The sequence below is a fragment of the Oncorhynchus clarkii genome, chromosome 18, assembly GCF_045791955.1.
Source record: "Oncorhynchus clarkii lewisi isolate Uvic-CL-2024 chromosome 18, UVic_Ocla_1.0, whole genome shotgun sequence".
Lineage (NCBI taxonomy): Eukaryota > Metazoa > Chordata > Actinopteri > Salmoniformes > Salmonidae > Oncorhynchus > Oncorhynchus clarkii.
In genome coordinates this window covers 25,523,059-25,667,237 of record NC_092164.1, presented here as the reverse complement: position 1 = coordinate 25,667,237, position 144,179 = coordinate 25,523,059, and positions in this window count along the sequence as shown.

Here is a 144,179-nt window from a genome sequence, read left to right as displayed (position 1 = left end):
TTCCAACCTGTGTCTATTCCACAAGTTACCACCGGCTAAAGCTAAGATGTTGATATGCCTATTTACTCTATTCCATCTCACGGCACAATCCACTACCATCAGCCCAGCCAGGCAATTTAAAAAGTTGATCTCCACTATAAAAAGCATCTAGACATAATCTCCCATTTCTTTTAGACTAGCAATTGGTTTTCAATAACAACAATTTGTATAAAGCTTGCTGTCTGTCTCTCTGATATTTGCAACATTGTTTCAGTATTGAAATTCGATCTCTAGCTGTCCAATAGTAATGAATGTGTAGGGGTCAGTAGTCCGGATGAGAAAGACTGCAAGGCAGCTTTTTTTATCCTGTAGAAATCATGAATCAGCTGGCATAAGTTTTATGTATACTGTATATACAAAGTAATGTCAGTAGGAATCAGGTCTTTCCAGTTTCAGTTTGAAGTAGCAGTTTGTGCTAGCTGTGTTGTTGGCTAGCTCCTCTGAACAACAGTGTCCTGACCAGAGAGCACATTTTCTTTGCGAGGTGAAATCGGCCATCATCAGCTCATTGTTATGGAGTTACCAAAATAAATGTCACTAGAAAACAACTTATAGACATCCAAATGCAGCTACTTTGTTGTTACTCCCTCTGCACTGTTTGACGTGACTGCAAGTTAGCCATAGCTGGCTAGCAAGCAAGCAAGGGATAAGAACGTTGGCAATAGAACATTTAAATACGAACGACTGGGTCGCGTCCGTAGATACAGAACAAGAAGACTTAACAACTGGGTCGTGTCTCTGGCAACTGAACCGATAGAATTAGCAACCAGACGGCTTGGGTAGCAACCTTAGATTTGTGTCGGAAACATATCTTGTGGAAAGATGAAATAGTATCAATACATTCATCAAAGTAAAGTTTCTGAAAATATGTCAATCATTATTTGAAGATGTTGGTAACCGGTTGTATAAAAGTGATAATGCCCTCGAAGCCCGTGTTTGGAGGATATATTGACACAGTTTGCTGGCCCTTGATTTTGTCTGGGCCTAACAACACCCGGGCTAGTATATCCTCCAACCACTGGCTTCTCTTACATTATCACATAAATATTTCACAGGACTGAAAACTCTCTCCCTCATCCAACAAATAGCCTAGACGACGGGCCTGGGATGTGAAATGTGTTTTTTAGAGCTGTCTGTTCGGTAAAAATAAAACAGTACAAGAGCCACAGTCTGAATCTGAAATGGAGCCCTATGGGCCCTTGTCAAAAGTATCGTGCTATATAGGGAATAGAGTGCTATTTGGGACGCATTCACTGGTCAGCCGCTGGCCGACAGCCAAGTTTTCACAGAGAAGGGATAAGGATACTGATGAAGAGCTTCTTCGTTTTGAGAGCAAAATAATCATTTTCCGGAGACTTGTGCTTTCAATCAGGTCCACTTGCAGCAGTTGTTATCTTGGCATGGCGGTTGAGATCAATAACAACCTGAGTGACTCTGCCAAAATGATCAGAGTAGCTGAGCAAGCCTTGCATATCTTCCTCAGTCTTTCATATTTCAAAAGTCAAAATAGAGACATTGATCATATAAACAATCAGAATAGGCCCAGTGGCTTACCCCTGTCATTGGCTTGAGGCCAGTGCACACCACTTTTTGTGCTCTGGCTTCAGTCTGAACATGGAAAACCCTTCATCATGAGGGTCTATGTGGGCACTCCTGACATGTTATCACTGGAACTGCAAGTCAGTGTATTCGTAAGGTATTGGTTCGAGTCCCACTCCTGACATGTTATCACTGGAACTGCAAGTCCGTGTATTGGTAAGGTATTGGTTTGAGTCCCACTCCTGACATGTTATCACTGGAACTGCAAGTCCGTGTATTGGTAAGGTATTGGTTCGAGTCACACTCCTGACATGTTATCACTGGAACTGCAAGTCCGTGTATTGGTAAGGTATTGGTTCGAGTCCCACTCCTGACATGTTATCACTGGAACTGCAAGTCCGTGTATTGGTAAGGTATTGGTTCGAGTCACACTCCTGACATGTTATCACTGGAACTGCAAGTCCGTGTATTGGTAAGGTATTGGTTCGAGTCCCACTCCTGACATGTTATCACTGGAACTGCAAGTCCGTGTATTGGTAAGGTATTGGTTCGAGTCACACTCCTGACATGTTATCACTGGAACTGCAAGTCCGTGTATTGGTAAGGTATTGGTTCGAGTCCCACTTCTGACACCATGTATAGACAGGCCACCATTATGTTTGCTTCAGAACTTAAAGCTAGAATCCGGAGTTGAAACAATAACAAAGCGGACACCCCGCCTCTGTTTTGATCAAAAGCTGAGGGATGGGCCTGGAGAAATGTAGCCACTCTCAATATTTTTTTTATTTTTTACATTTACGTTGTTTACAAACATTGGAGTAAAGCAAGCTTATATTGTGGGTTCTGATGGGGTTTGACAGATTAACTATGCTCATGAGGTGCTTATAAGTTATCATCTTTAAGAATCAATGGTTCTAATTAAGTCAAAAAATGGATGCAGCAACTGCAGATTCTAGATTTAAGTGCCCTTGGTGAGCCTGTAACCGTCCTAACGTTTAGACCAAATGAAAGCACAGTTTAAAGGCCCTCTTTGTAAGCTGCACTACGGAAGCTATTGTTATATATTACTACGATACTGCTGTTGACTTCACTTCATATCGTTATATACAATAATTTATACATTTTCATCATGGGCATTTGGGTAATAACTTTGTTTTGTTTTGCACACAAGTTAATAAGGGAACTTGATTTGTGAAATTACCTCTTCTAAGTCAATTAGACAGTAGATTACAATTATCATGATTTGACAACAAATGAAGCCACTTGAATTAAGACAGAGAGCGAGAGGTGGGTAACAAGAGTTACAGGGAGGAGAAAACACAACACAGCAGCTCCATGACTTAGCCTGTTTGTTCAACACATTTGTTGTTGCTGTTGTTGTCATACGTATTCCCCGTCCTCATGGGGCTAACATCAGAGAGACAGCTCAGGTTAATATCAGAGACAAATCCTTTCCTACATAACAGCCTATTCTCATGGGGAATGGGTCCTCCGTAGCTCAGTTGGTAGAGAATGGCGCTTGCAATGCCAGGATAGTGTGTTTGATTACTGGGACCACCCATATGTCAAATGTATGCACACATACATAAGTTAGTTTGGATAAATGGCATTTATTATTATAATGTTACGTGTCTTTTCCTTCACTCTTAGTAGCACTGATGTTGCAGATGGTTGCTAGTTTTGAAGATGGATTTACATTCCTTTTTATTTTTGTATCATTATTTAACCAGGTAGGCTGGTTGAGAACAAGTTCTCATTTACAACTGCCACCTGGCCAAGATAAAGCAAAGCGGTGCGACACAAACAACAACACAGAGTTACACATGGAGTAACAATCATACAGTCAATAACACAATAGGAAAAGTCTATATACAGTGTGTGCTAATGAGGTAGGATAAGGGAGGTAAGGCAATGAATAGGCCATAGTGGCTAAATAATTACAACATGGCAATAAACACTGGAGTGATAAATGTGCAGAAGATGAGTGTGCAAGTAGAGATACTAGGGTGCAAAGAAGCAAAATAAATAACAGTATGGGGATGAGGTAGTTTGATGGGCTATTTACAGGTGGGCTATGTACAGGTGTAGGGATCTGTGAGTTGCTCTGACAGCTGGTGCTTAAAGCTAGTGGGGGAGATATGAGTCTCCTGCTTTAGTGATTTTTGCAGTTTGTTCCAGTCATTTGCAGCAGAGAACTGGGAAGAAAGGCGGCCGAAGGAGGAATTGGCTTTGGGGGTGACCAGTGAAATATACCTGCCGGAGCACGTTCTACGGGTGGGTGCTGCTATGGTGACCAGTGAGCTGAGATAAAGGCGGGGCTTTACCTAGCAGAGACTAGGTCTTCTTCTTGATCATGCTCATTGGTTGTTTTTCCTACTTTACTTGAAAGCACTGATTGTAAGTCTTATCCAGAGAGTCTGATCTGTAAAATCTAAATGCCATGGAATGAATCTGTGCCGTAGTGAGTTACATGTGCTCCTACTCTGCAGTAAGGCATTCATGCATGTTTTAGTTGGGCCCTCAAAGGGTGCCACAGCAGCTGCCGTGACAAAGCTGCAAAAAGACACAAAACCACACAACAGCCCACTTATTATAGGTTTAAAATATGGGGATAAGCACTTTGTACTTACACAGAGACCTGTGGACCCAACTGGGAGATGTGTCCCAAATAGCATTATATTCCCTAGTGGTGCATTACTTTTGACCAGGGTTGGATGGTCCATAAGGCCCTGGTCAAAAGTAGTGCACTATATAGGGAATACGGTGCCATTTGGGACGAAACCTGGGTGTTGTAGGGTGACGGATCAGGTGTTTCTCTGCTGATCTGACTTAATCTGCATCCTAAATGACACCCTATTCATAGGTCAAAAGTAGTGCTATTTGAGAGGGAGAAAATGTTGCAGCATGTGCAGGGTTAGGGAGGATAGGTGGGATTTTTTTTTTTTTTAACCTTTATTTAACTAGGCAAGTCAGTTAAGAACAAATTCTTATTTTCAATGACAGCCTAGGAACAGTGGGTTAACTGCCTGTTCAGGGGCAGAACGACAGATTTGTACCTTGTCAGCTCGGGGGTTTGAACTTGCAACTAGTCCAACGCTCTAACCACTAGGCTACCCTGCTGCCCCATGTGTATATAGGGTGCCATTTGGGACTAATTCCTCAATCTGTAGAGCTGGCACCACTTGTGACAAATCATTACAACCTGACCTGCCATTGCACCCTTTTATTGTAAATACTTTTTTTAAACCTTTATTTAACTAGGCAAGTCAGTTAAGAACAAATTCTTATTTACAATGGCCAAACCCTAACAATGCTGGGCCAGTTGTGCGCGGCCTTATGGGACTCCCAATCACGGCTGGTTGCGATACAGACTGGAATCAAGCCAGGGTATGTAGTGACGCACCTAGCATCAAGATGCAGTGCCTTAGACCGCTGTGCCACTCGGGAGCTCCATCACAGCAACAGGTTCAGAGACTTTTTATCTGAAGAGAATCGACTGCTGGGACAGTTCTTTATTGGGGTAGAAATCCAATGTTGATGTTCTATATAGAGCCATAGTTCTAACATGGGAATTATTTGGGATGATATCAAGCTAGTCATCCGAAGATATAGCTCTGGAACCGTCCACCATCTTCAGTAGACGTCAGAAGATGTACTGTGTGTTGCTTGTGATAATGAGTGGCCTTGTTAGACAATTCAGCAGGACCGACAAGTTTCTCCCAACACTGTCAAAAGACATCCCATCAGACATCATCAACAGCAATCCATTGGATTGTCAGTGGTGAAGACAATGTGACGTGCTGAAATTAAACAACGGTAATGCTTTTTAATCTGCAGTGGGACTCTCACACACACACACACACACACACACACACACACACACACACACACACACACACAAACACACACACACACACACACACACACACACACACACACACACACACACACACACACACACACACACACACACACACACACACACACACACACACACACACACACACACACACACACACACCCTGCTCCACAACCCTGCCCACACTAATGTGCCTAGCCTGTCACCACTGCTTCAAACATGGAACAGCCTAGCTTAGCCTGTAACGCATGCTGCGTCTATGAATTGGGGTTTGTGATGAGATGCATTTGTTTCTGGAATTAATGTAGCTGTCCAGGAGCTCCTGGTTGGCCCATTATCCAGGGCTGGGTCTTGGGTCTACTTTAGGAAGAGCTACATGGTACACAATGTACTGTATTAAAGGACATGGAATTCTAATCATCCAGGGGGGGTAGGGGTGGGGTTAAAGGGGGTAGGGGTGCAGGGTGGTGCAGGGGTAGGGGTATTGGAGGGTAGGTGGGTATAAGGGTAGCGGGGATAGGGAGACATTAGGGACTAATTCCTTAATTTGTGGCACTGGCACAACTACTGCCAATGCATTACGACCAGACCTGCCATTGCTGCCATCTCACTTTACAGCAACAGGTTCAGAGACTTTTTACCTGAAGAGAATCTACTGCTGGGACAGTTCTTTATTGGGGTAGAAATCCAATGTTGTTGTTCTATCTAGAGCCACAGTTCTAACATGGGATTTATTGGGGATGATACCAATCTACTCATCCGACGATATAGCTCTCCAACCGTGCACCATCTTCAGTAGACGTCAGAAGATAAAGATTCAGTGGAAACACTACAGGTTCGGTACCGTGTGCTGCTAGTGATCAAGAGTGGCCTTGTAGACAATTCAGCAGGACCGACAAGTTTCTCCCAACACTGCCACAACACATCCCATTAGACATCATCAACAGCAATCCACCAGTCAGTGGTGAAAACAATGTGACGTGCTGAAATTAAACAACGGTAATGTTTTTTGATTTGCAGGAGAAACCACACACACTGCTCACTCAAAAGAAGTGCACTATATAGACTGAGTGTACAAAACATTAGGAACACCTTTCTAATATTGAGTTACACCCCCTTTTGCCCTCAGAACAGCCTCAATTCGTCAGGATATGGACACTCACTACAAGTTGTGGAAAGTGTTCTACAGGGATGCTGGCCCACGTGGACTCCAATGCTTCCCACAGTTGTGTCAAGTTGGCTGGATGGCCTTTGGGTGGTGGATCATTCTTGAAACACACAGGAAACTGTTGAGCATGAAAACCCCAGCAGCGTTGCAGTTCTTGACACAAACCGGTGTGCCTGGCACCTACTAGCATACCCAGTTCAAAGGCACTTCAACATTTTGTCATGCCCATTCACCCTCTGAATCACATACATACAAACCCATGTCTCAGTTGTCTCAAAGTTTAAAAATCCTTCTTCAACCTGTCTCCTCCCCTTCATCTACACTGATTGAAGTCGATTTAACAGGTGACCCCAATAAGGGATCGTAGCTTTCACCTGGATTCACCTGGTCAGTATATGTCATGGAAAGAGCAGGTGTTCCTAATGTTTCGTACACTCAGTGTATGTGTGCCATGATACATTAAAAGGTCATGGGGTTCTTGCAGGCCCTGTGTTTAGATGTCCTGGTTCTCTGATGTCTCTCCATGTCCCTTCGAGCCCCATGCATGTTGTTGTTGGAGGCAGAAATAGCCTGAGCATTCCTCGCCTGGGCCAGAAAAATCATGATCGGAGATGCTGATGAACCAGCAACCCGTTCAGGAGTGAGAGTGTGTGTGTGTGTGTGTGTGTGTGTGTGTGTGTGTGTGTGTGTGTGTGTGTGTGTGTGTGTGTGTGTGTGTGTAGCAGGCTGGGGGGTTATAGGGACTATTTTCAATAAACACAAACCCCCAACGGCCCTAGCCGCCCCCTGCCGCTCCAGATCCTACCCCATTACCCTGGCCAACAAGTCAGTCAGGGAGGCACCATGGTCCCATGTGGCTCAGTTGGTAGAGCATAGGGCCTGCAATGCCAGGGTTGTGAAATTCCCACGGGGGACCAGTAGGAAAAAACTGTATGCACTCACTACTGTAAGTTGCTCTGGATAAGCGTGTCTGCAAAATAACAAATGTAAAAAAAAATGTCAAATGTAATGCACTGTAATCACACACCACCTGCTCTGCTGGTTCCCTGCCTGCTTACATCACTACATGGCCACTCTCTGAGTCCTGCTGTGCCCTGTCAGTGTGAAACACTCCCCACCGGGCAATGTAATTTCAAAGAAATTATGTTGAACCAATGTTGAATTGACATCTGTGCCCAGTGGGACGAACACAATTGTGGTTGGTGATGAGATCCATTTGTTTCTGTAATTAATGTGGCTGTCCAGGAGCTCTTGGCGGGCCTATTATCCAGGGCTGGGTCCTGGCTCTATTTTAGGAAGAGCGACATGGTACACAATGTACTGACTTAAAGGGCATGGAATCATCCAAGGGTATTAGGGGTGGGGGTAAAGGGGTAGGGGGACTGGAGGGTAGGTGGGGATAGGGGATAGGGATGGGGGGCATTTGGGACTCATTCCTTAATCTGTATCACTGGCACCACTTCAGCCAATGCATTAGACCCAACCTGCCATTGCTGCCATCTCTCATCACCGAAACAGGTTCAGAGCCTTGTGATTTTTTATCTGAAGAGAATCCACTGCTGTGACAGTTCTTTATTGGGGTAGAAATCCAATGGTGTTGTTCTATCTAGAGCCATAGTTCTAACATGGGATTTATTTGGGATGATATCAAGCTGGTCAATCGACGATATAGCTCTACAACCGTCCACCAGCTTCAGTAGACATCAGAAGATAAAGATTCAAAAATTCAGGGGAGCAACTCAGTGGGCTCCTGAGTGGTACAGTGGTCTAAGGCACTGAATCTCAGTGTGAGAGGTGTCACCACAGTTCTTGGTTCAAGTCCAGGCTGTATCACAACTGGCTGTGATTGGGAGTTTCATAGGGCGGTGCACAATTGGCCCAGTGTCTTCTGGGTTTGGCTGGGGTAGGCCATCATTGTAAATAAGAATTTGTTCTTAAAAGATTCCACCCCTATTTTTTCAATGTTCACCTAAAATGACATACCCAGTGCCAATCTAACTACCTGTAGCTCAGGACTTGAAGCAAGAATATGCATATTATTGATACCATTTGAAAGGAAACACTTTAAAGTTTGTGGAAATGTGAAATGAATGTAGGAGAATATAGCACATTAGATCTGGTAAAAGATAATTCAAAGAAAAAAGAATGTGTTTTTTTTTTAAATGCAAGAGAAAGGCCCAGGCGCAATTTAGATTTTGGCCACTAGATGACAGCAGTGTATGTGCAAAGATTTAGACTGATCCAATGAACCATTGCATTTCTGTTCAAAATGTTGCATCAAGACTGCCCAAATGTACCTAATGGGTTTATTAATAACTTTTTAAGTTCATAACTGTGCACTCTCATCAAACAATAACATGGTATTCTTCCACTGTAGTAGCTACTGTAAATTGGACCGTGCTGTTAGATGTTGTTAGAATTTAAGCTTTCTGCCAATATCAGATATGTCTATATCCTGTGATATGTTGTTACTTACTACCTCATGCCAATTGCATTAGCCTACGTTAGCTCAACCATCCCGTGAGGGACCCACCGATCCTGTGGAGGTTAACTCACTTGCCTAGTAAAATAAATGCTAAATATAATAAATAAAAACACTGCAGGTTCTGTACCGTGTGCTGCTAGTGATCAAGAGTGGCCTTGTAGACAATTCAGCAGGACCGACAAGTTTCTCCCAACACTGCCACAACACATCCCATCAGACATCATCAACAGCAATCCACCAGTCAGTGGTGAAAACAATGTGACGTGCTGAAATTAAACAACGGTAATGTTTTTTGACCTGCAGGAGAAACCACACACACTGTTCCTCCCGTTGGGCCCTGCTCAAAAGTAGTGCACTATGTAGGGCAGAGGTATTCAACTCTGACCCTACGAGGTAAGAAGAGCCTGCTGGTTTTCTCTTCTACCTGATGATGAATTCTACACACCTGGTGTACCAGGTCTAAATCAGTCCCTGATTAGAGGAGAACAATGGAAAAAATGCAGTGGAACTGGATTTGAGGTCCAGAGTTGAGTTTGAGGGATATAGGGAGTAGGGTGCGATTTTGGGACTCAACCTGTATGTACTGGATGTTTATGCGGTTAGTTGCAATAACAATTGGAAGGGAATCAGAGAGTGTATGTGTCATAGTAAGAGGTCGGGGTGTCATTGAAGGACCTGTGTTTAGATGTCCTGGTTCTCGGATGTCCCTCCATGTCCCTTTGTGTCCCATGCATGTTGTTGTTGAGAGGCAGAAACTATTTTCAACAGACACAAACGCCTAACCACCCCCCTGCTGCCGCTACAGATCCTGCCCCCTGAACCCCAACACCCTGGCCAACAAGTCAGGCAGGCACCATGCATCATCCTCACACGCAACCCTTTCTGCTGGCTCCCAGCCAGCTTACATCACTACATTGCCACTCTCTGAGTCCCGCTGCTCCCTGTCAGTGTCGAACAGTGTGAAGCACACACAGACCCCACTGGGCACACACTGGTTGAATCAACATTGTTTCACGTCATTTCAATGAAATTACGTTGAACCAGCGTGGAATAGACGTTGAATTGACTTCCGTGCCCAATGAGAAACACACACAAACGACCCCATAACTAGGTGGTATGGGATAGGGGGGGGGGGGTTAAGGGGTAAGGGTGTGACAGTGTATGAGGGGTGACCTCATGTAACCGTGTCTTTGAAGGATTTAATTGGTAGCGGTAATGAGGACAGCACATGGCTAATTGTCATTTATAATACCACACTGTCTGCTGTTTAAGAATATCACCTTGACTGGGATGTGTATGTAAGGCCTGCTCTGTAATGTGACACTGACAATGTGGTCAGTACTGGTTTTAAATGGGTTTTAAATGTCTCAACCGTTGAACTGTATGAACCCTTCTCTTCAAGTGCAGGACAAGACTGGCTACTGTGATGGGCTCCTAGCCGCCGTGTGTCTGCCTTTTGGGGTGCACGTCATTGTATAGGAGGTTTTTATAGTCACAGACGGGACTGTCTCCACTAACACAACACCCCAGCCTGATAGACATCTTATATGACAACACCACATTTATGCCACCAGGGTCAAGGCTCCCTGTGTTTTTCCCTCTGTCACTTTATATTTACATTCTGTTCAAAGAAGCCTTTAGGGCCACAGATCTCCTCTTTCTCGTCACAGTCATTTCCGGTCCTGTTTTGGAGAGCGCTGATACCAAGGTACACAGCGATGTCGAGGCAAAATAAACCTCGCTTTGATTGACAGAAGAATGTGCGGCTATTAAGTTGCTGCAGGAGGGCAGGGGGTTCAATGGGGAGCTGGGTGTGTGAGTCTGGAGAGCTTCTTTGCTTGCACACACATTCTTCTTGTTCCCGAGATTTTTTTTTTTAAACAGAAAGAGACCTTGGGTCACCCCATCGTCCCCCTGAGAGGGTGAGACCTTGAGGCCTGTCACTCTAGGAATCCGATACCACCAACAGTATGATTGATGAGGTGTGTGCGTGTGTGTGTGTGAGGCCCCTTTCTCATTTTCAGCTCAACGGTGAAGGATTAAACATGCCTCCTGTTGCTGTTTACACAGTGTCATTTCATATGGGCCCTGTTTACCTGGTTTTCCAAACTTAAACTTGTTTAACATAGTTTTTACTGGTTTGACGAGTTTAAATGTCTCTGCAGAGCAGGATGCCGATCTATTTCTACTTTTCACTGTTATTTCCCTCATTATCTGACACAGAAAGGATGAAAAAACCCAAGATATTACATTTGGAGTCTACAGTACAGTAAATGGATGTCCCCAGCCGGGGTGAGAGCAGCCGATTGGCTAGTGGTGATGTCATGCACAAGATAAATTATGCCTGGGCTCCTCCCACTCCAGCCAGAATGAGCTCATCGGTTGCCCTTGGTCTGGGTTCTCTCTCTCTCTCTCTCTCTCTCTCTCTCTCTCTCTCTGATGCCACTATTCATTTCATCATGAGACGCAGTGCTGGCTTCACCATTCTGACTGATATCTCCTTTTATCACCCGTGCCACACCTTCTGAATCCCAAATCAGATGGGAAGTGAGCTGGCCATAGAATTAGAATCATTCTATTTCTATGGAGATGGCAACAGGAGTATTGCTGGCATCAGTACCATAGATGCCATCACCCTAAATGCCATCTCGTGCTTGATTCTGTTGACAAGGCACTAAGCCATAGGGTTCCAAATGTATAGTATGTCCCCATGCCTCTACTAATCCACTCAAATGTAAAAATAGTTTCAAAAGGGTAACACATTATATTAACGTTCAGTAATACATTTCTAAGGCATTTACAGTTTGACTCCCACATCTGTAAATGTTAGTAAGCTAGTTATTCACACATTTATTTAAAATGTTCAATATATTTCCTTAAAATATCCTGCTTATTCTTTTACCAAATTACCATGTTCTAGGCCATTTTGCGACATTAAAGAGATTCTCCGGTACTTTTGTATACTTTCTAGACCGCAGTTCTGAAAGTAGCTCTCGCAAGCCAAAAGTGGTCCCCGAAATATGCATACTACTTCACATACCTGTATGTGCAGATATGAGCACCACGTCACCACCATCGCTCTCTCTCGCTCGCTCTGCTGTGCATGCCTCTTGCTAGCTGTCACTCACATGGCAAGTGGCTGAAGCTCATTTGCTAGAATATGAATTGCTATGGGGCTGGCCCACATCGGGGGAAAATTTAGGGAAAATGGAGCAGCATAGCTTCCAGAGAAACAGTTGCTTTCAAACTAGGGATGTCATGGCTAATTATGGTAAGACAGTAATTCTGCTCATAGATTATGCATGTACAGTATGAACTACACATTGACACATCCAGCCCAAAGCTGGATGTTTAAAAAACGGCAAAGTTCCAGAGCATGTCTTTAAGATCAGGTACTGCTGGAATGTCTACCAATGGCATGTCCATAAGTTCTGTGAGAAATTACACAGGTCACTCAAAATATTTACAAAGCATTTATAAAGTACAAACAGCGCTCACTTTAGATTAGGGACCGCAAAAACAGTATTAATGATTAGTAAATTGTTTATAAATGTGGGGGTAATGAATGATATAACTATTATAACGGCCTTATAAATGGTTTATTACTGAATGTCAACATAAAATGTTACCTTCGAAAGCACCAAGCCATCTCTCTATCTCCAGATTTAACCCTGAGAAGCTTTGAGCTTTGCTACCTACTACCGAACGACAAAGCACTGGCCTCTTGAATATCCTGTATGAATCATAGGAATTTATAGAATTTTCATATAACAGATATGGCCTCTGGGCATTTTCTCTTCTTTCATATAGCGATGTGAATGGATCTATAGTACCTAGTGCCCTCCCACGCAAGCAGAGAGATGGCTGTAACGGCCGTTGTTGGTGGAAGAAGGTGAGGACCAAGGTGTTCATTTGAATAAATATGGACACATACCACATGAGTCTATATTTATTCAAATGAACACGGAAATAACAAAAATACCAAAGAGAAACGACCGAAAACAGTTCTGGCTGGTGCAGACACACAATAGAAAACAATCACCCACGAAACACAATAGAAACAGGCTCCCTAAATATGGTTCTCAATCAGGGACAAAGATTGACCGCTGCCTCTGATTGAGAACCATACCAGGCCAAACACAGAAATAGCAAATCATAGAAAAACTAACATAGACAACCCACCCAACTCACGCCCTGACCATACTAAAACAAAGACATAACAAAAGAACTAAGGTCAGAACGTGACAATGGCTATGTTTATAGGTAGTCTTTTGTCCATCCAAGAGTACAGTACATCCCATTTTAGTTGGTTCAGTGCCAAGGCAATTTGAGGAAGGACCCTATTTTAACATCAAGAGAGGTGATTCAGGTTGGGATATAGTCATTGATCTTCTATAGAGTACAAAATGCAATGCTGCCCTCTGATGGCTATTTTAAATGAGTAGAATGGTTGATTGAATTGGCTTCTAGTATATGTGTTATCACTGACATCTAGTGGAATCTCAGTTTAATTCCACTCCCGGTAATATATTCAGGCTATATTATTTTCTATAATGTGGTTCTGGTAGCAGCTATATCTAAACTAGAGCAAGCAGCCTACATTCGAAGTGTGGCACAAAGCAAAGCGATAGGCTACTCTGCCCACTCACAAACAACACCCTCACTATCCTATGTTTAGGCCTTCTGTCCACACAGGTATGACAAATGGCAGAATGCAGAGAAAAAATACATGGCTTATTTGTTTTCACTGGTAGTTGTCATATCGATCCCGGTATCGGGATTGCAGCCATAACAGGTTTTTAATGTAGCTATATAGTAGCACATAGGCACACCCTTATTCCTATGTTTTGCAAAATGGCGGATCTTTCAGTTTGCCCTAGCCCAATTTTCTAGATCCAATTGGATCTTGGGTCTAGTATTATAACATACACCCACCCACTTGGCGAGATATTTGCCAACCCATGCCTGGCTGTAGCTGCTTGGCAATGCTACCACCCCCTCCAAATCAAAAGCAAACATGGATTCCACTTTGGGTTCTCGCTTCGCGTGCACACCTGTCTGTGCTTCACACCTGTATCTCCTAGCTAATCAGCCTGGCAATATGGCCATCATGCTGCCACAGACAGGAAGTAGACAAGAAGTAAAATGGAGCAGAACGTTGACATCCCATGTTTGGTTTTGATTTGGAGGGGGTGGTAGCATCTAACAATTGGATGTAATATTTTTTGGGGCCCACTGCTTGGGGACGCAAATTAGGACTTCCTAATCAGAACCATCTACTGATTACGGACATACCTTCCAACATCGGATACAGTCATTTGCAGCGTCCTTAACTCGAACACTTATCCAATGTTATGCACTAAGACGGAGCCTTACTGTTAAAATAACTGTACTTACTGTTAAAATAACTGTACCTACTGTTAAAATAACTGTACTTACTGTTATTAACTGTACCTACTGTTATTAACTGTACCTACTGTTAAAATAACTGTACGTACTGTTATTAACTGTACCTACTGCTAAAATAACTGTACCTACTGTTATTAACTGTAACTACTGTTAAAATAACTGTACGTACTGTTATTAACTGTACCTACTGTTAAAATAACTGTACGTACTGTTATTAACTGTACCTACTGTTAAAATAACTGTACTTACTGTTATTAACTGTACCTACTGTTAAAATAACTGTACGTACTGTTATTAACTGTACCTACTGTTAAAATAACTGTACCTACTGTTAAAATAACTGTACTTACTGTTATTAACTGTACCTACTGTTAAAATAACTGTACTTACTGTTATTAACTGTATACCTGAAGGCGAGCTCTGTAGGGATACGTTTGATCACACACCTATGACCGACCTGCCCCTGTGTGTTTATGGTAAGAATCACATTGTTTTCACTTTTATTTGAATTTGGATGAAGTTACATTTCTGAATATATGGGGCTCATGTTTTGGAAGCTTTGTTTTCACTCGGCTACAAAATAACGTTTGTTTGTATTTACAGGAGCTTTGATATGCTACTTTTTGATTGAGACAAGGCAAGATGAACGCTGATGTAGGCTACAGCTGAACCAGCGAGAATGAAATCACACATATTTCAGAGTGGTAAGTGCTGCTATACTTACTAAACGTAGGCTATTTATTTCTATTTACTTGAGAGTTTGAATCGGCTGGAGTTTCTTGTTTGGTAAATTAACTATCTCTGTTTTCCCCCTTGTTTTCCCCCCTTGGTCAACGATCTACACAAAATACTCTAATGTCAAAGTGGAAGAAAAATTATATTTATATGATGTTTTTTTTTATTAACAATAAAACACTAATATATCTTGATTAGATAAGTATTCAACCCCCTGAGTCAATACATGTTAGAATCACCTTTTTGGCAGCAATTACAGCTGTGAATCTTTCTGGGAAAGTCTCTAAGAGGTTTAAGTCAAAACTGTAACTACTGTAAGCCACTCAGGAACATTCAATGTAGTCTTGGTAAGCAACTCCTGTAATAGGTGCGTGTTGGTGGCAGGGAAGTCAGGCACAGGAGAACGAACTTGGTATAAACGGAGTTGTTTAATAAGTGCTCATAAAACTCCAAAAACCAAAATATACAAAAAATATTAAAAGTGGGTACAAACTCCGTCGCACACCGACACATGACTTGCAGAATACATACAATCAAACAATCTCCGACAAGGTCATGAGGGGAAATAGAGGGTTAAATACACAACATGTAATTGATGAGATTGCAACCGAGTGTGAAGGAAGACAAGACAAAACCAATGGAAAATGAAAAATGGATCAGTGATGGCTAGAAGGTTGGTGACGTCGACCACCGAACACCGCCCGAACAAGGAGAGGGACCGACTTCGGCGGAAGTCGTGACAACTCCAGTGTAGATTTGGCCTTGTGTTTTGGGTTATTGTCTTGCTGAAAGGTGAATTAATCTCCCAGGGTCTGGTGGAAAGTGAAGGCACTGTATGTGTTTATACACTACCTCAGTCTATCAGAAACTGAGGTCTGAAAGGCATCCTTCCTCATCTAGATCCCAGAGAGAGGATATATACAGTGCCTTCAGAAAGTATTCACAACCCTTGACTTTTCCCAATTTTTTTTGTTACATCCTGCATTTAACATGGATTAAATTGAGATGTTGTGTTATTGGCCCACACACAATACACCACAATGTCAAAGTGGATTATGTTTTTAGTATTTTTTTTAACAAATTCATTCAAGTTTTCATCCCTTTGTTATTGCAAGCCTAAATAAGCTCTGGAGTACAAATTTGCTTAACAAGTCACATAATAAGTTGCATGGACTCACTCTGTGTGCTATAATAGTGTTTAACATGATTTTTTAATGACTACCTCATCTCTGTACTCCACAAATACCATTATCTGTAAGGTCCCTCAGTCGAGCAGTGAATTTCAAACACATATTTAACCACAAAGATCAGTGAGGTTTTCCAAAGCCTTGCAAAGAAGGGCACCTATTGGTAGATGGGTAGAAGAAGAAAAAAACAGACATTGAATATCCCTTTGAGAATGGGGATGTTATGAATTACACTTCGGATGGTGTATCAATACACCCAGTCACTACAACAATACTGGCGTCCTTCCTAACTCAGTTGCTGGAGAGGAACAAAACCGCGCAGGGATTTCACCATGAGGCCAATGGTGACTTTAAAACAGTTGCAGAGTTTAATTGCTGTGGTAGGATAAAAAACTGAGGATGGATCAACAACATTGTAGTTACTCCACAAAAGTAACCTAAATGACAAATTGAAAAGAAGTATGCCTGTACAGAATACAAATATTCTAAAACATGCATCCTGTTTGCACTAAAGTCAGAGAGACAGAGAGAGAGAAATTAACTTTATGTCCTGAATACAAAGCGTTATGTTTGGGGCAAATACAACACATCACTGAGTACCACTCTTACTATTTTCAAGCATGGTGGTGGCTGCATCATGTTATGGGTACTTTTGTCATTGGCAAGAACTAGGGAGCGTTTTAGGATCAAATTAAACAGAATCGAGCTAAGCACAGGCAAAATCCTAGAGGAAAACCTTGTTCAGTCTGCTTTCCAACAGGCACTGGGAGACAAATTCACCTTTCAGCAGGACAACAACCTTAAACACAAGGCCAAATATGCACTGGAGTTGCTTACCAAAATGACATTAAATGATCCTGAGTGGACTAGTTACAGTTTTTACTTAAATAGTCTTGAAAATCTATGGCAAGACTTGAAAATGGCTGTCTATTTGTAATGATCAACACCAATAGATGAGATCTTGCTAACATGGAAAGGAAAAAATACCTGTCTATTTGTGGAAAAATCACCCTGATTAACTCTTTAGTCATATCACAGTTTACCTATTTGCTTATGGTTTTTCCTACACCTAGTGACCTGCTTTTTAAATTACATCAACAAAAAATATTCAATTTGATTTGGAATGGCAAGCCAGACAAAATTAAAAGGGCCCATTTACATATGAATATGAATTCGGAGGGCAGAAATGATTAAATATTAAAGCATTAGACCTCTCACTAAAGGCATCAGTCATACAAAAGTTATACATAAATCCAAACTGGTTCTCTAGTAAATTGGTAGGAATTTATTCAGATTACAACTGCTCACTTTCGGTTGTTTGAAAACGAAATCAGCTCCAGAATATCGTTATTTTTTAAACAAGCCTTAGAAAGTGGGTTGCAATTTCAGTTTAATCCACCTGAAAAGACAGAACAAATAATACAACAAATATTGTGGTTAAACTCAAATATACTAATTGATAAAACAAATATTTGTTGATACATTTTTTTTAAAAGGTATCATTTTTGAAAAAGGATATCATAAATAGGACTGGTGGAGTTATGTCACACATGTAGCTAACACAGACATGTGGAAATGCCTGCTCTACCCAAAATTACAACCAACTAATTGCAGCATTACCACTAAAAATGGAAGAGGCAAGTTGAAGGGAGAAAATGTAAGGAACTTTTCTGTCGGCCATGCATTGAAGAACATAAATGGTTAAAAAAAATTGTGATAAATAAAAACAAATACAAATTTAATTTCAGGACCAAAATATTGACAGCTGTGCCATATAAATTTGACCCATTTTACCCATTCCATGGCACATGGTATATGAATTGACACGCAAAACAAAGCCGGATTCTTACAACCCATAGAATTCTTGCAACCCATAGAATGTTATATATATATATGGGGGATACAATCTTCCCAGCTATGCAGATGTCGCTGTGAGGAGCCAGAGTAATAAGATCATTTATTTTGGCACTATCTTCGTGTAGCTCGTTTTTGGTCACAGGTCCAGGAATGGCTGAAAAATTGCAACATTTGCCTAGATCTAATGCTACAGATAGCAGTACTGGGTGATTTGAAAAGTCATAGTCAATCAATCAATAATTTAATAATCATTTTAGATAAATGTTTTATCTTTAATTTACAATCTGTAGAAGCTATGAGAATAGAAAGGTTCAGTATTTTTGTGAAGCATCACAGCACAGTTGAAAAATATATGGCATAGAAATGTAACATTGATGGTGTTAAGAGATAGATGGGAGGGGTTGAATGGAGCTGAAGGGTGGGACTAATAACAAGATAACCAATGTAAAACATACGGGGTCTGTAAAATGTATATAGGTTCAGAAATTTTGTGAAATAGCACAGTTTCAAATAGAAATCAAACTGGATGGACATCAGAAATAGAGGAAGGACTAAAAACAAACCAAATATAACTGTTGTAAAATAGATTGTGTCTGTAAAATGTGCATAATGTGTATAAACTGAAGGTAGAAGCCTAAGTGTTATTGTTTATTAGTTTACTCCAATCGGGGGAAGGGTGGAAGGGTTTGCGGGAGTCGGAAGTTTACATACACCTTAGCCAAATAAATTTAAACTCAGTTTTTCACAATTCCTGACATTTAATCCTAGTAAAAATTCCCTGTCATTAGGTCAGTTAGGATCACCACTTTATCTTAAGAATGTGAAATGTCAGAATAATAGTAGAGAGAACTATTTATTTCAGCTTTTATTTCATTCATCACACTCCCAGTGAGTCAGAAATGTACATACACTCAATTAGTATTTGGTAGCATTGCCTTTAAATTGTTTAACTTGGGTCAAACGTTTCGGGTAGCCTTCCACAAGCTTCCCACAATAAGTTGTATGAATTTTGTACCATTCCTCCTGACAGAGCTGGTGTAACTGAGTCAGGTTTGTAGGCCTCCTTGCTTGCACACGCTTTTTCAGTTCTGCCCACAAATGTTCTATAGGATTAAGGTCAGGGCTTTGTGATGGCCACTCCAATACCTTGACTTTGTTGTCCTTAAACTATTTTGCCACAACTTTGAAGTATGCTTGTGGTCATTGTCCATTTGGAACACCCATTTGTGACTAAGCGTTACCTTCCTGACTGATGTCTTGAGATTTTGCTTCAATATATCCACATAATTTCCCATCCTCATGGTGCCATCTATTTTGTGAAGTGCACCAGTCCCCCCTGCACCAAAGCACCCCCACAACATGATGCTGCCACCACCGTGCTTCACGGTTGGGATGGTGTTCTTCGGCTTGCAAGCCTCCCCCTTTTTCCTACAAACATAACGATGGTCATTATGGCCAAACAGTTCTATTTTTGTTTCATCAGACCAGAGGACATTTCTCCAAAAAGTATGATCTTTGTCCCCATGTGCAGTTGCAAACTGTAGTCTGGCTTTTTATGGCAATTTTGGAGCAGTGTCTTCTTCCTTGCTGAGCGGCCTTTCAGGTTATGTCGATATAGGACTCGTTTTACTGTGGCTATAGATATTTTTGTACCTGTTTCCTCCAGCATCTTCACAAGGTCCTTTGTTGTTGTTCTGGGATTGATTTGCACTTTTCGCACCAAAGTACGTTCATCTCTGGGAGACAGAACGTGTCTCCTTCCTGAGTGGTTTGACGGCTGCGTGGTTCCATGGTGGTTATACTTGCATTCTGTTGTTTGTTCAGATGAACGTGGTACCTTCAGGCATTTGGAAATTTCTCCCAAGGATGAACCAGACTTGTGGAGGTCCACAATTTTTTTTCTGAGGTCTTGGCTGATTTCTTTTGATTTTCCCACGATGGCAAGCAAAGAAGCACTGCGTTTGAAGGTAGGCCTTGAAATACATCCACAGGTACACCTCCAATTGACTCAACATTTTCTGAAATTTTCCAAGCTGTTTAAAGGCACGGTCATCTTAGTATATTTAAACTTCTGACACACTGGAATTGTGATTAAGTGAATTATAAGTGAAATAATCTGTTTGCAAACAATTGTTGTAAAAATTACTTATGTCATGCACTAAGTAGATGTTCTATCCGACTTGAAAAAACTATAGTTTGTTAACAAGAAATGTTTGGAGTGGTTGATAAACGAGTTTTAATGACTCCAACCTAAGTGTATGTAAACCTCCGACTTCAACTGTATATGGGAACGTACGTGTATGTATGTATATGCATATATATATATATATATTTAACCTAAGAATATATGGGTGATTGGAAATGATGCAGACAATTACATCAATGGAGGCAACAATCTTTCCACAATATTAAGCTGAACCATCCCTAAAAATCTTTTTTAAATTTTTTTTATTTTTTTTTTAAAGATCAACAATCAAACAACTAAAAAGAGTAATGTGCAATTATTGTACAATCCAGGTGTACAAAGTTCTTAGAGATTTACCCAGAAAGACTCACAGCTGTAATCACAGCCAAAGGTGATTTGAACATTTATTGACTCAGGGGTTTAAATATTTACTGTATGTAAATGAGATATTTCTGTATTTCATTTTTAATACATGTCTTCACTTTGTCTATATGGGGTATTGTGTTTAGATGGGTAATTATTATACTTCTATTTTGAATTTAGGCTGTAACACACCAAATTGTGGAATAAGTCAAGGGGTATGAATACTTTCCTGTTGTATTTGTTACCAGATGTCACGCCCTGACCTTAGAGACCCTTATTTATTCTCTATGTTTGGTTAGATCAGGGTGTGACTCGGGTGGGAGAATCTATGTTTTCTATTTCTTTGTTGTTTTGCAGAGTGTGGTTCCCAATCAGAGGCATCTGTCTATCGTTGTCTCTGATTGGGGATCATATATAAGTTGTGATTTTCCCGTTTGGGTTTTGTGGGGTGTTATTTTCTGTTTAGTGTCTGTGCCTGACGGAACTGTTCGCTTTGTTATTTTTGTTTGAGTGTTTCTGGTAAATAAATATCATGAACACTTTCCACGCTGCGCTTTGGTCCACTCTTCCTTCCACCGATGACGAGCTTTACACCAGAAGGGTAATCTATGTGGAAGCAGTAGTGAAAGAGTCACAGTACAGCTGATCTTTAATAAGCTAGGTATTTTACTCAAGAACAGCCTGTGTGTGTGTGTGTGTGTGTGTGTGTGTGTGTGTGTGTGTGTGTGTGTGTGTGTGTGTGTGTGTGTGTGTGTGTGTGTGTGTGTGTGTGTGTGTGTGTGTGTGTGTGTGTGTGTGTGTGTGTGTGTGTGTGTGTGTGTGTGGGAGAACCGAGTCCTTCGACTTGCACTCTCTGGAGTCTTTTATTAATTATTAAAGAGGATCAAGTCTCTGCGGTTCCCAATCAATATTCTATTTTCGTTAAAACATCAAATGTGTATGTAAAGTTGCACCGTGCATACAAATGTAAAATTTGCTTCTGATTACTAAGGTTTCTATTGCTTGCACGAACATATCAAACGAGTTCCATTTGAACAACGTGTGTGTGAATGTGTGTCAGTGTGTGTGTGTGTGTGTGTGTGTGCGCACAGTACACAGTATCTTCTGCATTTGGAAATCAGGACATCAGGAAGTGAACACGTTCGGGGACAGGCAGGATTAGTCTCTGTCCTGAATCCTGGGCCACGTTTCAGCAGCCAAACATTGTTGAACGTTACAGATAGAAATGCCATGAATAGAGCAAACATGATTTCTTGTCGCCCCTGGATTCACTGTATTTATTTAGAGGTCTATTATGGGCATCATTTTAGATAACATATCCATGCTTGGCATGCTATGTGTGGTCTAGGCCTACCTCCTTTTTTTTATTGCTGAAAGTGTACAGTACCAACAACAGTTAAGTGAATTAATCACTGAATGATTGAAATCATTGATCAATGCTACAGTCTTCTCAGTGCAACTGGAACAAACCTTTTATTTTCCAGCGTCTGAGTCCAGCGATTGATTGAGGAAAATTGAACCATAATCGGTCAAGTGTATCTTTCTCCGAGTCTATTTCTCTCTCTCTCTCTCTCTCTCTCACTGCCTTTCATGCGGTCCGTTTTCACAGGGAGTCAGTCAGGGGAAGTGTGATGACTTCAGTTTTGCCTCAGCACACAAGCCATTTACTTTACAACGGGGGGAGCAGCAGCAGCAATCACGAGGCCAGTCAGGTAGAATCTCTCTGAAGCAATACTAAACGTGTTCATTTCGCTCTCATCGCCTGCCATGCCAAAGCCCTGATAAAGAGTGTGTGTGTATGTGTGAACATGGGATACGAGCCTTGCGTCTCTAGTCGTAGTTGTTCTACAATGGAAATTATATTTGGAAAAAAGAGGGGAAAGAAGAGTGCTGTCAATTCTGAGCGGGGCATTAAAAGTGTAATAACAGTTTAAGGATATAATCCATCAATCCTGTCTATTGTTGCGACGGAGAGAAAAAATAAGTTGATCCGTCTCTTAGGTCATCATTTTCCAGCATATTAGATGACAAATAATTGCCCATTCATCAATAACAATAGATGAAAGATGAAATGATTTATTGCTGTTTGGCTGAATATCTATGATGGAGCCTCGCGGGTCACTCATGCACAGCACTGCAGGGGAGATTGAGAGAGAGGGAGAAAGAAAGAGGACAGAGCGAGCAAGATAGTGAGAGAAAGAGCCAGAGAGAGGGAGAGAGAGAGGGGGACAGAGTGAGCAAGAGAGGGGGACAAAGGGTGAGAGAGAGAGAGAGAGAGAGAGCTAGAGAGAGAGAGCAGGGAGAGAGGGGGAGAGAGGGAGGGAGAGTGAGGGAAAGAAAGAGGGGGACAGTGGGAGAGAGAGCTAGAGAGAGGGAGACAGAGAGAGAGAGGGGAGAGAGAAGGAGAGACAGAGAGTGAGTGGGGAGAGACGGGGGAGAGAGGGAGAGTGAGGGAGAGTGAGGGAGATAGAGAGAGGGGGACAGATGGAGAGAGAGAGACAGAGAGAGCTAGAGAGAGAGAGCAGGGAGAGAGGGGGAGAGAGGGAGGGAGAGTGAGGGAGAGAGAGAGGGGGACAGATGGAGAGAGAGAGAGACAGAGAGAGCTAGAGAGAAAGAGCAGGGAGAGAGGGGGAGAGAGGGAGGGAAAGTGAGGGAGAGAAAGAGGGGGACAGAGGGAGAGAGAGCTAGAGAGATGGAGACAGAGAGAGAGAGGGGGAGAGAGAAGGAGAGACAGAGAGTGCTAGTCTTCAACCTTGATTTAATTTTCACAGGTCTACACTAACATAGTCATAGACAAAAGGCTGAACCCATCTCAAACAAGGTGGATCATTCAGGGAAAGATGAAAAAAAGGTGATTGGTGGGGTGGTTCTTCATGAGCAGTGGAGCAGCACAGGGAGACTATCCTCTGCCAGGCCCCCTGCTCTGTAAACTACTAAATCACTCTGGCCTGGGGTGGGCTGCTCCCTGGCACTATGGTAATGAAGGGAAATTGTACTACTAATTCAAGATGAATGACTTTGAGGACTGTGTAAATGTAGCACTTGGTGACGCTGGTGGGGTTGGGACAGGAGGATTCTAAGTGTCCTTCTTCGTCCGTGGGACCCAGGACCTAGGCCCAGTTAGTCCATGGGCCAGAAGGTCAAAATTCACATGTCAGTACCAACTCAAGTGTCAATGTCTAATTATGATATGAGTAAAGATCCATGTACAATGACACAGTTGTGTGAAGACAAACAGGGGTTCAGTATAGGCTACAGGAACCTATAGCTCGGATGCTGTTGTAGATGACATGGCGGTGAGTATTGACGTAAATTCATGATCATTTGAACAGGATATCTTGCACAGCTGCACGCAGTGATACACAATAGCATTATTGATTCTGTGAGTGAACTGCTGATCCCTGTGAGATCAGGCCCCTCCATCCCTCTTGCTCTACTGACTCAAGTCATTCCATCTTGGCACTGTCAGGGCTATTGCTCTTGCGTGGTCTCTTTTTTAGGATTTAGGATTGTTATTATGATCCCCTCTTTTGTACAGTTATATTTAGTATCGTTCTCTGTTCCAAGTGGTACCCTTATTCCCTATATAGTGCACTACTTTTGACCAGGACCCATATAGTTCCGGTCAAATATAGTGCACTATGTAGGGAATAGGGTGCCATTTGGGATGCAACCTGTGCACAGCAGGCCCCTAGCTCTCGCTGTTTTGGCTGGGGCTAGATTTGAACTATATATTTGTGGACTAAAGCAGGCTATTCGGTTAGACAGGTACTCAATTGCAGTTATCAAAACTCATAATCTCTATATTTATCTACAGAGGAGCTTTGCTGGCAGGAGCTCAGCCACTGAAGTCTCTGGATCCTCTCATCTCCTCAGCTCATCCAGGCCCCTCTCTCTCTCTTTCTCTCTTTCACAGAATCAATGAATCCGGTTACTGTAAGAGGTCGTTTATCTTGTCATCTTAGGAGGAAGTGAGACGCGGCCCAGGCACTCAGTCACTCAGCCTCACTATTGCATTTTGGGTAGTCTGACAGACAGACACAGGAGACAGAAGAAAAGAAGCCTGGGGGCGTGAGGTGTAGGTGCATAGGAGTCTTGTTACCATGAAACAGATTCTATAACTGTCAGAGTAGAGAGAGTGCCTTACCTGTCAACGATAGAAGCCACAAAGAACTGACTCACACATCTCTTTCCCTCCACCCCTCCTTCCTTTGATAGTTATACCTTATACCTGGAACTGTCAGAGCTCTATCATACCTATCAACAATGAAGGCTTTCTTGACCTCTACTGGGACAGTAGTACAATAATGTGAGGCTCTTTCTCCTCCAACTGACATCGTTAAGAGACGGGAGGAAAAAAATCTTGTTGGTGACACGTACAGTATATGCAAAGGTAGCCTTATTATTACCAAACATATGCCTGTGTCAGAGGACTGCTCTGTCATACCTGTCAACGATAGAGATTGTATTCAATTGACTCCCTTTGGGATAGTAGTGCAATAGCCTATGTGAGGCTCCTTCCATTCCTTCCTTCCTTCCTTCCTTCCTTCCTTCCTTCCTTCCTTCCTTCCTTCCTTCCTTCCTTCCTTCCTTCCTTCCTTCCTTCCTTCCTTCCTTCATTCCTTCCTTCCTTCCTTCCTTCCTTCCTTCCTTCCTTCCTTCCTTCGCTGTCCTTAGTTGAGCTGGTGCCATGTCGTTGGGACTTTCTCTACGGTTCAGTGTCCCCTCTCTCTCTTCTGCTTGTGTGCGTCCCTCTATTATCCTGTTCTCCCTCTCTCCTTCCTGAGTAATTGAAGTAATTTCCCACCTTGGCCATGATGAATGTGTCCCCGACTTGGAGCCTGCCCTTCTACTTTACCAGACCTAATTAAAGAAAACATTCCATGATTGCCTATTTTTCCTCATGCGTGACAACCTAATATTCTTCCTACTACCTGATTAGAGACTTATTATGCTTAGATTTAGATTGATTTAACAGAGAAGTCTAATAAAAGACTACTTGGTTTGATTTAAAGGGAATTGCAGGTTTGAGCCGTGCAGTCTCGGAATGTAATTGTCATTACTCGGTCATGATATGAATGTGGCGTGGAGAGGGGGGCAGAGAGTGTGGGGAGGGGGGGGGGGGGTGTTCGAGGCGGTTGAGGGGGACCGGAGGAGGCTAAAATTGAATTAGAAAATTAGAAGGTCACTCTGTGAACAACAGGTGACATTTTGGGGATATTCTAGCCACAATAGAGCTGTCAAAGAGGCGCGTTAGATGGTAGGTTTGTCCAGTATGATAAATCACATCCATCATGGTCGTTTTGAAACTGACATATTTCCATCAAAACAAGATTAATCTTTCCTTCAGCAGGAACAAGGTTTTCATAATCATTTGTAAGTCTTGGATTCTAAACTGGAGAATAAATTGCCTTTTCAGTGTTTCCCCTGTATTAATCTATCTGGCCGCAGTGCTGCTGCTAAATTGCTGCCGCCACACCAAAAAAAAAATATATATATACAATATATATATCTTTTTTTTATTCATTCAACTTAAATGACTAAAATCAGACAGAAAGATTGTTTTCAATTTTCTTTTGTGATTCTAAGTTCTCAAATATTATATGATAAAAAAAAAGATATTTAGGTCAATTATCTTTTCTACAATGTAACCCAAAAAATAAAATGATGAATTTAGGAGTTATTTTGGCATGGCTGGATTACTGACTCGGCACGCAGGTATGGTGCCATATACAGGCTATGGTAAATGAGTCACCCCTACAATATTTGTTTTACAAATATGTTATTGCTAGAAATGACCTTTTCACAGTCCTTCTACAAAAAGCCACCACTGCTAAAGAACATTCTAGGGGAAACACTGCTTTTATTTGTGTTGCAGCTTGCAAGTGATTGATTCGATTCTTCTGTAATGAATGTGTTCATTAGAGGATACAAAAACCTCTCACTCTGATTGTGTTTATGAATAGTTTCTGGTCATATATCCCTCTGATGCACATATACATCATTTATCAATTGAATATAGCCTATTCATTTGGGTCAAACACATGAAATACAACATTTTGACTCCCTGAGGTAGCGCTAAAATGAGGCATTGCTATGATTTGTATGGATACATACACTAATCTTGAATATCAACGATATCAGTGACAAGACAAAAAACAAACGGTCAACCGACAGAGAAGCCATGGTTGATTATGCTTTAAGGAAAGTTGCTTTCTGCTGAACTTGTTGAAGTTAAATGATGGCAGCCCCCCCCCCCCCCCTGTGCCCTTGCCTAAATCTAGTTAGTGTAATCACACATATCGACGTGCTTCAGCAGCACTTTGATAAATGACACGATTAGAGGTAAAATGAACAGTTTCACTTCAGCCAGGAGATAACGCCGTTACGATCGTATACGTGTGCGGCCGGGACACCCCAGCTCCGTCCTTTACTGAGAATCTCAACAATTTATTGTGGATTCCAATGTAGCCTGGCTTTGACATGTTATCATGGCATGGTTATTGACCATGTTAACGTTTATATTGGTTCCTTGATCATGCGTTTCTTGATTAAAAGACTTCTAGCATGAACCACAGAAAGGAGACGTCCAAGCTTTTTGTTCAAGACCCTTAGTCCCTGGCAACATAAGGTAAGTAAGTAGCTTTGCGTGAGCCAGAACAGCTCACAGGGGCGGCAGGTAGCCTAGTGGTTAGAGTGTTGGTCCAGTAACTAAAAGGCTGCTGGATCAAATCCCCGAATTGACAAGGTAAAAATCTGTCCTTATGCCCCTGAACAAGGCGGATAACCCACTTTTCCCTGGTAGGCTGTCATTGTAAATAAGAATTTGTTCTTAAATTAACTGACTTGCCTAGTTTATAAAAAAACGGAACGAGCCTATCTCTGTAGTGAGGCAACTTGACGTACCTGTAGACCCCTGGACAGGACACTAGTCTATTGCAGGGCCTTACGCCCAATATATCTTCTTAAGGCCAAGCAGAGACGCATCAGGTCCCATCTTTGGTATGACTCAGCTAGGGATTGAAATCACAACCGTCTAATCTCAGGGCGGACCCTCTAACCACAAGGCCACTGCGTTGGTGGCTACACAAGGTAGTGGCCATTTTATAGATTTGAACCCATGCTGCAGTGGTATATGTGGCCACACACTGTTGTAGACTACTGAGCTCACCTAGAAAGATGAGAGGGTGAAAAACAAAACAAAACATTTGTTCCCCACAATTGTATCTCGCAGACAGCCAAGCTGTGAAGGCTTGGAGCAGGGTGGGTTCATTTTCATGTGTGCAGTGCACTGTAGTATCCAGTAAATTGTTTGAAGGAGGATGAGAAATAATGCAGATAAATGATGAGATGTCAAGCCCCTGATGCTCTTAAATGAACCTATTATGGCAGGAGAGGGGATGGGAGGGGGGCTGTGGAGAGAGGAAGGGGGACTGAGAGGAGAGGAGGAGGACAGGAGGGGGGCTGGGCCGGGTTGGGGTGTCTGAACAGGAAGGGCGGGGTGTCTGAGATGGAGGGGGGAGCAGGGAGGTGGGGAGAGCAGGGTGGTGGGGGGAGTATGGGGGAGGAATCGCAGTCATTGCCTCATTATAAGAAGTGTTCAACTTGTCAGTAAAGTGAAAAGAGCTGGAATGATTTCCAGTTTATTTGTCATTTCAGTTATTAAAGCTGTCTACTGGGCTGGCATGAAAATGAATGAATGGGAAGACTCTATACAGAGTAAATTGTGTAGTGACGCAGGCTTGGCTTCCTTCACACAGATAGATAGATCTTCTATTTGTCCAGTGAAGCAGCAAAAATAAACCTTCAAGACATGAAGTGGCACTACATGAGAGAGAGTGGAAGCGGGAGCAGAGAGAGGGAGTGTGAGAGAGCAGGCAGAGAGAGAGCAAGAGAAGAGGGAGAGAGAGACAGCAACAGAGAAGGGGGAGAGAGAGCAGAGAGAGAGCGGTAGAGAAAGAGAGAGGCAGGGAGGGGAGAGCAGAGAGAGAGAGAGAGAGAGAGAGAGATCAGAGATCCATGATGTTTATTAAGTCCTGCGTAAATGAGATGTTGCCGAGCAGCGGGCGGTGGGGCGAGGGGGCGGGTGCGGTTCCCGGTTGGGACTGACGGAAGATAAAGCTAAACATTAAAAACTGATTTCTAAAAGAATTAATAACACTCTGAAAGCCATTGATGATCACTCACTGAAGACTTCATTATTGCAATTAATGGACCCCTTGGCTACTTGACCCAATCATCAAAATTAGTGCCAAGGAACCTTTAGGACTGATGGATGGACTGCTGGTGCCTCATGGTGGCTAATTGGCAGCAGCCACAATCAAGAAGGAATATGTTGATGAGACTCAAGTGCATCCCAAATGGCATCCTATTCCATAGGTAGTGCACTACTTTTGACGAGAGCAAATGGGGCCTGGACTAAAGTAGTGCACAACATAGGGAAAAGGGTGCCATTTTTGGATGTAAACATTAACTGGCATACATTAGTTAACACAGAGGCAGAGAGACGAATTGGAGAGGGACAAAAGATGCAGAACAAACACACGATGACACACCATCTTCCAAAAAAATTTTGATTCATAAATGAACCATTGTAGGAGGTGTAATCCAGAGGTTTATGAGTAACACGGCCTATCACGTTTCATGTGATGTTTATATTCATGTGTTGTAGCCTTCGCCACAAGTCGGTAGCATTAGATACTTGTTGTTTACTCCTCCCCTTTTATCAACACACCTGCTGTAACAACTAGGAGATGGCGTGACTTTGACAGCTGTGGATACAAAAGGAAACATTATCATGTCTGGTCATAAGGTAGAGCAGTTTGTCTCCTCTCCTCCCCTCTCAGGGGTGATATAAACATGATGTATAAAACACAAGATGTACAGGACCCAGGTGAGCCATCGCTGGGACGTGGGGACGTGGGAGAGCGGGCCATAAAAAAGCAAACATAAATGATAGCCCCCCCCCGTGCGCTAGACTCATTGATTTCCCTTTCAGCGAGAGGGAGAGGAGGGAGAGGACAAATGACTCCCTACTTTTCTCCCATACACAGACTAGCCAGGCAATAAAATAGTTAGCCTGGATGGGTGATCATGAAATTTGGCTGACGGTGAGAGTTTGCACGGATAATGTATGGGTAACGTATGCTGTACTGGCAGTGTATTGATAATGTATGACTAGTATGAATGCCCATTGCAATAGATCCACTTTTATCTTCCTGGTAGCTAGACATCAATATCATCTGAAAACTTGGATGGGATCGTAGTATGTTGTCCACCAAGGCACAGCTTTAGGCCTAAGTGAGAGTCCCCTGTATAAAACCTCAGTCAGATCAGCAGTCCTTTTAACCACTGCCGAGTGCCCATATCTCACTAGATCAGTTTGAGATGGCTCATTAGGCCTAAGCATATAGATAACACTCTCAATTGACAAGCACAAAGTATGGGGCTGGCTCCCTACATTTGGAAACAAGAAGAGAGAGAGAGAAGGCCAGGAGATTGATGTTCATGCTCCTTAGGAAAACTCGTTGGCTCGGGCACGCTCCTGCAGAATGTTCCGGCGTATTCCGGAATTCCCAGGGCTTGGCTTCTATTGTTCCGTGGTTCCTCAGTCCTGCAACCTCAAGGACAGCCTTCACCATTTGACTTGAGCCGTGACAGATGGGCTGCTATAACGCTGTGTGATGGATAACGCCACTGCACTGGGACATAATACCTCTAATTGTAACAGCTACATTGTCATGGAGATTAATGGCCTTGTCAAAACTTAACTTCTCCACCCCGATTATAACCCCCCCTGCCCCCATCCTCCCCCATCTTTACCCCCATTTTAAAACACTTTTCAGCTGTTGCATCCAACTAATTTATTCAAATGATCCCGTCCCTGGTTCCTCGTCTTCTCAGCATTTCTTCTCTCTCTCTCTCTCTCTCTCTCTCTCTCTCTCTCTCTCTCTCTCTCCCCCCTTCCTTCACTCAGTCTTGAACCTTTTTGGTGCAAATTAACGTAACAAAAAGTATATTAATTAATGTTTGTGGCTTTTAATTTCTGGCAAAGGATGCCTGTCTTGAAGCAGCTGGCTGTTGGGGGGGGGGGGGGGGGGGGGGGGGGGGGGCGGCTGTGGGCCCATATCGCTAGCGTTGTGGTTGAACCCATGCCAGAAAAGTGCAGATGTAATTCTGTTATCTCTTGCTTAGTCGTTTACGCAAATTAATTTCAACAATTAGCCCTCTACCGGTCTTTCATGAATCATGCAGGAGGAGCTGCCTGGAAAGGAACACTTGCTTATGTGGAAGAAGCAGTTAATGTCTGACTTGCATCTAAACGTCTAAACAGCAGCCACAGAGGCTCAAATGTCTCAAATGGAACCCCATTCCCTATACAGTGTGTTACTTTTGACCATGGTTCATAGGGCACTGGTCAAAATTAATGCACTATATAGGGAATAGTCATAGCGTGGCATTTGGGACACTTTATAGCAGGGTTACCCAACTTGCAGTTTTTATTTGGCCCCCTAATTTTTCTGAGCAAAATATATTGTTTTAAATGATCAATTACAGCTGATTTGCTGGTGTTTTTATGTCCAAAAAACCCATTTTTTTAAATAATATATTTTCCTAAGTATTCCAATTCATAATAGAGAGATATGTATATGTGATCGTATACAAATGTAAGCAAGGTTTGAAATCATTCCGTTTTAGTCAAATATGATATCTGTCTGGGATTCTTGAGGACTATTTGCAGTTTACAAATTATTTGTAATTATGTTCCAGCACCCTGACCATCCGCTCCAGAAAAACATCGTCCCAATCTAGTTGATGATCCAAGCTTTATAGTGTACTACTTCTGCCCAGGGCCCATAGGGCTCCATGGTTAAAAGTAGGGCAGTATAGGGAATAGGGGTGGGAATTGCCAGGGACCTCACGATACGATATTATCATGCAACATAGGTGCCAATACAATATGTATTGAGACTCTCACGATCCTTTAAGCAGTGCAATTCGATACTGTGATTCTATTGCAATGTTGATGTTCCAAACATATCGCTAACTATATCTCTGATGCGGAGAGACAATAGAGAGCATGAGAACATTTTGTTCCGAGCATTCGTGGAGATTAAAGTGCTGAAAACACGTTGGCTCCCTATTTAAAAAGAAGACGGAGAACAATCTATAGGATGAAAACTACCGGCGTCAAAAGTTCCCGATATAATACCACCCAAAACAATATTGCGACATGTATCATCACCAAGGAAGAGGGTGACATTTGGGATGCGTACAGTCTTTGCGGGTTGTGAGACTATTATACAGTATGTGTCTCATACATGCCCCATGTTTGGGCTCCTAACTGCTCAGTGTATTATTTAATCCCCTGTCATACTATGTACTGTAAGTAATAACGTGACATGGCTTTCAAAATGCAATAAATCAAATGCCTTAAATTTGAAGAGAAAGTACTCCCATGCGGTTATGGCTGTTACTGTATGACCTTAATCACTTGGCAATAGGCCTATGCTACTACTGGCAGAGACACACTGTCGTGAATTAGGCAATTTGCTTTAGTTAATATCCCTGATGTGGTCTGTGTGGGTCTGGATTATAACTAGTTTAATCTAGACCGCTGCTGTATTTCGGCTGCAACCCTTGGAATTTCAAACGAGTGGAGAAGTGGTTAGTTGTAGAGATTGAACAGGATTCTGTTGTAGACAGAATACGGCTCTAGGTGATTGTTTTTCTTATCTTTTTCTTATGTGTTTTGGCATGTCCAATGGCTACAGTCTCCGTTTGATTTCAGAACTAAGCTCATCAACAATAATACTTAGTCAAGTGTCGGTTTAATGTAAAATTACAGATTGTGAGCGTCTTTCATGTGCATGGAGATTTTCCCAAATCCCGAAAATACATCAGAATTTGTATCTTCATTCTTTTGCACTGAAAGTCCATTTTGCCGAGAGGCGGGCGTATGAATCAACACTTCCCCACTGTGACCAGTAGGGGGAGTTTGTCCCCTATAGTTTCTGACTGAGCAGTTCATTTCCATCACTTTCCTCTGAGCGTGCACTCTGTGCTTGATTGCTCCTCGTAAAAGATTTACGACTATGGAAATAATGCAGATTTTGTTTCACATTGTTCTGTGATAGAACTAAGCATACTGTTGAGGAAAATGTGTAACCCTTAAATGGTTCATAATGTAGATTACGGTATCATGCAAAAATAAAAAAACATGTCAGGGGAGGGGTCACCACTGAAAATCAGGTTTTGATTTGCAAGTGTTAAATATGACACTCAGAGAAAGATGCATCTACTGTATGGGGAAAGTAGAGTTTGAACTAGCGTCATGTATAGAAGCCACTGGCAGCCGTTCAGCCTAACATCTGCATAAAGCTAATGAGATGACAGCAAAAGGAAATCGAAATGGAGGTTTGCTTGGTTTGAAATAATAATCGAATAAGCAGGTTTCTTGGTGTAGAGGCCAATGAATCTTGGACATTATCTGTAAATACTATACTAGACATGTTTTAAAAAGATTAAATGTAATAAATGGAATCCATATCCCCCTTGCTAATGACATGTAATGTCTGTGACATTTATGTGTTGTTACGCAAATGTATTGGGAACATTTTCCCAGTAAGTGCCTGCTAACTCAATTGCACTTGTATATTTCTTCTGTTCAGTGTTTAATGTCCATTAAGAGTTTGAGACGCCATGACTGAAAACTATAATGGTGAGTGTTCAGGCTGCACACTACACAACAGCATCAGTTTTTCATGGGCTTCTTAAGAGCAATTACTGCAAATGTCTTCTTTTTAATTGCATTTGCCTTGTCACTCTCTCATAAGCCATTATATAAAACAAGGATAAAATGACCTTCGATTGACGTAATCTGATGGACACGTTTTACCAAGTGTTTTGAGATATTGGTTGGGGGTTTCTTTTATTCAGAAGAATGTATATTATATAAGCAAATATACTGTGTGTATTTACAGTACTTAAATATATATATATATATATATATAAAATATGTGTAGGCTAGAACTTCGAATTTAGATTTAACAAAATCCATGCTATCATGTCTGTCATTTGAACTACAGGTTTATCCTGGATTTCATAGTGTGTCATGCTTACTTTACAACTGTAAATCCTCAATCAGTGTTCTTCTTGATGACAAGTAATAACTGATAACTGTAACAGAAGACACATTCAACATCCTACAGAGGACCTATATACATAGGAGACTCCCCTTATATCCTACACAGGAGAACCACCTGTCACAAATGACTTGTCTCTGTGAAATGCAGAATTGAGTGTCTGTGACTGCGTCTTTGGTGTATGTAATTCACCATGTCCTGCCCTCTCCTGTAAGTGTGTGTGTGTGTGTGTGTGTGTGTGTGTGTGTGTGTGTGTGTGTGTGTGTGTGTGTGTGTGTTTCTGTGTGTATGTGTGTGTGTGTTTCTGTGTGTTTCTGTGTGTGTGCATGCGCGTGCATGTGTGCATGTGGGTTCTGGAGATCCGCCAAAACCAGTGGAGAGGCCAGAGTCAAAGGTCAACAGGAAGTGATGTCATCAGTGATTGTGTTCTGAGATGGCTCTTCTCTGCTGCAGGGTAATGGCAATGGCAGCACAGTATCTCATACGATGTGTGTAGGGCAGGCAACGGGATAGGAGGTGGGTGGGGATGTTGTAACATTCACATTCCATCAGGTAAGTCAGCAAAAAGCAGTTTTGCTCCTTAACCTGCCAATGTAAATGCAATTACAACTGTACAATAAGGTAAAATATTTGACTTGGGTTTAAAAGAAAACAGCAGTCAGATGTTTGCAACGGTCAAATGTTTGCTGACAATACACATTGTTATTATTTATATTAATATTATTATTACAAATACATATGATTTGTATAGTAGTACTACTACTGTAGCAGTATTAGCAGTAGCAGGAGCAGTGGCAGTATAGGCTATGTATAATTGAATTGGTAGTAATAAATCTGTAGTAATATAGTGCCCAGAACATTCATATTCTCATTGCTTCTAATCATCTAAATGCAGTATTTTATGAAGTTGCCAAAAGGGAAAGTGTATTGTCTGAAACCTTTGCATTTTGTAATGGTGTTGTCATAACTATTCTTCTCTATTCAAGGCTAAGTGAACGTGAGCCGCATCTTTTAAACTAAGCTAACAAATGAACACATTCTCCATCATCAAACCAGCTCTGACAGTGATGTATGGATTCCAAGATGGACTCTGAAAAACTGATGGATTTGTGATCTTATAAATGCTTAGACAAACTAATGCATGTAATTATATTTTTCCCATTTGAAGTCTATTGCAAAGCGTCTTATTACAATATGATTAGTCAAAAATGGACCCAAAAATGATACAGTTTGCACATTTTTCTTCTGGGCAATTATGGGATGTCTATTTCTTTGACTGGGACAAAAACGAATTCAATTTGTTTCTTTCTCAGGAAGACGTTATTGGTCATTGCAGTGTAAGTGTTGGTAATTGTAGAAAATCTTATTTACCGCACTCTTGTGGATAACCCTTAGCCAATGGAGATTTGGAGATTGCCCGTGTGGGGTGTGCATGCACACAGATGTATGCCATAGAAGAGTGCTGCTGTGCCTAGAGCCTATGTGTGTGTGTGTGTGTGTGTGTGTGTGTGTGTGTGTGTGTGTGTGTGTGTGTGTGTGTGTGTGTGTGTGTGTGAGTGTGTGTGAGTGTGTGTGAGTGTGTGTGAGTGTGTGTCTGTCTTTCTCAACGTTCTTGAGAAAGAGAATGAAACATGCTAGGAGCGGTAGCAAAGCTCATTAGCAGGGTACCAGGGGACCTTAGGCTCATATCAGCCCCCCTCTACCCTAGTCCCAGGGCTCTCCGCTGTGGCTAGGGCCACAGCGTCTACAGCATCTAGAACTTCTATGACACGGAGACCTTGATCTCTCTCTTCCATGTCATCACATCGGGACATCAACAAAAGTAGCTGCACTCCTTCAGTAGGACCTTGTTTCTGTTATATTATGCTCAGATTCATGACGATTTTGTATTTGTCCAGAAGATCCTTTATTAAATAGGCTCACGCACTATTTGCAACCTGTATTCTTCTTAACGTTACGTTTAGAACTGCTGTCTGAGTTCTCAAGTAAAGTGTACGGTGTCCTTTCTAGGCCAAAGTGTCAGTGCACAGTACTGTACTTCACTCAGCATCACTGTTTTAACACTTACAGTGTCGACACTGCAACGAGACTGTAAGGTCCTCATCCTAAACCCTTTATCATAATCCTACTGGCCTCAGAGCTGAAACTACGGACATTTCTGGGTGGCTGACATATGTGATATGATACTGGAGTGACTTTCTTATTAAAGGCCGTCAGTATTGAAACTGTAAGGAATGTCTCGAGACATAATGAAACAGACTTAGCCGCCATATAAAAAAAAAACATACAATTATATTTGCTATTATTATTATGATTGCATTATTTTATGGGAATGAACTACAGTTAAACCCGTGGCATGCCAACGTTTCCCTGCCTCTCCTTTGACAAATGAGATGTTCATTGAACAATTATCGTTTTCACGATCGCAAATGTGGTAATATAATTTGTCACTGTCTCATTGTGTGTTTAAAACCATATTAATCAAGTGATTAATTGCTAAATATTACTCATGGAACAAGTACTGCGTTTCCTATTCTAGTGCATCACCAATGCGCCTTTTACTGTAACTTGACTCTTGTATTATAACATTGTTAGAACTACATTAACCAGTCAAAAGTTTGGACACACCTACTCAAGCAATATTTTCTTTACAATTTTCTACATTGTGGAATAATAGTGAAGACATCAAAGCGATGAAATAACACATATGGAATCATGTAGTAACCAAAAAAGTGTTAAACAAATCAAAGTATTTTTAGATTCTTTAAAGTAGCCACCCTTTGCCTTGATGACAGCTTTGCACACTCTTGGCATTCTCTCAACCAGCTTCATGAGGTAGTCACCTGGAATGCATTTCAATTAAAAGATGTACCTTATTAAAAGTTAATTTGTGGAATTTCTTTCCTCTTTAATGCGTTTGAGCAAATCAGTTGTGTTGTGACAAGGTAGGGGAATACAGAAGATACAGAAGACAGCCCTATTTGGTAAAAGACCAAGTCCATATTATGGCAAAGAGCTCAAATAAGCAAAGAGAAACCACATTCCATCATTATTTTAAGACATGAAGGTCAGTAAATTCAGAAAATGTCAAGAACTTTGAAAGTTTCTTCAAGTGCAGTTGCAAAAACCATCAAGCGCTATGATGAAACTGGCTCTCATGAGAACCGCCACAGGAAAGGAAGACCCAGAGTTAACTCTGCTGCATAGGATTCATTAGAGTTACCTGCACCTCAGACATTCAGCCCAAATAAATGCTTCACAGAGTTCTTGTAACAGATACATCTCAACATCAACTGTTTAGAGGAGACTGCGTGAATCAGGTCTTGCTGCAAAGAAACCACTACTAAAGGACACCAATAAGAAGAAGAGACTTGCTTGGGACAAGCAACACGAGCTTGGGCCAAGTACACGAGCAATGGACATTAGACAGGTGGAAATCTGTCCTTTGGTCTGATGAGTTGTGTAAGGGTGTGTAAGGGATATTTGACCAAGAAGGAGAGTGATGGAGTGCTGCATCAGAGGACCTGCTCTCCACAATCACCCAACCTCAACCCAATTGAGATGATTTGGGATGAGTTGGACTGCAGAGTGAAGGAAAAGCAGCTAACAAGTGCTCAGCCTATGTGGAACTCCTTCGAGACTGTTGGAAAAGCATTCCAGGTGAAGGTGGTTGAGAGAATGCCAAGAGTGTGCAAAGCTGTCATCTTTTTAATACTTACACTTGCTTACAGGCATAATGGTCCTCCCTTCTATTCACATGTCAATGACGAGTTTGAACATTCTCTTAGAAGATCAAAGATGAATACATGAAAATTGATAAATCATTCCAACATACTGTGAATATGAATCACCGGAGAGGATCCTACTCACAGTTTTGATATGACTGTTATTGTTTTTATTTCTTAAGAAAGTGAGCAGTCTTAAATAAAGTAAATAATGCCAATAGTGGTTGATAGAGTAACCACGTAATGTTGTTTTACCTTGTAATAGTTGTGTGGTATCCCGGTTTATTAAAAATGGCCACTGGAGGGGGCTAAGTTAATGTGTCATACCACTCTTTCTTTCTGTCCATCTCTCTGTCTCTCTCTCTTTCTTTCCTCTCCTTTTTGAACACACTCCAGTTCAAAAACAATTCTAATTGGGCCTTTTGCTCTTTCTCCCCTTCTCGCTTCGCCTCAGTGATAGACACATACCGTGTTCCCGTTCTATCTTAGATGCACAATTTAATTCTGACAAATGTGATGTTTCAGTTAAAATGTTAATGGGGATAACAGGACTGTGAGAAGAGAAGCAGACATCAAAGAGACTGCATCAATACTTACTACTCATGTTATTTCTTCTGCTGTTTAGTCTCCCGGGGAGAGGAATATTCCAGGCGTGTTTGAGGAGAATCTCCTGTTTTCTCGGTGTTGTTAATACGTTCTGATATGTCAGTTCCTCAAGGTAAAGTACCTCGGCGTGCAAATGAGGTAGGTTGATGGGTTGATCGTGGTGGGTGCTCCACCAAATGACAGATCTGAAATAAGGGTGTTGAGCCCTCAGCCCAGATCTACAGATGTAAGGAGTGGTTGCGTTGAAGATAATTCCATCAAAAGAAAAAATAAATGAAGGAGAACGTTGCATTTATTACCTTGTGTTTTGAACTCTGACAGACAAATCTCAATTGGCTGGCATTTGAATGAACAATGGTGGAGTCGGTCAGTGTGGAATTCCTCCTTCAGGTGGGGTGCCTGATTTTTACAATTGTTCTGATAATGTGAAACACCTACATGTAACTGAAACCTCTGTGGATGTCTACTTCGTTTAGAGGAAAAGGACCTGAGTCTTGTAAGGAGTGCTGATATAGCATCAGTTTAGCCTTCTAGATCATAGATCAGTTTAGCCTTCTAGATTGATTATAGACAGAAGGCAACTGATCCTAGATCAGCACTCCTACATGGGCCTTGGCCTGCTTGTCTCATTCCTGTACTGTTGATGGAAGGTGAGCTCAGCTCAGCTCCTCACCATCTCATTCGCTCTGGGTCCCCGGGCTAGATTCTCTCCTCCCGTGTGATGTCATGTGCTGTGTTCACCGTCTTACCGACAACCCTGCCAACTGCGCTAAGTGTCTTTTAACCAGGTGAAACAGCGCTGACCTCCCTCCGACACACATCCTCCTCATGACAAGTGAAAAGTGGGGGAGGGAAGCGTATTCACCGAGACGTACGGTATTTGGCCCTACTACATGTCTGCCAGAAGCAGTTATCTGTCAGTCTAAGACAATGTAAACATTGACATGACCAATAAGGCCCAGGTAGCAGTGAATCTGTCAGTGTGGATTTGTACAGCCTTCGCTCTCCCTCCCCCAGCTCTCCTTCCTAGTGCTTTGCTGGCCTGTGTGCACACACACACACACACACACACACACACACACACACACATTTGCAGTAGCTACGCTCTGTGTTTACTCATAGTGCAGCAACGGGGGTCGGTCATATTTTCTGCAGCAAGCAGTTTCCAAAATGTGATACTGAGGTTGTTCTCTGAGTTACAGTTTTTTTCAATCGCTTCGGTGCAATTTGCACAAGTATGTGGTACACTTTCACAACCTTTAGTACAAAATTCAAAACAGATAATCAAAAAGGCAGTTGTTTCAAAACTAAGCACATTTTCAATTGGCTAAGTACAACACAGTCACATTTTCAAACTTAATCAGTGTTTCATCGAGAAATTCATGTTTCACATTGCAATACATGTTCATATAAAGTAATTGCCTTTCACAATGCAATGCTCTCATTATTTTTTTATATGATTTTTTCCCTTATTTGTTAAAATATATTTTACTACTGCTCTTAATTGATAATCCCTGAACCATTTGGTAAACCCATAGATTTTCCTACTGGTTTGTCTACAACAATTTTAAGAACTATAATATGTAATGAAAATGTATTTTTGTAAAATATAAACATATGAAGTGTGATATATACTGTACTATTATAAAATCTGATATTGACATCAGAGATGTAATGTATGTAATGCATCCCCTATACAGTAAACATGTATCCATAATGATGTTGCTGGCCTCTTTTTGATGGTTGGTTTCATACTGCTTTACTGAAATTGCATTGGCCAATACAGTACTGTAATACCGCAATGTGTGCCATTTACGTATCCAAAGTGACAACAGTGAGTCATATGTGACCCCAATGGGAATCGAACACACAACTCTGGTGTTGCTAGTGCCATGCTCTTACTAACTGAGCAACACAGGACCACTACAATACATAAATACAATACAATACCGTAAAATACAATACAGGTGGAAGGTGTATGTTTGCCTCCCTCCTCCTGGCCATGGATGAGGCATGCAATGACATCAATCCAGACCTTCTGTATATGAGGATTGGATTCGCAATTCCGAAAGGTTTCTCCCAAGGCGCATGAACAATGAGGACATGTCGATAAGAACCTATGTCCAAATGCTCAAGACAGGCTTGATACAAACTAGTGCCTGCTAAACGTTGTTTCTTTCGTTCATTTAATTTGCTGAATTTGAATACAGTACACCTAAATTGTAATTACAGTATATCTGAACAATACATTTTTGCATCAATTATTGTAAAAGATGGCTTCAATGATCACTCCTTTGATTACACATGGGATAGAAATGACACATGGCATTAAGATTTCCCTTCACTGGAACTAAGGGGCCTAGCCCAAACCATGAAAAACAGCCCCAGACCATTATTCCTCCTCCACCAAACTTTACAGTTAGCACTATGCATTGGGCGGGTAGCATTATTCTGGTATCCACCAAACCCAGATTAGTCCGTCAGACTGCCAGATGGTGAAGCTTGATTCATCACTCCTGAGAGCTCATTTCCACTGCTCCAGAGTCCAATAATGGTGAGCTGTACACCACTCCATCTGACGCTTGATATTGTGCGTGGTGATCTAAGGCTTGTGTGCAGCTGCTCGGCCATGGAAGCCCCTTTCATGAAGCTCCCGACTAACAGTTATTGTGCTGACTTTGCTTCCAGATACAGTTTGGAAATTGGAAGTGAGTTTTGCAACAGAGGACCGGAGATTGTTACGCTCTACACGCTTCAGCACTCAGCATTTCCGTTCTGTGAGCTTGTGTGGCCTACCACTTCGCGGCTGAGCCGTTGTTGCTCCTACAAGTTTTTACTTCACAATAACAGCACTTACAGTTGACATGGGCAGTTCTACCAGGGCAGAAATTTGACGACTTGACTTCTTGGAAAGGTGGCGTCCTATGACGGTGACACTTTGAAAGTCACTAAAGACTTCAGTGAGGCCATTCTACTACCAATGTTTGGCTATGCAGATTGCATGGCTGTGTGCTTGATTTTATATACCTGTCACCAACGGGTGTGGCTGAAATAACCGAATCCACTAATTTGAAGTGGTGTCCACATACTTTTGTATTTATAGTGTATTTTGAATCTATGGTTGTGTGAATGCAAAATAAAAGGTTTCAAATATAAGACTTGCTGTGTTACAAGTGTTACCAGTTTGTTTGGTACTAAGAGTAAAAAAAATTCACCACATACTTGTGAAAATTAGCTCCATAAGCAATTGAAAAAAAATGTAATTGATTAATGTCTGAGCAAATCACCTTCAGACAGACAATGGAAAACTGAGGCTACATACCAAATGGCATCCTAATTCCCTACACGGTGCATGACTTTGACCAGAGACTATAGTGCACTATGTAGGGAATAGGGTGCCTTTGGGACACAACCTGAGAGAAGACAAAACACAACAGAAGGATCGCATGATCGCACCTCCCAAACCTCTCCTCTTATGTTGTCTTTTGCAAGGCTGTGCCAGACCAGTGTTGTGAGCTGTGTTTTAACTAGACTTTGGTTTGTTCCTACGTTCTTATTGTAACCTCTTTTTGTTCCAGTTCCGTCCGTTTGTGATTTCCTCAAAGTGTTTATTGTGTGCTTTTCTTTGGGCTTGGGACTTAAAGTGACTCCCAAATGGAAATCTTTTCCCTATATATAGTGCACTACTTTTGACCAGAGTCCAAGGGCCCTGGTCAAAAGAAGTGCGCTAAATAGGGAATAGGGTGCCATTGGGGACACAGGGTTAGAGTTGGCAAGGTGGAGAAGAGCAGAGAGACAACTGTCCGAGAGAGATGTGGGAGTAAAATTAAATGGCTGTTTATTATTTTTGCAAAAACCACATACCTTTTCGAGTGGATTTGGATTAGTGCCTAAAACAACATTGGGGCCATGTACACAAATTACAGGTACTGCTAGGGGGCGAAAGGAGTTCAATGTAGCTGTTCTGCCAAAATTATAAATGGTGAGTTATTTGGATATGAGGATATGTAAACAATCGGCTCAACTAAAGGTTGAACTGTGCAATATTCAAAAACATTAGGAAACAAATGAAGCTTATTTCCAAAATGCAATACCTACCCAAAGTTTTTTCACCAAAAATGACTGCTTACGGGTGGGTACGTTTTTTTAAGACGTTTTTTTGGTGTTGCAAAAAACGATATATCCCTTGTTTAGCTAGAATGGAATGTTTGTATACTTGACATGTGGTTGTGTCACATAGCTATCTTTTATTTTTTACCTTTGCTTAGCTAGGCAAGTCAGTTAAGAACACATTTTTATTTTCAATGACAGCCTGGGAACAGTGGGTTAACTTCCTTGTTGAGGGGAAGAAGGACAGATTTCTCCCTGTCAGCTTGGGGGTTGGATCTTCCAACCTTTCGGTTACAAGTCCAACGCTCTAACCACTAGGCTACCTGCCGCCCCACATGAATGCATTAAAACTTCTTCGGGATCGGTGTCCCTTCCATGGGACGGTTGAGCTAATGTAGGCTAATGCGATTAGCATGAGGTTGTAAGTAACAAGAAAATATCCCAGGACATAGACATATCTGATATTGCCAGAAATCTTACATTCTTGTTCATCTAACTGCACTGTCCAATTTACAGTAGCTATTACAGTGAAATTATACCATGCTATTGTTTGAGGAGAGTGCACAGTTTTGAACTTGAAAAGTTATTAATAAACAAATTAAGCACATTTGGGCAGTCTTGACACAACATTTTAACAGAAATACAATGGTTCATTGGATCAGTCTAAAACTTTGCACATACTCTGCAGCCGTCTAGTCGCCAAAATCTACATTAAAATACAAAATAACGATTGTTTTTTTTCTTTATATTATCTTTTACCAGATCTATTGTGTTATATTCTCCTACATTCCTTTCATATTTCCACAAACTTCAAAGTGTTTCCTCTCAAATGATACAAAGCTTATGCATATCCTTGCTTCAGGGCCTGAATTACAGGCAGTTAGATTTGGGTATGTCATTTTAGGTGAAATTTGAAAAAAGGGGCAGATCCTTAATTAAAGAGAAGTTTACTCTTGTACTGAGAACTGCTAAACGAGAAAGACTATGAAATTTGTGAAATACATTAGAAAGGGGTCACACATGCTTATGCCAGGTCTTACGATGCATTATAACTGCATCATAATGCAGTTTAACTACAGGCTTTAAGTGTTAACATCCCTACTAACTGTAGGGTGATAAAAAGCTGAACTGAAGAGGTAAAGCGTGTCCTAATGTGGCTACTGGGTCTCTGGATGTATTCCAAATCCCATCCCATTCCCAAGTGCACCACTTTTGAAAGTAGTGCACTATGTAGGAATTAGGGTGCCATTTGGTGCTCAGCCTGTGTCTGTACTCGGTCATGATCTCTCTCTGCAGCCAGAGCAGTGTTAAACTGGCCAGCCCAGCCACAGCTGTGGCCTGCCTCAACCCACTGCGGTCGTGTGTCTCTCTCTAGTCTATCTCGTACGTGACCTTTTTGATGTTCATCACATTTTTCCTGCCCCCTTTGTAAAACTTCAATTGAAAGGTTTTTTCTTGCGCTGCCCAATCGGTGAAACGTACTTATAAATACCATGGCATGCTATGGCTCTGTGATTATGCCTCAACTACACCGCAGTCAGACCAGACTCAATGGAGGAAAAAATCTGAAATAGTTGCAACCTGTGTTCTCACACGAAGGCAGTGCAGCTGGGGTGTGTCGGAGACCCAGAGACCACAACACCCACTAATGTAACGTTTGACTGCCAAACCAATACAGAGCAGAGAGAATATTCGGTCTCAACTCCATCTTCCTATAGACTCAACGACAGGATGATATCACCCACTATTTTCCACCTTACACAGCTCCGGCTCATAAAAACCTATTGGCTCTTGGCTTGGCTAACAACTGAAATAGCCAAGGTATAATTTCAGGGATGGGTAAAGTAAAAATGCCCTTGCCTGTATGTAATAACACCTCTGTTCCAAACACTAAAAGAACAATGGTTCCCCCCCAAAAAACAGAGGATCCAAACAAACTGAGGGACAATGGTTTCATTACATTAGTAGGGTTTGGAGAGAATCGAGAGATAGGACATTGATGGATGAGCAGATGTGTTCCAGATCGCTGGACATCAGTGGCTGGGTTGTTATGTGCTGAGTAACCCCATTTCCAGGCTGCAGTTGACCCTACCCGCTCCCATCAGCCACTGGACAATAGGCCGCTGGTTCCACACCAGGGGTCAGGGAAGGTCACGGGAGCTGGATGGGAGGAGGAGGACAGCTAGGCTCAGCACTGAGGAAAGGCAGAGCGGTCTGGGACCAGACCTCTAGGTTTTGTCCCAAATGGCACCCTATGTAGTGTACTAGGATTGACCAGCACTATTTAACATTTTTACATTTTAGTAATTTTGCACATGTTCTTATCCAGAGCGACTTACAGGAGCAATTAGGGTTAAGCGCCTTGCTCAAGGGTACATCAGCAGATTTTTCACTTAGTCAGCTCAGGGATTTGAACCAACAACCTTTTGGTTACTGGCCCAACACTCTTAACCGCTAGGCTACCACTATGGGCCTTGGTCAAAAGTAGTGCACTATATAGGGAATAAGGTGCCATTTGGGATTCAACCTAGAAATTTAGCTACCGGCCTGGCTGTAGTCTCACCACCAAGGCCTGGCCAGAAGCATTACTCACATGCCCTCTGGTCCAGACCAGGCCAGAAGTTAGTCTAGTGTTGTGACATTAGAAATTCTTACATAATTTAATTCTGAATTCTAGTATATCCCCGGCCATTCTAGATTGATTAAATGAGTACTGTCTGAAGCTTTTAGTGAATACAATGTTTATAAAATATTCATAATTTTGTCATTTTTATTTTAATTCAGTATGTTTTGAATGAAGTATTGTTCTTCGCTACCTTATTAAAAACATCTGTTAAACTTCTACGGGACGGTTAAGCTAACATAGGCTAATGCGAGTAGCTTGAGGTTATAAGTAACAAGAAAATATCCCAGGACATAGACATATCTGATATTGGCAGAAAGCTTACATTCTTGTTAATCTAACTGCACTGTCCAATTTACAGCAGATATTACAGTGAAATAATACCATGCTATTGTTTGAGGAGATTGCACAATTTTGAACATGAAAGTATTTAATAAACAAATTAAGCACATTTGGGCAGTCTGACACAACATTTTAACAGAAATACAATGGTTCATTGGATCAGTCTAAAACTTTGCACATACACTGCTGCCATCAGTGGCCAAAATCTACATTGCACCTGGGCTGGAATAATACCTTATGTCCTTTCTCTTGAGTTTCAAAGATGATTGTACGAAAAAAATACAAAAGAACGGATGTTTTTTTCTTTGTATTATCTTTTACCAGATCTATTGTGTTATATTCTCCTACATTTCTTTCACATTTCCACAAACTTTAAAGTGTTTCCTTTCAATGGTACCATATCCTTGCTTCTGGGCCTGAGATATAGGTAGTTAGATTTGGGTATGTCATTTTAGGCAAAAATTGAAAAAAGGGGTTGATCCTTAAGGGGTTTTAATATGCCTTGACTTAATTCACATTTTGTTGTTACAGCCTGAATTCAAAATGGATTATATATATATTTTTTCTCATCCATCAACACACAATACCCCATAATGACAAAGTGAATGCATGTTTTAGATTTTTTGGCAAATTTATTGAAAATTAAATACAGAAATATCTCATTTAGATAAGTGTTCACACCCCTTTGCTATGACACTCCAAATTGAGCTCAGGTGCAGCTGTTGTCAGATCAAACTGAGTAACCGGGACAATGGACCTTGGTCAGGGTGGTGACAAAGAACCCAATGACCCAATATCTTGGCTGATATGGGATAACCTGCTAGAAGAACAACAGTCTCTACAGCACTTCACCAATCTGGGCTTTATGGGAGACTGTCCAGACGGAAGCCACTCCTAAGAAAAAGGCACATGACAGCATGCCTGGAGTTTGCAAAAAGGCACATGAAAGACTTAGAGCGTAAGGCAAAAGATTATGTGGTCTTACGAGACAAAAATGTAATTATTTGGCCAGAATGCAAAACATTGTGTCTGGAGAAAACCAGGCAGAGCTCATCACCCGTCTAGCACCATGCCTACATGGAAGCATGGTGGTGGCAGCATCATGTTATGAGGGATGCTTTTCAGATGCAGGGACTGGGAGACTGGTAAGGATAGAGGGAACAATGAATGCAGCCATATACAGGCAAGTCCTTGATTAGAACCTTCTTCAGAGTGCAAACAACCTTTTCTTAGGGCTAGGCCCCTTTTTTCTCCACTTCCTGTTTGACTGACGTGCCCAAAGTAAACTGCCTGTTACTCAGGCCCTGAAGCCAGGATATGCATATAATTGGTACCATTGGAAAGAAGAAAACACTTTGGAGTTTGTAGAAATGTTAAAATAACACAATAGATATGGTAGGAGAAAACCTAAAGAAAAACCAACCGGAATTTTATTTTTTATTGAGAGCCCATGCTCTTACAATGGAACGTATAGGGAAACAATTAAATCTTGCTCCCAGTACGCAATTCCTATGGCTTCCACTGGGTGTCAGTAGTCTTTGTTCAAGGTTTCAGGCTTGTTTCTTCCAAAACGAGTAAGAATACTACAGGGACACAGACTTGGAAATTCCTGTATGCACGCGATGAAGAGGACACGCACCTGCTAATATCGTTTTCCTTCTGAACATGCTTCTTTCCGTATGAAACATTATAGTTTAATTACATTTTAGGGTAACTGAGGATTAACTGAGGATTAAAATAGAAATGTGTTTTGACTTGTTGAAATTGACTTTTTGGGATATAAATAATCATTTTATCTAACAAAATGACACTACAAGTTATAGCAAAGGGTTATAGGGACCCTTTGGATGACAAATCAGAGGAAGATTTTCAAAAAGCAAGTTAATATTTAATCGCTATTTGTGAATTTATGAAACCTGTGCCGGTGGATAAATATTTGGCATGGCATGCTTTCGCTCTAAAGCCTGCTGTAAATCAGACAGTGCAGTTATATTAACAATAATTTAAGCTTTCGACCAATATAAGACACTTGCATGTACCTAAATGCTTAATTTCCATAATTTTAATGATTATTTATTTGAATTGCTCCACCTCCAGTTTCACCGGAAGTTGTCCCGCTAACGGGACCCCTATCCCAGTTAAACTCCAACAGGACAATGACCCCAAGCATACAGCCAAAGCAATGCTAATTTGCTTCAGAATAAGAATGTGAAAGTTCCTTGATTGGCCCAGCCAAAGCCCAGAATTGAATCCCATTGAACATCTGTGGAAAGACTTGAAGATTGCTGTTCACCGTCGCTCCTCATCTGACTTATCAGAGCTTCAGAAAATCTGTATGGAAAAATGGGAGAAAATCCCCAAATCCAGATGTGCGAAGCTGATACAAATATATCCAAGATGACTCATAGCTGTTATTGCTTGCTTCTACAAAGTATTGACTCAGGGGTCTGAATACTTATGTAAATGAGATATGATTGTATTTTCAAAAACATATTTTCAGTTTGTCATCATGTGATATTGTGTGTAGATGGATGAAACAAATATTTATATTTAATACATTTTGAATTCAGTCTGTAACACAACAAAAAGCAGAATAAGTCAAGGGGTAGGAATACTTTCTGAAGGCACTGCATTCGTGGAGATTCTTTCCAAAATGCTATACATCCATTTTCAGAAATGTTGGCAAATGAGCTTTTACTGTTTAAAGAACTTATGAAAGATTGTGTTTTTTCACTATCTAATCCTGCCATGGGCTTGTTCAATGACAGACTTGTATTTGTTTAAAATCTATCACTCCATGGTTTAATTTCAGAGAGGAACAGTGTACAAAACATTAGGAATATCTGCACCTTCCATGACATAGACTGACCAGGTGAATCCAGGTGAAAGCTATGATCCCTTATTGATGTCGCCTGTTAAATTCACTTCAATCAGTTCAGAAGAAGGGGAAGCGAGACAGGTCAAAGAAAGGATTTTTAAGCCTTGAGACAATTGAGACATGGATTGTGTATGTGGGCCATTCAGAGGGGGAATGGGCAAGACAAAAGATGCAAGTGCCTTTGAGCAGGGTATGGTAGTAGGTGCTAAGCACACTGGTTTGAGTGTGTCAAGAACTGCAATGCTGCTGTTTTTTTCCTTCACTCAACAGTTTCCCATGTGTATCAAGAATGATCCACCACCCAATGGACATCCAACCAACTTGACACAACTGTGGGAAGCATTGGAGTCAACGCTTTCGACACCTTGTAGAGTCCATGCCCCGACGAATTGAGGCTGTTCTGAGGGCAAAGGGAGGTGCAACTCAATAGGAAGAAGTTCCTAATGTTTTGTACACTCAGTGTACTGTAAGTAGCACTGCTAGGTTTTCCAAAGTGAAATGTAACAAATAACTACATTTTTAATAAAGAACTGCACATAAATGTTTAACAGATTTATCAATACAGTAATACGAGATTTGTATGTAAAACATTTACATTTGACATTTTAGTAATTTAGCAGATGCTCTAAAAAACAAAGCATTCCTAATCTAAGCATGATCAGAAAGAGAGAGTGAGAGAGAGTTCATGGCCTGAAAGGCCATTCCCCTATGAGACCATGGGGAGGAGAGAGAGAGTGTAGGTACATTACATCACCAGAGCAGTTCAGGAACAAAGGAGGAAGAGACAATGAATTTGAGAATCTTGTATAACCATCTGAGTTGTTGACCAATAGCATTACTGTAAAGTTAACCTCCAATCAAACCTACAGGATGTTATCACAACAGCACCACTGCTTCCCAGAGGTGTGATATAATGGGGGTTGGAGGGAGCAGCACAGGATTCCTAAGAAACACATAATAATCCTTAAATAGAATTGATAAGTCAGGTTGGAGCCTGGGCTGCAACGACACGAATCACAGCACCCTCCTCTTTAACCTTTATTTAGCTAGGCAAGTCAGCTAAGGACAAATTCTGATTTACAATGACGGCCTACAACTGTACGCCGCCCGATGGGATTCCCAATCACGGCCGGATGTGTTACAGCCTGGATTGTTAATGGCAATATTGCTTTGTAATTTATGGTGTTGTGAATTCGTTCATTTTACAATGTTCTTAAATACTTGCCTTTGATATTCAAGACCAATTATTGCTAGTCAACTAAAAAGTCATAGCCTGATGCTTGCTTGCACATTGCTATGTATCTTATGGAGTCAGATGTTCACTTGAATAGATTTTGTTAACGTCAATTGCATGGTCGCAGGTGAGAAATATGTATCCAAAATATTCTGCCACTGCGTTAGCCTGTGATGTCCACGAGGCTTTTACAAGAAGCACAATCAGAGATAAGATATTTGGATGCATGAGAGTAGATGTGCCCACCAAATAGCACGTCAGCTGCAGTCGCCCATACATAAACCTATAAAAGGTTAACATTGATCCATTTTTGTTTCTCGCACGGAGAATTCACATTATTGCAAGTAAATATATACACATGTTGTCTGTGCAAATCAAAGGAAAGACTCGGGCACTGGTTAGGAGAAATAGAAAAACTGCCGAAGTGGTGCGTTAAGGGAAGCAGAAGAACAGAGAAAAGATCCAGGATGGGCAAATAGCCATGAAATCCCTGGTGCCTGCCTTCTGCCAAGCTAGAGATATGAGGCTCCTCCAACTGGTCAAATCCACAGGAACTCTCCTCTCTCCTCCTCGCTCATGCAGTCGACTCCAAAATGGCTAGGACATCACCAAAGCCTCCCAATGTCAAGTGGAATTTATTAGATACATTGAGAGGAGATTTAGTTTTTATGTTTGAGAACGAGAATGTCCCTGATGATCTTATGTGGCCCAAGAAGGAAAATGCGCCAGTGTTGTTCTGCGTTTCCCCGCGTCTTATTTTCTATATTTTTTGACACTGATCCACATTCTTTTGTTCTTTTGTGATTACTGTAAAAATCCCGTTCAGGCCTCAGTTTCAGTCAGGTACACCTGGTACCAAACATTAGGTATACACTGGAGCCAGAACAACAGCGAATCCATTAAACAACGGCTAATACTTATGGGAGATTACTCAAACATTCTAAAAGACTCGTTTCATGCTACTCTCTGAGGACCTGACAGGATTTTTGCTTGTGAAAATCATTCATTTTTGTTGTTGTTTTGGGGTGTGTGTGCGCATCTGTGAGTGTTGTGTGTATGTATTCAAGAGAGAGTTAGAAAAAGGTCTGACATATTTCACACGGCACTGAAAGGAGCCATGGGTGGTAAATCTTTCCCCGTACAGAAACATGCTACTTAGGAATGAGCCGCGGGTCTATTGGGCTTCAGATTAATTCTATTTTTTACACACAGAGGGCTGCATGATGTTATAATGGCCCTGTGAAGTCACTGTATCTTATTTCTCTCACCCACAATCTGCTGGTGCAGATGATACTAGCAACAGACCTCAAGTCAACTGCTTATTGTTCATTTTTCATGCAGCTGTCCAGCAATCGAAGAACATGGGATTTGGTATCCAAGGATAATCTGTTTTTTTATTCGCAGGCGATGTTAATGCCTTGTCTCGGGCGTGTTGTGGCTTTTTGGTCAAAGAATAGAAATGGTGAAAAAAGAGCTTATGAGTACATCCCCCTTTAATCCTTAGGTGACCACTGGCAGAGCCCTGATGAATTGTTACAGTGACACCATGCTTTAGTCTCAAATAGTTTAGAAACTGCTGGGACATCCCTTTGTCTTCTAATATGCTGTACTACATTAAGCAGGTAGCGGGAGGGAAGCAAGGCGCAGAGAGAGAGAGAGAGAGCTCAGCAACAGGGAGGCCAACATTTGTCAGTTCACAGTTCAGAGGACGTTGCAAATCAATTTATTAGATTAAGAGGTCTCTGCTTTGCTTTGAGCTCGTCTACTTTTTTTTCTTCTTCAAATCATATTTTGTAAGAGCTCAATTTCCTGATTATGGGCCACTTTATCGCAGAACGAGGAAGTATAAATTCTGGCCCAGACATTTTAAATCCTGTTTTCGCTCCCTCTTTACAGTGACGTGTCTCATTGTGGCATGTCTTCTTTATACTTTCAAGGTCATTGTGGGGATGGAGTGTGGCTTTGCTCTGCAGTGCCCACTTTGACCTTCCAAAACGTTCATTTCTGTTTTATATAAACAGTGTAAAAAGTGTAAAAAGTTGATAAAGTTGATTTATTCACTCCATATTTCAGCAGACATAAAAATCTTACAGGGAGGATTGAAAAGAAGAAAACAAACGAGTTAGAATTTAAAATGAGAGGGTTCAGCAGATGTTTAAATCAGTTAAATAATCATACATTCACAATCCAATTAATTTATGGTCGAGTTTTCTGGATGTTTAGCAACTGAGGCATTCGTTTTTAGAATGTGGTGACTGGCCACAAAGATGTGAATCTACAGTATGGTTGCACATGCTTCTGAGAGACACAAATCACTGCTGTACTTCACAAGAAAGCACCTTACAACTTGGTAAGGAGGCAGAAATTGACTGGTAAGGACCTCATGTACAGTATATACTGTAGATAGTGTCAGAGTTATATTTGGTTAGAAACCCCCTTACCAAAACTCAGAAGAGAAGAGAAAAGAATAGAAGAGAATAGAATAGAAGAGTACAGATGAGAATAAAATATCATAGAATAGATAAGAATAGAATATATGAGAATAGAATCAAATTGACTCTAATTCAAAGGCCATTGTATGGCAAGTGTTTACTCTTTCCGTGACAACTGTATAATTCTAATGGATAGATTTCAGTACTCAGATTTAAGAAAATACGTGTTTTATTCATTCTTTCTCCGGGAAAGCTAGACCATCTAAAAGTTATGGTATGACCTCGACTCGACCACTTAGAAGGTTTTCAAGCCTTCGTCGAGGCTTATCTTTACAATACTTTGTATCTAATATTAATAGTCATCTCATTTAAGAAAATGTATCTCTGGAAAGCAAGACGATCCAAAAGTTATAGCTATAAGTCCTTAACGACTTAGTAGGGTTTTAAGACCATCCTTGCTGGGGGAGGGGGTCGTCTGGTCTTTACAGTCCACATTTATGTCCACATATATCACAGTGTTATTCAGTAATTAATCTATTTGTAATTGATTCATCCAATTAAAGTCAGAATTTATGCACACATGGCTTGTGATGGCTTTTGAAATCCTTCAATAAAAACGAGCCTTTAAGATTGTTATGGTATTATTTTATGTTTGTGAGCATTTGTTTCTTATTTAACAAATTCATAGTGTGACTTTCAAAGGAATTCATGCATCCCACTCGAATGAGACAATGTGCAATGGTACAGTAATAAATCCTTGTGTTTTGGAATGCCTTCTCACAATAAAACCTCAAAGTAAACCCTTTTACCATAGACTGCTGTCCTTGGAGAAGCTGTTCATAAGGCCCAAGGAGATGTGAATATGGCCAATGTACCACGGCTCAGGGCTGTTCTTCTGCACGACACAACAGGGAGTCACCTACAGCCTTTAGTCGTGGTATATTAGCCATATACCACAATCCCGAGGTGGCTAATTGCTATTAATGAACTGGTTACAAATGTAATTACAACAGTAAAAGTAAATGTTTTGTCATACACCCCAAGGTGCCTTATTGCTATTATCAACTGGTTACCAAAGTAATTTGAACAGTATACCCGTGGTATACGGCTTAATATACCCAGGCTTTCAGCCAATCAACATTCAGTGATCAAACCATCCGGTTTATGTCTGATATACACTGAGTGTACAAAACATTATGAACACCGTTTTGCCCTCAGAACAGCCTCAATTCGTCGGGGCATGGACACTACAAGGTGTTGAAAGTGTTCCACAGGGATTCTGGCCCATGTTGACTCCAATGCTTCCCACAGTTGTGTCAAGTTGGCTGGATGTCCTTTGGGTGGTGGATCATTCTTGATACACACAGGAAAAATCACAGCAGCCTCGCAATTCTTGACACACTCAAACTGTTGCGCCTGGCACCTACTACCATACCCTCTTCAAAGACACTTCAATTGTTTGTCTTGCCCACTCACCCTCTGAATGGCAAACATACACAATCCATGTCTCAATTGTCTCAAGTCTTAGAACTCCTTTTTTAACCTGTAACCTGTCTCCTCCCCTTCATCTACACTGATTGAAGTGGATTTAACAGGTGACATCAATAAGGGATTATAGCTTTCGCCTGGATTCACCTGATCCATCTATGTCATGGAAAGAGCAGGCTTTCCTAAAATTTTGTACACTCAGTGGATACATGGCTGAAATTCTGTTCAGAATTATGGTTGTGCAGTATTTTATTATGGATATCACAATAACCATCACCTTCAGATAATGTAATTGATGCTAAAGAGATCTGACAGTTACCATTAAAATAAAATAAAATAAAAACATTTGACAATATCACTTTCTTTGTTGAATCTACATTGACAAAGCTCTCTCTTTTTCCAGCCTCTTTCGTGCAACAACTCTGTTCTGTTTGTTACAAGCCACAAGCCACACTTGGTTTACTTGGGCCATGTATGGACATGTAACCTTTCTCCCATTTTGGAGCCAACTAGTGGTAGAGAGAAGGAACATATTATTTTGCCTGCAGTAAACTCTCCCCCCGCTGATTTTGTTTTTTCAAAAACATGCATTGTGGACTGAAATGTAAATAAAATATGAGCAACAAGAACAAAAGGAAATAAAATCATTAACTTTTTCAGGCAAAATTTGCAATAAAAGTCAGCTTCCGTTTGCTGTAATGCTTTATGCAAGGAACCTAAAATAAAATGGGTTCTTTTCTTCTTAAAAGTGGTGGAGTTTAAAGGTGCATCTGGAGAACATAGTTATAGATATGTTTTTTCACCTAGGTGGTAGGTAGAGGGTAAATATGTATTTCTCTCTGCTGTATCTGGAAAATGTTGGTGTGGTGTTGCTGTTTAGATACAGTATGTCAAGGTGCTTCTGCGTGCATGTGCAGATATGTTACATTTGGTCACCATGACTCCATAAATCAACAATTCACCTCTTGTCAACATCAGAGCAGACGATGTCTCTTTTGATGAAAAAATATCGCCATGCATGCAACAGTACTGTCTACGGTACCTGAGACATATCCGCATCATTGACTTTAATCAAAATGGCAATGAAAGTGTGCTAGACCTGTTTCCGTTCAAAATAAAGACATGGTTGCAACCTATAGTTCATGACATTGATTAAACGAAATGTGGTTTCAAGTTGGATCGCTTACCGTAGAAAAAAAATGTGTTGTACTTACCACTGTAATAGGGTATAGGATATCACACCTGCGGTGATGCCACATGGCATTCTCCTCTCTTCTTTCCTATATTCTTCATCTGAGAGCGTGAATTTGAAGGCGTTCTTGTGGGAGAGAGGTGAGTAGGATATGCAGGAAAAAGCGTGTGTCATTTTGGAATTAGTACAACGTTTTACAGGTAACCTCCAGAGGGAGAGCAGTTTTTCTGGAATCATTTCACTATACCTCTGCAGGCCGTATACCTAACTAACTGTATGTACAACTGCACTGCATATCAATAGACTTGTCAAATCAAAGCTTGCCATTTCCTTTAACGTAAGGCTGACAGTAACTTGGCTGAATTCACCGTATTCAGAGTGAGTCTCCCCTCTCATTGGCAACCCCTGCACCTTAAAGAAAGCAGGGGAGTCAAGGAAAGGGGGAGAAAGAGGGGGAGTAAAGGAAAGGGGGGAGAAAGAGGGGGAGTAAAGCAGATGAAAAGGCATTATTAGCCTCTCCACAGTAGTGGGCCATTTGTGTCCATTTGCATGTTGAAGGAACCTGCAGCTGAGAGCATCTCGGCGAGGTATAATGACTGGTTGTCACAACACACAGGGAGGTGGCCCTGTGCTGGAAATGATGGCCCTGTCACTCCTCCTCATTCCTCCACTAAGAGACGACGCTGGCAACCTGTAATTCCCCTCGCAGCTCTTCCTTCCTGGACCCGGCGGTTTGGTTAAATGGCACTTTGAAGGAAGTAAATCTACAAAGTTGTGTTTAATAACATTAGGAGAGTGATGTCTGACGGCGGAGGAGGGGAGGGGGCATATATCGAGAGGCTCACAAGGTTAAGAGGGATTTGTCATTTGTTTGCACTCACAGGGCCTAATCTGTTCATTGAAACGGCCTATCTTTTCAACTAGCCACGTTGAAGTAAATTGAAAACAATTATACAGCACGCCGCATGCAGATGGGTGAAGTCATGTTGGTGGCATCCTTGGTGAAATATGCCTACAGTTTCCCTCCTTCAGATGGTCATGAACGATCCTGAGACTGTTACCGTGGTTTTCCCGGAAACTCTCTCTCTAGATACACATCCTACTGCTATGGAAGCGTTCGTCTCCCAAATACAAACTGCCTTAATGACAGCTGTGTATTTAAGTGATGAATACTATTATCGCTGTTTTTGGTCATTACCTTAGCAAGAAACATACTTAAAAGGTATCATCAAGCGTACAGAGTCAGCACCAATATGATTAGAAAGTACTGGACGGTAAAATGACTGCGAGTCCGCATAATGTAAAAAGTACAAGAAACATGCAGTATGAATTCCAAGATTTGTCAAAGATGGAGGGAAAGATTATGGTCAAGGTAAAGAATGGTTTGGGTTCTTACATGTTCCTCGCGGAGGCCTATATTGGATTTATCTTTTTTAATGCGACGTTCAAATTTCTTCTCAACGGAAAGTTTCACTTCCAAGAGTTTTTTGTTGCACTTGCACTTAGAATGTTGGTCGTGAGTTGAACATAACTACTTTTTATGTTTTAAGACATTGACTCCCTCCCTGAGATGTGTGAATGAACTTTTCGCGACAACACCGATTGAACCCAACTCTAGCCATGCACAGCATCTGAGACAGTGCAGATGTTTTTGTGAAGTGGCACATTTGTATGCAAAAAAAAACTAAACAGAAGAAACTTCGACTGAAAGACCCCCAAAAGGCAAACACATAACTTAACCAAACCTGAGTAGAGAAGTGTGTGCCGAGGAAAAATTAGGAACAAAAGCATTATAATTTGTCATTGGTGCATAAATCTTGCTGACAGATCCAAGTCACTTTAATGGCCTCTCTCTTCTGCTTCTTGAAAACGGTGCAAACTTGCGCAGTTGCAGAAACCAGAAAACTATATGTTGAACATCACCTTATTTGCATAATTTACCAAAAGCCAATGAGGCAGCGCAAGGAGTACGGGTGATAGTAATAAGTGTTTGGGAAAGGCAGAAGAGATCGCTAATGGTTTGCCTATGGGGATTTTCTGCTACACCATGGGGGAGGAAAATGAGAAATATTTTTCAAACAGCAGGGGTAAAGGTTTTAAAACTAGGAGCACATGGAGAGATAAAGATGTTAATGCCATGGGGTGCGACGCGGGTAAAATGGCAACGGCTGAGGAAAGACAAAAAGAAGGCCCCCGTAATTTCAGCATTAAAAGGTAATAATCATGTTTCAGCAACGATATTAAAACAGTAACCCGCAAAGTCTGGGTCTGGTGGCACGATCGATAGATAAATAAATAAGGAAGTAGAAAGAGAGAGAGAGAGAGATTCTATCATCAGGTAGCCTGCCTGCCCTGGGTAATGAGGTGGTGGAATGTATGTGCTCTGCCTCCTGACTATGTCTAAGTGCTCTTATCACAGACTCCGAATGAGAGTAAACAAAGACAGTGTGTACAGGAAAGAGAGGAGCAAGGGCATCAACTCCAGGGTCCCCCACCAATCCTTTATCTATCTTGCCCCCTCTGCTTTCACTTCCTGCTGTGCCTAGAGAGACCACCAGTTAGGGGCTTAGCTAGTTGACAAATGTGTTGTTGAGGAGGTATTCCGTGTCGATCAGAAGTCAAGCTGTGCAATGTATTTGTTACGTTAAATGTGTAGCGAAGTGTTCTAATTCCACATATTCCCAGGTTATGAATTATCTGCACAATGTACTATATAGACTCACCCAATTCAGTAAACATACACTGAGTGTGCAAAACATTGCAATCCCCTTTGCCCTTAAAACAGCCTCAATTCGTCAGGACATGGACTCTACATGGTGTCGAAAACGTTCCACAGAGATGCTGGCACATGTTGACTCCAATGCTTCCCACAGTCGTGTCAAGGTGGCTGGATGTCCTTTGGATCATTCTTGAGACACACAGGAAACTGTTGAGCAGGACAAACCCAGCAGCGTTGCAGTTCTTGACACACTCAAACTGGTGTGCTTGGCACCTACTACCATACCCCATTCAAAGGTACTTCAATCTTTTGTCTTACCTATTCAACCTCTGAATGGCAGACATACACAATCCATGTATCATTTGTCTCAAGGCTTACATTATTTTTTATTTAACCTCTCTCTTCCCCTTCATCTACAGTACACTGATGAAAGTGGATTTAACAAGTGACATCAACATTAAGGAATCATACCGTCACCCGGATTCACCTGGTCACTCTATGGTGTGGAAAGAGCAGTTGTTCCTAATGTTTGGTGCACTCAGTGTATACTGTTCAGTGAGTTACTAGATTAGTTAGGTTATATAAGATCCTTTTTTCACTCCACTGAAATGTAGAAAGTCTACATTGTTTGACTTGGTCAAGATCTATTCATCCAAAGCCTGAAAGTAGCAAGCAGAGGAGATTTTAGTTAGTAGTTCAGGAAAAGGTCACGTTGTAATGTAGAGGTTACAGGAGAATCAGACTCTTGTGACATGCCTGTTTCTCCTTGTTTGAGTTTTAAAATGTTATTACTGCCTTTCAGCCTCAGACTTACCTTCACAAAGTTAATATTTTGGTCTATTTGACTCATAACATCCAGTGTGAGCCCCATAGTCATGAGCTGATACAGTGTACATACTTAATGGAAGCACATGTGCACATTGACTCAATTACTAACTAGTACCGGTTAATCACTACAGAATAAAAACATTTTACTGCCTGGACTATTTAGGTTTCCAAATGTTGCATGCTCCAGTCTTGTCGGGGACAACTGTAGCATTTTTACCCAACCGTCCCCTAATCCTTATTCTAATCCCAATTCCCATAACCTGCGACTTCAATTCCTGACCTTTGTTGTTTTAGTTCTCCTAACCTTCGTGGTTAGTTCCCCGAGCCGCCAATGTAAATTCTCCCCGTAATTCTCCTTTGTTTTTATGGCGCAACTAGCAACCATTAAATAAAGACATGCAATACTATACATCTTCCAAGATGTATGATAAGTTACATCATCCAAATCGTGTGCTATTGTACGACCGGGTAAGACGTATGATACTATATGTCCCCTAATTTGTATGATATTGTACCACCTCTATTCCACTCATAATGTAACCTAACGTAACGTCACATATCATACTAAATGGAGTGCCACAGATTTACGTACAGAATTATACAAAATGCCCTGAGACCACATAGACTTTTTAGGGAGAGATTTGTGTGATGTATTTTCTCGGGAATGGGAGAGAGAGATGGTGATGGAGAACGAGAGGTTTTGTGAATGTCAATGTTAAAAAAGCTGTTAACTTTCCAGTAAGAAATTCATAAACAATGAGAGACAGTTCTAGCTACAGTACATTGCGATAATGACATCTGGGAAGGGATACTGTTGCAAAGCTGTTAAGCTCTTTCATTGCACCAAGAAGATTAGTGCATAACTAGATGGGCCTGAATGACAGTGAAGGTACAGTAGGCTAGCATCGTCCTATCCTCTCCCAGCCATGCTGCTGAGGACTTGGCATACAGAGGTCCGCTAAAAGCCAAACACTCACTTTACACCAAGGACCAATTGTCCTTCAGTCACACAACAAACTATTGCAAACCAAAGCATTAGCAACAAAGCAAGGGCATTCAGTGTCTGTAGCCCAAACCAATACATTTGTTATATACTGCAGCCACGTTTGTGGATTTTTATGCATTTGTATTTGTTTAATTTGTTTGTGACGAGGTAGTGTTTTTTTGTTACATTTTTCAAATGTTGCCTTTTTCTGTTGGTTTGTCTTCATAACATTCCCACTCTGTGCCTGAGTGAAGGACTGTGAAAGGGTTTGTGGTGTACAGGGCCTTCAGTGGGCATTAGTAGTAGTTCTCTTTCAGAAGGTGGAGGGGAGTTATCTTCCCCCGTCCACTCCCCTACAACCCATTTCCACCCTCCGTCTCAAACCCCAAATGGTGGCAGTATTGGCGCATTAGACCTGTATGACCAAAACCCAGACAGGAACCCAAGAACTCTGGACGCACAGCTGTGTGTTGTATGTCCTGTTATCTGGCACATTGGCTTGCCACAGCTTTAACCCTTGTCACATTGCCTATTCCCATTATAAGCCTTTGGGGACAAAATCCCACAAAGTCTGAAGTAAAGTGTGTGTGTGTGTGTGTGTGTGTCTGTATGTCTCCGTGTGTGTTTTACCCCCCCCCCGCAACCCTTCAGCTTTCTTCAGATTGTTTGTATCCCTCTTGGTATTTGATATTCCTCGTCTTGCCCTCTGTGTCCACAACAGAGGCCTTTATTTATTAATATTGTCTGACTGACGGAGGGGGCTGAGAAAGCATTTTGTCAGTTCCTAAGTGTGTGACAATCTGAATGAAGTTTACCATGCTCGGAACAAGAGGCCAGGGCATCCTTTCTTCTGATGGAAGGGAAGGTGCCTGGGCGAGGAAAAAATATGGAAATGACAGGGAAGAGGAGATGAGCGAGAAAGGAGAGCGAGAGGAGAGCGACAGTGGAGCAACGGTCGCAGAACCCCTCAGTGCATTAAGGAATTTTCATCCTGTCATCAGAAAGCAGGGGCTAGAGCAGAGAGTGGCGCAGGAGGACACATTGTCGTTGACCCCCAACTCCCCCCAGCCTCGCACCGGGCTCCCTGGTGGTCACAGCCCGGAGAAATTGAAAAGAAGTTGTGAAACACGGGAAGCTGCCAAAGTGACAGTGAAGGCATCTCAAGAGGGGATCACTCTCCTCTCCTCGTCCGCTCCTAGACGACCACTCTGTCGAACTCCACTCCTCTCTCTCCTGTCAATGACAACAACCCCTTGAACTTGTCGTGGATTTGGTCAAGTAGTGAATAACATGCTAAAGGGACATGAATGATTTGCTTCGACAGAAGTGTAGAGAATCGCTTAAACGATTAGAAAGAAACGTTGTTTTGTTTTCCAGATGAGGTGGTTGGTGGTTTTGTTAATATGTTCTCTGTGGACACAAAGCTATGAAGGGGACACAGTTACAGAAAAACCACATGATTTCATGTGGGAAAATCACATGTGGTTTTGGAATAGTTCACTTGTGATGATATTTCACATTAAGTTTCACATGGATTTTCATGTGTGATCACATAACGTTTACCACATGAATATCTTTTTCACGTGAGATTTAACACCGCCAAACAAAGAATTGTCGTTAGGATATCACAAAAGAGTTGCAGTCTTTTCAACTGACGTATTTGACATTCATTGTGTATGTTTATTTATACAGTTGTTATTATTTAACTAGTCTTCTTCACCTGGGATTTGAACTCTCAACCTCTTGGTTCACAGCATTACGAACTTCCTGCTACGCCACCATTTCTGTGTCGATGACTCTCCTGTATTCCTACACTTTGGACTTTGTGAAAAATACACTCAAGAAAAACTATTATATTTATCATTCAGGAGTAAGATTAAAACAGAATAATATGCCCCACCAACAATAGACAACTATACCATTTTTTTTCTTTTTTCTGAAATAAGTAAATTCAATCAATGATGAGAGAATAGTTAGATTAACTGAAAATAGCAGTGCATACGGCACGCTTTTGCTAAGTGCAGAGATGTACAGTATTATACCTTGTTTTCTGAAAGTATTCATACCCCTTGAATTATTCCACATTTTGTTGTGTTAGACTGAGAAAAAAAAATTCATTAAATACAGTGCATTCAGAAACTATACAAATATATATATAAAAAATATAAAACATACCTTATTTACAAAAGTATTCAGACCCTTTGCTATGAGACTCAAAATTGAGCTCAGGTGAGTCCTGTTTCCATTGTTTCCACATCATCCTTGAGATGTTTCTACAACTTGGTTAGAGTCCACCTGTGGTAAATTAAAAGATTTAAGCACTCAGCCAAGACAACACAGAGTGGCTTCGGAACAAGTCTCTGAATGTCCTTGAGTAGCTTAATCAGATTAAAGGAACTACATTTTTCAGTGCGAAAACTTGTAAATAGGTCCAATTCGACTGGAACACAACAGGAGGGTTAAGTCAAAACTGTAACTAGGCCACTCAGGAACATTCAATGTCATCTTGGTAAGCAACTCCAGTGTATAGGTTATTGCCCTGCTGAAAGGTGAATGTGTCTCCCAGTGTCTGTTGGAAAGCAGACTGAACCAAGTTTTACTCTAGGATTTTGCCTGTGGTTAGCTATGTTCTGTTACTTTCTATCCTAAAAATCTCCCTTGCCGATGACAAGCATACCCATAACATGATGCAACCACCACCATGCTTGAAAATATGAAGACTGGTACTCAGTGATCGGTTTTCTATTTGCCCCAAACATAATGCTTTGTATTCAGGACATAAAGTTAATTTCTTTGCCACGTTTGAATAAGTGCCTTATTGCAAACAGGAAGCATGTTTTTGGAATATTTTTATTCGGTACAGGCTTTCTTCTTTTCACTCTGTCAGTTGTGTTAGTTTTGTGGAGTAACTATAATGTTGTTGATGCATTTTCAGTCTTCCATCAAAGCCATTAAACTCTGTAACTGTTTTAAAGCCACCATTGCCCTTATGGTGAAATCTCTGAGCGGTTTCCTTCTTCTTCGGCAACTGAGTTAGGAAGGACACCTGCATCTTTGTAGTGACTGGGTGTGTTGATACACCATCCAAAGTGTAATTAATAACTTCACCATGCTCAAAGGGATATTCAAACTGGTTTTTGATTTTTTTACCAATCTACCAATAGCCCTTCTTTGCGAGGCATTTGGAAAAACTTCCTTGTCTTTGTGGTTGAAATTCACTGCTTGACTGAGGGACTTTACAAATAATTGTATGTGTGGGGTACCAAGATGGGGTAGTAATTATTACACTCAGAGTAAGTCCATGCAACTTATTATGTGACTTGTTAAGCAAAAGTTTACTCCTGAACTTATTTAGGCTTGCCATAACAAAGGGGTTGATTTTCATTTTTAATTAATAAAACAAAAATGTATAAAACATAATTCCACTTTGACATTATGTGGTATTGTGTGTAGGCCAGGGACACAATCTCAATTTCATGAATTTTAAAATTCAGGCTGTAACATGACAAAACTTTTAAAAAGTCAAGGGGTGTGAATACTTTCTGAAGGCACTGTAGACAGTAAATCCATTTGCAGTGGCAAAGTGTTTTCCCCTTCCTAAATAAAGCCATATCTCCTCCCTCTCACCCAAAGCACTTGCACTTAAGCTCGCAATGATACCAACATAAACACATGCAGTGTTCTTCATTGTAATTTGTAGTCCAGGGTGTTTAATGAAACTGAGATGTTTTTCCTCAACAGATTCACACAGAAAAAAAAGAACAACAGCAGTGAAAGCATTGCCGAGCACAGCAGGTACTCCTGAGTAACAGTGTAACAAATACCTCCCGAAGAATGTTATTTAAATGCCCCATCTGCTTTGACAGGTGCTGTTTGGAATGTAACCCCACAGGGGACAACCTTGTAACTTTTTATGCGCCTCTTTGTAACTGGGAAAGAAAACACTGAACGCTGAATTCTTTTTTTGTCAGCCCTCTGTCTCACATCTAAAATATACAGCACACAAAGGTTTTTGATGCTTTCCAACTTGTTCAAAACCATCTGAGTTCACGCCGTGATGATCCACAGTGCTCCCCACTGGAGAAGATATTATACGAAAGAAAATGTATGTGTTTATGTACAATTATGTGCGTTTTGTGTGTGTGTGTATGTGCGTGCATTCGTGCGTGAGCACGCTCGTGTGTCTATGCATGCATTTGTGTGTACATATGTGTTGTTTGTGTGTTTTGTGTTGCCATGATTTGAAGTAATATACACGTTATAAGGTGTTTTGTGACCAACACAAACAGTTCTATGAAACCGGTTTATTTATAATAAATCAATGCACCTGTTTTCATCGCTTCGCTGTGAAGATGAATTACACATTTAATAAATGATGACACCCAGTGCACAATGACAATTACCTGACTTATTTTCCATTAGGGTTGAAATGGAAGACACCTTACACTGTCACGGATGACAGAGCGTAAACGGCATCCTTTAGCTTTAATTGGGCCATGTATCTCCCCATCACAATAGCAGCACACACTCAATCATCACCCAGCCTTGCCTCAGCCTCCCAGCCCGTCCACAGCCCCGCAAATCTCTCCGCACGCGCATTTAGAATAGATTAATACCAGAATATAAATACCATTTTTTTTTTCTCCCTCCCCTTTGTCTAGGTCAAGCATGCACTTCAGAAGTATCTAGTCGTTTGTTGTTCATTTTCCTCTCGCGTCTTGTCATCATTCTTTGTTATCTTAAAAGGTTTACGAAAGCGTTTGATTTAATTGCTCCACCATACCCTTGACTGCGGTGTGCAGTTGTCATTATGCTTCCTGAAGGATAATTGTTATCGGTGGAGAGATCACAGATATTGCCTTTATGTGTGTTTTGCATCTCTCAGACAGATGATATCTGCCATTTCAGTAAGGTTGATTCCTTAGATGGTAAATGCTGTAGTTCAAGGAAGCCAATGTCTTTCTGCACAATTTTTCTGTCAGTTATTTATTTATTCCTCAGGTAAAAGATACAAACTACACATTACTCACAAACATTGTGGTCATAGGTCATACATCATACCTTGACTAACATTTGACAATTTAGGGGCTAGAATTGGTAATGTAGAAGAGGTTTTCTATTCAATTTCTATTCTATTTCTATTCTACGACACTATAATCCTATGCATGAGGGTGCCTTATGCTTTGCTAGGAGTACCAATAAGAGGAAGTAAACATTAGAACTACAATTGTGGCAGACTTTAAAGGCTCAGTCTAGGCAAATGTTGACTTGACCTAAAATCAAGATGACTCATTTTAAGGGCCTAAGATGGAATCATTTCCCAAAGGTTTCACATCCCGGGGGGAACCCTGAATTAAACAAACGATTTCATACAGAAGCAAGAGATGAAACTGAACTTAAAGAAAGAAATAGTATTGTTTCAAAAACATAAAGAATGCAAGACTCATTGGAGAAAGAAGTGGAAGAAAAAAAAAAAAAAAAGAAAGCAGTGGCCAGACATCCTGGCATCTGTTACTATTAATTTACTGCTCACTGCTTTCAATGTGATTTCCCTCCATATGCTTCAGACGCTGCTGCCTTCCTTCTTCTGAAACAAACAGCTTTTTCTCTGAATAATTCACTGAACACACAGAGAGAGTGGTTGGAATACGGTCCCCCGTAAAAGCACCATAAACAATTTATCCGCCGCTCTGTCATTAAAAGATGTCATTCCCATTTCCTGAGATACTCTGTTACGTTTTTGGTCATTAGGTTCTAGTCTTTTACACACTTACCTAAAAAATATTTTAAAAACACACACACCTTTGTGAACATTCAGTCGTCAGACAGACAGGAAAGTCATTTTGGGGGAAGTTGTCATTGGTTTTCCCATGGCTAGGTTGGTCTCTTTATCAGATGAAGTGAAGGTGGGTCTTGCACATTGCAACGTAAAGCGTGTTCTAACCCAAATCTATTCGTTTAAAGCACAAGGAGACAGAAACCCCCTTTGAAACCCCCTAGCAGATAACAGTCTCCAGAATGCTTTGTTGTAGAACAAATACAATGCAACATTTTAGGTCGAGAGGGTCGACATATTGTCAAATACCTACTTCAGATATGAGGACAATCTTGTGTACTTTTTGCAGTTTACAAAATTGCATGTTTCTTCTTCTTGATTGAAGCTCAAGCTTAATGTAACGTAGCTCACCCAAATTACACGTCAATCTCATGTTATGTATACCTGGAAAACAGTTTACACTATAGGCCCAGTCAGTGAGAGACTTGGGTTTTATATTATTTTGGCTGTGTGTCTGCCCTTGTCTGTCCTTGATCTTAGATACACCACCCTGCGAGTTGCTGGCTACCGAAATATCACAGCAGTGTTTCCACAATTCACCCAAAGCAACGGTTGGACATGGGGTACTTTTTCCTGTTACAGACATAGCAAAAAATAAACAAGAGCATCTTTGGTGGCGAAAGGGGGACTTTCCAACATACATTTTTTCATACGTTGCTCATTACACTGATGACTGCGTGGTAAATTCACAGTCATGGGAAACGTATGCTACTATCCACCATGCCATATAAACCATGGCCAACGATAACAAGCATCGTGACAGCCAGCCTTTCCTCTCAGAGACATGTTTGTCAACCTACTAAACCGGAGACAAGAGATCTTCAAAAGAGTTTCATAATGTAAAGGAAATTAACTGCTCTGAATGGACAGGGTACAAAAATAGCAATAAGCGTATAATTGGGTACACAATGACTGAATTGATACAGTACATATCAAAGGTCCAGCGTTACTGTGGCAATATGTTTACTCGATAATGTGTCCATTGATAAGTCCTCATTGCAGCATTACTGTCTCTAGGCATATCAGACTATTTCGTGGTAATCACGACATGCTTGTTTCGAAGAATTATACCCCCCCCCCCCCCAAATACCTACAAAATTACTATAAAAACTGCCAAAGTTTCAAACTCTGTCCTTGTAAGCTAGGAGACACTCGGTCCCTTGTGCTCTCGACTCATACCAGTCTCAGACAGTCGTAATGGGAAAGATAGATCCTGTTGTCCTTTATTCTCTCTGCTTTCCCCCAAGTGCTACTGATCTGACAGCCAGAGTTCTGGAGCTACATGATGTCATTTCTTGATAATATGATGGTCTTCTCCACTCCCACCAAGCCAGCGGCAACACATATCACCGTTTTACTTCAACTTCTACACATTTACCGGCACTGCTCAGAGACATTATCTGGAGGGGATGAAGATGTACATCTTGAAACAGAGGAACGAGATCTGATTTTCCTCCGATAAGAATCAGGAGCATTTTACTGCAGTGACTCATCATATCCTATCATAGACTTATTTCCTCCCATGATTTGTATTACAGAAATAAGAGAAATTACATTTAGGCCCATACAGAAATGCAATAAATGGTACTCTGAAATGGGATAACGACCGTTATTCATTTATTAACACAGAGTTTGGAGCAAAGAGCATTCATCCTTATCTGGTTAGGTTCACTGAGTTCTGTTTGATCAAAGCATATAGGGGGAAACACCAGCGGCTTTAGACGATTCTTCCCCAAGTTTGAACTTTAAATGGTCTGATTCGCAGGGCAGCTGATTTTATTAGGATGTGTACACTACAAACTCAGGAAATTAGATATGAGGGGAAATATGACTGTTTTTGACATCACCCACTGGCATTTCATGATGATTTGATGACTGTACAATTTGACTCACTCTTTCTTTGCCATTAAACTACTCCGTGACTATAGAGCAACTTCAGTTCAAACTTAGTTTTTTCTCAGGTCAACGACTGTGTGACAAAACAGCAAGTATGTCTAATTTAGTCTAGTGGGCCAAGGCCAGCGTGTGGCCATTTCAATCTGCTCTCGTAGATGTTCCCTAGATTCTATATTACTAAAGAGTATCGATGAAAGTGCATAGCCACATCAACTTTTTGTTTTCTATACTTTTGCATGTTTGTCTCCATCTTGCTAATGATAGATACATTTAAACAGTGAAGATTCAACAATTACTGCCCCTCTTTCTTTCAGCTCAGATTGGGATCAGTAATTACAGATGAACCCAGAACAGAACAGAGCTGCCCCTTCAGCGACCTGGAACAAATGAGGCCTTTGTGTGTTTGCGTGTGACGCCTGAGCGTGTTCGTGTATGGCCTGCATACACCTTGTGTGTGTGGGCTGTATGGAAGACCTGTGCGGTTTTTTTATGCGTGTCCTGTGTGTTTGCGAGGCCTGTGTGCGATGTGAGACCTGTGTCTGTTGGCAGCGTCTTTCTCCTTGTTCGTAGGCACTGGATGCCAGTCCAGCTAACGAGGATGTATTCTGATTCATACACTGTTGGTGTTCCCGGACAGTGTTGGAGTTCAGGTGCACAGGAATGAAGGTGTGAAGGAATGAGTCTACTGTACAGAATGCCGGATGCATTTGGTAACAGAAAAAGTCTGGGTTCTTGAGCTTTACCTGTTCACCTGCGTTTATTTGCCAGACAGTGTATTGTAAGAAATGTCACTGTCAAGAAGTAGTCAATGAATTGCAGGATGCACGGATGAATGAAGATAGGAGCACAAGCGAACCTAGACAGAAGTTGCCTAAATGTTATGTGACAGGGAGCATTCCCAGGAGATTGACTAATTGTATTTGCACATACTGTCCTTTAAGTAACTCCAAGCAAAATGTTTCCCCACTAGAGGCCCTACAGATGGACATGATTCTGTCTTAGGGTTAAGTGATGATCATGTTTCAATATTGCATTGGTATCTTATTTTAAAAACCGCATGGTTTAAACGTGCCAGTCACCATTTAAAAAAAGCCTTTATTGGTTGATCCATATCTACTGATCTTAAAGAAATGAGACAAATGTGGAGTCAATCTGGCTACTGTAGCTAGAAGGTACGAGGAACCCGAGGCTAACATAAATACAAGAGCAGATGTCCTGCTATTTGTGTCGCAGTCGCCTTACTGTACTGTGTATATGCTGCGTTTTTTTGCGGTTTGTGGAAAATACATTTTGGAAAGCAGAAGCCTGTACTTAACTGTATCAGTACGCCCTCTTGGTAAGCTAATGGGTTTATTTTGACAGTGTTCGTTGTTGTAATTGGTCAAATTGTCCCTCAGACACGATTGAGATATTATATTTATTTGTTATTTATTGATGAAAGCGATGTCGTACACACTCCAGCTCAGCGAGCTAATACATCAAACTCTCGCCTGTGCTTTCTTTCAGATTCAGATTGAGCCTTATGGGACGGCACAGCGTTCCTTTTCCAATTTCCTTTAATGAAATACCAGTGAGGGGCAGGGATCTGCTCCCATCTAGATCTTGGTGGGTGAAGAAGCCAGGGATGTGAGGGAGAAGGATCAGAGGGCATGGCTGAGTCCCAAATAGCAGCCTACTCCCTATATTATGCGCTACCTTTGACCAGAGCCCTATTGGCCCTGGTCAAAAGAAGTGCACTACAAAGGGAATAGGGTGCCATTCGGGATGAAGCCAATGTGTTTAGTATCAGTGTTTGTCCTGGAATGTTGGCTAATTAGAAAGCTGTGGTCGTGGATGCAATTGTTTCATAAAAATTATTCGACACTGTGTGGTATAAATAACCTTATGGTCAAGCAGCACAGTGTGTTAATTTACTCTTCACAAAGTGTGTGTGTGTGTGTGTGTGTGTGTGTGTGTGTGTGTGTGTGTGTGTGTGTGTGTGTGTGTGTGTGTGTGTGTGTGTGTGTGTGTGTGTGCGTGTGTGTGTGTGTGTGTGTGTGTGTGTGTGGAAGTCTGTAGTGGAAATGCAATAGAGGGACAGCAGATGGTGCTGTGCTGTGTGAGCAGTGAGCACATCCACCATCCTCGTATTATGTTGTTAGACCCTGGATTTCTCCACGTGTACTTTCACAGGAGAGGACAACCTGGTTAAACTGCCATAAGCACTTAGCAACTGTTACTAGTAACTAACTAACTAGCAATAGACACTCTTCAAATTCAACATGTTATAGTTCTGTGTTCCTTGACTTCAATAATCCTGGTATAATAATTAGTGTACCACAACGATGGGTCTAGGAACAGATCATGTGTGTGTGGGGCTCAGACAGGGTGATTAGAGCAATCAGTGTGTTTGTGTGTGTGTGTGTGTGTGCATGTGTGTGTACCTTAGTAAACACCAACCCAGATAATCCACAGAGAGACACCAAGGAGAGGAAAACATAACAAGAACTAGATAATGTAATTTTTTGAGACTCCTGAGATTGTTTTTTCTTTTCTTCTCTCTCTCAGCCAGCAGGTCCAGATAAGAGAATTACTGAATGACAGGGAGAGTATACAGCGCCCTGCTAAGTCTGTTTATTTGAAATCAGCACTTCATTAGAACAAGCAGATCACATCGATAACCCTCACTAAGTAAAAATAAACACAGGGAAATCCACTATTAAATACATTATCCCATCCCAACCTTTTTTGGGTATGGCCCTGGCTGTAATTTATTGAATAATTGTCCATAAATGGGGAAACCGTGAGTGTAAAAAAAGGATCACTAAGGGTTTTCTTGAAAGATTGATAAATACAGTGGAATCTCAATTAGGCTTTAGAGGGGAATGCAGATATTAAAAAATTTGGTCAAGAATCTAATTAGCCAGAGGTAATTAAACAGTCTCACACTAGGCCATTAATCTTTTCCGTGGACCTTTGATGTTTTGCATACTGTCTAGCAGTCATTAATAAAATTCCTTACGGTTTGCTTTGTGGTGTTTTATCATCGCCAGATGATTGTGTGTGTGTGTGTGTGTGTGTGTAAGAGCACAAGAGCAAAGTGTCAACACATCACAAGGTCTCTCTCTCTCTCTCGCTCTCTCTTTTTCTCTCTCTCCCCTCTTGCTCTCTCCACAGTTAATTTACTTTTTGTGTATATTACATTTAAAGTTGCACTGTCCCCTCTTTTTTTGGAGGCACAATTACAGCGGCAGATCAAATTAAATTCTTCTGCAAGCACAGCTCGTTTGGAGTGCAAAACATTGATGGGGCGGGCCGGGCAGGCACGCAGCAGTGAGCACCAGAGTGTGTGGCATGTCAACGCCTCGGAAAAAGAAGGGAAGAGAGAAAAAGAGAAGAACTGAATTGTGTGGCCATTGGTGTCCCCTATAATTAAACTCTGCAATCAGCCCACCTCAAATCAGTCACGCCATAAATATGAAAGAGATGAGCTTCAGTTCTTTATACGTTACGCAGTAGCAGGGTCGTCTATGGTCTGGACTCATCAGTGGCACTTGTAATGCATTGACCACTGCTTCAATGTTGACAACAACAATACAAAACACTGCCACTACTGCTACAGTAACGGGCAGCCGTTACAGAAGGACGACGTGCCTCAGACAGAACGGAACAGAGGAAAGGAAAGGGCTATGGGTGGCTTGCATTCACCGCGAAGCGAGTAGGTCACAAGGCAAGACAATATTGTTCGATGTCGTTTGTCTAACATTCATTTGTATTTTTCACATTCCAAGCATATGAACATATTTTATTTATTTTACTTTGAAGTTTCCTTTGAAAAAACCTTTTGAAAATAAAGAACTGCAGGAACAATGTGGTTGTCAAAGAAATAGGAGGTACAGCATAGAGGACCAATTGAGTTCTGTAGATTGGAATCACTCTCTGAAAATCGCACTCTCTGAAACTCACACTCTCCATCTCTCTCCGTCCTCTTCACTGTCATTGAAAAACTGAAGTGGTTGCCTGAGGGTCTATTTTTACTCCTGACTGAAAAAGAAAAAGCCTCCTTTTTTCACCTCATGTTGTAGCACGGCATAGGAACTCTCCCCCCCCTGTTAAAAATTCCCAACATTTTTGTGTCCTTCTTATGACCAGGGCCCATAGTGCACTACATAGGGAATAGGGTTCCATTTGGGACGCTGAAGAGAAAAAAATGAGAAGATATTCGGAGAGAGCACTGATGCCAAACATGCCACCTCACAGCTCCCAGTCAACTCAGAGGTCACAGTCAGAGCAGCTGGGCATGGGAGAAGCGCTCAATTCTAGAACCATTATATAATTTCCTGTTCTGTTTCCTGTCAGCCAGAGCTGCCAAAAAGGCCTTTTAATGGGCAATTTCCACAGGGCACAGGGAGGAAACCAAGAGGGAGAGCTAAATGTGGTAGAGAACGAGGGAGAGAAAAATGCAGTTATGAGAATCGTACCAAAGGGACATCAGATTTACATGTTGGGATCATGTCATGGGTTGGTTATGAAGAGAGAGAAAGGGAGAAAGACAACCATGTTACTGTACTGTCTCTGGTACTCTTCAGTACCGACTTGCATACACAGTACAATACGTACAGTACAGTGAGTTCATTGTCGAAGCTTCCTAACATGCAGCCGTCTCCTTCTTCTTCCTCTTTACCTCTACCCAGATAAGTGTGGGTTGTTGTTTTTAGGAGAGCCCCCTGGCCACTCTTTGTCACTATCCGCCTTCTCTCTCTTCTTCTTTCTCTCTCCAATATTGAAAATGAAGTGTCTCACTGCTAAATATAACCAGCTTGAGAGAGAGAGAGAGAGAGAGAGAGAGAGAGAGAGAGAGAGAGAGAGAGAGAGAGAGAGAGAGAGAGAGAGAGAGAGAGAGAGAGAGAGAGAGATCCTCCTCAAAGCCAAGGCACATTTCATCTGCTGGCTGGCGGAGTAGAGGGAGGGAGGGAGGGAGGGAGGGAGGGAGGGAGGGAGGGAAGGAGGGAGGGAAGGAGGGAGGGAGGATATTCAGTTACCTGATAAACGGAGATTGTCGCTGAGAGCGTTAGCAGATAAAATTATTTTGAGAGCGAGCACAATGGCAGAGGTGCTTATGTTAATCCTCTCACTTTAAAAAGGAGCAGCAAATAAGATAAGCTCCTGCCTCAAGGTAGAAGGCCTCCGTTTTGTGTGTGTCGGGGCTGCTGTATTCACTTCACCCATTGGGTGAAGACTCCTTTAGCGAATCCTGTCCAAGTATGTGTCATGAGAATTTGCATAATTCACACCTACTCGGCACGCTACACGGTGACAGCATCATAACCCCCCACCCCCCACCCCACCCCCGAGCCCCCACAAACAATATCTTCTTCTCCTTCGCAGCACAGGGAACAAGCACAACAACAGCGTTGATATAAGTTTGACAGGAAAGACACTCATCCTTGCCATTGCCTGCACCCAGTTCTGTCTTCTCATACCTTGCATCCACACTTTTGTGTGTTGACTTAAAATGGATGATATAATACTGAGATAGACTATAATCTTGGATTCCTATTCTGTGTGTATTTGTCACACTCAGGAAACCTGGGGGGAGGGAGTCTCGTGAGACCTTATGAGGTAACAGGTATTTTTGCAGTCAACGTGTCAGGTTTACGTCTTTCAGGGGGCTTGTATTCTGTGATCCACGTATGCACACACATGCACACGTATGCACACGTACGCACACACGCACGCACACACACACACACCTATTAGCAGCCAGCCACTGTCGGATGCACTTTCTTCCCTTAGCAAAGCGCTCCGATGATAGTCTGTTAGGAGTCGCAATTAAATGCTCTTGTTAAACAATAGCTCCTAATGAGGAATACAACACTTCTAAACAATGAGATCTGATTAAACTAAGATGCTACAAAGGCTGATGAAGCTAAATAAAGGAGCATGTAGAACAAGGAGGAGAGGAGAAAATCAAGCAGGTTTTTGTGGGTGCTAGGATACTTTTCCCAGCATGGCCTGCTTTCAAGGCTTTGACCAAAATGACTAGTGTTGACATAGAGAAGGGCACTGTAATATTGTAGATGTGGTGGAATGAAACAGTGTTATATGCAGGTAAATAAATCCACATCTGCCCTTTGAAGTTCAAACTTATTCCATGTTTTGTGTGTGTGTGGGGGGGGGGGGGGGGGTGGGGGGTGGGGGGTGCATAGAAATGGGGCTCAATTGTTGCATTCCTTTGAAAAGTCAAAGCCCTGAATATGTTTTGAATTATTGGGGAGCTGTACAGTATACGATACATTACACGGAGCAGCGGTGACCTGACGTGGCTTAGAAGTACTTTTGAAAAGCCATTGAAATACAGAGAGGGTGGGAAATTGAAGGAGGGCTAAGATAAGAGTAGTCCTGTAGAACATAATTATATGTTTCATTACAGGGTGTAAAGCAATTGAAAGGAGTGTATTCAACCTGAGATTCAAGCATAGCGAGTTCAGGAGTTCTGAAAAAAAAAGAGAATACTTCCTTCTTAAATGGCGGAAAGGAGGGAAAACCCTGAATAAAGTAGCTAGCTAAGGTCATATAATAATCTTAACATAATTATGTTATTTGGGAGCAGACGAGGCTCCTGCAGGCTTTTACCACAGGGATCATGATTATGGTCCATCTTGTTCTGGTGGAGGTTGGGGAGAAGAACCAGGGAACCAGCATCCATATCAGGCACTTAAGCCCTCGGTGTGTCCCAATAAAATCTCCTATCACCCGTTCACTACTTCCCACAAATCTAAATGCATTGGATTAGTGGAGGCATGGGCTAGTGGAATTGTCCACCATATTTCTTATACCAGTCATTTCCTTTCAAATCGGTGAAGGGAAGTTAACACATGCATACTTATCGAGTCAGGAGAGACAACTCTGCTCTCCATCCAGGGGCCTTGCACTGCAGCTGACCCTGTGGCCGACCCTGTGGGTAACCCTGTGGCTGACCCTGTGGCTGACCCTGTGGCTGACCCTGTGGGTAACCCTGTGGCTGACCCTTATGGGTAACCCTTTGGCTGACCCTGTGGCTGACCCTGTGGGTAACCCTGTGGCTGACCCTGTGGCTGACCTTGTGGGTAACCCTGTGGTTGACCCTGTGCTTCCAAAACACCCTGTTGTAGACCTTATCTTCATGAAGTCTCACGTTCATGGATAAGAACATTTAAACTTCATTCTTTTTTAAAGAAAGTTGATTTGATTGATGAATTCATATTCACTTTTCACTTTTCATCTGAGTGTACGTGGCCAAAGTTAACTTCAGAGTTGAAATCTGTTGTGCAAATGGGAATTTTATTGTGTGATTATTTCCCCTCTATGTGTGTACTTTGAATGTCAGAGTTGCTTACCTTTCTAGTTTCCGTCTATTTTAGAACAATGGGTAAACAGACTGTAAGGAGCCCGGCTGGCACAGGGAGAGGTTTCCAACCGTTGACAGAACCCGGCAACGGATCTACAAATTACATCCGTCTTTTTCCGTTGGCAGAACATCAAAGGAGATTTCTGTTTCCCCCTCATGTGAGAGGTGTGTTCCTCATTGTTCAGATTGAGGTCTGCATCCCAAATGGCGCCCTATTCCCATAGGGCGCTGGTCAAAAGTAGTGCACAATTTAGAGAACAGTGTGTCATTTTGGGATAAAACCACAATGACTATGTTAACATCAGCAGCCCAATTCTGATCTTTTTTCCACTAATTGCTATTTTGACCAATCACGTCAGATCTTTTAATATTAGATATTTTTCAGAGCGGATCTAATTGGTCAATTGGGCTGCCTGTGTAAACGCAGCCATTTAGATTTAGTTTAAACTGACACAATGACTTTTATGTTACATTAAGCAAAAAGTACATTTTAATCTTCACGAAAGGACTTGATGATATACAGTATATAGTACTGTAGATTATAGAGTTGTGTCAGTGAAATGAGCCTCTTGGGAGCTGCAACCTACTAGAGAACTACAGATCAGACTTAAGCTATATAGTACGTTTCTGTACTGTATCGTTCAAGGGTTTTTTCAAGGAATCTCTTTCTCTTTGAAATATTGTTTACACACAGATCTAATTACCACACAACCACTGTGCAGTACATGAAAGTTGAGAAGCACACAAAGTGAGAGAAGTTATGTCAAGACTGATCAAAGTCTTTTATCCCAATGCGATGTATGTAAAAGGTGATAACATTGCTTGCGTAAGTTCTGTGTCCTTTTCTGTCTGTGTTCTTTCACAGCTCTGGTCAGATGAGCTTCCCACCGTCCTTCAAAACACGTCCCCAACCAGAGACCACAGCCAGTCCACAGCCAGTCTGCATCCTAAGCCGTAATCACAGTGGTTTTCCAAATGGTAATTAAACGGAATAATTATTTCTCTGAGGTTACAGTACAAACAAACTGACAGCTTTTTTTTTTTTTTTGTTGGTGAGCGACGAGGTGGGGCTGGGGGCCAGGACTGGGGCCCATAGTTAGGCCTAATAATATCTCCCTGGGGACTTTATTCAGTGGCTTTCTGAAGCACTAGCTTCTACTTTATTATCTCTGTCCACAGCCCTGGCTCTCTCCCCGCGCTGGTCCCCCCCCCTCACTGCAGCGTCGATCCTGCTGGCTCGCCCGGGCCCCGGGATCCCTCTGTTCTCCGCTCAAGTTTTCACCACATGAAAGTGGGATGCCCCACTGAGAGAGAGAGAGAGAGAGTCCACAATGTGGCCAGTGGATGTGACTCTCTACCTTTCACTCAGCAAACTTTCCCGACCTATTTTAGCTCCAAATTAAAACCAGAGAAGACACTTTATTAATTATACATTTCTTACAGTGAAAAGATTTAGAAATAGGAATGAAAAGTGTACTGTACTGCATTCGGTTTGGAGGGTTAGTACTCAATAGTAGGCCAGCACAGAGTTTCTATGTTGTGAGGTTAGTGGAGATGGAATGCTATTTATACAAAAGTATGTGGACATCCATTTAAATAAGTGGAATCGGTTATTTCAGCCAACCTCGTTGCTGACAGGTGTATAAAATCAGAGCACACAGCCATGCAATCTAGATACGCAAAAATTGGCAGTAGAATGGCCGTACTGAAGAGCTCAGTAACTTTCAACGTGGCACCATCATAGGATACCACCTTTCCAACAAGTCAGTTTGTTAAATTTCTGCCCTGTTAGAGTTGCCCCGGTCAACTGTGCTGTTATTGTGAAGTGTAAATGTCTTGGAGCAACAATGGCTCAGCCGTGAAGTGGTAGGCCACACAAGTTCACAGAATGGTACCGCCGAGTGCAGAGGCGCGTAGCGCTTAATCTGTCCTCGGTTGTAATACTCACTACCGAGTTCCGAACTGCCTCTAGTAGCAACGTCAGCACAATAACTGTTCGTCGGGAGCTTCATGAAATGGGTTTCCATAGCTGGGCAGCCACACACAAGCCTAAGATCACCATGCACAATGCCAAGTGTCGGCTGGAGTGGTGTAATGCTCGACTCCATTGGAATCTGGAGGAAACGCATTCTCTGGAGTGATGAATCACGCTTCACCATCTGGCAGTCCAACGGATGATTCTGGGTTTGGCGGATGCCAGGATAACGCTACCCTCCCCAATACATAGTGCCAACTGTAAAGTTTGGTGGAGGAGGAATAATGATCTGGGGCTGTTTTCATGGTTCAGAATAGGCCCCTTAGTTCCAGTGAAGGGAAATCTTAACGCTACACCATACAATGACATTCTAGACAATTCTGTGCTTTTAACTTTGTGGAAACAGTTTGGGGAAGGCCCTTTCCTGTTTCAGCATGACAATGCCCCTGTGCACAAAGTGAGGTCCATACAGAAATGGTTTGTCGAGATCAGTGTTGAAGAACTTGACTGGCCTGCGCAGAGCCCTGACCTCAACGCCATCGAACACCTTTGAGAAAAAGGATGTTTCAATCCCAGATTTCCTGTTAAAATTCTTATTGACACAAAGATTAGTTGTTTCTGTCGTTCATATATCACACAATGAGAACATCTGCAGGGTTTAAACAACAAGTGCCCGTTCGTTTCAGCCTCGTAGTTTTGTGATTCCACTCTATTAATGGTTCATTTGACCGATTGCCACCGAAATCATAAAAAAAATATAACATCTGCATTCCAAATGGCAGCAGTCTATTCCCTAGATAGTAGCCTACACTACTTTTGACCAGAGCCCTATGGGTCCTGGTAAAAAGTAGGGCACTGTAGAGGTAATAGGGTGCTGTTTGGGACGAAGACAACTTGTCAGCCCACCATGGGTACAATAATGTGAAACACCTTGCCGATAATGACCTCAGATTTATGTTAAGACTATTTTATGGTATATATTCATGTGTGGGCCGGTGGGTCCCCAGACCATTTAAGTGGCCACATGTTTCAGGCTTTTGGTTCAAATGGCACCCTATTCCCTGTATACTGCACTACATTTGACCAGGGCCCATAGTGCTCTGGTCAAAAGTAGTCCACTATATAGGGAATAAGCTGCCATTTGAGATGCACACTCAGTGTGGAGATTATTAGAACCAGGTACCACAGAGATATGAATCAACACAGACACAATGTGTTAAAACAAACGAAATGTCAGATTAATCGCTTGAAGAAAAATACAATGGGCGTATGACTGGAAATACAATACTACAGTTGTGTATGAGGGGGGACGTTGACTTAACATTGAGCATATGTTCAACCATAACTCAACACTTTTGTTTCACATGCACAGTATGCTGAGTTTCTTTGACTGTGTCACTCAGCCAGTGTACAGTGGCAGGCTACAGTGAGCTCCATGGTCCTGTCTTGTCCTTGTTGTAGATTAGAGGCCTGGATGTAACAGCTGCAGGCTACCTCCTCTGGTGAACAAGAAGAGAGCAGGTGACTTCCCAAGCAGTGTCCTGTCAGTGTAAAAACTCTCTCCTCTGGGATTTGCTTATTTTCTACAAACGTGGCCCGATCTAGCTAGCTACACGTGGAGAGCACTGCATATGGGATATATGTAGGAATCTGGGCCTGTATTTATAAAGCATCTCTACGCGTGAGAGCTGATCTAAGAACAGTTCTACATTTGAAATCATAATTAATAAGATTACATGGATAGGGTGAACCTGATCCTAGATCAGCACTTTTAACATTTCCAGTAGAATGTTGCGGTCTCTATCTCTAACACAGATTGGACAACATCACTAATACAAGACCATTAGAATGACTAATATAGATAATGGAATACGGCCACTCTCTTTACTTAATTTACAATGAGAGCTTTTTGTTGCTTGAATAAGGAGCAGCATCAGTTAATGACTGGGGCATTATTCTGCTTTGCTAAGCAATCCTTCTCATTTATATTTCACTGTGCTCTTTGGGTTAGTGACCCAACATGGCTAATAGCCTAGAGGAAAACAGTGTAGTATTAGTACTTCACATAGTAAACTGAACTCACTATATGTCTGTGTCCCAAATGCCACTGTAATCCCTATTTGTCCAGGGCCCATATGGTTTCAGACTGCATGTTTCCTGTACTGAATATGTTAGCTCTTTATTGTTTTGTGAATACATTTAAATGTATGGTACAGATATATGGCTATATTTTGCATTAGATGTCTGGTAAAAGGTAATAACTAGTTCATCACAAGCTTGACTGTCATTTGCTTGTACCTACAGTTGCATAACAGGCTAAAGTAAAGTACTAAAATAACGCATTACATATCATCATCTCATGTTCTCGGTCTACATGCTCGCGTAGAACACAGCCACAGTTGTTATCAGAAGACCTAATTAATAGATCAAGGAGGCAGAGGTGTCATGCAGAGAGAGGTAAGAGATTTTCCAAGTTCGAGTATTTTGAATCTGAGTTTCAAACATACATAACACGCTCTCGCAAATAAAAAAATAATGAAAGAGAGAGCAGTGCGATATGTAAAAGAGACAAGATCAACCATGCAGTCATGTCATAGCCCTGGGCAAAGAGCTGCATACGTAACAAAGATGGCTGGGCGGATTGTCAAGAGGCATGGATAATGATAGCTTTGCATGTGGGTACAAGGAGAACATCAAGGCCGGCGCAACACAGTGCAGGACTTTAAAGGCTGTGGCGAGAGGGGTGCATGGGAGAAAAGATGGTCATATTGGCCCCTGGTGGCCCCCTGCTTCTCTTCTGATGGCCAGGGCAGGTAACTAGGAACAAAGCAAATTAGGCAGCCCATTGCAGCTTAGGGATCTGTTTGAAAGGTTCTACTGTATGCAAAAAAAAAGTTCAAGACATATTTTCGAATGGAAAGGCAAGGGAATGCGGTTCCTGATTTTGATCGGATCTGACAGACACAAGCTAGGCCTTTGGTTCGATAAAACACGTTAATGGGTCTTATTATTCCCATTAGCTGTGTTAATTGATATATTGTATAGCATATGGATTAGTGAAATGGTGGTTTGATTCCATTCAAATGCCCATTCAAAAGCTATGAAACAGAGAATATATGTATAGCTTTGCAGTGTGTAAGGGGTGCCAACCCTTTGTGCAAGAGACTTGGTCCCTCCTGGGAGTAAAGCAGAGGGGCAGACCAGACTCCTCTTCATAGACGATGGTCTAGGTTCGAAAACATGGGCTTGAACTCCAGGGGGCCTCCATCGTCCTCAGTAGGGGAGCGGTTCACCCTCAGGCCAATGGCTGAGCTGGATCACTTGAACCCCGGTCATGACCGGTCCTGATTGGCCCGACATGTCCTGAAAAGAGAGTTGACAATCTATAGGATTCTATGTTTCAGAGGTTAACTACACCATTGAAGTTGCATTACTGGCCTACATGCCCCATGCCAGCTGTACCCAGACTGCAGTACGTGTTGTCTATGTTCTACCTATGGCATGGTGACTAAACCTGAGCTCATCCATGGGCGTCTAACCACCGTTACAACTACAGTGAGTCAGCAGGCAGGCAGCTCTTCAGCTCATCAATCTACTGAAGTAAGAGACTTCTTCCATTACATCATTTAAACGCACAGACAGTTATGTTGGGAAAACACCCTTGACACTAGTCAACATGGAGGGAAAAACATGCAGAAGCAGGTGGAGCAGGTGGAGGAGGTGGAGGACCCAGACTGGGTGAGGTGCTCTGAGGTGTTTCCTAAACGTCTTAAATCAGGGATGTTTCCTGAGTGGAGTGGTGGCGGGCCTCCCCTGATGGACGTCTCTCGCCGAGATGTACGGGCAAATATGGTGGACAAATAAAGGTGTGTTACTCAGGCTGTTTACCACGGAAAAGAATTGTCACAGTTCTGGTCTGCTCTCCCATAGGCACCAATGCGATAGCAGCTGGGTATCCTCTGCTTAGTTCATTGACTATATATGAACTAGAAAAAAAAGGACCCAGTGAAATTCCTTGCTTTCTCTTCCGTCTCTGGTATGGGCTTCCTCAGAGTGTGCTACGGTGGCTCAGAGGGACAAACCAGGACTGGGGTCAATTTTATGTCAATTCAGGCAATTCAGGAAGTAAACTGAAACTCAGAAAGTACATTTTAGTATAAAAATACATATTTTCTGTCAATTTTTTTAATATCTAAATGTATAGCTAAATTCAATGTAATATAAGTTGTCATATTTGCCACAGTAAGATCTGAATACATTTGAATAAATCATTAATTATATCGGACAGTTATAATCCACAGTGTACCCACTGCTTTTTTCCCTTTTTCAATGTAAAACCTTGCTATATTTTTACCTTTACAGGGATGGATAATCTTCTATTAACAGAGTTAAGACCCCGACACACAACGACGTAAATGAAAAGGCGACCCCGGCCCGGGAGTGGCTGAGTGCCAAGAGGGATGAATGGTAATGAAGCTAGCTACCATACATACATACCTTCAGCACTGCTGACACAATGCAGGCCTGTCCATTTGTCTCAGCTGTATTCAAATGATACAAGACACAGTGGAAATGATCTTAACAGATTCACCCAAGGCTCAAATGGAGGTAAATGTGACCTTGAGCTTTCAGGTTAAAGAATATGGAATGCACATTTCACCACCATTCATTTAGACTGTATATTTAGCGTTTTCTTTTTTTGCACAGGCAGTAATGGCGCACATAAGGTTGCAAAATTCTGGCAACTTTCACTAAATGCCCAGGTTTTCCAGAAATCCTGGTTGGAATCTGGGAATATGCAGGAAAGACAGGATTTTTTTCCCATTGTAAAATGTTGATTCATATCACAGACAATACATAATAAGTTCAAGAGCATGAATTTGACAATAAACTGTTGAAACTGTTCAGAATAACAATTACACTGTCACGCCCTGACCTTAGAGATCCCTGTTTATTCTCTATATTTTGGTTAGGTCAGGGTGTGACTAGGGTGGGTACTCTAGTTTTTGTATGTTGTCTTTTTCTTTGTTGGCCTAGTATGGTTCCCAATCAGAGGCAGCTGTCTATCGTTGTCTCTGATTGGGGATCATACTTAGGCAGCCCTTTTTCACACCTTCAGTTGTGGGATCTTGTCTTTGTTTGGTTGCATGTATTTTTGCACGACGAAGCTTTTCGGTCGTTGTATTGTTTATTGTTTTTTTGCTGGTTCACATTTGATAAAATATGATGAACTCAAATCGCGCTGCGCCTTGGTCTACCCTTAACGACGAACATTACATGCATTCTGAAAACCATTCATGCATACGTGTACATATGATGCCATGCTAAAACAACACACGTCATGTTTTAGACTCACTTAGGCTACGATTACACAGGCAGCCCAATTCTGATCTTTTGCCCAATTATTGGCAAAATTCCGATCTGATTGGGGGAAAAGATCAATTAGTGGCAAAGATCAGAATTGGGCTGCCTGTGTAATCGTAGCCTAAGTGAGTCTAAAACATGACATGTGTTGTTTTAGCATGGCATCATATGTACACGTATGCATGAATGGTTTTCAGAATGCATGCACGTTTACGGAAGCCTTTCAAATGTTTGCCTTTTGTAGATGTCATGGGCCTCTTTTTCAAAAGGCGTTCAATTACTAGCTTTCCCAACTCTGTGTAAATATTTGCGAAGGCAATCGGTCACAGCTTTAAAACAGATGCTTGAAGCTGTTAATTTGATACAAAATGCCATATTAAGGAGAAAAGAAGGAAAAAGGGAAGTTCCACTGTAGTAGTACGTTGGTTCTCGTGGGACATCCTTATAGTGATTATTAAAGAAGCAGTAACCCTGAGTTTGTGACAAGTCCTCTTGAAAGAAGAGGCCGTGTTCGTCAATGACTTGCAACATCACAAAGATGAGGCTCGTGTACAGCGGAGACGGTTTGTTTGATCTTCTCTTTTTCCAAAGGCTCTTTTTCTTGTCGCATTTCAGCGCAAAAGTAAAGGTTTGCGTAAACATATGCAGAGTAGCGGTCCCCTCCTCGAAGAACGAAAGAAAGAAAACGTCATAAGATTCCAGAGCATGTCTGTCTCGCTTCTTCACCCTTTCTTCTTCTCGCCATTCTTCTCTTTCTTGCTTTTTTTTTCTGTTGGAAGGAATATCCCTTAAGGCTTGTGTACACAGTGAATAAGCCTATGTTTTGACAAACCTAGGTGGAACATAACGTAACAAGCTCTGTGCTGGCTGGCTCTGTGTTGCCTCTGCGTATTTTTTGAGGCCCCTTTCTTTCGTAGCTCTTGACAGACCGCTCCCTGCCCATTTGATGTCTTCTCGGCGGTCAAGGATAATAGAGCATCATGGGACTGTTGTCATCTTTGTCAATAGAACGGTCAGGGGGAGCCCATGCAAAGGTTGCATCCCATATGGCACCCTATTCCTTATGTAGTGCACTGCTCTTGGGAAAAGGAAAAGGGGTGCCATTTGGGATGCAGAAAAAAGGCTACCTTTGTAGCCACTGTTCCCCACTTCTCTTCTCCAGACGTGTAGGCCTCCATGTCAGTTAGGTCACTTTATTTCAACTAGATGTGTCCCTATAATAGCATCATGTATAGGCCAACAATTTTGACAGGCCACCCTTGACTGGCTTGCCTTTTTTATCCTTTTTCTTTTGATTCCCCACATGTGCGTTTCTCTCTCTCTCTCTCTCTCTCTCTCTCTCTCTTCCCCCTCTCACCCACTCCCCTCCCTTCTTCTCATCCATGTCTTCTCAATGTCAAACAAAGCTTTGAAAAACTACTGATCATTTTTTTTGTTTGGATTGAATTGAACAAGATTCCTTCTTCTTTGATGTAATTTAGCTCCTGAGGGTTGATCTGGGAGCCCAAGTTAATTTTTCGAGCACTGCAGGGAGCTATCAGAACACTTCAGATGTCAGACACGCTTTCAAGCTTCACGGCACCTCATTCTAGCTCTCGCATAAAAGAACAAAACAAGCGGACTGCCGAGCGAGTCTAGCACCCACCAGGCGAGTACCGAGTGAGCACTGAGTGAGCACTGAGAGAGCACCGAGTGAGCACTGGGCCTTGATGGTTTAATAGTCCTGCTTATCTTGACTGTGGGATCCCTCAGGCCCTTTTAAAGCCGCCAAAATTGACCACCTGTAGCTGGGGGACGCTTTGCGATGCTTGTGGAAATCGGTCTCTGTTGAGCGAGCAACCTGTGTCACTTTCCCTCCTAACGACATGTCAGAGCTATTTACAATTGGGCCATTTACATTCAACAAGGCTAGCTGTCTGCCATCTCTGGAAAAATTATTGACACCATTTGTATATATGGTCTGATGGTCACATGTAGGAAACGGTCTTCCGGGACGCCACATGCCTTGCAGGAGTTGACAGTGATAGAGGCATAGAGGCAAGGCTTGTCTTCCCGTTATAAGAACAGACTCATACTGTACTGTACCGGTCAATATGCCGAGATCTCAAAAAAACAAAAAGGTCAAGAAAATATAGATGCAGAAGATGTCCTTACCGCTGTCTGCATTAATAATGCTCTACGTACGTATTCGCAACAATACAGTGGATTAACAACATGTTACACAAACAGTCGAGGTACCACTCGTACATGCCTGCCTGCACACAGTGGTTCACAGAAGGTAAGCACGTTCAGGGTCGCAGTTCAATCACCGAGGAGGGTTGACGTTAGGAGGAAATGAAGATGGGAGGCATTAGCAGGAGAAAGAAGACAGAATCTCACTGTGTGAGTAAAACAATAAGCCCTCTTTATTAGCCATTTGAGAAAGGTTTGACGTGTCATCCAAACACTAGGCTTTCATCTTACACATTATTAAACTGTCACAGTGCTTAACTTTAAATTAAGGTGACACATCAGTGACTTGGGTGTCACTAATAGCGCCGTGGCGACCTGCTAATAGAACTCGAGTGTGAGGAGGACGTTTGCTTTAACTAAAACCTTCGCTGTCAGATTACTTGTGACATCTTAAACTTTTCTACATTAATATGACACTTGGAACAAATGCAGTTTGAGGGAAAAAAGCCACAGCGATTCAAGGGAATGCGAAGGGTATTGTGGCTTACAGGGTGGCGTCTTAGGTCTTGTCATTAAAGGCTGACGTTTTCTGTAAGAGGTGACTATAATAAATCATACAACTGTCCTTTGAGACGTGTACACTACCTGCTTACGTCCTGTTGTATCAGGTTTAGGTGAGTACTGGATCAGTGAGGTTGCCTATATAGTGCACTAGTTTTGTCTCTGGTTTTGAGCCTGAATGTCTTGCCCTTGAACTCTCAGCCACAGTGGCTGTCTCATGGCTTGAATAGGTTGTTTAGCTTGGCAGTGTCCCTCACTTCTACTTTATTTTGGTGTTTTCTTTTTAGGAATACCTTGAATAAAGGTGTCTTCTTTCAACGCGTGCCTGAAGTCACATATTTTTCTAATTGGAGTGATAATAATTCTCCAAGCTGTGCCTTAATGCATTTCATTTGTCCCGGAACTGACTTGCGAAGCCTCAGGATTGTGTAGGCCCCCATGAATTATCATTATGAATGGTAACAATTTGGGTCACCCGTGATTTAAATTCTCTTCAATAAAACCTACTTCATTTCAGAAACTCACACTGATTAGGGCCCTAACATTGGCTGAGTCGACATTGTACGTTTCCAATTAACTAGAGGAGTGCTGGGAGGATATGGGCCACTGCTTTATTCCACACACACACGTGCACACTCACACACACAGCCCTTCGACCACATAACCTTGGCTCAAAACATCAGGCTGCACTCCACTTTCAACAATGCCCAGGCTATGGCAGTTAGTTACGTTCCACTATTTATAAAAAAACAAACAGGAAAGCCTTAAATACTGTCAATTAAAACACTCTTGATAATCTTGCTATCGAACCACAAGAGCTGCTTTGTGAAGTTGTCAACGTGAAATGTAAATATTTTACATCAAGGAGAATACATGTTCAAAGAGGGCTGTAATTATTGCTATTTTATCAAGCATTATAAACTGGGTGGTTTGAGTCCTGAATGCTGATTGGCTGACAGCCAAGGTATATCAGACTGTATACTACGGGTATGACAAAACATAGATTTTAACTGCTCTAATTCCGTTGGTAACCAGTTTATTATAGCAATATGGCACCTCTGGGGTTTGTGCTATATGGCCAATATACCACAGTCATAGTCATGGTATATTGGCCATATAACACACCCCTCGTGCCTTATTGCTTAATTATAATAGTACTTAGAAGCACCAACATACGAATATGGAACTCTAATATATTCCAAGTTCTACCTCTATACCACGTCATCTAAAAAACTGTCATTGCTGGAAAAAAATTAAGAGAAATGTTATTGACAACACACATGCGCTCACATTCACAGTACTCATTTTTATTTGCCCTAAACAAGTTAAAACCTTGAGCCCCAGTCTGTCCTCTCCCTTTAATGCCCAAACTAATTGGAAAAAGTCAAACCTAATTCTGGATTATAATTTAAAATATTCCGAAATGCTAATCAGGGTTTGAATTGCAACCAACAAAGGGATAACAAGACTGTCCTCCAATTACACTGTTTCCCTCCTCTTTGAGGCTACTGGAAGGCCTGTGCTTGAATGCGCTGGAGTTCCTTTTAACCCAGGTGTGAAAGACACAGCTCAAGCTGTGAACATACAGCCCTGCCATAAAGGCCTGTCTGCCTAGCTGTCTCACAAATATGATAATTAGTGTCCAGATATTCACACACTTAATTAGGAAGGGGCTAGGTTTCATTTGATTGGTAGTAAGCGTAAAAAAAAAGAAGTTCAATATTCAATAGGAAATTCAAATTTGGCCTCAAGGTGATTGGGTAGGGGCCATTGTTGAGCCACGGTACTTAAAGGGACTTTTCAGCAGAGCTAAAAATCCAAGTAGCTCAGTGTTTCCATTTTAACATTAAATGATTGCTTTTATTTTAGATGGGAATGATTTATATTAAAAGTACAGTTTAATGGGACTGTACAAGTTGTGTGAGCGCATGCAGAGAGACATTAACATTAGATTTTCTTGCTTATGAGAGACTCAATTACGTACAAATTAACACATTCTTGGTATTTGTAAGGATCACATAAGCCCAGCCTAATATTATAACATGTCTGAATAAGGAAATTAGTCTCCAGATTTCCACACAGAATTTCTATATATTTTTGGAAAGTTGGAAATTAATTTGCAAAGGCCTTTTCTATTTAGTCTTTAGGACTAAATATCAGTTACATTCCAGAGTATTTTGCTGCTAATGTAAATCTCTCCTTTCTTCTTAAAAAAGCAGCTTGGCATATTTATTGGTGAACTGCTGAGCTTTTCTCTCTTCCTCCTGGTAGATAGTCCTCTTGATCCCTTAAACAAATACAATGACCTAAATACAGTGCCTAGTGAAAGTCTACACACCTCTTGCACAGTCTTCACATTTTGCTGCCCTAAAATGTCATCTAAATAGGGATTACATTTTAAAATTGAATACAAAAATTATATTAAAATGTCTTGACTGTGTCTTTTTTTATTTAGCCTTTATTTATCAATTAAATGGATATTTCGGGGTTTCTACTTCCCCAGAGTCAGATTAACTAGTGGATACCATATGTATGTCTCTGTGTCCAGTATGAAGGAAGTTAGAGGTAGCTTTGAGAGCCAATGCTACTAGCGTAGACTTCCAGGCATTGCGCTATCTGCTTTCATGCTCGATAAAAGGACATCATTGCCAAAATCCTGAAGTTTCCCTTTAAGAATAATTTCTTATTTACGATGATGGCTAAAGGGCGTTAGGCCATCAAGAGTCGTCAGAACAGCTTCACCTTGGCATAGATTTTACAAATGTCTGGAACTCTATTAGATGGATGCGAGACCGTCCTTCTACAAGAAATTCCATAATTTGGTGTTTCATTGATGGTGGTGGAAAACGCTGTATCAGGCACCCCTTTGGGTTAGAGATCTAGATACTGACACACACACACACACACACACACACACACACACACACACACACACACACACACACACACACACACACACACACACACACATACACACACACACACACACACACACACACCTTTTAACCTTTTAAACCCCCTATGCTCCTTTGAGACCCCTCTTTCAAAGTCACTGAGATCTCTTCTTCTAGCCATGGTAGCCAAAATAATGGACAACTGGGATTTTTTATACATGACCCTCAGAACAATGGGATGTTAATTGCTTAATTAACTCAGGAACCACACCTGTGTGGAAACACCTCCTTTCAATATACTTTGTATGTCTCATTTAATTAAGTGTTTCCATTATTTCGGCAGTTATCTGTACAGTATGTTGCCCTAAGAGTTTTGCAAAGCTGGTCGAATCTTATTCAAAAGAATTCACAGCTGTAATGGTTGTCAGTGGGGCTTCCATCAAGGATTAACTCTGGGGTGTGAAGACATATGCAATCACAACATCTTTGTAAAAAAAAAAGTATATATATACAGTACCAGTCAAAAGTTTGGACACCCTGACCTGTTTCACCTGTCTTGTACTTGTCTCCACCCCCTCCAGGTGTCGCCCATTTCCCCCATTTTCCCCTGTGCATTTATACCTGTGTTTTCTGTTTGTCTGTTGCCAGTTCGTCTTGTCTCGTCAAGTCTACTAGCGTTTTTCCGTACTCATGTATTTCTCTCTAGTAACTGTTTTCTAGTTTTTCCAGTTTTGACCATTCTGCCTGCCCTGACCCTGAGCCTGACTGCCGTTCTGTACCTTGTGACACTGCCCTGGATTACTGACCTTGACCTATCGTTTGCCTGCCCTCTGTTTTTGTAATAAACTTTTATTACTTTGAACTGTCTACATCTGGGTCTTATCCTGAGGTCTTATGAACTGGCCATGACTGACCCTGCAGACTCGGACCAGCTCCACAACTCCATCTCCTCACAAGGAGCCACCATTGGGAGACACGAGGAGTTACTCTGAGGTCTTATGGGCGGATTCCAGACCCTGGCAGATCGCCATGACTGTGCCTTGAATACATTGCTGGAGCAATTCTGCGGATTATCTGTGAGGCCGCAGGCCACGACAGTAGCCTCCCAGCCCCCCAGTAACACCGCTGTCAGCAGTGCGTCTCTCCAGGCCACCCCGGCATCCGAGAACCCCGCTAATCTCCTCCGGAACGCTTCGCTGGAGGGTCAGGAACCTTTCGGGCATTTCTCTCCCAGTATTCTATCATCTTCAAGCTGCAGCCCTCGTCCTTCCCCTAACGCTAATGTCTGGGATGGCTCTCGCTTGAGCTACTGCGGTGTGTTTCAGCCTGTAGGAGTTTGGGGCTGAGTTGGTAAAGGTTTTCGATTCTCCGTTGTGCCCGGGAGAGAGGCTGCTCGGAAGTTACTCCAGCATCACCAAGACTCCTACAGTGTGGCGGACTATGAAGTTGATTTCCGCAAGTGCCTGGAACCCGGAATCCCTCTTTGACACATTCCTTCATGGATTATCAGAGGAGGTGCTCTCAACCCGGGAGCTGCCTATAGATCTCGATATGCTCATGGCCTTGACCATCCGGATTGATGGGCAGCTACGGGAAAGTAGGAGGGAGAGGAGGTCTGATTTCGGTCCCTATTGCTGATCCAAGGATCCCACCTTGCCTCTGAGGAACTTTAGAAGTCCCCTGCATCAACGTCCCCGATAGGATCTGAGCTTACCCGAGTTCCCCCGAGAGTCTCCGAGGTGTGCCGACTCAACTTTTTCAGAGCCGATGCGACTTTGCAGAGCAAGGCTGTCTCCAGACGATCGTGGGCTGGAGCCCGTTATGCCATGCCCATTGCCTGCAGCCTGCCCTGGGACATCTTCTTGTGGGCTCGGAAGAAGCCTCAGAATTCTCCGCCGTTCCCGCGGTGTACCAGGATCTTTGGGAGGTTTTCAGCAAAGCCCGGGCTACTTGCTTCCTCCGCATCGAGGAGGATCGACTGCGGGATCGACCTTCTCCCGGGCACTACACCAAGGGGACGGCTGTGTTTGCTTTCGTGTCCGGAGACCAAGGCTATGGAGACATACATCGAGGACTCCCTGAATGCAGGGGGTTTCTGTCCTTCTGCCTCCCCTGCTGTGCATCGACTACCGGGGTCTCAATGACATCACGGTTAAGAACCGCTACCCACTACCACTCATCGCCTCGGCTCAGGGGGCCAATATCTTATCTAAGTTAGACCTGCGGAATGCCTACCACCTGGTACGGATATGGGAAGGTGACGAGTGGAGACAGCCTTCAACACTGCTAGCGGACTCTACGAATACCTGGTGATGCCATTCGGTTTGACCAACGCTCCTGCTTTGTTCCAGGGCCTGGTTAATGACATTCTTCGGGAGTATTTTGAACCGGTTTGTGTTTTGTCCACCTCGACAACATTCTCGTCTTTTCCCTCTCAGCTCAAGAACACGTTCTCCACATCTGATAAGTTCTCCAATGTCTCCTGAAGCCGAAAAATATACGTTCCATCGCTCCACCATCTCCTTCCTTGGATACATCATCGCGACTGAGAATGTGCAGACAGATGAGGTCAGTGGTGGATTGGCCCTAACCCACGTCCAGAGTGCAGCTGCAACGTTTTTTTTTTTTGATTTTCCAATTTCTATTTCCGTTTGATCCATAGTTACAATACCCTGGCTTCCCCCCTGTCAGCACTCACCTCTCCCTAGGTCCCATTCACGTGGTCCCCAGCTGCTGACTGGGCATTCTTGGACCTTAAGCACAGCTTCACCACAGCTCCCATATTGATCCATCCGGTCAGTTCGTGGTGGAGGTAGATGCTTCGGATGTCGGAGTGGGGGCCGTCCTGTCCCAGCGTTCTGCCCTGGACCTTAAGCTGCATCCCTGCACCTTCTTCTGCCATCGCCTTAACGCCATGGAGAGGAATTATGACGTGGTGAATCAAGAACTACTCGTGGGGAAGATGGCCTTGGAGGAGTGGAGACGCTGCTTAGAGAGGGCGGAACTTCCATTCATAGTGTGAACAGATCACAAGAACCTGGAATATCTCCCCAACGCCAAGCGTCTCAACTCCAGGCAAGCTCAATGGACCCTGTTGTTACCCCGGATCAACTTCATCATCTCCTGCCACCCGGGGTCCAAGAATGTTAAGCCGGATGCGCTTTGCTTTCACTCCGCTTTCACCATTCTTCCTAAGTCATGACTGGCAGCTACCCTCAGGGCTAACCAGATGTTTGTCTCAGACGCTGCCCACTCCCTGGTCCTGCAATGGGCTCATTCCTCCAGGCTTGCCTGCCACCCTGGCTCCCATCGGACCTTCATGCGATAACGCTATTGGTGGCCCACCATGGTTCCGGATGTCTCCACGTTTGTCGCCGCCTGCACTGTCTGCTCAGAACAAGACTCCTCAACAGGTTTTCCAAAGCCGCCCAGTTCATTCCCCTCCCCCAGCTACCTTCGGCCAAGGAGACGGCCCAGCTTATGGTGCAGCACGTCTTCAGGATACATGGACATGGTTTTTGACCATGGTCATCAGTTCTCGTCCCGCTTCTGGAAGACTTTCTGCACACTCATTTCATCGGCCAGCCTCGTGTCATCGGCCAGCCTGTCCTCTGGGTTTCATCCCCATTCTGCCTGCTCTGACCCTGAGCCTGCTTGCCGTTCTGTACCATTCGGACTCTGCTCTGGATTACTGACCTCTGCCTGCCCTTCACCTGTCATTTGCCTGCCCCCTGTTTTTGTAATAAACCTTTGCTACTTTGAACTGTCTGCATCTGGGTCTTATCCTGAGGTCTGATAGGACACATCTACTCATCAAAGTTTTTTTTTAAATTTTGCAATTTTCTACATTGCAGAATAACAGTGAAGACATCAAAACTATGACATAACACATTTGAAATGATGTAGTTCATGTAACAGACACATCAAGATCAACTGTTCAGAGGAGACTGAGTGAATCAGGTCTTCATGGTCAAATTGCTGCAAAGAAACCCCTACTAAAGGACACCAATAAGAAGAAAGGACTTGCTTGGGCCAAGAAACACGAGCAGCAGACATTAGACTGGTGGAAATCTGTCTTTTGGTCTGATGAGTCTAAATGTGAGATTTTTGGATCCAACCGCTGTGTCTTTGTGAGACACAGAGTATGATCTCCGCATGTCTGGTTCCCACCGTGAAGCATGGAGGAGGGGGTGTGATGGTGTGGGGTGATTTTCTGGTGACATAGGGATTCATTTAGAATTCAAGGCACACTTAACCAGCATGTTTATCACAGCATTTTGCAGTGAAACGCCATCCCATCTGGTTTGCGCTTAGTGGGACTATCATTTGTTTTTCAACAGGACAATGATCCAGCATACCTCCAGGCTGTGTAAGGGCTATTTGACCAAGAAGGAGAGTGATTGAGTCCTGCATCAGATGACCTGGCCTCCTCAATCACCCAACCCCAACCCAATTGAGATGGTTTGGGATGAGTTGGACCACAGAGTGAAGGAAAAGCAGCCAACAAGTGCCAAGAGTGTGCAAAGCTGTCATCAAGGCAAAGGGTGGCTACTTTAAAGAATCTAAAGTCTAAAATACATTTGATTTGTTTAGCACTTTTTTGTTACTACATGTATGTGTTATTTCGTAGTTTTGATGTCTTCACGATTGTTGTACAATGTAGAAAATAATCAAAATAAAGAAAAACCCTTGAATGAGTAGGTGTGTCAACTTTTGACTGGCACTGTGCATTCATGTCTTCACTACTCTTCTACAATGTAGAATTGTACTGTATATTCTGTATGTATATATACATATTTAGAAAATATAAATATATACTGTACATATTTTCAAAAATATTCTCTAATTATCTTTCCCTTTCAAAATGCAGAGTAGGCAGTAGCCGTGCGTGGGTAAAATCACCAGGGAAGCCATGCCAGGAAAAAAACCATACAACCCACAGTATATTGTGATAATTGCGTTGTTTGCTCTATAAACCATTCGTTCATATGCCAATGTGACATAGAATAAGGTAGAGACAACAAAAAGACAACAGTCACACAGTGGTGGAATAAATTCAACCACACGTATGTTTGTTTTATCACGGAACCGTAGAGCAACATCTGTCCCATTAAGTCCACAAAGCAAATATTGCATGCAACAAGAGCACGGGGGAAGCATGTTATTGTTTCCAACAGTTGACTTAACAACTACTGATTTAGAACCACGGAGAGTTACTGCAAGTCAGCACAAAGACAACAGGAGCACTGTCTCCACTATTCCAGCACCATTCCAACACCATTAAACTAGGCTACATGTGGTTAGTCTACCAAACACAATTTTGTCCAAACAACTTTGCTAAATATCATGTGGCTGTCCATGGAATGGATTTCTGTGTGTGTGCGCGGAAGTAGAAAAAACATGTTGACTCCCCCTACTTGTAAAACCAATGCCACCCTCCTCTCTTTCATGTTGGCAAAATGGTCTGTGACTCTGTCATACAGTAGTACACGCTTTTAGTTATTGTTGTCCTAGACTAGGCTACCTGGCTAAAATGCTTTCTAGCCTAACTTCCTTGCATGGGCAAAAGTGAACCAGCTAAGTTAGCTAGCTAGTTAACGTGAGCCTACTACATCTAGGACGCATATTGAACTTCAGTCGTCTCAGGTCAGTGGCGCAATGTATGGTTTTATGGTTGGAACAGGATCACCTTTATAATCATTGGCTTGTAAAGAGAATTATGTAAAAACCACAATTCAAAACCCCGTCCATTTCTTAGGAAAGGGACGATTTAGCTAGCTAGCTAACTACTGCAGGACAACAACACAAGCAGACCAGAAACAGAAACGTTTTTTGACAATGACGTTTTGCTTTTGATTTGATTTGATTGGTGTGAAGCCAAATCCATTAGGGCATGGTTCTTCTGTGCCAGAACCCCCCACGTTTATCAAGGGAGGCCAAATGTTCGCTGACATCAATCAATGAAATGCTACAGTGACAACATGCCATACTCTTTTTGGCAAGATAGCATCAGATACATGGGCTACACATACTGAGACAGGGGCGCTGTTTCCTCACTCGGATCATTTCTCAGAGCTCTTTGCCCAGCAGTGGTGGGTTTGGCATCAAAATGAGAATGCATGAGCAGAAAACAACCACATACCTACTGTAAAATATGGTGGTTGTTATTTGTTTTTATGGGACTATTTTGGTTCCACTGGTCCTGCGGCCCTTGTGAAGTGTCAACAGCTGCATGAACTTTACCCAGTACCAGAACATGTTTGCCAAAAACCTGTTTGCCTCTTCCAGGAGAGTGAAACTGGTCCGCAAGTGGATATTCCAGCAAGACAATAACCCCAAACACACATCAAAATCCACAAAGAAATGGTTAATTGGCAACACAATCAAAATTTTGCAATGGCCATCTCATTCTCCGGACGTGAAACCTATTGAAAACCTGCGCTTTTAGTTGAAAAGGGCAGTCTGTAAGCACAGACGAAGGATATCAAGGATGTGGAAGCATTCTGTATGGAGGAATGGTCTAAGATCCCTCCCAATGTGTTCTCCAACTCATAAAACATTTTAGAAAAAGGCTCAGTGTCTTTATCCTCACAAGGAAACAGGGGTGTAAGTCATTTTGTTGTTGTTGTTAAACATAATTTCTTTCTCTGAGCAATTGCATCAGTGTACAGTCCATTTTTTTTGACCACACAATGTAGTTCAGTATTAGAATAATTTACTTTACACAGTAATTCTTGCTGATCTTTATGAAGGGTGTCAATCCTTTTGGACTCCACTGTACCTTTAAGATGTATGTTTTTATTAGATTTAATTAAGGTCACAATAAAAAAAATTGTCTGCATTCCGAATATTGAAGTATTTCAGAAATGTGTTGATTGATCTGAGAATTTATACATTGATCATTGGTTGCAGTGAGTGATGGACCTTTGCAGTATCAGCGAATAGTTTGATCAAGTTAGAATTTGAAATGGGCATCGATAAAATGCATCTCTTTCCTCAATTATTTTTATTTTTTAAACAACACCAACATATAAAGAAAAATATGCATAGTTACGCAAGTGCATTACTCTCGAGTCTTTGCAGTCCAGGGCACTGTTGACCTTATGCTAAATTCCCAGAGATAAAGTACTTAAAATAAAATACAAATATTTGACATTCATCCAAAAACCTATCCCTCGATGCTGTGTAAAGGATGACATTTTTTTACATAGTGCTCTAATGGATAGGAGCCAAGACTGCAAGGCATTTCTGTCTCCATACACTGATATTGCAGTCAGACGCAGTCCTGGACATAATAGCCAGGGATTTACAGTACAGTAGTGGTATAGAGATGAACTACCGCAAAGCAAAGAGAGTTTATACGAAATATATGTACACACTACCCTGGAGCACTTCTTCTGTTTCCTAGATGGGAGCGAGGAGCGACGCGCCCAATTCACACAATCCCTGTTCTGTAAACAGACTTTGTTCTCTATCCTCTCTGTGCTTTGAAATCAGGACTAGCGTCCTTTGATATTGAACCTCTAGTTGTTGTATTCCACTCAGCAGTCTAGAAAGCATACACTCATGCACGCAGTACTAAACAACACGGGTTGAAATGGGTTCTTAGAAGTACGGGAACTCTCACAATTGAAGACAGTCTTTGGATATTCAGTGGATTCAATCACCAAAATAGCATGTCAAGTCCCAAAGCAATGGCAGTTTGAGATGCTATCCACATTACTATGATTTTGAGTTCTAACTTGCCCATTTCTAGCTGTTTATCACTCCTGAATCCTGATATAATGTACACCTTTCTTGATAATGTATTGACTAGTATAATATACTCACACAGTATTACTTATTTACATAGCGTTTGACGTATAGCATGTTTCAACTTTTTTTTTTTATCACACAGTAGCACACATTTTGTTTTGTGGAATCATATTTGCCAAAGGCTACATGGGACCTTGTATTCTATGAGCCCATAATATAATAACCAATTCCACATTTTCATCAGTCTTTACTCTGTTTACCAGGTCTGTAGTGCCTTAGGCTTAAGAGCTCAAGTTTAATGAATTCAGTGGTAAAAAGGAACTAACACAACTTAGAAAATATGGCAGCAGTTATACCTCGGAGAATGCCCGACTTGGCATAATAGACCAAAAGAGAGAGAAAGAGAGAGGGGCCTTCGCTGAAAATCCTATCAAACAACCACATATTCAGTGGATCTATCTCTGCATATTCAAAGATTCATTCCTACTTTATTTTTTGGGGGAAGATGCGGAAGGACAGATGCAGTGAGTGACTGAGTGGACCTCTTTTTTTTATGCTGGAAAAACAGGCATGTGACGTGATTGGGTAGGATTTACGTCCGTCAGGTCTGCCTAGTGTATGTGTCTTTCCCTTGTCAAATTGTACGGGTATTTGACTTTGATATGGGTGAAATAGAGAAGGAGTAAAAAAAAAAAAAATCTCCTGTCAGCTATTCTTATGTTACATATTAAAATATCTCATTGTTAGGAAAAAAAACTTGGGCTAAGAAAGCCTAAGCCTCTTGACTTGTGAATTTTAAAAGTATTTAAAGAACTGGAGAAGGAGGCTCTTTTTCGTCTGACCTTAATCTTTACTAGGTCTCTGAGACAGGTAGAATGATAAATGTACTTGGAACGATCTCACTGGAGAAGAATAGAAGCTAAACCTTCTTCCAAAGGGCTTGGCGTGCTTATCGCTCGCTGCAAAACAGCTCTTAAACTCAGGTTCCAGAGGACCAAGTGTGCTCGCTGTGCCAGCCGGGCTAATGCATAGATTAGTTTACAAGTTTGGCTTCAATGCCAATTGGATTAAGCGCCATCACACTGAGTATTGCTACATTGTTTGACAGCCTACATACGGTCAGCATCAGTGGGAGCTCGAGTGTGATGGACTTATTCTAAGTCGGGTCGCTTTTTTTGTATTTTATCTAAAGCATTATGACAGAAATGTCAGGGGGATGAATGGTTTATTAACAGAGGGGACTGTATGCATCCGGCTGGCTCCTGTGTTTCAACAAGGCACCTAGAGTTGGCTTTGCCTTTTGGGGAAGGATGATGGATGGTACCCACTCTTTATTGTAACCTCTTCATGGACGAATACACAAATTCAATCCGTACTTAAAAAAAAAAAAAAGTAAATTGAAATGTCACATTATGGTCTATTTTTGACCAAAAGTTTGATGGTTTTCAGAGGATATATTGTCCACTTTAACGCCCAGATCAACATTCAACCAATTACCTAATCCAAAACTATAACTTTGGAGCGGAATCAATCATCATAGAATGTGAAAAGAGTTAAGACCCTGTTTCCTCAGTGTCTGTCTGGAATCTCCTACACACTTTGACTTTAGCTCCAATTCCCTCCCTGAATTCCCTCTCCTAAGCAAAACAAAAATAAATGGTCCATGTCAAGATCCAAATAATGTAGAACAAGACACCCACTATCTTATGCCTCTGTGTTAAAGGGATAGTTCAGCTAAATTACAAAATTACGCACTGGTTTCCTTACCGTGTAAGCAGTCCATAGACAAGGTAGCTTAGTGGTTAAGAGTGTTGGGCCCCAACTGAAGTGTTGCTGGTTTGAATCCCTGAACCGAATAGGTGAAAGCTCTGTAGACGTTCCCTAAAGCAAGGAACTTAACCCTACTTGCTCATTTTGGAGAAGAGCGTCTGTTAAATGTATGACAGCAATCCATACTGTGGTTTAGTTTCCCTGGCACTGTTTTCACATGCTAACCTTTTAGCATTTTTGGAACAAATCCCATTCAAGTCATGGGACCGATATTTTCCTTTTTCATTCATCTGTTCCAAATCAACAGAAAGTATCTAAGATTGATTGTGAAGCTCAACAAAGTCACGTAGACGATTTAAACATTATGAGTGAAAATGATAAAATCGGTCCCATGACTTGAATAGGATTTGTGCCACAAATGCTAAAAGGTTAGCATGTGAAAACAGTGACAGGGAAACTAAACCAAATAATGGTTTGCTGTCATACCTTACAGGGTAAGGAAACCAAAATGTAATTTCGTAATTTGGGTGAACTATCCCTTTAAGTGATAATCACAGTAATCCCTTTCAACTACTTCTTCACACTATAGCTTGTTTCCAAAGTGGAATACTTTGACCAGGGTCCATAGGGGCACTAAATATGGAATACGGTACTATTTCGAACCCAGTCAATGTCTTCCTTAATCACAATAACACAGAGTGCTCCCTTAGAAAGGATGCAGAATTGTCTCGGTCCATCCAGACACTCCTGGTCTGTGTCTCAAATGGCATTCTATTTCCCACAAAGTGCAGTAGAGCCCTATGGGCCTTGGTCAAAAGTAGTGCACTATATAGGGAATCATTTGGGACAAAGACAAGGGTTTGTTTGATTAAGATGGAACCAAAAAGCATCAGAAATCAAGGACGACTTCATGATATCTCTAAGATATATATATTGTACAACATTTGTAGGTGTCCTTGCTCCTCCAACAACCACTTTGGTTCCATTTCCATCTCTCTCAACCCAAATCAAGAGTTATTCAAAATTAATTAGCTATGGGGTTCAAATAAACACAGTCTTTCCCACATAGCTGCCTTTTCATGCGCAGCGGCATTGTGTGCATCCAAAATGACACCCAGGTCAAAAGTAGTGCCACGTATAAGGAGTAGAGTGCCATTTGGGACGCATCCATTGTCTCCAGACAGATCAGAGAGCTGGCTGTGGTCAAGATCAACTGGTCCAGAAGGGCACCCGAAGGATGGCCTGGTCCCAATCCCCCTAGCTAACGGCTTTATGTAACGGTGGGGCGACTGCAGCCAGTCAGAGCCTCTTTTTAATTGTTATTTCAGTATTCCCTCCCGTGTCCGGACAGACAGAACGGCCTAATGAGAGTCCACAGTCCAGAGGGAGCCCGTAGTAGTGACTTCCAAATACATTGCCCTTGTTAGCCATGTTTGGCTCAAAGCTCAGTTTTTACAGATGTCAGTAATAGAGGATTAATAGAGATCCATTACCCTTAGGTGAGAGCCGGCGCAACACTAGGCCAAAGTGTCTCATAGGATTACTACGACCCCCACCCCCATCACCCCTCCTTCCAGCCCCTGAGAGACAATCACACCGCCTTGCCTTCAAAACTGATTATTTCATTTGTAGCAACAAAGGTGTCAGTCAATGGTGACAATCCTAGGCACAATATTAAGCAATGCAATTTGATTATTTCCAAAGTAGTTTAAGACAGAGGATTATGAGTCTGGGTGTTAATGGAGTATCGCAGCGTAGACCGAGAAAGAGAGAGGCAGGGAGCAACTCAAGAACAATAGAATAACAAATCACATTGCTCTGCCCTCAGGACGGAAGGTAGAGAGAGAAATGTTAAATTAATGAACCCATAAGAACTTGTCACAAACTAAATGCATTGGTCTTCTCTCTCTAGTCTTATTTTCCCTGTGTACATTCCGTCTCCCTCACTAAACCGTAATGGTTTCCTACGTATATACGATTTTTACTTCACAGAAGAAGGGAAGGGAGGATTTCTTTTCCCTAATTGCACTGACTCTCCCTGCTCACTTCTTAGTAAACACTCTTCCTTCTTATCTTCTCACTGCCTTCTCCCTAGGCTACGGCAGATTTTTCATTTAGCTAAGAGCTCGATACGAGGTCTATGAGAATGATAATCCTACCACGGGCCGCAGCTGGCACTTTCATGGCGCGGATGATTAGTGGAACGTTTTGCATTCGACCTGGAGAAATTCTCTCAGTGGGAAGTTAACATCCGCTTACTGTCTTTAGCAGGGCCACGCTCTGCTCTGCTCTGTTCATCAGTCCCCCCATCTGACACCCCTGAACAGTGGAGGCTAGACTGGCTGCTTTAATAATGGATAGCGGGGACAGGGGGAGTCAGGGCTCAGTACTTGGCCCTCTCTAGGCTAATAGTATCAGTCTTGAGTGCATGGACTGAGCTTCATGACCTTGCATCAGATTTTTTATTGCCTTTGACTGTGCCTCAACGCCCACCATTGAGAGATTTTCTTTGCAAGAAACTCAGGAAGTCAGTTGCAGGGACTAGGGACTACCCTAGCTGTAGCTGCGCAGGTGTGGGCAGGGAAGGGAATGATTCCCACAGATGGAATTAAGCTGATGAACAGTTGAGCAGGTTCTGAATGCGTTTATCTCATTTGTTTGACAGGTTTAAACATTTACTAAGGTTTCAACCTAATTCCCTCAAGCAGGTGTAAGCGTTGGTCGAGGTTTGAATCATCCAATCGAGCAGATACGCTCATAATATGAATTTGAGCTGAGCTTTTAGCGATGGAAATTGAATAAAGCAGCGTAATCCATATTCGTTTTTTATTGTCAGAGACAAATATGAAGTAGCATGGCTTTCCATGTTAGTTGTTTAGTCTCTGTTGTATAACAATCGTGTAAGATTAGAGTACCCGTTGTAAACGGTATAGACTAATTAGTATTCTGTTAAGGCCTGTTGAAAAAATGAACAAAACAATTATTATAGAAAATATACTGTGTTGCAAATTATATGAAAAGTTTCCTTCCTTAATGAAACCATTTCCTATACAATAATTATGAAAAATCAGTGACAGAATATTTGCAAACAGTGGTAACATGTGCTGTAGTTACACCATTGCCTTGTGGTCTTTTGGTGCCCCAGGTTAAAATGTGACAGGCCAATGGTGGATAGACAATGTTCAGTGATGCAACGAACCCAAATGGGTATTTGTTTTCTGGGAATTAAGCCTCATCTGCCACATCTTCTTCGTACTGAATCTGAAAAAAGAAAAACCAGACTACTGCCCTGAAGAGAGGGGGAGAGAGGAATAGGGAGAGCGAGGGACAGAAAGAGAGAGACAAGAGACTGAACAACTCTACAACTTTTCCAGTTGTATGACATTGCTCATAAAACCTTCCCCTTTTTATAATTATAATACTATTGCCTACCATTAATAAGATTCTTTATAAATATGGTATGGTAGTATAATGATAACGTGCTGTGTTGATTCCAGCTAGTCGCCATTGACTGCTGCTACAATAAACCAAAATGAATGTAACTTGCCCCCGTCACCCCATACTCACAGCCTGGAGGGTAGAGATCCCCAATAGCAACAGTGATCTGATCCCAGTCAACAAAAAAAAACATAGGCATTGAAATTATGAGTTTGTCTAGACAGGAGCAGCCCATGTGACCAGAAATAATGAATAACATGACACATTCATATGATGGTAATTAGCGATTCAAGGGCCACAGGGCTTTGACCTCCTCTCCAAGAGGAATACAATGTTATTGCCTCACCATCTCACATAATATTTGATGCTTGTATGAAGAACAAAATATATTGTAGTACGCACAATTCACCAATGTGTACTGGTGATGTGATGATTTACTTTGTACAGAAGGCCTATGTTTTATTTGCAATGATGACAAGGATTTTGTAGTATTTTATGAATTTGTCTAATTTGTAGTATTTTACTAATTTAAGTTTGAACATCATTACATATCCTACAAAGCTCTACTAAATCTTTGAGATAACCAAAGTTAAGGTTTAAAGAAAGCATCTGCACAGACGATATATCAGACAGAACCTAGTTTGTGTAGCAGTAAGAACTAGAGCTACCCTGCTTCGCTCCACCACTATCTGTACTGCATATGTCTTCTTCTACGGCAGTCGAGTATCACACCTACCAGGCAGATCGAATTTGAAACATGAAGTGCCAGATCTTTATATGTATCCCCTCTACTTTCCAAATAGCTTAGGATTATTCTCTAAGTTAATACCTGTGGAGGATGTAAAGTAAAGCCTGAAGGATGGGATTACTTAATATGGCATTTTAAATGTGTGACACACTAATCATACCAGAAAACAGGAATACTTCACCGTTTAGCTTTCATCAGGGGAGGAGAGGAGGGAGCTCCTTTTTAAAGGCTTACCCCCCCGTACCACTCAAACCTGCTGAAAATCGAGATGACAATGTCACATTGTCATGTCTACTGTTACAGAACTGGTGGAGAGCCTGAACGGGATAACCTAGACGGAAAGTAGAGTGACGTTTTTCGGACTAGGCCTTGATTATAGGCCTTCATAAAGCTAGGACACACGTGGAGTCTCTCTCTATAAGAAGCAGCACGTCAATCCCACTCCGAGACACCCAACAGAATTATTCCTTCCTCCTAGCTGATAGTGATTTATACAATCCCTAAGTTTCCAAAATCATCGGGCAAGATGTCTAAATCTGTATGTCTAAATCTCCTGTGGATTTGTGGGTAAAGCTGAGTCTTTCTGGGATTCCAAAGTTAAACAAGGTGAGAGAGACAAAATGATACCGACACTAGCCACTCTAGCAACTTAAAGGGTAGTTCAGCCACATCTCAAAATCCCTTATTTGATTCCTTACCCTAAAAGCAGACTATGGACAACGAACAATTTATGTTTATCCATAGACTCTCCATTGATTGGCCATAGACTGCTTAAGCAAATTTGTAATTTGGGTGAACTATCCCATTAATAGCTGGATACATTTCATTAACATAGGTGCATGTGAGTAACATAAGCATCCTTACCATCCTCCCTCTCCCTCTCACTCTGAAATTTCCTTTCCCAATTACAACATTTTCTGTCAAGATAAAACTGCTAAAGGGGGCGGAGTTGCAATCTACTGTAGAGATAGCCTGCATAGTTCTGTCATACTATCCAGGTCTATGCCTAAACAATTAGAGCTTCTACTTTTAAAAATCCATCCTGCCAGAAATAAGTCCCTCACTGTTGCCGCTTGTTATAGACCCCCTCAGCTCCCAGCTGTGCCCTGGACACCATATGTGAATTGATTGCCCCCCATCGTCAGAGTTCGAACTGTTAGGTGACCTAAACTGGGATAATTTTAACACCCTACCCGTCCTACAATCTAACGTTATTTCCTTTGTTATGTCTTTGTTTAAGTATTGTCAGAGCGTGAGTTGGGTGGGTTGTCTATGTTCTTTTTTCTATAATTTGGGATTTTCTGTGTTCAGCCTGGTATGGTTCTCAATCAGAGGCAGCTGTCAATCGTTTTCCCTGATTGAGAATCATACTTAGGTAGCCTGGTTTCACTTTTGAGTTGTGGGTGTTTATTTTCTGTTCTGTGTTTTGTTGCACCGTTCAGGACTGTTCGTTTGTCGTGTATTGTTTTTGTTTCAGTATTCATTCTTTATTAAATTACAATGAATACTTACCACGTTGGTCCTCTCTTTCTCCCGACGACAACCGTTACACTAAGCTAGATGCCCTCAATCTCACACAAATTATCAAGGAACCTACCAGGTACAACACCAAATCCGTAAACATGGGCACCCTCATAGATGGGCACCCTCATCCTGACCAACTTGCCCTCTAAATACACCTCTGCTGTTTTCAACAAGGATCTCAACGATCACTGCCTCATTGCCTGCGTCCGTTAAGGGTCTGCGGTCAAACGACCACCCCTTATCACTGTCAAACGCTCCCTAAAACACTTCTGCGAGCAGGCCTTTCTAATCGACCTGGACCGGACCGGGAATCCTGGAAGGATAATGGCCTCATCCCATCAGTAGAGGATGCCTGGTTGTTCTTTAAAAGTAATTCCTCACCATCTTAGATAAGCATGCCCCTTTCAAAAAATGTAGAACTAAGAACAGATATAGCCCTTGGTTCACTACAGACTTGACTGCCCTTGACCAGCACAAACACATCCTGTGGCGTACTGCACTAGCATCGAATAGTCCCCACGATATGCAACTTTTCAGGCAAGTCAGGAACCAATATACACAGTCAGTTAGGAAAGCTAAAGCTAGCTTTATCAAATATAAATTTGCATCCTGTAGCATTAATTCCAAAACGTTTTGGGACAGTGTAGAGTCCATGGAGAATAAGAGCACCTCCTCCATGCTGCCCACTGCACTGAGGCTAGGAAACACTGTCACCAGTGATAAATCCACAATAATCGAGAATATCAAAAAGCATTTCTCTAACGCTGCCCATTCTTTCCACCTGGCTACCCCAACCCCGGCCAACAGCTCTGCACCCCCCGCAGCAACTGGCCCAAGCCCCTCCCGCTTCTCCTTCACCCAAATCCAGACAGATGATGTCCTGAAAGAGCTGCAAAATCTGTATCCCTACAAATCAGCTGGGCTAGACAATCTGGACCCTCTCTTCCTAAAATGATCTGCTGCCATTGTTGCAACCCATATTACTAGTCTGTTCAACCTCTGTATCGTCTGAGATTCCTAAAGATTGGAAAGCGGCAGCGGTCAGCCCCCTCTTCAAAGGGGGAGACACTCTAGACCAAAACTGTTACAGACCTATATCCATCCTGCCCTGCCTTTCTAAAGTCTTCGAAAGCCAAGTGAACAAACAGATCACCAATCATTTCGAATTCCACCGTACCTTCTCCGCTATGCAATCTGGTTTCCGAGCTGGTCATGGGTGCTCCTCAACCACGCTGAAGGTCCTAAACGAAATCATAACCGCCATCGATAAAAGACAGTACTGTGCTGTGTCTTCATCAACCTGGCCAAGGTTTTTGACCCTGTCAATTACTGTATTCTTATCGCCAGACTCAACAGCCTTGGTTTCTCTAATGACTGCCTCTACTTCTCAGATAAAGTTCAGTGTGTCAAATCGGAGGGCCTGTTGTCCGGACCTCTGGCAGTCTCTATGGGGGTGCCACAAGGTTCAAATCTTGGGCTGACTCTTTTCTCTGTATATATCAATGACGTTGTTCTTGCTGCTGGTGATTATTTGGTCCACCTCTAAGCAGACGACACCATTCTGTATTCATCTGGCCCTTCTTTGGACACTGTGTTTAACAAACCTCCAAACGAGCTTCAATGCCATACAACTCTCCTTCCATGGCCTCCAACTGCTCTTAAATGCTAGTAAAACAAAATGCATGCTCTTCAACCGATCGCTACCAGCACCCGCCCAACTAACATCACTACTCTGAACGGTTCTGACTTAGAATATGTGGACAACTATAAATACCTAGGTGTTTGGCTAGACTGTAAACTCTCCTTCCAGACTCAGATTAAGCATCTCCAATCCAAAATTAAATCTAGAATCAGCTTTCTATTTCGCAACAAAGCATCCTTCACTCATGCTGCCAAACATACCCTCGTAAAACTGACTATCCTACCAATCCTTGACTTCGGCGATGTCATTTTACAAAATAGCCTCCATCACTCTACTCAGCAAATTAGATGCAGTCTATCACAGTGCCATCCGTTTTGTCACCAAAGCCCCATATACTACCCAACACTGCGACCTGTATGTTCTCGTTGGCTGGTCCTCGCTACATATTCGTCGCCAAACCCACTGGCCCCAGGTCATTTATCAGACTTTGCTAGGTAAAGCTCCGCCTTATCTCAGCTCACTGGTCACCATAGCAACACCCACCCGTAGCACTCGCTCCAGCAGGTACAGTGCCTTGCGAAAGTATTCGGCCCCCTTGAACTTTGCAACCTTTTGCCACATTTCAGGCTTCAAACATAAATATATGAAACTGTATTTTTTTGTGAAGAATCAACAACAAGTGGGACACAATCATGAAGTGGAACGACATTTATTGGATATTTCAAACTTTTTTAACAAATCAAAAACTGAAAAATTGGGCGTGCAAAATTATTCAGCCCCCTTAAGTTAATACTTTGTAGCGCCACCTTTTGCTGCGATTACAGCTGTAAGTCGCTTGGGGTATGTCTCTATCAGTTTTGCACATCGAGAGACTGAACATTTTTCCCATTCCTCCTTGCAAAACAGCTCGAGCTCAGTGAGGTTGGATGGAGAGCATTTGTGAACAGCAGTTTTCAGTTCTTTCCACAGATTCTCGATTGGATTCAGGTCTGGACTTTGACTTGGCCATTCTAACACCTGGATATGTTTATTTTTGAACCATTCCATTGTAGTTTTTGCTTTATGTTTTGGATCATTGTCTTGTTGGAAGACAAATCTCCGTCCCAGTCTCAGGTCTTTTGCAGACTCCATCAGGTTTTCTTCCAGAATGGTCCTGTATTTGGCTCCATCCATCTTCCCATCAATTTTAACCATCTCCCCTGTCCCTGCTGAAGAAAAGCAGGCCCAAACCATGATGCTGCCACCACCATGTTTGACAATGGGGATGGTGTGTTCAGGATGATGAGCTGTGTTGCTTTTACGCCAAACATAACGTTTTGCATTGTTGCCAAAAAGTTCAATTTTGGTTTCATCTGACCAGAGCACCTTCTTCCACATGTTTGGTGTGTCTCCCAGGTGGCTTGTGGCAAACTTTAAACAACACTTTTTATGGATATCTTTAAGAAATGGCTTTCTTCTTGCCACTCTTCCATAAAGGCCAGATTTGTGCAATATACGACTGATTGTTGTCCTATGGACAGAGTCTCCCACCTCAGCTGTAGATCTCTGCAGTTCATCCAGAGTGATCATGGGCCTCTTGGCTGCATCTCTGATCAGTCTTCTCCTTGTATGAGCTGAAAGTTTAGAGGGACGGCCAGGTCTTAGTAGATTTGCAGTGGTCTGATACTCCTTCCATTTCAATATTATCGCTGGCACAGTGCTCCTTGGGATGTTTAAAGCTTGGGAAATATTTTTGTATCCAAATCCGGCTTTAAACTTCTTCACAACAGTATCTCGGACCTGCCTGGTGTGTTCCTTGTTCTTCATGATGCTCTCTGCGCTTTTAACGGACCTCTGAGACTATCACAGTGCAGGTGCATTTATACGGAGACTTGATTACACACAGGTGGATTGTATTTATCATCATTAGTCATTTAGGTCAACATTGGATCATTCAGAGATCCTCACTGAACTTCTGGAGAGAGTTTGCTGCACTGAAAGTAAAGGGGCTGAATAATTTTGCACGCCCAATTTTTCAGTTTTTGATTTGTTAAAAAAGTTTGAAATATCCAATAAATGTTGTTGCACTTCATGATTGTGTCCCACTTGTTGTTGATTCTTCACAAAAAAATACAGTTTTATATCTTTATGTTTGAAGCCTGAAATGTGGCAAAAGGTCGCAAAGTTCAAGGGGGTCGAATACTTTCGCAAGGCACTGTATATTTCACTGGTCATCCCCAAATCCAACACCTCCTTTGGCCGCCCTTCCTTCCAGTTCTCTGCTGCCGATGACTGGAATAAATTGCAAAAACTTCGCTGAAGTTGGAGACTTATATCTCCCTCACTAACTTTAAGCATCAGCTGTCAGAGCAGCTTACCAATCGCTGCAGCTGTACACAGCCCATCTGTAAAAAGCCCATCCAACCAACTGCCAACTGCCTCATCCCATAATTGTTTTTGCTTTTTCTGCTCTTTTGCACACTAATATTTCTACTGCAAACATCCTCATCTGGACATCTATCACTCCAGTGTTAATTGCTAAATTGTAATTACTTCGCCACCATTGCCTATTTATTGCCTTACCTCCTTACTTCATTTGCACACACTGTATACAGATTTTTCTATTGTGTTATTGACTGTGTGTTTGTTTATCTCATGTGCAACCCTGTGTTGTTGTTTTTCTCGCACTGCATTGCTTTATCTTGTCCAGGCCGCAGTTGTAAAACTCCTACACTTCTGTTTCAGCATCATGCTCTGATGGCGCTAGGGGAATCAATAATGGCCAGAGAGCCCGGGTTGGTCTGTCTAGCTAGCTGACTTGACACGGAACAGAGGAAGGTAAATTATTGGAACTTTAATTACTTTGATCCGTCATGCATTGTAGCATCATGTCAGAGGAAGTCAATGCCATGACAGACGCAGAACAAAGGCCAGAGCGCATTCTCATAACATCTTCACTCCTTCCTAATGGCTTATTAAGAAGGGTGTTGAGCATGCACGCACAAGGACCAAAATTCATTGGATGCATTCCAAACAGCACCCTATATTCCCCATATAGTGCACTACTTTTGACCCAAGCCCTATGGGGGCACTGGTCAAAAGTAGTGCACTATACAGGGAACAGGGTGCCTTCTGCACCATTTGGGATTCACCCACTGAGGTTTTTCTTATTTTCTCTGGCTGTACTGATTTAGAAAGTCATTTTATTCAGGAGCTTTGTTAGTTTACTCCTCTAATCATTACTGAATGTCAAGTCTTGAATGGGTTTGTATTATTAGCTTATGCACCATGGCGTACAAATAAAGACGACACAATCGCATTGTGAAACGATAATGCATCATACTATTTTACCTTACATATTAATCTGTATTTACAAAGAAGTTAAGTGATTTTCTATCCCACAACAGATAAAGTACTCCTAAGTTGTTAAATGGAAACACATGATAAAAAAAGTTATGTGCAAAACGAAATAAATCCCATTTCATCAATAAGACTCAGACAAAATTACAATTTATATTCATGAATATTCTGGCACTTAGTGGAGGGATAAATGTGCGGGATTGTTCTGGTGGCTGATAAATGTGTAGCATGGGTGGTAATTTAGAAGCAGGCATTAATCTCAAACTGTGGTCCAGCAAGGAGATTGTAGAAATAGAGGATGGCAGAAAAAGGTAATTGATATAAAGACGTATTCAGTAGTAGCAAACCCATAAAGTTATGCAGATTTGAAGCATTAGCGAGCCAATCATCTCTATTATTAATTGCTCCTCGTCATGGATACAGAAGCGCTTGTTTTATATCTTCCGTCCATGTAAATACAGCCACTCTGAAGAGCAAAGAGGCATGGAGCTGTCATTTGTGTAGATAATAACAACACATTATCTGAGAAGCTGAGAAGCATTGTCAACTCTAATGGAAACTGTAGAATACTGTGTGGGCCCTGGTCAAAAGTAGTGTACTATATAGGGAATAGGGTGCTTTGGGACGAACTGGAGACTTAATCCATCGGTGCTTAGTTACTTTACTCCTCCTAATCATTGATCAAGCAGTTTACTGAGGGTATTATGTATCCCTTACAAGTAATGGTTCTATTTTTATGTACCGCAGTTTGGGATTATCCACATTGAGTGTGTTATGACTCAACCGTTGCTTTCTTTCTTGAAACACTTTGGCGTTAGAGGACATTGGGGAGGACGTTGCTGGCTAACATGGATGACAGATTCCCTCACGCTTTTGACACACAGAGGTAGGAGAAGGACTCTTATTGAAAATAGGCTAATGAATTATATCTTACTCGCAAGTAAGTTCCTCACTATCAAAAGTGCCCGAGTACTCAGAAACAGAATGTAAGTTAGGCTACTAGCGTGAAAAAAAATAACTTAAATGTTAAGACCCTCAGAAAATTCATACTTCTCCCCTTAATTTGTATTGATGGCCTGGAAGAAACTAGCATGCTTTGCAGTTCTTTAAGAGGAGAAGATGTTTAAATGGAGATTAATTCAAATTTCTGCTTGCTCAGTACTTGTAAAACTAAAGCAATTTATATTCTTTCTCTTAACGATACCCTTTCTCTGATTGCGGTAATGTAATCTAATTGTAATTATGATACTATCTGAATCATGCAGACCTTAACATGATTGGAACTACTCATTGCATTAAAAACTAATTTTTGAATAATGATGAAAGAAGCTGTGAAAAATGTGGAAGTATTACATTTTTTTTATCTCTGTTTTGCGGGGGGGGGGGGGGGATCGCATTTCCCACTTTCCCGCCTAAAGCCATAGTTCTGCTCCAGTACAAGATGACAGTGACTGGATCCAAAAAGAGCGGGGATGTGAAGACCACCTCAATTAAAAATGTCAGACTCTTTTTCTCGCAACAACTTTAATTTATTTTATTTCTCTCTCTTTTTTTTTATCCCTGTGGTACCTTGGCGGTGCTGAAAGAGAAAAACAGGTTCAATACAACACCGGGCCAGCGACGACACAATCGCATTGTGAATGGCTTGCTGGCTTGCTGACTCCACTAAAACCTCACCACAGAGCCTGAGTACCAAACCCACTGGCGCTCCTCCAGTCCTATTCATCCATCCTGATAAAGTGAAACTTAGCACGGTAGTGGTTGAGATTGAGGTGAGAGCAACAGAGAGCATGTTGAGAGAGGGAGAGATATAGTCCAAACAGCTTTCACAGTGTTGGCCGGTCCTGAAGGTAAAGCACTTAATGTATGAAATGAGTCGGTAATGCAGAGACGGCTAACCTAGCGCAGAAGGCCTAATGGGCATCACACCCTGCGAATGTCTCCACAAGAGAGGGAAGAGGGCCAGGCAGCTGTGTGTGTGTGTGTGTGTGTGTGTGTGTGTGTGTGTGTGTGTGTGTGTGTGTGTGTGTGGCCAGGTTGTGGTGTGTGTGTGTGCTTCAGGCTGTGGAGCCCAGTCTCGCCCAGGCTCTCTCCTAATGCCCCAGCCCATCCCATCATGCAAAGCAGAAAATAATTTACCTGACGCTGCTCATCTCCCCAGCCCCATATAACAGGTAGCACAGCTTCTCTTAAAACAAATCTGCATCCCACAGCTGTGCAGTAGGATTGGAAGCCTCTGGAGGGATAATATATCTATTTATAGGGCTAGAAATGGGCTCAGGTACAGGCAACTCTACGAGGCCCTACTTCAGCCTAATTCATTTCAAAGACTATTCAAGTGTTAAAAAAAAAATGCAACCAAAACAGGAGATGTACACTTAAACCCTAAAGAATATGCAAACATGAGTTGTAATGGCCTACCACGGTATCTCACTGTTACATTACTTAATATATAGCCAATTAAAATCATCACTACAACTGTAGTAAAATCCTGGCCTAAAAATCTGCCAACTATCTTTAATTTTGCTGAAGGATATCTAATTGTACCCCTCCCCAAATCCATCTGTGCATGTATTTCCTTAACGCACAAGCTCACATGATTTGTTCACGCACAGCAACTTCAGGAGCTATTCCCTTCTTGATGCCCGCCTAGCCTCTTCAGTGACACCTGGGTCCTTAGCTGGCTCCGAGGCAAAGACGTGCAAGATGTGGCAACTGTGTGTGTGTGTGTGTGTTTGTTTGTTTGCTGAGGGCATGAGCATATTTCCGTCAAATGAAAGACAGAAAGCAAAATCGTTTCATGAAGAAAAATATGATACAGGCTTTCGCTTCAAATCAGGTCTGAGAGGGAGATGGGTGGAGGGGGGCTATAAGAATGTAGGTGCTGGACGATTGAGCTATACTAGCTCCTGCTATGAGAAGGTTTCCCATTATTTAATGCCAAGGAGCGGGGGTTCTGATTATAGCTGAACCTAGGTGTAACTTACTGATGATACCAATCTTAGCTCATTGTATTCTTAAGTACTTGGGAATTACTTAATCTGTGGTTCAATGGGAGCCGGTACCGGGATAATATTCACAAGGGTCACGGGGAAAGCAGTGTCTTGATGAGCAAGGATGATCAGGTGCTGTGTTTAACTCTCACAAGATTTCCCTTTTTCATGTTATTAAACGGTTCCCTTGATTGGACTCTGGACACATACCGAGGCCAGCTGGTTGGCTACAGTGTAAAAATCGCTTGAGGTTCAATCCCCAGCCAGAGGCAGCTTTACTTTAAATTCACGTTCAAACACATTCCCTTTTTGCCACTGCTGCAACATCTATTTCCTTTGCCTGCATATGCTAAGAAATTCAGATGATTAAAAGAAACCAAGTATTACCACTGAGTGATGTTCCATCAGATTACACGAAGAAACAATGTTTCTCAGAAGAAAAGCGAGGGAGTGAGGAAAGCATAGAGAAAGAGAAGAAACACTCCCATCCACGAGAAGTTTGGACTTTTCCAACAGGAAGCTGGGGAGGAAACAAAACACAATTAAAAGTGTGTTTGGGGGGGCCTTTGAGTCAATTAATTTCACTGTGGCAGAGCAGTCAGGAGGCCAAGCGCGAGGTAAAGGGGGTTTTGTGCATGGATGAAAAATAACTGGTCTCTTAGCAACAGCACCCCTCTCTCAACATGTCAGAAACCTCCTGCCCCCTCTGGCTTCTGGAACCATGGAGGAAGTTCCTTAGGTGTCTTTTATACGAGCACTGCCCTTGTGATAGGTTGAGGGTCTGCTGGCTGTCAACGACGTCCCTTAAGGGAATTTGGCAGATCGCTTAAAAAATAAAGAAAAAGAAAATCAATTTTAAGCTCACATGCCCCACTGGGTGCCAAAGCCACTTTGGGGATTCTGAAGGATGCCTGAGTTGATAGGATTTGACTTCCAGAGGTAGAGAGGTGACAAACTCTATCATGAGAAAGGGCTAGTCTGGGGCCTGCGAGGCCTAACCTGCTCCCAGGATCGCTGGCCCGGTGTTGTATTGAACCTGTTTATCTCTTTCAGCACCGCCAAGGTACCACAGGGATAAAAAAAGAGAGAAATAAAATAAATTAAAGTTGTTACAAGAAAAAGAAAGGGGAAAAAAACTGGCAGAATTCGGGGTGTAAATGATGAATTACTTTTCATCAACTGAAAGGAAACATGCTCTGGAACAATACTGAAATGGAGCAGGAGACTCCTGACCTCCTGCCTCAGAGCAGCCAATATCTTCATTCAAGAAGACAACCATGAAATTACACAGAAAATGGGATTGTCATGAGCGGGCCCTTGATATCTTGGTATACAGTCATTACTGCATGGGAAAGAGCCTTCATCCTCACATCATAACTCGTAAGAGAGGGGAGGCAGGGTGTATCTAGCGGAGAGACCGCAAGAAAATCAGGGGGGGGGGGGGGTGGTTCGGTTTAAAGCTTTCATGAAAATGATGTTTTTTTCTCATACGTTTTTTTTTAATCTACATAGTTAACTTGAGCTGTACTGGCATGCATATTTAAAGTTAAAGTATATACATATGTATATTCTAAATAGAGTTTAATTTACTTTTTAAATAAAGAATGTTGGCAAAGCTTTGGTAATTCCCGTGAGGTGATTGTTCTTTTCACATCACCAAATCAAAAAATGTTTCATTACCAGATGCACAAATGTCTTGTTTACAGAACGGCAACATGGCGAACACAACGGCTAATGAGCAATCAAATAATAATTAGCAAGCCAGAGCAAGTGAAGAAGAGTGAGCCTTTGAATACAAATCATCCGGGTTGTTTTAACAGGCAAAAACAAGTGGAATGGGTTTTTGGAGAGAACACTTATCAAAGACAGACCAGGATTGTCTAGACATTCACAGTTTGCCTAACTTGTGTGCTTCGAATTTTGTAAAGGCATTGGCCGTATCATGCAATAGCATAACATGATACTGTTGTACCGTGTCTCCAACACATTATTGAGTTAGGTTGCATTTTAATAATGACAGAAACTTTAACCATTTGTACTATTTTGTGTAATCTGCACAAGAACTGTGTACATTGTACATGTGCAGTACCCACTTTAGGCCCAGTTTGTTATAACCTAACACTTCGGTAATATAGTCGGCACATACAGCAGCTGATCACACTGCTACTCTACATTTCAGAACATGTGTAATTACAACTATAGATTTGCCAGTTTCCAGCTTCTGTGCAACAGCTCCAACATCCTCTCTTTCTTCGATGGCGACTGTTTTCCTAAAAACGGAGCTGACTGCAGTTCACGTGGAGTAGTTTTGCTTCCTATCGATTACTGTCATAGCAGTCCGAGGAAGGAGCAGGAGGAAACATGTCTTAAGTTTCTATTCCCATCTTGTTGCAGACAAAAAGACAGGAAGCCCCTCTCCTCAGGGTTGACACCAGCTTTATGCTAATGATTTTTCGCTGAATGGCTAGCCTTCATACTGGTCTTTTCAGGGCAAAATGACCTTATAAATAAAAAATGGCAATAACGACAAGGCCTTAGCTGTATTTTTAGGACAAGAGTCGCTCTTGTGTCAGGTCCGAATATTTCTGAATGTGCCTTTTGCAGAAAATAGATAGGAAAAAAAAGTGGGAAAAAAAGTGGAAAGAAAATCATGTTTACAACTGAGAATGAGGGCACTATAAAATTCTCCTTTTTTTTCTTCTCACTGAGGCTTGCTCAACTCAACATTCTAGACTGGCTCCCAAAGCATAAAATGAATGTAACGAGTTGTAGCTAGCGAAAGAGGACTGCATTGCGATGCGCCAGAGAAGTGATGCGTCTATGGGAAGTATTTTGAAGGATCTGTAATTTTGCTCTGCATATAAATGTCCCTTTTTAATCCTATACAGCCCTAAGACACTTTTCAAACTGCAACGATTCACATAATTAGATATAGCAGACAGATGACATTCTCTATGTGCCATTAGAAAGAGGTCATTCTCTCTCTCTATATAAAATGGCCAGTGTTCTGTTCTTGAATTTGCTCGCTTCAAAACATGTGACACTTGGTTGGCAAGTGAAATAAGTTACACTTATCTTAAACAGACACGCTTTCAGGCAGAAACGTAACTTTTCAACTCCAATACAAGTCTATTTTTAAAGTATCCTTCCAAGAGTGCCTATGTTTTCTCCGTTAAGCTTCTCGTCGGTCTAAGTTGAGCTATAAAAAGTATAAAAGCGAACTAGTATCACCTAAAATGTCCGGTGCATGCAAGCACAGTATGGACCAAGAGGAAAGAGAAAAACTATACAGTGACAACACTCTAAGAAAAACTTCTGGCCTAACACCGCTGCCCACAACTCAATCTATTCAAGGTGTGCTTTGTGTAAATTATATCAAAAGCGTTGGCATCCTTCATCAAACATTTACACGTTAAAGGGTTCCACCTGTGCTGTTTTTCCCCCCTAGTCTGGCAGGAGTTTGAAGGGAAAGGTAAGTACGTGTGAAATGGGACATGTGTTTTCCATCCTTTCCTTTCCTTTGTCACACATGTTCCCTTTTTCTTTCTGAGGTGTGATTAACATTCCTCCTTCACTGGTCGTCTCTCTCTCTCTCTCTCTCTCTCTCTCTCTCTCTCTCTCTCTCTCTCTCTCTCTCTCTCTCTCTCTCTCTCTCTGTCTCCTTGCTGTCTGATCATGGCTGTCTGACCATGGCTTCATACAGGTTGAAGTGATAAATACACCATGCCTGAAATCACAGACCTTCAAAGCTTCTTGTCACTTCCTGTCCATGTGAGATTCATTGGAGGTATCAGCAAAACTCCCAGAGTATATCAAATGGACAAATGGACCTGCCATAGAGATATTTACTGTGTGCGTGTGTGTGTGTCGGGGGGGGGGGGGCGATTTAATTAAATGTTTGTTAATCTCTCTGTTTTAATAGTAATTATTTGAGTAGCATTTAAACTCAAAAGCACATTGTCTTAGAGAAATCCTATGCACAAGTTTTGCCAGCAAATTCACCACAACCAGAGTCCTTGGCAGTGCTGTACACCATCAGGTAAAAGGGGCCCTTGCAAAATATTAAATTCTTCAGTCACATGAAACTATAATCCTATCCCACAATAAGTGTCTCTGTGCCAGTTTTTCTACAAACATCATGGCAGCCTTTGAGTCCAAACTGCTCTAAATTTTCCCGTAACTGTTGGCAATCGTCGAATGAAGATGCTAGCTCTGGGCCTGGGCTTGGCACAGGCTACCAGCTGTTTTGTTTACCTTCCACACAATGTCCAAGAGACATTTTGCCAGCGGTTTACAAAACCAATCGTCTAATGCTACTGGTGCTGGAGTTTTGGCATGTGGATTGCATTTGGGACTGTATCTAAATAACTCCAGACAGCCAGAACGTTTGAAGGGCAGGAGTTCTGTTTCACAGCATGGCTCATTCAATCCACCAGTACTGGAAAGCTGTATGATGCTCAAATGGCATTGATCAGACTATTCTGACATTTCTGGTGATGCCGTTTGTGACATGGTACCTTTTGAACTACCCTGCGTGATAAGAGATGAGGTAACTGTTTCGGCATAATCTCCCACTGAATAAGGCTACATTCCAGGCACATCATTTTCACAGAAGCATTTTTTTTTCTTGTGGTTTGCATAGGTTTATTTTGAGAAAACTTATTTAAATGTCTTCCTATATGTTTTTTGTTGTTGCTTTTGTTCTTTCACATTGATCAAATCCATGAATGTCAATCTCTCTGACTTTTTTGTCCATGACTTTGACTCACACTTTCCAAATTCTGTGATTTGGAAAGTGGCCCTACTACCTCCATGCAAACAGTCCTGTACCTAAGTGCTTGGCATGCCTGTCTAAGCATATGGCATAACTAAATGTTGATTATCAGCCCATCTCATATATCAAACACGCATTTGATAAACAGGGACATTCATCACTCAACATGGCCCACATAAGAAAGATCATTTTTTACTCACTCCTAAGTGGAGCCATATGAGTGCTTGTACCTTTGGCTTGCGTCCCAAATGGCGCCATATTCCCTTTAAAGTGCACTACTCTTGACTCTTGAATCCTATATACACAAAGGGAAAAGGGTGCCATTTGGTTTTGGTGGTGGTGAGATCCAGAACAACCAATTAAATATGCTTTAGTGAAAAAAAGTGTGATGGCCAATCGTTTTTGGATTTGTCATTGTCTTTGGCAATGACAAAAAAACAATTTTCACATGAGAAGGACTTTCCATCATTCTGTAATTTGCTACTTCCCCGTAAGGATCCTATTCCCCACAAAGATCCTATAAGGATCCTATTAGGGTATTATACTGGCCTAGTAATGCACAGATAATCAATGTAAGCATTGCAAACAATGCATGTAAAACAAAATAAACAATACTATATTGTGAACCTTGGAATTTGACGAGATCATAAATATTGATCATATCAAAACCCTGTGAACTGGCCTTGTTTTCATCCACTTGGGTATGTTCATTCATTAGTGCACAGATACAGTACCAGTCAAAAGTTTGGACACCTACTCATTCAATGGTTTTTCTTTATTTTTTAAAACTATTTTCTACATTTCTACATTGTAGAATAATAGTGAAGACATGACAACTGGGAAATAACACATACGGGAATCATGTAGTAACCAAGAAAGTGTTAAACAAAACAAAATGTATTTTATATTTGAGATTCTTCAAAGTAGCCACCCTTTGCCTTGATGACAGCGTTGCACACTCTTGGCATTCTCTCAACCAGCTTCACCTGGAATGCTTTTCCAACAGTCTTGAAGGAGTTTCCACATATGCTGAGCACATGTTGGCTGCTATTCCTTCACTCATCTCAAACCATATAAATTGGGTTGAGGTCAGGTGGTTATGGAGGCCAGGTCATCTGATGCAGCACTCCATCACTCTCCTTCTTGGTCAAATAGAGCTTACTCAGCCTGGAGGTGTGTTGTGTCATTGTCCTGTTGAAAAACAAATGATGGGATGGCGTGTCACTGTAGAATGATTCGGTAGCCATGCTGGTTAGGTGTGCCTTGACAGTGTCACCATCAAAGCACCACCCCACACTATCACACCTCCTCCTCCATGCTTCACGCTGGGAGCCACATATGTGGAGATCATCCATTCAACTTCTCTGCATCTCACCAAGACACAGCGGTTGGAACCAAAAATCTCAAATTTGGACTCATCAGAGCAAAAGACAGATTTCCACCAGTCTAATGTCCATTTCTCATTTTTCTTGCCCCATGGAAGTCTCTTCTTCTTATTGGTTTCCTTTAGTAGGGGTTTCTTTGCAGAAATTCGACCATGAAGGACTGAATCACACAGTCTCCTCTGAACAGTTGATGTTGAGATGTGTCTGTTACTTGAACTCTGTGAAGCATTTATTTGGGCTGCAATCTGAGGTACAGTTAACTCCAATGAACGTATCCTCTGCAGCAGAGGTAACTCTGGGTCTTCCTTTTCTGTGGCGGTCCTCATGAGAGCCAGTTTCATCATAACACTTGATGGTTTTTGCGACTGCACTTGAAGAAACTTTCAAAGTTCTCAACATTTTCCAGACTGACTGACCTTCATGCCTTAAAGTAATGATGGACTGTCGTTTCTCTTTGCTTATTTGAGCTGTTCTTGACATAATATGGACCTGGTCTTTTACCAAATAGGGCTATGTTCTGGATACCATCCCTACCTTGTCGCAACACAACTGATTGGCTCAAATGCATTACGAAGGAAAAAAAATCCACAAATGTACAGTACTTTTAACAAGGCACACCTGCTAAATGAAATGCATTCTAGTTGACTACCTCATGAAGCTGGTTGAGAGAATGCCTAGTGTGTGCAAAGCTGTCATCAAGGCAAAGGGTGGCTACTTTGAAAAATCTTAAATATAAAATATATTTGGTTACTACATGATTCCATATTTGTTATTTCATAGTTTTTATGTCTTCTACAATGTAGAAAATAGTAAGAATAAAGAAAAACCCTTGAATGAGCAGGTGTGTCCACTTTTGACTTGTACTGCATATAAGTATCGTATACATTTACTTGACATTATCATGCCAGTATGGTCAAAAAGCACAATTAAGTGAAACAGATTTGATGTTTACAAATTTATACAATTTTAAAAGGCTGGCATTAGGTAATAATTACTCAATCTGTAATTAGTAATAATTATATACAAGATATCCCTAATATATTCAGAGCAACATTAAATACACATGATTTGCAATTACAATATTACGTAAATCGTTTTGTTGTATTGAATATATAGCTAGCTACACATCCCATAGTAGTACAGAAACGTGTCCTAATGTGAGTTTGCTTGTCAGCTGTCTGAATTAATTACGTGACCTTCGCAATGCGTCATGCATAGTGTACGATAACATTTCTCATCTACACATACATGTGTACATGCATATAGATACTCACCGTAGATACTCACCATATATACTCACCACCTATGTGTAATGGAACACACGGACTTACAGTATACAATACAGAGTACACACTTGAGTACATGCACAGTACTACGAGAGAGAAAGAGCTAGATAAAAAACGTGTGAAAGAGGATGTGTCACACGTGATAAACTCTACCTTGAGTGAGAGCATTTCTCCCCGGCGTTCATCAATAGCACCACAAGGCAGTCATGCAGGCAGGCAGGCGAGCAGTAGGACAGTGCATTAATGAAATGTTAATGGCTGAATTAAGCCTGAAATAACCATTGTAGCCTGGACTGCTGTGAGTCCATTAGCATTAGCACTACATGCTGGGGTGCAGCGAATGAACGACTCTCCCTGGCCTGTGTCCCAAATGGCACGCTATTCCCAACATTGCGTGCTATCGGCCTATAGGCCCTGGTCAAAAGTAGGGCACTATATGGGGGATAGGGTGCCATTTGGGACTCAGTCTCCCTCTCAGACCACGGGGCTGTGACCAGGCAGGTGTTATGATTGGGGCCACAGACAGCTCTCCATCATGGTGACCTCTGGATGTTTTGGATTGGAGCCGGATGGGTCCTGTGACTGCACCGGCCGTCAACAAATTATTTTGGAAATGAAGAGAGGAGGGTAGAGGAGAGTGAATACTGTTTTCTGTTGATTGATGATGAATAACATCAAGGACAATTTTGGTTTAGTTGCCGACCAAAAAGATTGAGCCAGTGTAAAATGATACTGTAGATTAATTATTGGCACTGTGTTGTGTACTGCGTTGAGTATCACACCTAGCTTGAACCCTAACTAACTTGAAACGGAATTTCCATCTACCCTTGAGTAGTGACTTCTAGTGTATACAGTAGATTTACCCTCAACCTCTTTTCATCATTGACAGAGATAAAACACAGAGTTCCTGTTCAATACATTTCAGAGACAGGAAGGACCAATTGTGATATCTGTAATTTGGTTGATTAAATGACTTACATGTATATAAGTGCATTGATTTCTGTAATAATGACGTTACTATGCGTTTGACTGTATATCATTGAAACATCTCTGACTGTGAGACTAGTATTACAGTTAGAACAACATTAAAGCCCCAGTACGCTGGACAAAGGGCTTGAAATGATGGCCCTTGGTTTGAAGTGCTCTGGGACTGGTAATTAGGGACACAGATCATGATGTTAGCCTAAGGAACAGTAGGTCTAAGTCCCAGTTTATGCTAGCTACATCGTTTGTTAATACAGGCACGAGCAAGTTCTCATGCACACACACACACGCTGACCCACACAGGGAGAGACACACACAAACACACACAGAGAGTCACAAACAGAAACACGCGCACGCACGCGCGCACACACCACACACAGAGATGCTCCGTCTTGATCTAAGGCCTTCAATGTTTTTCAGCACATATGGAGATGTGAGTCCCTAAATCAGCTTAGGAAACATCCACAGATACCTCATGTTGGAAATTCCTAAGCAGATAAATGAAAGCTCTTAACCTAGTAATGCCCTCTAATTGTGAGGGAAATTGTACTTGGTTTAAACATGAATTCAATTTCAGTTGAAAAAGAAAGTGTTACGCCAATGTTCAATGTATGAGAAGAGTCTTTTGTTGGCAATAAATAACTGTTTGTTGCTCGTGGATGCTTATTGGTCTGTAATATATCATCGTTAGTGACTGATCCCTGGAAACAGCGCAATGACAAAATGTACGCACTTGCTGATTGTTAGGCTGATGTGACGTATTTATGACTGGTTGCTGGGAAATGTTGTTTTCTCACAAAACATATTTTCCAGGTAGCCGGAAATCAAAGGACTTTTTTCTATTCTTCAGTTGCTCCCTTCAGATTTAATCAGGCCTGCCCACTTGCACATTTACAGGCGATCTGGAGATTGTCACAGTGTCTGACTTAAATGACCATGGTGAGGAGACCATGGGTCATGTTCATTAGGCCATGCAATGTAGAACCTTTTGTACAGAACAAATATGAGGTTTTCTTACTGGACAAGAACAGACCCTCCCTGTTTCAGTCAGTTTTTCTTCTTTGATGCCTAATGAACACGACCCCGGTGTGTTATCAGAGGGCATCTGGCCCCAGGTACTGCAGTCCACTGCAGCCTAGCCCAGTATTAGTCCTGGTCAACCGCCAACCACAGCAGCTGTCCATCCAAAACAACCTATTAAAACCTTCCGACTCATAAACAATATTATTCAGGCAAATTGTAGGCAATGACGGACGTGCCCACACACACACACACACCCCTTCAAGGTCACCGCAATCCCCTCCACCCTCTCTAGTCTACGTGGCCAATTGTTTCTCACTCTCCTCTCATGACAATGTGTAAAGTGACAAGAGGTGAATCTGCCCTGCACACTCTGTGCGACAGCGTGTGACAACAGCGACTACCTTTTTGCCTGGGTTGGTCCGGGTGAGGGCTAACATGATGTGACATCTAGCACGGCCGTCGCAAGTTTTTAATAAATGATTCAAGCGTCTCCCTCGTCGAGGGATTAAGAGTTAATGCCATCTCTGTCTCGATCACTAGGTAGCTCAAACTTTGACTCCTCTCAGCGAGGATGCTCAGGCCTCCAGGGATGGACAAATGGACACTTTGTCCCTCTGTCCCCCCCTCCACCCATCTCCATTATCGAACCAGAGAAAAACACATCAGAGTCCAGACCATAATCCTGGGTTTGAAGTTCAAATGTGGCATAGCCATTTTAGATGTATAAATTAGTGTAAATTCTGATTTGTTTTTCTTTTTTGTCATGTGGTTGGTTTTAGGTGCACCAACAGCATCCCAGCGGAGTCCCTGGGAGTGTCCTAATGTGCATTTAATGACACGCCTCTGTGCGAATGACAAGAACACAAGGCGAAGGTGACAACCTTATTTCAGTTATGTTTTTAAAATGTTTTTTAATGCTTGGCTCTTGTTTTCCTAAAAAACACTTTTACTATTGTTAGTCTATAGCTATTATGTACTACTGTGGGCAACTGGCAGGTTTTACAATAAGAACCACATTTATATCTACTGTTTTATTGGTTGTTTTTATCAGTCAATCAAACATTTATGTCAATCAAACAAATGATAGGGTCGCGTGATTATCACAGCAACACAACATAAGCAAAATGGGGTTTGATACAGCAGCCCAAGACACAACAGTTGAGAGAACATGACATGAGGGGTACCTAACCAAGATCTTTGATGGTGGCAAATGTATATATACTTGTTTTAGCTGTACATCTATAATAGTCAACTATGATGGCCCGATAATGATTTTAAAGTCCCTCCAGTGGAACATCAAGGAAGTTTGTCTCCAAGAGTTTAAAGGAAATCCAAGAGGATGTAGAAGTCAGTTGACATACCATTGACTGATATAGCCTAATCTCAAAACAGCTTTGCAATTTAGCATATCAGATTGTGTGATGCTTGAGTTTTGGCTTTCGTGCGAGTAGATGCAGTCCCAATACAATACTTTCTTTTTTCTTTATACAGTTTTTTCTTCTCCCCCCCCCCCCCACTGTTGGTTCTGGTGGTGTCAAATTGCCTATGTATTGGTTTATCCGTTTGTTTCTCATTTCTCATCTTTACACTTGAGTTGATCACAGCAGTTCTTTTCCAACTATAGCCGCATCCTGTGAGCGAGACAGCTGTGAAAGCAGTGAGGAATCTGTGCAACCGACAGAGAAAAAGGCTCGCTGCTAGTATCGTCAATTTTAACCAGATTTTCCAGGGATATTAGGGAGACAAAAGAAGTGACATCCCAGCGTTTCACTGTTCAGATTCAGAGCACTCAATAACTTTGATCTAAGATCCGTTTGAGAGAAGAAAAAAAAAACAGATGCTTTTGGATAGAGCATTTCCATACATAGTAAGGTGACACTTTTGGTCCATACATTTGCATTCATTATTGTCGCTTTAGCATATTTTATAAAATAAACAGATTTGATACTTTGTTTCGATACAAAACAAAAAAGGACAATAATCTGAGAGAGAGAGAGAGAGAGAGAGAGAGAGAGAGAGAGAGAGAGAGAGAGAGAGAGAGAGAGAGAGAGAGAGCGAGAGAGAGAGAGTACTTTTCATAAAGGTTCTGCCATTTCAACCCCCATCATGTTCTATAATGTACACTCGAGATCACAGAGTGTAGCCCTTTGATTGACAACTTCCCTGATGTTTTGGTACTATTACAGTCTGTATGTATGTTGACATCCACACCGCCCACTAGTAGGGCAGACATTTGGGCCATAGACTATAAATGATGTCATTTATCATCAGTCCTATATCAGAAAACCTGGTAACATTGGCTGAATCCCAAATCCCTAATCCCTATAATGTGTACTACTTTGACCATGACCCATAGGACTATGGTCAAAAGTGCATTGTATAGGAAATAGTGTGCCTTTTGGAACAGATCTATAGTTGCATATTAAAACTCATAGAAATTCTGTGTTTGGCCCAGCAAACTTTTTTCCATTGGTATGCATACATAATGAATTCCATCAGATTTTTCCAAACAAGTCAATTTACTAATTTACCACTCAATGTAAATGTTATTTTTAGCCACACAAAGTTATCTCAATTGCTATATTTCTGAGCTTGGTATGTAGGTCTCTAGGGCTAGAACCTACTGCATTTATATTGAACCATATAGAACTAGATGTGTAATCCATATTTGAGGTTGTAAAGACCATTCAATTTAGTTGCAAATACTATCCCCTTAGTAAATAACAGTATGTGTGTTGATCAGCATCCCAAGAAACAGGAGTAGCTCAGCAGCAATGTTCCTTTCCACCCTGCAGATGGCACCCGCCCTTCCTCATCCCCCCACCCCCGCCCTCATTTTATTCCATCCCATGTATAAAACACAATGTGGGGATAGGTTTGACGGACCAACCCCATCTAATATGCAACTCTTCTTTTTTTTTTTGCTCATAAGTTGCAAATGGCTTCATTAAAACAAAAGCACTACCATAGGGACCACATAAAACATGCGGCTGCTACCTAATATGGTATTTATGACCCGGCTAAATGTAGAGTGAATTAAACTTTAAAGGATAGCAGTCAGGTAGACTTCCGACGTTTGTAAAGGAATGTCCATTAACAAGATGAAAGAAGGAAGCGAAGGGGCATTCCCTGGTGATTGTGGGGAATGTCAGTGTGCGGGGTGGTTTCGGAGGGGCGTACTGGTACCTATGTGCACCTACTGCCATATTTAATACAAATATATAAAAACAGCCAGCCCGACAGGCCCACCTGCCCAGGAAGGGTGTGGTGCACCTACCCACTTTATATATTGAAAATAATTCAGGTATAGTACCGTCAAAAGTGACTTCTCTCTTTCTTTTTTTGTTTGGTTTCTCGGTCTCTGTGAAAGTTTCATCTGTGGTAAAAAACTAAAAGAAATCAATTGGTATGTGATATAGAGACATGGGGAGGTATTTGCCTCCCCCCCCCTCTCTCTCTCTCTCTCTCTCCCTCCTCTATCTCTATCTCTCTGTTGTATACTTAAGTGACTTCTCTCTTTCTTTGTGTGGTGTCTCGGGCTCTGTGAAAGTTTAATCTGTGGTAGAAAATAAATCAATTGGTATGTGATATAGAGGCCTCTCCTCTCTCTCTCTCTCTCTCTCTCTCCTCTATCTTTCTCTCTCTCTTAGTTGTATTCTGAAATCACCCCCCACCTCTCCAAAACACACAGACACACATGCAAACCCCTCTACCTTTTTTCAATTTTAAGAACTTCACAGATGGACAAGGTTTCATTCTTGTTTACGTGACCTTTGTTGAAAGTAAAATTTTGTGACACAAAGTGGTAGGGGTTTCATATTTATTTAGCATTGACTGCATGGCTCTAGGCTTCTGTGACTGCATAATGGCTCAGTTAGCAGCACCGGAGGCATCCCATTTGAGACAACCTGAGATCACCACTCTCCTGATTAATGCATGAACCATGTGCTCGCTTTTCACAGATAGACAGGCAACACTAACGGACTGGACACTTTGAAGAGAATCAACCCCTTCTCACTGACGGGGAAGACAAAGGGAGGGGCTGCCGTCTTCACAGATAGTCCTGGGGTATTAGGGAAGTCATGTATTTACTGGTACAGTTACACCAGAGATCAACTGCTTATCTATTCTACAGTATGAAATAGTGGCATGTTGATGAACTGAACAGATTGTAGACACTTTTCCCATTGTACTATACCATCCCAAGTGCTTAGAGGGGATATAACAATGTATGAAGACATTTCAGGCCGCAATTCCCGCCACACATCAGTTTGTGGTCTAGTGGTAGAGTACATCTACAGGATGATAAGATGTTTTTTTTTTTTTTACATCTTCGTTGTATCCCAAATGGCACCATATTCCCTTTATAGCACACTACTTTTGACCAGGACCAATAGGGCTCTGGTCTAAAGTAGTGCACTATACAGTGAAGAGGGTGCCATTTGTGACGTAGCCGTCTTCTCTTACAACAAGTGACCTGGGATCCGGGAAGTAACCAGAACAAGACATGGCAGGACCTCACCGTTGAAATGTGTCTGTATGTGATCTTAAGGAAATATGTGATCTTCTTAAATCACTTCTTCATACGAGCAGTAACGTCCCTGAAGAGTTGAAAAACACATGTTGGAATGAATTGATGGTTTTAACAGAAAGGAGCTTGCTGTTTTTAGAAACCGAACGGACCCTTTTTTAGTGAGTGCCAAAAAAGAAACCACTTGGATTGGCTACAGTGCTCAGACCAAAATGACTTAGATATGCAGTTTATGCACGGCAGTTCAGTACTGTGACCAACCTCTATTATTTGAATGTTTATTACATTACGCATATAAGGTGCATCGTTATTACTCTTCTCAATCCTACCATAATCATTAAAAAAAATGCCACAACAAATATACATACATTTTTAACATGCAGCACTTGCAACCATGTCGGTATACAAACTCTTTTTTTTAATGTCAAATACATCCCTTTTCCCTCAGATATCTCCCTGCTCCTTAAGTGAACTAAATGTGTATCAATTCTTTAGTACGCCACTGGCTACATAGGTAAAGATGGGGACATGTAGTGACAAGGGAACGGCATCAACACAACGGAGGTAGCTAAGGAGAGACAACCGACAACCTCTCTGAGGCTAAACGAAATGAGGCTTGTCAGGCAGCAGTTGGTGCTGTAATTATACTGGGTGCGGTGAATATCCAGGGGATTAGAGAAGAGACACATAATGGAGGAAGTACTAAGAATTTGATAAGCCAAGCTGGGAAAATAGACGGAAATTGAAAACATATTTTGTCAAGGTTTGCAGAACAGAACAACAGAAATGTAGAAAAGAGTAAGACGCTTGTGCTATCACGTTCTCCGATCTTCATTTCAGCACTACTGTGTCTTATTTTAGATTGGTTAAATGCATTATTCTGATATAAAAGTGCAGTAGCTGATACTGCACCATATTGATGGGGAATGCATGCATAGGTTCAAATGTATCTCGGTTAGATTGTCCGTTACAGTCCTCCACTCAACACAGAGAATACGTCACTGTCAATCCAATCCTTCTCGCCTGAAGTGGTAGATCAGGTGATTGTTATAAATAAGACAACCTTCCATCAACTCAGTTCAGTCGAGTTCCGTGACAGGATCGGAGTGACTGATGACTGAATGTGATGTCACTCAAGATCACCACACGGTTGTTGAGGAACACTTGTTCGAAGGACTTCTGGATGCATGGCCTGAAGACATGAGAATGTGAGGAGATGGTATGCTTCTGTTTTCTTCAGAGAAATGTTGAGGGTCATTTTGTGCAGGATGAGCAAAGGTCAACCAGGCCAATAGGTTTTAGGCAAAGTAGGTATTGCACTGTTTGTAAAAATAAACAAAAACAGATGGAAAAGGCACGTAGCGGCTATGTACAGGTAGGAAGATTTCCTGCTTTTCAGCTATCTGTCTACAAAGTAATGAAACACTTAGGGCCACTTTCCCGGTTACCAGGAACCAGGTTAAACCCTACTCCCGGACAAACCTAGTCCCTTTCAATTGGGATTCTCCGGTGATCATTGTTTTTAGTCCAGGAGTAGGGTTAACCTGGGTCCTGGTAACCGGCCCTAAGGGTTAGCCTGTCTGGTCATAGAGCTGGTAAACTTCACTTACTTCTCCCTCCCAGGTGGTAAAACTCTTAATAAATAAATGTCCAATTTTAAACTTCATAACAGGAAGCCATGGCAATCAAAGGCTGTTTGAACTCAGGACCAATTATAATAGGAGTAGTTACAGTTTGGAAATTCAAATATTTATCAAGAAGTAATCCTGACGCCGTATCAGTTTCATAACTTGGGCAGTTTTGAGACAAAGGTTTTGATCAGTCTGACAGTTTCCTATACATACCGGTGGTGGATGGGAACACACGCGGCTCCAATGCGGCCACATGTGCAGTTGATTAGAGGGCCAAAGTGTTTATTGAGCATCCAGATGAATTTAACATGGCACCACACATTGAAAGGCTTTGACAAGTCACGGTTCAATCCCACTCACACACTCGGTTCCTTTGAGGCGACGAAACAAAATGTCAAACACTTAGATAAGGCCAAGTAAACATCAGTTCAGTTGTTGCTCTTAAGCGTTTTCCTGAAACATTGTCCAGTCGACCTATTTCTACAGTTGTACAGCACCGCCTGCTATTCTATTCCCTCTGTGTTCAAAGATTATATTAGTTCTGCCCCATTGGTCTAAATGATGTCCTGCACATTTAGTCTAATCAGTCCGGGTTAAGGAAAGGTGGTGCTGTGAAAGGTAAACTACAATGTGGCAGCCAGGTCATGTCTGATTAAAGCATAGATATAGATACAGATAGATATATACTGTGCATGTATAGCTCAGCATTTAGTCTGACATGTTCCTGTAATTGTTAATCTAGAAACATATAAATCTACACGAATAGCTTCCTACTACCGCTAAAACCTTGCTGCTTGGTATGCAATGCAACTTCTTCAGCTTCTCTCCCCTTGTGTGGGCTTGGGCAGATGTTCTCAATGCGGAGATCAATGAGGGGTACATTTCAGTGCCTTTGTTCCCTTCTGTTCTCTCAAACACGGAGCGCCATTTGTTCCCTTCTGTTCACTCAAACACGAAGGGCCATTTGTGTAATAATTCAACAAAGTTACACGAATTGCGTGCACGCGACCATTGGCTGCCCCGGTTGAAGCCCCGTGTGTGATGCCACTGACAGATACACAGAGAGAGAGGATTAAACACTGCTACAGTCAGTCCTACAGGAGGGGTGTGTTTGTGTCTGTGTGCACGGTCGTGTGTGAGTGGAATGGGAACCAAACGCCACCACAGCTATCACCGCCACGGCCGCCACATCACTCAACTCCCATCCTCTCCTCTTCAGTCCCTCAGATAGCTACGGCCTCTTTGATCTGGCCTGGCATTCCATCAAGTGCCCACAGATAAAAGACAATGTGCTAATCCACCCCGCCATCTGAAATGTATCGTTGTAAAGTATCTCAATTTGCTACATAATCTACTCCCTTTTATCAGATTAAATGGATTCTTTTTTTCAAGCTTTGCCTGGTTGGTGTCAGCGACTGAGGCGAGTGAGCCTCTCTCTCTGATCCTAAATCATATTACAGTCAGTAGGTCTCTTTTCAATTTTGGTGGCTGTGAAAAACCTATCCCCTTTACAATCTTTGTAAATCTTAGGTTTTCATTTTCTTGTTGTTGTTGGGGATTTTTTTTGCGAGGTTTGTTGGCACATTTTTGTTATGTTGGTGACAGCACGAGGAACTGAAAAAGGACGCAGACATACGTATACTGGATGTGTAGCTACCAATGAAGTTTGATTTACGTGTAAAAATACTGAATTGCCACGTATGTGTAGATTTTCTGTACATGACCAATTTAACATTATATTTGATAGAAGTTGATAGATGCACAAAAGATGCAGATGCAAATCTGATACTACGTTGAAACAGTCTAAACATTCCAACACACTGAGGTGTGTAAAGCAAATGGTAAACAACCACGATGCTCCTCCCCTCCCCTCCCCTCACGTCTAACCCTAACCCTGATGGCTTCATATCTAATAACATCATTCATCTCTACGTGCCGGCATTTGGTGACACTGATTCATGGCGCTCACATGCAGGTCATCTGTTAAATGAGATTTCCGAGATGGGACAATGCCACTGACCCGTGCTTTGTCCATCTCACCTCCGAGCCCTGACCCTTCACCCAGGATACTGCTCAGCCACTGTCACCGACACCATAGTCAGTCAGGTTCCCTTAATGGATCTCTGTCAACCTCTAGCCAACCATGTTTTGACTGGGGAGACACAATATGGGGGAACCGCTGCCTTTCCAACCTCCTGAGGCTAAAGTTGGTTTGGAATAGGAGTGTGGCAGTGACAGTGACAACAAATGAAACAAAGCTTTTAGATGGTACATTTCAAGAATGCACACTAACGGTCAAAAGTTTTGGAACTCCTACTCATTCAAGGATTCATATACATTTTTACTATTTTCTACATTGTAGAATAAGAGTGAAGACATCACAACTATGGAATAGCACTTATAAAATCATGTAGTAACCAAAAAGGTGTTAAACAAATCAAAATATATGTTATATTTGAGATTCTTCAAATAACCACCCTTTGCCTTGATGACAGCTTTGGACGCACTTGGCATTCTCTCAACCAGCTTCATGAGGTAGTCTGGAATGCCTGGAATGCATTTCAATTAACAGGCGTTCCTTCTTAAAAGTATATTTGTGGAGTTTCTTTGGGGTACACAGAAGATAGCCCTATTTGGTAAAATACCAAGTCCATATTATGTCAAGAACAGCTCAAATAACCAAAAAGAAACGACAGTCCATCATTACTTTAAGACATGAAGGTCAGTCAATCCGGAAAATTTCAAGAACTTTGAAAGTTTCTTCAAGTGCAGTCACAAAAACCATCAAGCGCTATGATGAAACTGGCTCTCATGAGGACCACCACAGCAATGGAAGACCCAGAGTTACCTCTGTTGCAGAGGATAAGTTCATTCAAGTTACCAGCCTCAGAAATTGCAGCCCAAATAAATGCTTGAGAGTTCAGGTAACAGACATTTCTCAACATCAACTGTTCAGAGGAGACTGTGAATTAGGCCTTCATGGTCTAATTGCTGCAAAGAAACCACTACTAAAGGACACCAATAAGAAGAAGAGATTTGCTTGGGCCAAGAAACATGACCAATGGACATTAGACCGGTGGACATTTGTCCTTTGTTCTGGAGTACAAATTGGAGATTTTGTGTGTGTGAACGGATGGTCTCCGCATGTGTATTTCCCACCGTAAAGCATAGTGAAGGAAAAGGAGCCAACAAGTGCTCAGGATATGTGGGAACACCTTCAAGACTGTGGGAAAAGCATTCCAGGTGAAGCTGGTTGAGAGAATAGCAAGAGTGTGCAATGCTGTCATCAAGGCAGAGGGTGGCTATTTGAAGAATCTCAGATATAAAATATATTCTGATTCGTCTTCTACAGCCCTAGATAATGAACCATGTGTGTATGCAATGGCCTTTAATGCATATAGACTATATATACAGCCAGAGTACAGCTGTTTCTCCACGCATTCTGTATGCACTGTATAGTCAATAATTGAGTCTCCAGACCCCTTGAGTGGTTAGAGTAGCACTACTTGTTACAGCACAGAGGGGGATGGATGCTCTGCTTGGTGTGTGTGTGTGTGTGTGTGTGTGTGTGTGTGTGTGTGTGTGTGTGTGTGTGTGTGTGTGTGCGTGCGTGCGTGTGTGTGTGTGAGAGCGTACTGTGCACGTTCACTTCACATGAGACCTACCAGATCGTGTTATTATGCCTGATCAATGTCAACCAACTGCTTGTGGATTCTTTCTTTGAGCAGAAAAAAATAAGATATGTGTTAAATTGTCAGACTCGGCCTTAGTGATGTTTCGTAGAGCACAGTTATTATCCACACGTCTGATATTTTTTGGGGGGGCGTTTTTTCTTGTTAGCTTGGTCTTTCTGTTGATGCTTTTGCTATTCTTTTAACATGTCTCAGTAATGTCAAGGATGTTAGGAGAATTATATCCATGTTTCAGTACTCAACCCGTTCTGGTTGGTTCTGTATCTGTATCTGATTTCTACACTCGCAGAAATTGTCACTCAATATATTGACATGCGTCGTCGGGTAGATTTGAAAGGTGCCAACTAAAGACTGCGTGTGTGTTTTCAGATCATCCGGGCGTCCGACGAGACGAGGATCGAGCGAGCCGTGTTCGGGAAAGCATAACCCAATCAGGGAAGTATGCTGCTCGTCGCGGGGCGGCCCTCGCTGCGGAGCGCTGCACGGCAGAGCGGAGTGGAGGGGAGCACAGTGCCAAGCGAACACTAAGGGTAAATATTTGTATCTCAGTGGTAGACTCGCATCACTGAGGTCAGGCGTCTGGAATCTTCTCATTGTTTATAAACCGCTGTTGTTACAGTTGGGCTTTTGGAGAAAAAAAAAAGTGCTACGAGAGACCAGAGGACTCCCGGAGGGAGAGAAAAAAATAAGAAAAGAAAATAAAGAAGTGTGAACTCTAATGAGATGAGCAGTGAAATATGCACACCTTTACAACACCAAGCTAGTCCTAAGAAAGTCAAATCATATCTTATAATGGCAAATAAGAAAAGAAGGAGAAAAGAAAGGATGTGGAAACTATGGAAGGGAGAACAGAAATATGTCAGAACAAGCTATAGTCATAAGTAATCATATGCTACAATGACAAATCACATCTCTGGCAATCATAGGTTGAGTTGAGAATAAACTGTGGATTATTATTACTGGAAATAATACCGTAGACGTTTATTTGATTTGCTATCCTTCCTAGGTACATAATTGTAAGGAGCCAGCTTTAAGTTATCATATGCTTGCACATCTTGTCTCTTCTGAGCATTTGAGGTATATCTGACTTGTTCCCCCTGCCTTCTAGACATTGGCAAGCATCAATCAATCCTATGTTTGAGTTAAATGACCTATCTGGCATTATAGGTATAATGACTAAAACATCTATTATTTCTGATCAAGTACAACATCCAAGGTATGTTTGACTCCTCCTCTCTCCCGTCTAGGAGAGTTGCATTGTAAGCGGAATAAGCAAGCATCCAGATAAGTAATCATAAGCCATAATGACAAATGATACCTATAAGAGACTAAATTGAAGATTATGCCTGAAAGGCAAAAGTGTTTTTGACTTATTCTCCCTCCCTTGTAGGAATAGTGTTGTGAGGCCAGGCATTAGGCAGGGTGTTATGAATTGTCATGTTTGATTGGGGGTTATTAGCTCTGTCTGTATTGTTCCTGTGTGTAAACACACTACTCAGGTAATGCTGTGATAATCGCTCTGGAAGCCCCCATCTGCTCCGGGGGGGAAGGATAGGTGAGGGATGGGGGAAGCGGGGGAGGTGCCCTCATTTCACATCGGTTTTCCCAGGTGCTGATGGGACGCCAGGGGGGCCAAAGTGCTCGCTTTCATTTACCTAGAGAACCTCTAAACTGCATCCCAAATGGTGCCCCTATTCCCTGTGTAGTGCGTTATTTCGAGAATATTGTGCCTTTTGGGACGCAAGCATGCTCTGTTCTACATATTCACAACCATGATGTGTCTGCTTGTATTGGTTAATGAGAGGAACCCAGCTGCTGCTGAATCAAGCCATCCACACTGCCACACACTTAAGCAATATATTTGTATATTGGCTGACTACCAACCAACCTGACTATAGTAGGCTCAGGCTGGTACAATGGGTCCATTGCTCAGGTGGTGTTAAGAATACCAGTGAAGATATATAAACAACCTGGCTATTATATTTGGCACTTGGATATCATCCAGGGTCGTATTCATCAGGCACCAAACAGGAAAAAAACAGACTGAAACAGGGAGGGACTAACTGAATTTGTCCGATAAGAGAAACAAATTTTCATTTTCCGTTGCAAAACATTTTGCTACGTTTAGCCCCAGTGTGCCCTCATGAATATTATCCAGGATGTTATTGTTGGTTGGATGAAGGATAGATAGGGTGTGCATAGTAGGTCGGTCTGTTTCCTGCATAACTGTTTCTGAGAGGCGATTCTCTGTGGTTGTAATTACAAGTCATTAATTGATAAGGTGGGAAAGCTGCATTGATCGGGTGTCAGCCGATAAGAGCACAGCACCTCAGCACTAATTACCCTTCCGTTCTGCCATGTCTGGTTTGGTTGCATCCACTGAGTTGTGTGCGTCCCAAAAGGCACCCTCTTCCCTATTTAGTGCACTACTTTTGACCAGACCCGTATGGGTCCTGGTCAAAAGTAGTGCACTGTATAGGAAATAGGGTGCCATTTGGGGTGCATTCTTGGTGTACGGCAAGCCAATAGCATACACACAAAAACTGCAATTATATTCTGCCTGCAAGATCTATAAGATATAAGATCATGTTTTTTTCATGCTTTAGATTAGTAGACTCTCTGGTAGTATGATTATCCAAAATATATATTAAAGATACCCATGTGGTAATGATTTACTTTGACTACATATCCAAAAGCATTTTATGAATGAGTTAGAACAGCTCTTAATCGCATTAATAAAGGTTAATGAAATTGATCCATAGCATATCTATTTAGTGCATTCGTGTCATGGTACGCGAAAGCTCATATTTAGGTATCTTAATAGATGCATCATTACAATGACAGCGGAGTGTCATCCTTATACGTAGCTGTTCTCAAAAGTGTGCTTCCGCCACACCAGTGTTAGTGAATATGCCTAAAGGCCAAACCACGTTTGGAAAATGATGCTGATATATAGCCTTGTACCATTGCCCCATTTCCCCCATTGGCCTGTATAGGCCCATGACTTACCTTCTTCTTCTCACTGATGTCAATAGTGCATAAAGATCCTCACAGGGTTGAATGCTTAGAGGAAATTTTATGGACCAAATAAATTGTGTAGTTGAGGGTCCTAACTCCTTGGTAACTTATTAACAACCCTCCTCCGCATCCCAATTAAGTTGGTCATACTGGTTTATAATGCACTCGTGAAGGGTATATTAATGAATTGTATGCAGTCAACGTAAAGTACAATATATTTCCCCATTGATAAAGCATTTGTAGCTAAGTACTTCATGGTAATTAACTGTGTAGTTTGCCACTCTGATATATAACACAAACCTTTTAATTCAATTTTCCTTCCAGATGTAGCACAGAAAACAATTGCTGAGGACATCGCCAAAGAATCCTACTATTGGCATTTTTAAGTTAGACTTTTCTGGAATAGATTTAACAAAGATTCATATTCAAAGCATTCAGATTCAATTCCCCATTTCAGACTCATAGCAATAACTATTTTAGTGAGTAAAACATAGTGGTGTAAAGTACTTAAGTAAAAATACTGCATTTTTGGGGGGTATCTGTACTTTACTTTACTATTTATATTTTTGAGAACTTTTACTTTTACTTCAATACATTCCTAAAGAAAATGATGTACTTTTTACTCCATACATTTTCTTTGACACCCAAAAGTACTCATTACATGTTGAATGCTTAGCAGGACAGGAAAATGATCCAATTCACGCACTTCAAGAGAACACGTGGTCATCCCTACTGCCTCTGATCTGGCAGACTCACTAAACACAAATGCATATTTTGTAAATGATGTCTGAGTGTTGTAGTGTTCCCCCTGGATTTCTGTAAATGAAGAAAACAAGAAAATGGTGCTATCTGCTTTGCTTAATATAAGGAATTTGAAATTATTTGTATACTTGATACTTGTACTTTTGATACTTACAGTAAGTATATTTACAACAAAATACTTTTAGACTTTTACTATTTTACTGGGTGACTTGTGCTTTTGCTTGAGTAACTTTCTATTAAGGTATCTGTACTTTTACTCAAGTATGACAATTGGGTCCTTTTTCCACTACTGGTCAAACATTCTAACACAGGGTGATGGAGATAGATAGCATTTCCCCCTTAGTCACTTACAGTATGTAGCCTAGCTAGCTACTGTAACTAGTAAACAACTAGCTAAGCCCATGGCAATGTCAACACGTTTTCCAACTCAGTCAATAAACGTTACAAAATTGTCATAAAACTCATAACACATGTTGTTAACAATAATAGCTATCTCATTGTACTTTTTATAAATATTTACCAACAGGACAAATTAAGATAAGTATGCTGTCTTCACGTGCTCGTGGGAAGTTGGAAACTGGGAAGTTGGAAATCTGACATGATTGTTTTCAAGTGCTTTTGAAGTCGGAGCAATTCTTCAACCAATACGATTTTAGTTAGCTTCATAAGCTTGCTAACATTGCTAATAATTCAGTTAGCAACATGCTATATGGTCAGACTAGCTAAGTTACTGATTTGTTGTCATCTTTTGGTTTAAAATATAAAAGGTCAGTGGTGAAACATCACAACTTTGGAAATCGGGTAACACAATGTTATTTGAGTTTCCCACTTGTAATCCCGACTTGGGGCGGCAGGGTAGCCTAGTGGTTAGAGCGTTGGACTAGTAACCGGAAGGTTGCGAGTTCAAACCCCCGAGCTGACAAGGTACAAATCTGTCGTTCTGCCCCTGAACAGGCAGTTAACCCACTGTTCCCAGGCCGTCATTGAAAATAAGAATTTGTTCTTAACTGACTTGCCTGGTTAAATAAAGGTAAAATAAAAAAAAAATAAAAATTGGAGGGTCGATGAAGTGAAATTTCCCACTAGGACCTAGGTGCTTCCGATAACTCTGATAGCATGTGAACGCGGCAAGAAACATCATGAAGTTCTTTCTATTTTGACTACACAGGAGGAGAACGTGAGAGATGAGAGGTTAGTGAAATGTCACTTCCTGGGTGATCTCTTGCTTTGACAAAAATAATTAACATAAAACAAATTAAACATTTAGTAGACCTTTTTGTAAACTATTTCATGACTGACAGACATTTGCACATTTAACTAAAATAACAAAAATAGCAGCCAGAAAACAGCTGGGCTGTCATCCGCCAGTGATATCACACTGACCTTTCACCTCTCCTCTGCAGTCAAAATGAAAGCAACTGGTTTCTGTCTCTTAATTTGTCCTGTTTTAAAGAGTTTGTAATGTGCCAAAGTACAATGTAAATAGTGAAATAACATTGTTAACTAAATGCTTCATGAGTTTATGATGATTAACGTGATAACATTGTGCCAGGGGCTTAGCTATCTAGCTAGCTACATTAGTGAATATGGGGGAAATTCTATCTAGCTTTACCAACCTGCGTTAGTACGTTTTACTCACAGTCTGAAATGGGGAATTTAATTTGAATGCTTTGAATATGACTCTTTGTCAAATCTATTAAAGAAAAGTCTAATTGAAAAATGTCAAAAGTAGGATTCTTCGGCGATGTCCTAAGCAATTGTTTTCTGTGCTCCACGTGGATGTTCATATTCCCTTTATTTTTGATAAGTGAGGCATGTAAATGAAGCTTTATGAAGCTTTATGAAGGGGAAAATAGAAATGACAGTACATTAAATCCATAGAATCCATATATAGATCTTTAATGTTAGTGTTATAGATCAGTGGCAAACTGCACAGTTAATTACTGTGAAGTGCTGAGCTATAAATGCTTTATGAATGGAAAAATAGATATGACTTTACTTTGACAGCGTAGAATTCATACATAGAGGCCTAATAAAGTTGGTGGTTGAAGATATCCCTCTAGTGGTGTGGGGGCTGTGCTTTGGCAAAGTGGGTGGGGTTATATCCTTCCTGTTTGGCCCTGTCCGGGGGTGTCCTCGGATGGGGCCACAGTGTCTCCTGACCCCTCCTGTCTCAGCCTCCAGTATTTATTCTGCAGTAGTTTATGTGTCGGGGGGCTAGGGTCAGTTTGTTATATCTGGAGTACTTCTCCTGTCTTATTCGGTGTCCTGTGTGAATCTAAGTGTGCGTTCTCTAATTCTCTCCTTCTCTCTTTCTTTCTCTCTCTCGGAAGAGCTGAGCCCTAGGACCATGCCCCAGGAGTACCTGACATGATGACTCCTTGCTGTCCCCAGTCCACCTGGCCGTGCTGCTGCTCCAGTTTCAACTGTTCTGCCTTATTATTATTCGACCATGCTGGTCATTTATGAACATTTGAACATCTTGGCCATGTTCTGTTATAATCTCCACCCGGCACAGCCAGAAGAGGACTGGCCACCCCACATATGCTCTCTCTAATTCTCTCTTTCTTTCTCTCTCTCGGAGGACCTGAGCCCTAGGACCATGCCCCAGGACTACCTGACATGATGACTCCTTGCAGTCCCCAGTCCACCTGACCGTGCTGCTGCTCCAGTTTCAACTGTTCTGCCTTATTATTATTCGACCATGCTGGTCATTTATGAACATTTGAACATCTTGGCCATGTTCTGTTATAATCTCCACCCGGCACAGCCAGAAGAGGACTGGCCACCCCACATAGCCTGGTTCCTCTCTAGGATTCTTCCTAGGTTTTGGCCTTTCTAGGGAGTTTTTCCTAGCCACCGCGCTTCTACACCTGCATTGCTTGCTGTTTGGGGTTTTAGGCTGGGTTTCTGTACAGCACTTTGAGATATCAGCTGATGTACGAAGGGCTATATAAATACATTTGATTTGATTTGATTTGATTAATAAATACACCATTTTATCCGTAAAATGTTCCCTGTGGTGATTTTCATGCACAATTGACCTTAGTGAGGAGAAGAAGCAGAAGACGAAGAAGAAGAAGACAAAGAAGAAGGAGAAGAAGAAGGAGAAGTAGAAGAAGAAGAAGAAGAAGAAGGAGAAGAAGGAGAAGTAGAAGAAGAAGAAGAAGAAGAAGAAGAAGAAGAAGAAGAAGGTACATCACGGGCCTGTACCGGCCAGTGGGGAGGTGGGGCAATGGTACAGGCTATATATCAGCATCATTTTCAAAACGTGATTTGGCCTTTTTCCCATATTCACTAACACTGGTATGGCGGAAGCACACTTTTGAGAACGGCCATAATGATGACACTACATTGTCATTGTAATGATGCATCTATTAAGATACCTAAATATGAGGTCTTGCATAGCATGACATGAATGCGCTACAGATGTGCCATGAATATATTTCATTAACCTTTAATAATGCAGCTGGGTCCTGTCATAACAGGTTCATAAAATGCTTATAGATGTGTAGTCAAAGTAAATCGTTACCCAGGAAATACATGATGTTAAATTAGTGATGATCCAAGTAGGTGCACCGCTAAATAACACACAAGCAAATCATTATAAAAAATAAAAAACATTGAATTAATCAGGACAATAAAACATTTTGGAGATGTCAGATAAAGTCCCGCGGTGCATGGGAGGAGTATGCACTGCACCGCAGTTGGTGGAATGAAGAAAGAAAAAAATACGAGAGGGGAAAAGAAAGTTGACCGGGCTTCATGGACTGTTAACTTGCCTTCCAAGGCTTTTAGCAGAGCTATCATTGTGATTTTCCTTTTTGGGTAAATCAGACCGGTGGAGCAACAGAACACCACCAGGTATTCTGGAACTGCTCTAGAATTTCGCTGAGAACTCCCTTTAATGCAGTTAATTTCTGAACGTGCACAGAGTGCTGTCAGTGAAGTGATGACAGGCAGGACTTAACATAGTTAACATGGAATTCCCTGAACAGCAGAGGTTCACAGTGAGAGGGAGGCCCGGCACTTAACACGGAGACCGTCGGCCAGACAAAGAATAGAGACGAGAAAGACTAGAGCTAGTCTATCCGCTGTACAGCCGAGTCTAACACACGATCCAATCACCCGGCTTAAGTTGTGTGCCCAGGCAGGCATGATAATAGAGAGATTTCCTCTCTTTCACTCACTATGCAGCACAAACACTCTGCCCAAACACTAAACGCCAAATACTCCCTGTCCTGTATATTCCTCCAACAAAATAAAACAAACTGACTTAAAATAAGCTGGTTTTGAATATTGACAGTAAGTTAATGAATGGCAAAAGTGAGCACAAGTTGCAGTTGTTCAGATCCGTAAACGTGATAAAGTTCCAGATGGAGAGAGAGAAGTAAACAGTGTGTGTGAGTGTGTGTGAGAGGGTGTGTGTGTGACTGGCCTGTAGATGGGGCTGCTTTCTACACTTATCTCCCCTTGTCCTCCTGTGCACAATGAGTCCATTGTTCCCCGGCATGACCCCCAGTCCTCTCTCCACTCTCCTCTTGCATTTAGAATTTATGTCAACGTATACCTCTGTGTAACTCCTGCCTCTGAGTGGTTAGATGGTCTGTTGATATGTGGCTCTTGTGGCGGTGAGGCGGGGGAAAGGTGGGAGTGGGAGGATGCCGCGTGGTAGAGGTGCGGGAGGCATGGCTAGGCGCTGGCTGAAGAGGTGGTGCCTGGAGGGGGGGGGGGGGGGGGGCAGCACAGACAATTCCCATGACATTCTCTGGCTTTGTAGAGCCAAGAAAACGTTCTTCTCAGGAACACCTAATCCTTGGGCTCGGGCCAAGTACCACAATCTCTAAGCACAACGGACATGGGCCACTGGGGACACTTAAGAGCTTTAGGTGTGTCTCTCTCTCTCCCAGCTCGACCACAGCCAAGCATGAGGCAAAGGCGAAACGACCAAAGAAAATAAATTATGTGGGCTGCAATTCTGGAGCAATTATAAGGTACTTGTGGCATATTTGAAGAATTCACTCTGGGTTTAACCCATAATGTCCTCCTGCTTTTCAGAGGGAGTTATTTTGTCCACACTTTTATGATATAATAAATGAAGAAAAAAATTACACCAAGCCAAGGGCCTTGTTATCACAGACAATTGTACATTTGTGTGACTCCTTAACCCCCAAAATCAATGCAATGATTAAAACCATTTCAAATGCTCGAATTTCACCATTTCCAATAATTCCATAATCTCTAAACTCTCCTTTTTAGTGCATCTTCGGAAAATGGGTGTATGAAGAACTTCTCTAATGCATGTAAGGAATTGCATACAGTATTATCGTTCTAAAAAATGAATTTTTAAAAAGCTTCTTAAAGGTTTGTAAAAATGATTCTGCCTAGGTACACTCTTCCATTCTGTTATCACCAGAGTTTGTAGATGTTATTTAAATGCTGTGTAAAACAGAACCAGATCTTTTTTTCCTCACCATTGTTCAGTCTAATGGAATAATCAAACTTGCTTTGGGCAACTCCTATATAATGAATTATTAAGGTTATAAAGACATTTAGCCTACCCCAGCTAGGTGGGAAATAAGTGAGTTACCTTACTGCCTAGATGAGCCAATTGGAATTCTCTTAGCATTCCAGAATCCTCTCATCCAACCTAACCAATATGAATCGATTACCCCTATCTCACACACTTGTCTCTTGATCGTTTTTTATATTTTTTTCCACTGGCATCACTATTTTGTTACAATTCTGAAGAAGAAGAAAAACAACAGTATCTTTCCAGTTTGTCAGTCCCAGATGTATTTCATGTAGAACAGTCAAGTAAGGGGATTAGCAGTATCTAGTTATACGCTTCTGATAACTCTTATCTCTGGGGTTCCCCAAAGCACTTTGGTGCTACGTTGACCTGTTTTCCAGACTTTATAATCGTACCTCAGTGATTTAATCATTTAACCATGTATAATCTTACCCCTTTCTAATTTGCCAAATCCTCTTTCAATTTCCTTGTTGCAAATTTCAGCGGCGCTGCTGTGAAAATGACTTGTTTCCCCACTTAAGATTAGCCCATGGTCTCTTACATTGGATTGGTTTGAGTCTGGCAGGAAGTTTACGTGTGTAAAAGGTGAAAAATAGGTTCCGATCCAGAGCAATGCAATCAAGGACTAAATCATTTTAATAATACACCATACATGGTGGATGACAAACACTGAGGGTGCGGTCCAAAATGGCACCCTTTTCCCTCGATAGTGCACTACACCACTATGGGCCCTGGTCAAAAGTAGTGCACTATGTAGGACATATGGTACCATTTGGGATTCAACCTGAGACTGAGACTGAGACTGAACAGGTACGTTGGATATTTACAGACGTTTCCCTCTCATGGGAAGTGAATAAAGGCTATGTTATACTCTGGTATTTACATTAAGCAGGTAAACATTAAACAACGGCAGGATCCTGTATTCCTTGGAGGTTTACACAGCGTAAACGCATCGCTTCCTATTCATTTAGCATGATGTAAACAGATGATACACACCAAGAAGACACAATCATACATTAAAGCAGTAAACTGTTACCTTTGTCCCTTTGCCCTCTTCACAGGGAGGTAGGAACAGTCTGGGTGGTGGTGGCTAGGTGGGTGGTGTTATTGTGTACATGGTAATGTTATAGTTTGGGTGTTGTGATGTTTGTTTGGCCCATGAGCTATTGACAGTTTGGATCATTTGGGGTTTGGTAATAGCCTGTATCACGAACAGCCAAGGCACATAAGACATGCAAACTTTGAATCTGAGCCCTCCTCACTTCATCATACAATCTATCAATGCAATGTTTATGCATGTGTGGTGTGTGTGTGTGTGTGCGTGTGTGTGACGTGAGAGCGTGTGTGTGTGTGTGTGTGTGTGTGTGATGTTAGAGAGTGTGTGTGTGTGATGTGAGAGATAGTGTCTGTGTGTGTGTGTGTGTGTGTGTGTGTGTGTGTGTGTGTGTGTGTGTGTGTGTGTGTGACGTGTGTGTGTGTGTGTGACGTGAGAGAGTGTGTGTGGGGGGGAATGAAGGCTGCCATGTAACATGCTTCACATCTGACACTCGACAAATATAGTTTGAGGCAATTTTCCTTTTTCATGTACGACTACACAGCACATCTCAAATTAAAAGCACATTATTGTTATTGACAAGGAAATACATTGCATTAATATCCCCAGTTCACAGTTGCCAAAAATGTGTACACATTTATGCATAAATTAACAGCTAGGGCTGTTTAAAATCAGTAGCTTTAGGCCATGATCTCTAACTGAAAAAAAAGACAGTTTATGCCTTAATTTAATTCAACCATTTGATGTCTGCATGAAAAAAAAATAACAACACATTCTTAATTGTTTACAAAAACATCTACATTTATAAAGTAAGACGTTTTAACAGAGAGATTGATTTTTGGTTCCTCTTCATTGTGAATCATGATGACAGGAAACGATAGATTAAACCAAACAATTCCCCTTTTTTCTTTACCAGTAAAACATAAACCAGAAGTCATATTCAATCATCCACTGAGGTGAGGACTCGTTTTGCCTGAAATAGACCCTCTTTTTCTGTGCTAGTTTGCCATTGTAGTTTCAATAGTCTCAAAAGGCCACTGAATCCTAACCTTATCTGTCTGTGCCGTGAGGCTGCTCGTGCACCAGAGAGCTGGCAGAGTCCACTAACCTGTTTGTATTTGGCGAGACTCCTTGACTTGTATCCCAAAATGGCACCCTAATTCCTTAAGGTCCTGGTCAAAAGTTGTGCACTATATAGGGGATAGGGTGCCATTTGTGATTAACACCTTCGCACTGGCGGTAGGCTAAACAGTGGCTTTAAAGGCGGTAGTGTCTGAAAGATGATATAGGGTTCTGGAGCCCCTATCAGATTTAGAGCTCCGGTAGTGTAGACTCTGATGGGCTATGGGCCCCAGCTTTGCCTGTGGATGGCTGCTGCAGGGCCGTAGCTGTTCAGCCTAGCCTCAACAGGCTGCATGGGCCTGGGTTAGGGTGTCTTCTGGTCTTGTCCTGGAACTCTGATTAACTGTGGTTCTCTGGCCCTGTTTACACAAGCAGCCCAAAGTTGATATTCTGCTCAATTATTGGTATTGCGACCAAACACATCAGAATTGGGCTGCCTGCTCTGAGGTTCCATAGAACAATCAGTTTGTTGTTGATCCCTTGTTTCATTACTATACGGTAGAGTGCAGCATCAAGGCAGAACATCATTGTTTTGTGATTTCGAATTTGAATATAAATAACATAGGATTTTATCTGAGCCTCAAGTTACCCTTTCGAGATCACATTTGCTGTTGTATTTTTTACATTTGTGCTCACCAGTCTGCCAAGCTTCGATGTGTATGCGTCTCATTCACTTTCTAGTTCAATGTCACAGGAAATGTTCAAACCTGGGATACACGCTGGTCAGTTTCCTGCGTATTGTGTACAGGGCCTTGACTCTGACATTGAAATTATTGAGGTGAATGGCTCTTGACCCACTTCCTCTATGCCTCTAAGTCTTGGCTATTGTTGAGCACAGCGTAAATGACACCAAAGTGCTGATTTAGAACATATACGACTGCTCATCAAAGTCTCTAGATGATTTACTGTAAAAGGCAAAGCTTTGCTGTAGTTTGCCCAGCATTTCAGCCTGCATGGCCAGAGCAAGGGGTCACAGACAGATTGCTATCCTCCCCCATTTATACAACGTAAATACAACCCCCATGTAAATATTCTGTCTCTGTAATGCTATCGCTAACATATCCTGCATGTTACAAACATCCTCGACATACTTCATCAGGCTCATATGCGCGGGAGGCATTTCCCCTGAGTGCCAAGCCACCCCCACACCACCCCTCCCCACCCTAGGGTTTCTCAACCAAAAGGTGCTTCCTGCTGCAGTGAGTCAGGCAACCAGTGGCTTGTAGCTTGTAGCCACCACAGAGAGCCACAGGCTTGGTCTCAAATGGCACACCATTCCCTACATAGTGCACGACTTTTGACCAGACCCCTATGGGACCTAGTCAAAAGTAGTGCGCTATATAGGGAATTAGGGTGCTGCGACCTCCCTGCCCTTCCTGTAGCACTCGGTGAATCACCAACTGACACACGGACACACCGGGGCCAAGATGTCAGGTGAAGTTACATCAGACCCCCGGCTCAGACCCCCGCCCCTCTCTCTCCCCTCCACCACCGCTGCCGCCAAACGAACAGGTAATCAGCCACAAACCTGATTGCTCACTTCAGCGTTATGCAGTGACCAGGCGCTTCAAATTACACCGGAGAGCTACCTGGCTCCCTCCCTCCTCCCTCCATTGGTCTCTGCCCTCCGGTCTCCCTTTAACACAGAGTGTGAAAGTAACATTTCTCTTAAGTGCTTAAAACATCTGTAGCAGCAGATCACATTGTGTCTCGGGGTTTATAACTGCTTCCTCTTGTTACACATAGTAACTGCAACACATTGCGTGCAAGCTAAACACACTGTCAAACACACCAAAGTGTACAGCAACCATAGACCCCAGAAGTGATAAAACAATGTGTATTGTGTTTACATTATTCTTATTCTTATGCATTCACAACCCTAATTTGCTTTCTCGTTATGTGATAGTGCAAGAGAAAACATTTCAAAAAATAGGTATTACGCAATTAGGTATACAAAACAGTGTACTCTGCACATGTCCTCTGTGATGTGATCCACTGGGCGGCTCTCTGTGTTGCATGTAACTCATAACTGAGGAGGCTCTTCCCTTCCTGTCTTCCTCTGTGTGCCCAGGGACACTTCGCAATATGCGGCCTAATTTAGGGGCTTACTCTTCGGTTTCCTCTGTGCTTCCCAGTGATGTTTGGAGGACGGGTCTTGTCTTGATTTGAGCTCTCTAAGTAGTCCGTTCCTTTCCTCCGTCCTCATCTGTCTGTCAGCCCCCCCATGCTCTGGTGCACATGTTGCGTGGCAGGCAGAGGCCTCAAACAGTTTCCAAGGAGTGACCAACTTTCTTTTTTTTTTACTATTCTGGCTCCTCTAAACTTATTGAACTACTCTGTACTCCACACTTTCCCCTGGTCTGTCAGAGAGAGAGAGAAGCAGGAAGCTCGGAGAGAGAGGGCAGCATGGTTGAATAACAGGGCTATCTAATAATGCTGGAGTCTGGTGGAAAATGTTGTGGATGGAAAGATGCCGGGTTGGCGTAGTCAGCAAATTGTCCTAAATTAGATTTGTTCTATCTATATTTTTTTTAACCGTTTTAGGGTAACTTAAAGGCAAGAATCTGGGATATTTCCTTCTGTTGAATGGTAATTAATGATGTACACCTATTGATTCTGGAAGAACTCAGAATTGTGGCTTCTGAAGAAAAACATGCTAAGAAGACTGTATGATGATTTCAAACAGTACTTCACGTCCATCCATCACTCCATCCCCCATTCCCACCCTCCAACCTTTGCTGTGTGATGCCTGTAATTCTGAGGTGTCTGTGTTGAGTGATTAGGTGGTGAAACGCAGCATGGCACCGTAGTGCCATGGTAAAGGTGTAAAACACCGGAGGGGGTCGTGTGAGAGGTGGGCTTGGGGGCGGCGCTCCGTCAAGCAGACATGTTTTATTTGACGTTATCTCTGCCTTTCTCATGGGGCTTTAGCTCCAAAGTTCCATCAGCTTTTTGTCACGGAAAAATTACAGGAG